The sequence below is a fragment of the Gopherus evgoodei genome, chromosome 19, assembly GCF_007399415.2.
Source record: "Gopherus evgoodei ecotype Sinaloan lineage chromosome 19, rGopEvg1_v1.p, whole genome shotgun sequence".
NCBI lineage: Eukaryota > Metazoa > Chordata > Testudines > Testudinidae > Gopherus > Gopherus evgoodei.
Genome location: NC_044340.1, coordinates 21,318,652 through 21,435,827, shown reverse-complemented (window position 1 = coordinate 21,435,827; position 117,176 = coordinate 21,318,652). Strand labels below are relative to the sequence as shown.

The following is a 117,176-nucleotide window of genomic DNA, read 5'->3' as shown; positions in this document are numbered from 1 at the left end:
CCCCAGCCCCTTCCCCTGTAGGAATCAGGAATCAGAGCTGGTCTTGGCTTTTCAGGAGCTGGGTGGGGGTGGGAGCAAGAATAGCTTTCCGGCTCTGTAACAGAATGGGAGCCCGTTCTGGATGAGCTGTGTGCGAACGTTTAACTGCAGGGGACTCTTTGGGAGTTAGCTTATGAACCAGCCTGACCCAGCTAACGAACAGGCTTGTCAAAGCAGCACAGGGGGGTTACTGGAGCAGAGGGGGATGTGGTGCCACTTCATCAGGAGTATGATGGCCATTTGAATCTGAGTGTGATTGCCACGGCGTCCCACCTGCCTGCTTGGAACTGCGCTCAAGTCGGCAAACACCTGCAGGAGCTGCTGGAATAGAGGAAACCCAAGAAGCATACTGTGCTGGTGGGTCTGTGGCTGTTCCTTTCAAAAGGGAGTGATTCGTGGCTGTGCTGCACCTGCCCTAGTTACTTACACCAGGCATAGAGCTTCACAAGGTGCAGGGCAAAGGTGACCTGCTCTGGAAGGGTAGGCTTTGTGGCTGACAGTCTTGCCCGTCAGTTCGAGTAGGCAGCTAGGACTCCTGGGTTGTGTTCCCAGCACTGCTGCTGCGTCTCTTTGGGTAAACATGGGCAAATCATTTGAATCTCTCTTTCCTTCAGTTTCCGCATCTATAAAATGGAGCTGATAACACTGACCTGTCTCAGGGGTTGTTTGTAATGTGCTCTAAGATCCTTGGGCAAAAGGTGCTGTATAAATGCAAAGTATTATTAATGTATCATCATCGCTCATGACATTTTAGACCAAAAGACACAAAATCTTCCAGTTGCCCCATGAAATCCCCAGTCCAGCCTTTGTGACGAACTTCCATAGACAAGTAAAGTTTGGGGAGGAAAATATATTTTTTAAGTATTATTTTTAGCTGTCATAACCTGTTAGTCTTTTTTAGAAGTGGTATCTGGACATTGTTCTACTTACCACATGATATGCGATGCTGTTCTATGCATGGATTATTCCTCTGGCTTGAGTAGAGAAAACTTAACAATCAATTTTTGAGATACATTTCTGTACCTGTATGGATTTAGATATGCTGTACAATGGGCATGCTTAGAAGGTTCCACTGGCTTGAATAATTCAACCAATTCTTGAGCTATTCCCTTTCTTTAAAATGGGGTGTCCCAATAGAACTTTTCAAACAGAGGGGATGTTAAGGATGAGTGTATACTGTAGACACACATGTATATGTGTATATAAATACATATAGTATATAGTTGTAAATAAACAGAATGTAGAGGAACATTCGGTCTGTTGCCTTTTAAACACATTTTGCACTATGGAGTTTTATTTAGCTTTGCCTTGAATGAAATAAAAGTTTGTTTAATAAAGAAACTCTCCCTCGCCTGGGTTCTTTCTGATGTTGATTTGAGATCTTTGCAAAGCTTGGTGTGAATGCACGTGTGGCTGTGCGGAGTGCAGCAGAAGTAGCAAGCACAAAATGTATTCCACCTGCTGATCCTTCAGGGCTGCTAGCCTCCCGCCCTGCGTGGCCAAAACCAGAGACACCATGTCCCAATTACCCATGCAGTGCTAAACATCGTGTGTGTGTGTGAATCCTTCCTGACCCTGGAGCCATTGGACTGTGCCATGAATCATGAGGCCTGACTGTGCTGGGTGCAGGGCCGGCTGCATTTAGGCGGCTTAGGCAATTGCCTAGGGCACCAGCATTATTAGGGGGCAGCATTTTGCCGGAGGGGGTGGCAGGCGGCTCCGGTGGAGCTGCCGCAGTGGTGCCTGCGGAGGGTCTGCTGGTCTGCGGCTTCGGTGGACCTCCCAGGCACGACTGCAGCAGCTCCACCGGAGCCGCAGGAGCAGCCGACCGTCCGCAGGCAGGACTGCAGAGCCAGGGGACCAGCGCGCAGAGCGGCGAAATGGCCGTGCGCCTAGGGCGCTCAAACCCCTAGCGCCGGCCCTGGCTGGGTGAGTGCATTGTGCGGCGTTGAACCTTTCCAGGGAGCTGTAGGGATTATTAGTGTCTTTGTTTTGGTGGGTTTTTTGTTCCAAATGATTCAGATGGATGAGCCGAGTACCATGTTAATCATCATCTGGTATGTCCGTTGGGCAAATCCTGTTCTCAGCTCAGCAGTGTGTTACCTCCCCATGCTCTGCTCTCCCTGTGTGCTCACCCATACCCCTGGCATCTGTGAGAAAACCCTGCACTCTTTCTGCCTTCCTCAGCTGAGCCCATGAGACACTCTTTGGGCATGTGTTCTGCAAAGCAAAGTCAAGTATCACCTGACCTTTAAAGCACCCCCGTGAAAGTGAGAACCCCCTGTCCACTGCCTGGGTCACTAGCGGAGCCTGGAGCATTGGCACGCTCTGAGTGATGCATCAAGGGGGAATGGTTCCAGAACTGAGGGCCTGCCGTCAAGGCGTGGCCTGACCCAAAGCCCAATGAAGACTGGGAGACGCTATTGATTTTGAAGTGCTTTACGTCAGGCTCTGAGAGGGGATCCTGCCTCTCCCCTTCTGCCCTCCAGGTCAGAGTTGGCTCTGAATAAAACCGCAGCCACTTTGGAACAATACAGGTACCCAAGGGAATGGGGAGAGGTGGAGCGATCGCCTTCCCTGGGGGCTACAAGAAACTGTTGGTGCCACAAGCAGCCCTGGCAGTGGCAATGCCAGGCGACATCCTTGGCATGCTGTCCCCGGTCCCGCTGGGTGGCCTGCAGCGGCGGTAGGACTAGTTCACTGGAAGGCGAAACTGACAGTGAAAGTTGGTGATAGCTAAGCCCCTGGCTCTAGGTGCTCGAGTGAGGACAGGACATGGCGACAAGGCGCCGAGCATGTGCCACTCAGTCACTATGTGCCCAGTAGCCGGGTGGGGTAAGTGTGGCAAGGGATTATACAGGGCCTTGCATGTTCAGGCTCCTGGGTTCTGTTCCTGCCACCGCCACTGGCTCGTGCCAGCAGCCTAGAGTGGCAATATTCTCTGTGGAGTGGCTCAGTGCCTTAGGTCGCAGGATGATCCTGACTTTGGCCCTGAGCGTAGGCCCAGCACTAGGCCAGAAGCAGTGTGGTAGCATATTCAGAGCAGATTGAAGGCACTTTGTATTTTACAAGACTGATATAAATGGAAAACTGCTGCTTTGCTCTCCTTTTATGCAGGAAAGAACATGGAATTCCAGCCAGGGTACTGAATGGTGATCATAGCAGGGGAGTTGGACTTGGGACTCCTGAGTTCTATTCCTGGCCCTTACTGCCTCAGTCTGTAACCAAAGGTAAGTCTCTTCACTGCTCTGTAAACCAGGGAATCTGCTACTGCCCTCTTAATTTATGATGTAAGCTGTGTTGAGATCCTGAGATGAAAAGTGCTGTAGAAGGGCAAGTGTAGAAGGGAAACAGGTTAATTAGAATGCTGGACACGCTCCTGATGAAGTTGAAGGTGAGTAAGCCTGATCCTCATTAGAATAAGGATAGATCAGAAAGTTGATTTAAAAAAGCCCAAACAAATTAGTAATTTAAGATCATTCAAGATGACAGTGTCCCTCTAGACTAATGCAGTTTGCCAGCGAATGTCACAAGGCATTTTCTTCATTACTTCTGCACAATAAAGCTTTGTTCATGAGAGGAAGGGAAACAGCTTGATTGTTCTCCCCCCATCCCTTTTCCCATGGGAATCAGGAATAATGGCAAAGTGAGAGTAATCTTGGCATCTCAGAGGAATCATCATTATTAGCGGAGGGTTAACAAGAGCGTTGTAACCACTAGGATTTGCCTAAACACAAATGAACTTTTAAAGGGTATTTTTGTTTTTCCTTTCCCGGCTGTTCTCAGAACCAGGTCTCTCTGTTCACCAAATCTCTCTTCTTCTGAAGAGCTAGTCATCTATCCTCTCTCTGCTACGCAATGACACCTGGCTACTGTGGTTCCCATGGTGCGGTGTTCCCCCCTCGAGCAGCCAGTCCCACCAGCTACCAGCAGCAGGCTGAGTAGGAGTTTGGAGAAGGGGCAGCAGCCGCAGTGGGGCCTGGATGAGAGACTCTGCCTCAGATTTTCAGAAATGGGAGATGTAAAGTAGGCTCCTAAATCATTCTGTAGACACCGAAATTAGTGGCCTGATTTGAGGAGCTGCTGGGGGCTCACCCCGCTGAAATTTGGACCCCTTCTGTTGTGGACTCAGGAGCCTGGCTGAAAGCCTTTGCTGTTGAAGATCTTGCACTGAGCCTGGAGGAGCTGATGCGGGGGCTGGAGGCCTGCAGAAGGCACAGAGCGGGGGCTGAGGCTACTAGTGTTTGGAAGCCTGTGGCTTTGAGAGGTTATGGGAAATGCAGCATTTACAAGAGCTCAGATGGCTAGTACAGGCTAAAACAGGTACAAGAGGCCAGATCCCTACCTGAGGCAACCCCTCTGACTTCATTGGAGTAGGATGCCAGGCCTGAACTGGGCCCAGAGTGCTCTGGGACCTGTGGCAGTGCCTAGGCGTGCCTCAGTACTAGGAGCTGCACTGCCATGGGGGTACGGGCTGTGTGAAGTGCTTGAGCCTGGAAGGGCAGAAAATGAACATGAGTGATTCCCTTTTGAGGCAGGACTTGTCCCATCTGTGACCCCAGTGGGGTCAGGGAACATGCTGCTTGACAGACACGGCAACCCCATTCCTGGGGCTGTGTGTGCGCCAAGCTTTACCGAGGGGAAGGGTGGCTGGCTCCAGCCCCTAGCTGCTAAAGCCAAGGGTGAGTCGCTCCACCTAGCACCCGCAGGAACCTGAAATGGACTCAGGTGTGTGATTTGCAGGCAATGATGAGAAAACGTGGCACTTCCATGACACCTGCTGCCCTAAGGGCTCCAGGCACTTCACAGGTGCTAGCTGATTCTCCCTCCCGACACCCTAGAGAGGCAGATATTGTCCCCATTTCTCAGATGGGAAACTGAGGCACAGAGCAGTGACATGACTAGTTCAAGGCCAATGAGGGAGCCTGTGCCAGAGCTGGGAGTAGGACACATGTGGCTCCCACTTGAGGGTGCTCTGAGGAAACTCACTCGGGCACAATCGTTAATGAATGAGATGCTGTGTAATTGCTGGTTTTGCTTTTAAACTGTTGCAGCATCTGTCACACTGCCCCCGGGCCCTAGTGCTCACCAGGACCCCATGCAGCAGAGGCACCGGAGAGCACCGCGGGTCCAGTTATATGCTGCCTCTGGCGTTGCACTCTTGCTCTCCAGCCCACTTGCTTGGAATTCTTTCCTGAAATACAATTTGCTCTGTGTCTTTCCTCCCTCCCTCCTTCCCCATGGGTTCAGTCTCTGAGCCCCTGGCACCAGCCTGCAGCTTTGCTCAGAAGCGTCACTTTCAGCCTGTTGATTTGTGTCTCATGCACCCTGGAGAGGGACTTGCTCTTTGTTTCTGCCTCTCAGGCTCATTGCAGCAACCACGGGACGGAGAAGTGCCGAGTCTTGGCCCGAGAGCCCAGCGGATCATTGCCACCAAACGGTTTGTGTCAGATTTCTCATGCGGCCAATTATCCTCTTGTTCCAACCCCTTTTACGCTATGCTGACCCCCCGGAGCTGCACCAAAGGCGCTCTGGTTATCTCTGTTGTCCTGACGAGGTAAGTGGCAGATTCCGGTTTGAAGGCAGGAGTTCCTGCACTCAGTTCACTAGTACATGCTGGTCTCCTGTGCAAGGCATGAGATTGTTTGTGGACCTGTAGTTATTACAGGGTTCAGCATAAGCCTTGGTGTCTCCTAAGGCTGATATTGAACTAAATATAATTGCTTATTCCGATAACAATCACAGCAAACAGCCCTCTGCAGCCACAGCCCAGAACAGCACTTGTTCTGCCAACAGAAAATCATCCACTGCGGGGTACAAAATAGTGTGTTCTTATTTCAAATAAAGAAGTTTGGCAGGTGGCAGTGCAGCCCGTTTTCCCCAGCTGAGCACTGGGGCTTGGTTTAAGAATGTGGAGATTTAAAGAGGAGTCAGAGAACCTCCATATTCTGTAGGCCACAAAGAGTGGTTTCTGCCGAAGAGGCTGGAGATGGGCCTGGGCCACTGGTGGTGCTGGATGGGCCTCAAGGTCTAGTTCTGTTGGGATCAGAGGTTTGGATCTAGCAAAGAATAGGGATTACATCCTTTAGCAAAGGTCTTTTCTTAAAAAGAATAAACTTTTCCTGAGCGAGACCAGCCGACAGGGGAAAGGCATTGATTGTTTCACCAGCCCTGTGATGGGGTAGAACTGGGCTGAGCAAACAGCAGCTTGGATCCAAGCAACCTTTCCTGGCCCAGCGTGGCTGTAGAGAGCAATACCTCATCCTCTCCAGGGAGCTGCTCTGAGCCAGGCAAATTCCTTGGATGTGATGGGGGCCTCTGCTTGTAGCTCCCTTTTAACCACTCCTGGGGTCCCGAGCCACTGCTGAATCGTAGCCTGGTGCTGGGCCTTCAGAACATGAGCCCAGGGATGTGCAGGTCCCAGGTGGAATGACTGGAAGCTAGTTTCCCAGCAGGTCTCAGAACCAGGGCAGCCAGGTGTTTTAACGCAGTGGCCGTGACGGGAACTGCCGCTGCGGGAGTCCTCAGAGGTCTGACTGGAAGGTGAGACACACAAGAAATTAAAATCGGCACCACAAAAACGCAGGAATAAACATTGAACCAGACTCTAGCCTCAGATGTCAGTTCAGTTCCCAAGGAAACCAAAACACAGCCAGGCATGAGGATGGAACATGCCCCATAATACTCCTGGCCTACCTGCTTCCATTCACCCCTTCAGTCCCCAGCTCCCTCCAGCCGCTGTAGGGGCAGTTCCCCACAGGCTGGGCAGGTGCCTCCAGGGCCCAGAGCCTGGGCAACAAAAAGCTTGTCTAGAACTAGAATCGAGCCTTCCCAAAGGCCCCGTCTACCCCCCTGCATCACCAGCCCTGTCCTCGCTAGGGAGCTTTGGCTAGCGAGAGTCTCCTCTGCCAGGAAGAGCAGAAATGCACATCAGCTCCGTTCAGCTGAGCTCATGCGTGCAGCTAGCAATGTCATGGCCCTGTTGATTAGCGAGCAGCCATTGCAGCACCAGCACCATGTGCCCCTTTCAGAGTGTGTGTGTGTGGGGGGGACTTTTTGGCCCAAGAACTGCATCTGGGTATGGAAATTGTATGGTGGGCCATGAATGCCCAGTGGGGGAGGGGGACTCTATAGGGTATAGCATGGGGGGGTTCTATAAGGGATGTTACTGAGGTGTGGGGAGGAGGGACACATGGGGGGGTGGGAGGGGCTGTCCATGGGCAGTACTGGGGACTCCTAGGGTCCCTGGAGGCAATGACAGCAAGGTGACCATACCATGCACTGCCACGGATGGAGGCACCTAGCAGGGACAGGGGCAGCCCCTGGGCGTTTTCAAGGCTCTTGAGAGTGGGGCTGTAGGAGACCAGCAAGGGACTGGGTGTGCTGCTGCTTAGGGGGTGGCTGCTGTGCAGTGGGGGGCTGCCGCATGGGGGGTGATTCCGATCCTGGAAACCATGCCTGTGCAGTGTGACTTTGCGCATGCCAGAAGATGGTGCCCATCAAGGGAATTGTGAGTCAGGGGCTGGAGAACACCGGGCGGATGGAGCAGGGGCAAGACCCCGACCCTGCTCCCTGGCTGGAGCTTGAGGACCAGATAAAAATGTCTGATGGGCCGGAAGCGGCCCACGGGCTGTAGTTTGCCCACCCCGTCTCAGATCCTACTGCTGAGGGTCAGGGCTTGAAGCCAGATTGCCTGCTTAGTGGCACTCGTCATGCTGAGGAAGCCTAGGAGCAGCAAACACTTCAGATTTTTTATTAGCTCGGCGTCCAGGAGCAACGTATATTTTTTTTTTTCCGGTGAACTAAACCCTGAGAAGCCCTAGCAAGCCCCCATCAATGTAGTTCTGCTTCTGTGCAATCCAGATGCTTCATGGACTCTTGCTACCTCTGTCCCAGCCATGGTGCAGTATGCAAACCCCACCAGGCCCTGGGGCAGTGAGTGTTCTGGTGGGCATGGCCATTCTGTGCTGTGGCAGTAACAGTGCGGGGCAGGTCACAGGGCTGCCATTGGCCATGCCAGGAGCTCAGCTGGCCTCTGGCATTCACAGCATAGGGGTGGCACAAGCTGCCAGCCCTGACCCTTGCCAGCCCTGGAGCAGGGAGGAATCTGCTCATGATCAGTGTCAGGTTTCAGAGACAAGGACGCTGACCTTCTGGACGGTGTAGATCCAGTTGAGATAGGCCTGAACTTTGGTGTAGACGCCAGGAGTGCTTCGTCCGCCACAGCCATGTCCCCAGCTGACAATCCCCACCACCTGCCAGTGCCCTGGATTGTACATCAAGGGGCCACCGCTGTCTCCCTGGGAGGGGGACACACAAGCAGGCATTACAGGGAACCCTGCTGTTCCCCATCCCCTGTGCCTCTCCAGACATCAGTGGCTATGGAGGAAGCAGAGCTCAAGCCCGTATGCACACAGTGTGGCCTTACCATAAGGCCAAGGGCCCTGGAGCCAGAGCATCAGAAATGACCAGTGAGCTGCGGGGGCAAACCTGAAACACCTTAGAAGGGCCTGATTTTCAGGGGGCAGGTGCTCAGTTGCTTTCTGAAAATCAGACTCATTCAAAGTCTTGGCCCAGCCTCCCTTCTGCCCCCACAACATCCAGTGACTGTGGCCCAGTCCCACAGGCTAGCAAGGACCCCGAACGCACCTGGAATTAGAGGAATGTTATTCAGGGCTCCACCCTGCTCCTCTTCAGAAGGGCTGCAGGAAGGAGCACGCAGGAGTTACACCTGAGCTTCCACCTCAATGATGAGAAGAACACATTTTGGAAGGGGAGAAAGGTACTCACCTGGCAGGTATCGACACCACCTTCCATAAGCCCTGCACATAGCATCTTATCTGAGACGTCCCCCTGGTAGGCGTCAAGAGCATTGCAGGTGTTGCTGTCAATCAGTTTGATCTGGGCCTGCTGCAGAGACTTGGACAATGTACCTCAAGAAAGAGACACAAATGAGAGCTTCCACCCTGCCTCTCTGAGCACCAGGGTTAAAGAGCAGTTTTCAGTTCTGCGTGGGGGAGAGCTAACCTACTGAACTCACCATCCTGTTGTGTGTAGCCCCAGCCTGTCACCCACAGGGGGGCGTTAGGGGGCAGTGGCTCATCAAAAAAAGGCAGACAGATTGGCTTAACTGTGTCTGGAAGGGAGAGAATATGAACGACAGAATCAGGAGAGAGGGTTTCAATTCTAGGCTTGTGGAGAAAGGATTGCCTGGCTGCCCAGGCACTAGAGATGGATCATCTTAAACTCATGCCAGAATGATCAGAGTGGGTTTTACACAGCCGCTTGACAGGCCTAATGCAGTGTGCACCGGGGCAGAAGTGAGTGTGTTCTGTTGAGTTCTGGCAGGTCAGGCACATTCACACTCACACATTTGTCTGGCCAGTCAGGCACACTCATGGGCTGAGCCAGGCACAACCATTGCAGGTTGTTATGTCACACACGTTGAATTACTAATGGCACCATTCACACACTGGTATTTCACGCAGTGCCAGATGGACTTATCAATCTCCTTCACGTGTCCTCAGAGCCTCTGACTTGTGCCTGTCCCATGTCATGCACTCCCCACTTTTCCAAAGCAGAGGATCCGGCCCTATCGCGCATTTAGACAAATCCATAGGCAATGGATGCCAAGGTATTTATGTGGGGTGCTTATTCCAAAGAAGTTTCTGAAAGTGAGTTTAGAGAGTAGACTCTGGCTCACCTGAAATACTTAAGGGAGACGTCAGCTTTACCAGGGCGATGTCATTATCTCTAGGAAACATATAACTGCTGTCAGTGATGAAGATCTTTTCTACGGGGATAGTGGTGAAGTTGGAGAGGATTTCAGATCCTGCTTTCACTCGCCAGTTCTGAAGGGCCAGGTTGTTCCTATGCACAAATTCAGCGAGTGGTTAGTGGCTCTTTTCCTTCCGTGACTTCTCCATAATGATAGGTGCTCATGTGAGATGTATAGAGGTCAAATACGCCTTGAATATGTATTGGTAATAAGAACTATAGCTCCCTCTCTGCCCCTTAGTCAGGAAGCAACGAATCACCCTTCATGACATGCAGAATTGTTCTGTGTAACTCAAAGCTTGTCTCTCACCAACAGAAGTTGGTCCAATAAAAGATATTACCTCATCCACCTGGTCTCTCCAATCTCCTGGGACCCACATGGTACAACTACACTGCCTCCAGCCAGGATTTTAGCAATCTTCACTTATTCCTGATGTTAGTTCCTTCCTAAAGGAACTAAGGACAATGGGAAGATCAACATGCACAACTCAAAGCATGAGGTGTTGACTAAAGTATCTCAGATAAATTGAGGTTGAAATGCACTCAAAAATATAAGTTCCCCTGCTTAACAAACTCTTCAAATGATTGTTTAGGCAGGAACCTTTCAAGTTATGCATGTGTCTAGAATTCCCACGTCACTGGCTGGCTACAGGGGCTTAAGTGCTGGATTTTGGGGATAGATTGGGATGAAGGAGAGGGGATTCAAGTGAACTATCTAAGCAATAACTTGTTGCGAGATCCAGAATACAAAATGTTCCAGAGGTCAAACTTCTGGATGCTCCAAGAAATCCAAACAAACTAGCTTTCATCTGAACACTGAAGCTGCCCATTTGTTTGCTTTATGGCTCAAAGGCACTGTCACTCCCTGTATGAATAATCTGTCTTGTTCCTTCATAATAATGGCTCATTATTACCATATGCCTTGAAGAATGTGAAATAAAAGGCATTAGATATAATCAAAGAATATACAGACTAGGTCCACTAAGATTAGAGGAACTATAAGGAATTTCATATGTTTTCTTTCCAAACTATTGTTGCATTACAGACTGGACAAGGCACAAGAAGCGAAGAGAGCCCTGAAAGATATAAGCACCTAACCAGAGTTTAATTTTGAAATAGTAAAAGAAATTGCTTAAAGATGAGGGAATTCCAGTTACTGGCAGGAGTTAAAGGTTGGCTGTACTTTACATGTGCTCTGCGCTGGGGTAAATGACAGCACAGAGGGCAGGGAAATCAGCCCGTAGTGTGTATATAGCCAGGCAGCCAGGCTGGCTGAGCTGCCGAGCACTTCCCACTCCCCTGACTGCCGCTGGAGTTACGGGCACTCAGCAGAGCTTGTTGACCTGAAATGGCTTTTTGACTAACTGGAAGGTTTTGTGAGAAAATTTCTCAATTGCGGAAATGTTGGGGCTTTCACAAACAAATCCCAAACTGATTTTTTGTTTTGTTTTTTTCACAACTGAAAACCAAAAACATTTAGTTTATTCAATTTTTCAGTAATTACCCCCCTATCACAATTTTAAAAAATGAATGATTTTTTTTTCATTTTCATCAAAACATTTCAAGGAATGTAAAATGCCATTTCCAAGCAGCTCGAGCCCTCAGCTCCTGAAAGCAGCCCTGGCTTCCCCAGTATTTATACACTTAATCTCCAGTTTGTAGTCTCAGCTTGTGTCCGCGGTTAATGTGAGTCCTCCACCCACAATTCCTAGGGGGATTGCACTGGGTGACTCACCTGAAGCAATGTGCTGCTGTGAGAATCCACCTCGGGTCAATGATGCTGCCTCCACAGAGATGCTGGGTTTTGTGCTGTAAGCTGACCTGCCATGGCCAAGAGTGGATCCTGGCCTGGCCCCCACCAACCACACGTGGAGACCTCACACTTTCTCCGCAGGCTGCATCCAAGGGTAAGAGATAACAAATCAACATCTTAGCTCAGCACGTGGGAGAGTGACTCCCCCCCCCCCGCACTGCCCGAGAACGTGCCTTGTGGGGGGAAAATGCAGGTTCCAGACCTGTCTGTGCAGACTGTATTCTTAGGAGCCAGAGGGCTGGTAAAGAACATATATGTATATGTGTGTTTGTGTGTATTGCTTTCCATTGACACTGCAGGGCTTATATGTATATCATAGACTGTCACTTTCTTTAGAATTTTGCCACACTTGCTTAAATCAATTCATTTATTGCCTTCCCATTCAAACTGTAAACCTTAATTGGCTTAGCGTAATTAATTAGATAATTCACCTGCACTAGCTAACTTAGTGTAAGTAGGGGTTACGCCATAAGTGCGTCTACATTAGTTTTTGCACTGCTTTAGCTGGATAGATTTTAAATCGTTGCTCTTAAGCCAACTTTTCTAGTACAGATAAGGACTGAAATGATGACAGCTCTAAGTCACTACTGCCCTGGGCTGGATTTGAATCAGTGCCCGGTGTCACACCTCGTGACCTAAGAATGGCACAGACCAGCTGCACTTCCTTCCACTGCTCCATAACTGCCAGCTCTGGCAGTTCCGTGCTTGTATCAGATCCATACCTTGTATCACATCTGTCCACATTAAACGCCATGAGCCAAATCCTGCGCTCCTGAGTCTGTCAGGTTGGAGTCGGCCCAAGTAAAGACTAGGTAAAATGGTGCCAGGATTTGTCAAACCTGCTGCTGCTCTCTGCATTAGTAGGAGCATTGCCAGCGGATCAAGGGAAGTGATCATTCCCCTCTATTCGGCACGGGTGAGGCCACATCTGGAGTATTGCGTCCGGTTTCGGTCCCCCCACTACAGAAGGGATGTGGCCAAATTGGAGAGAGTCCAGCAGAGGACAACAAAAATGATCGGGGGGCTGGGGCACATGACTTACAAAGATTGGCTGAGCGAACTGGAGTTATTTAGTCTGCAGAAGAGAAGGGGGAGGGGGGATTTGATAGCAGCCTTCAGCTACCTGAAGGGGGGTTCCAAAGAGGATGGAGCTCGGCTGTTCTCAGTGGTGGCAGATGACAGAACAAGGAGCAATGGTCTCAAGTTGCAGTGCGGGAGGTTTAGGTTGGATATTAGGAAACACTATTTCACTAGGAGGGTGGTGAAGCACTGGAATGGGTTCCTTAGGGAGGTGGTGGAATCTCCTTCCTTGGAGGTTTTTAAGGTCAGGCTTGACGAAGCCCTGGCTGGGATGATTTAGTTGGGATTGGCCCTGCTTTGACTAGATGCCCTCCTGAGGTCCCTTCCAACCCTGAGATTCTATTATTAGTGTTAATAACAGAATCACACTTACTGGCACATGTGAGTGAAACGATGGATCCAGAGGGGCACTGCCTGGAACAGGAAAATGGCACGTTAACTGCTACATCTCTCACAGCACGTCTCTGCCCGTGAGCTATGGGGTTTGCACATTGCATTGGTTAGTACGCGGTTACCTTGAAATCAGCCCTTCGGCCTGTGGACCGACCCCCACATTACGTTTGTGAGGAGCCTCCTCAAACCGAGGGGGTTTGCTCGGAGGAGTGAAGTGGCAGCGCTGACTGTTCTGGGTTCCTGATTGGCCGTGTTTCTGAGCCATGCCAACAGCGCTTCAACTGGCACCTTGTGATAAACTCTGCATTGGCCACCACAGAGACGATAAACTCTGCAGGGGCTGGGCTGACAGTGGGTCAGCAGCTGCCTTGGGCCTGGGCCCAGGCCCTGGGGAGTTCACTGTACAGAGCTGAGCAGTGTCCTCTTGTGCACTAACAGGGCCTCCGAGAGCGGGTTCGGGCTCCCCAGCAAAGGTGGACTAGCTAAACAGGGCCAAGGAAGCCGGGCTCTGGGCCCCCTTCCGGACTGACGGGCCCTGGTAATTTGTACTGGCTTCCCCACCCTCACCGGCCCTGGCACTAATCCCTGCCTGGCCCTGCTCTCGGGAGGGGAGGAGAGGCTGGGGTCAGAGGCTTCCCCACCAGGCCGCCCCAAGCAAGTGGCTTATACATTCCTCTGGTTTGGCAAGGTGAAGCTGTGTTCCTAACACGGCCCCAACCAGGGTGTGTCAATGGGCAGCCAGGGCCAGCTGCACCTCACAAGGCACTGCCTAGCAGAAAGGTCCTGCTCAGGGACAGAAACCCTGTCCCATCGGAACAGCGTCTGGGGCTGTGTGGCTCTGAGCCCGCCCAGGTTCAGCAGCTCCCCAGCGTAATGGTGTCCACACACAGCGGTGAGACCCTCAGTTACTGAACCATTGCTGACGAGTCAGCGTGAACCATGGCAGACTGGGAGCTGGTCACAATTAAACCTTGTTCCCAGCAAGAGAACATCTCTGTCCCCAGCTCCAAGGGATTTCAGTAGCACTTTGGGGCCTGCTTATAGGTCAGCATCCCTAAGAGAGCACAGGCTGTCGGCTGGTGGGGAGTTGGTCAGTCAGCTGTCATGTTGGGGGCTACCATGGGAACCATCAGCAATGGGTGCCAGCCAGCAGTGTTGAATCACAGGGGCACCAGCTGACAAACCTCTATAAACCTCATGGAGAAAGGGGTGGTCTGAGCCCAGGGTTGGGTGCCAGGAACACATCCTGGGCTTCATTTCTGACACTGAGCCGCTCTGTGGCCTTAGACAATCATGTGCCTCAGTTTCTCAACTGTAGCATGGGGAGCGTGGCACAGAGCTGCCTCCCATGCTGAGGAGCAGAGCAGAGCAGTAATATTGCCTATAACGTGTGATGAGCAAGGAAATGCTGTCTAAGCGCTAAGACTAAGAATCGTTGCTGCTCTGCTCTCAGCCCAGGAGTGAGCCCTGCTGATCGCAGCAGCCGTTCTCCACGAGATGCACTCAAACAGCCAAGTTAATCCATTCTGCAGATCACCTACTGGTTGCTTTTCCACTCACCTGCCGGAGTCTTGCCCTCGGAGGACCCCACTGTTCAGTGTGACCTCCCTGATGGGCAGGCCCTGTGTGTCTGCAATGTCCACCGCGCTGAACGTGGGGACGCTGGAAAATACAGACAGTGTTCGATCAAGTGGCCCCATCCCAGCAGCACAGCCAGTGGCAGCAGAGCCTATGCCGGCCTGTGCCTGTATCCATCCAAGCTGAGTGGCAGAGACGCTAGGACCTCCCTGCTGCCGGGCCAGTGATGGAGCATTGCATAGTGGGACATGACATTTCCCTGTTATAGTTTGGGGTGGCCAGGCAACCTGCCTCAATTCATACTGCATTGTGGCTCCTGGCAAAGTGCCTGCTGCCCTCAGTTGGGCAAAGCTGGGGATCCTGGCCCAGTGGGTTTGTGAGGAGACAGGAGCTCACACACTGAGCCCACGAGCGGTCCCTGCAAGGAGAAAGTGGTCCCTCATGGGCAGAGGGACTGAGTCTGGACCAGCTGCCCAGGAAGGACAACACCCAGGGAGAAAGCTGCTGCACCGTACAATGGACAGATGCTGCTCCCACTGAACCTCCCTCAGCTCGGATCATCTTGGGGTAGGGGAAGGGCAGGTTCCTCTCTGTACCGTGCCAGAGCACGTCCGGCCTCGCTTCAGGGCACACGCTGTGGATGTACAACATGAGCCCCAGGAGAAAGGACCAGTGAAAAGAGGGTGAAGGAGAGAAAGACGCAAGAAGGTGGCAAAGAAAAACAGGGATGGAAAGAGAAAAACAACCTGAATGGCCACAGCGAAGGGGAGACCCCCAAACCCGCTGCTCGCCCCAAACGACCACAGAATCCTAGAGTGTCACTTGCAGGCTGCCCATAGGATTCAGGGGGCCTGGGGCAAAGCAATTTTGGGTGCCCCTTCTGTAAAAAAAAGTTGCAATACTATAGAATACTATGTTCTCATGGGGGCCCCTGTGGAGCCTGAGGCAAATTGCCCCACTTGCCCCTCCCTCCCGGGCAGCCCTGGTCACTTGCAAAGTGCAAGCTCAGCAGGCCAGTGCCAGCTCCCTTCCTGCAGGACGGAGGCTATTCCAGATGGTGGAACCAGTATGGCTGAGGAACAAAGGGAGCCTTTCTTGTTAAAATAAGCATTGCAGATGGACACCCTTCTTGCTGATCCCTGCAGCAAATGCACCTCAGAAAGGAGCCCGTGGGAGTCTGGAGGGTGTGTGCTTTATCCTTTCCTTTCATTTCCATTTGTGTCAGGAATTGAAAGCCTGCTCAGGTTTCATGCTCAGTGGGATTCCTGGAGGGTGTGTTGATTTGTTAGGCTCCCCTGCTGATGGCACTTTACATGCCCACCTGCTAGTAATATGCATCAGCTGCTGGTTGAGTGGAAAGGACTCTGGGTCTGGGGAAGATGCAGTGTGAAAACAATCAGGCTGGGATTTTCAAAGAAACTTAAGGGAGTTTGCCTACAATCGTTTGCCAGTTCTCACCCTGGCTGGTATTTTGCTTAAGCCCCAGCTCCCTGAGTCAGGGATTAGGTGAGAAGCCTCACTTTTATTTTTTAAAGAAGCAAGTTTCTAGCCCCCATGATCATAGAGAAACATTTACAAACTTGAACCTTAAAGGCTCCAACATCGGAAGGAGGAAAACACAAACAAAAACCCAACCCCTCCAACATACCCCAATGTATTTTTTTTAAAACTCATGCTTTTTAGCCAATCTCATGATTTTTGGATGCTCAGGGTTGGCCACGTTCCTTGGAAAATCCTGGCTTTAATTAGCCATGCAGTATTAGCTCAGCTCTGTTCACTGAAAAGAACTGGTGCAGGCTAGAGAGAGGAGACAGCCTTTCACAGCTGGCTTGTTCTTCCAGATCTGGCTCTGGTTGGTGGTCAGCAACACCCAGAACCCCTGGATGGCAGCTTGGAGCCCTGCCTGAAATAACGGTGGGAATATCAGAGTGTTTGTAACACAGACCAGCCCAGCTGTTTGTGCCCTCAGTCCTTTAGGGCTGGGAATACTGGGGGAGGGACTAGCACCCTGAGATCACGTGACTGATCATATGAGCAAGGCAGGCTATAAAAGGCAGAGCCTGGCACTTTCTCAGAAAAAAGAGAAGTGGGAAGGTACTGGGTTGGGGGTGTTGGGTAGAATGGCAATGGCTAAGAGATCAGGGAGAGGACCTCAGGAGCAAGACTAGTGGCAGAGCTGGCTAGGGAGATGTAGAGAAGCCTTGATCTGAGAGTGACTGTGTAACCCCTGGAAGGGCTGCAGGGAGATAGCTGCAAGGACACAAGGCTAGGTGTGCTTCTGTGCTGTTTAAGTTGATAAATGGAAGCCCAGCAGAGGAGACCTGAGGGTGATTGTGCTGGGTGCATGAGACTATATGGAGTCAGGTACTGGAGAAGAGGGAAAGCTGAGGCCAGTGCCACAGTCAGGCAGGGAGGGCAGGGCTATTAGGAGTTTGTCTAGGTGCCTGCATCTCCAAAGCCATGCACAGCCTCAGCATAGAGGAAGGACTGAATGGGCCCCAGAGACTGAGCTCCCTCTCATGTTTACAGGGGCAGTGAAGGGGATACCTGGGCTATCCCTACTCTGCAGAGAGAGGACACTGGGCCAGAGCTTTGCATGCTAATGAGTATTAATAGTTATTTCAAATATCCCCTCAGGAAAGGTTTTATTAAAGGGGCAGTGAGCTTTATATCAATGAGAGGGAAAGGGATGAGCAGAGAGCAGGAGGAGTGAGATGGAAGGCAGGTACCTGCTGTAGCCCATTTGCTTGCAAGCTGCTTTTGCCAGGGTCATATGAAAGTTATCATGACATGCCCAGAACCAGGCTCCAGTCTCTTTGTTTAGCACCTGCAAGGTGGCTCTGTCTTGGGAAATGCGGACTAGGGAGAAACACAGAGAGTCAGCTGCATTGCAGGCTCCTCTCCAGGTGGCTGCAGTTTGGCCCATAAGCAGCATCTGGTGCATGCTGCTCCCTGGTACAGCCATTGGCCCTGATCAGTGATTTCTGAATGCTGCTTTCTGACCCCTGCACAACCTGGCATTGCTGGCTTAACATCCACAACTCACCTTCCACGAGTGGGCCTTCTGGGACCCGCTGCACACAGTTCTCCTCGTCCTCTCCCCAGGAGCAATCGTCCTGCCCATTACACTGCTGCTGCAGAGGGATGAACTTGACTGTCTTACTGCAGAGGAAGTAGTAGTGTTCTAGAGTTGCCTTGACTAGAGGGGAAAGGGACAGAGTCCAACTTGGTCTGTGATGTTTGTCTTATGTCTGCCAGGGAACATTGGGGGGGGTGGGTTTAAATCTGTTGCAAATGGCTTCTCTTGAGAGCAAGGGGTTTGGCAGCACCCACTCTGCAGGCCTGTGAGTAGGGGGGAAGCTTTCCATGCATGCTCTCGCAGTGCAGATTCAGGTCTGGTGTAAGCCATGCGCTGAGCTTTTCAAGCTATGTAAGGATGCTGGGGACACACTCAAGAGCTCTAGGGGCCAGGTGGATACCAGAAGGAGGTGTGTGTTTTAGATGCACGGTGCCTCCGAGACACAGAGAGGTAGCATGTCTCTGCACCAGCATATAGAGGTGCCCCCTACCCATCCAGCTAACTCAGCTGGCCAGCGCAGTGGGGCTAAGCATAGCCCTGCACCATTCCCATTGCCCTGGGGACAGTAGCAGGGAGTGAGCTATGCCTAGTTGTGCCTGGATTCTGCACAGAGTTATGTTCATGGCATATGCACACAGAGATGAGATCTCTCGCTGGAAGCTTGCAATGTAACACAATTTTATTTCTTAGCATTGAGAACAAGAGCTCGAAAACAGGCTCTTCCTAGGGCAATGAGAGACCCCATTGTGCTTTAAGCTGTCTGTTTCCAGCCTGGCAGACTGACTCCACTTGCAAGCATTACTACAGAGCCTGCAAGCAGGACCAGGGAACCCCCACCCCCCACTCTTAAAGCAGCAGCTTGCAAAATTCCAGCGGTCCTCAATACACCCCCCCCCCCATAGGAGGCAAAGGCTCCTTGCAGTTTGCCCCCCAACTTCTGCGTAAACATTGGAGTCAGACACAACTTGGCCCAAAGGCAGCATTAGGATGAAACTCCTGAGGATAGAGTCGCCGCTCCCTCCAAACCCTGGATCCCAACAGCCCCAGGCTTTGGGATGGGGCTGGGATCTGGATCTGAAGTTTGCATCTCGCCCTGTTTCTCCCCAAATCATGCTGGCCTCAGCAGGTGTGAGGTCCTGTTTCTGCAGGGGAAAGGCTGTAGCCTCAGGCGCGATCACTACAGGGCCTTGTCAGGCATGCTCTGGCCAAGACTGCCAGGGCACCTGGTGGAGTGTAGAGCAAGAGGGAAGTGTGGCTGCTGTGCGAGCTCCCAGCATGCAAGTGGGACAGGAGAGAAGGGACCTTACTTAGGAAGGCAATTACAATGATGGTGGCCATGCTCAGGACGGTGGCAATGAGAGGGAGGCCAAATCGCTTGAAGTTTTGTGTCCCAGTCGGGGGTTTGCGTGCCGGAGAAGGACCTGCAACACAGAGAGCAGCTCATGAGCACATGGTCTTGGAGCACAGCCGAGCACGGTTAGCAACACTTACAATCCCGCCTGAGATCCTAAGGCCATTACCTCTCCTGTTCAGGGGCTGCTCAGAGTCTGTGTCCTGCAGATGGAAGGAAACAGCAGTCAGTGAACTGAATATGTGCATTAAAAGAACAGGGAGTGCTGGAAAAGGAGGGTTCCTAGGATGGGAGTGTCATAACATTTTTCCCAGATCTGGACCTTAGCATCCAAAATATGGGTGTTAGCATGAAAACCTCCAAGCTTAGTTACCAGCTTGGACCTGGTAAAGCTGCCACCAGCCAGGAATCTATACAGTGCCTGGCACACTGTGGTCTCCCCAAAACCTTCCCTGGGGGACCCCCAGACTCAGATTCCTTGAGTCTCACAACAAAGGGGAATAAACCATTTCCCTTTCCCCCTCTGGGTGTTCCCTCCCTGGGTTCCTGGAGAGATACACAGAAGCAAGCTCCGTGAATCTAAACAGAGGGACTCCACCCTCCCTGTTTCCAGTCCTGGAAACACAAGTACTTCCCCCCTCACCCAGAGGGTATGCAAAGTCAGGTTAGTAAATCTAACACAAAGAGATTTCCCCCCCGACTTCTTCCTCCCACCAATTCCCTGGTGAGCTGCAGACTCAATTCCCTGGAGTCCCCACTAAAGAAAAAACTCCAAGTCTTAAAAAGAAAGCTTTATATAAAAAAGAAAGAAAAGGACATAAAAATGGTCTCTCTGTATTAAGGTGACAAATACAGGGTCAATTGCTTAAAAGAAAAATGAATAAACAGCCTTATTCAAAATGAATACAATTCAAAACATTCCAGCAACTACACACATGTAAATACAAAAGAAAACAATATAAACCTTATTGTCTTACTATTTTTGTACTTACAACTTGGAAACAGAAGATTAGAAAGCCAGGAGACAGAAAGATCACTCTCAGAGCCGAGAGGGTCAGACACAAGACAAAAGGACAAAGAACTCACACCCAAAACTTCCCTCCACCCAGATTTGAAAAAGTCTTGTTTCCTGATTGGTCCTCTGGTCAGGTGTTTCAGGTTACTCCTTTCCAGGTAAAAGAGACATTAACCCTTAGCTATCTGTTTATGACAGGGAGTCTGTGTGCATGGTGCAAGGCTGCTTGCTTGGGTACCAAGACCTTGATCCTAACTGATCTAAAGCCCACTGAAGTCACGGGAGTCTTTCCACTGGATCTGGCCATGGTCTCCCCACGGAATGACCCTGGTGGTTTCTGTTAAAGGCTCAGGCCCCAATTCTGCTTTTGCTCATGTAACCGAATATCCCCGAGAAATCTGTGTTGTCACCACATGCTTGTCTCCTCAAAGCCTATATGGCTTGGCTGCGCCAGGTGCTGTGCCCCTGCAGCTCCCAGGCATTGCAAGGAGAGATTTCTGACCGTTTTGTTCTGGAGCTCGATATTATTCCACCATAGTCAGGCCTTAGATACTGAGGAGATACCCTGGAGAGGAGATGAACTAGGACATGCCAAATGGGGGAAAATGGCTGCATGTCACCTATAAGGTGACAGCTCAGCAGTCCTGTGGCTGCAATGACCTGGCTGTGTTGCATTGTTCTGTGCCTCCCAGCATGGTGAGTGAACACAAGACCGTCCAGGTCTCTTAGGACATATGCAGGGAAATAGTCCCGCTGATTAGGCTACTCACCTGCGTAAAGAGAAACATGTGCTTCTTCCCCCTTGACTTTAGTGAGGCTTTAAACACCGTCCCACATGACGGCCTCATAAGCAAACTAGGGAAATGTGGTCTAGATGCAATTAGTAGAAGGTGGGTGCACAACTGGCTGACGAACCGTATTCAAAGAGTAGTTCTTATTGGTTTGCTGTTAAACTGGGAGACTGTGTGTAGTGGGGTCCCACGGGGATCAGTCCTGGGGCTGGTACTATTCAGTATTTTCATTAGTGGCTTGGACAATGGAGTAGAGTGTGCTTATAAAATCTGTGACTGGCACCCGGCTGGCAGGGGTTGCAAGCACGTTGGAGGACAGCATTAGAACTCAACTCAAAATGGCCTCGACAAATGGGAGAATCAGTCTGACATTAGCAAGTTGAAATTTGATAAAGACAAGTGCAAGAGGGGAAAAACTGGCTAGGTCAGGTGTTCTCAAACAGGGGGTCGCGAGGTTATTACATGGGGGGTTGCGAGCTGTCAACCTCCACCCCAAATCCCACTTTGCTGCCAGCATTTATAATGGTGTTAAATACATATAAAAGTGTTTTTAATTTATAGGGGGGGTCACACTCAGAGGGTTCCTATGTAAAAGGGGTCATCGGTAAAAAAAAAAAGTTTGAGAGCCACTGGGCTGGGTGGTCGTACTGCTGAAAAGGAACTGGGGGTTCCATTGGTTGACAAACTGAGTAAGTCAACAACATGATGCAGTTGTGAGAGAGGCTAATATCATTCTGGGGTGTATTAACAGGAGTGTTGTATGTAAGACACGAGAGGTAATAGTCTCACTCTGCTTGGCAGTGGTGAGGCCTCAGCTGGGCACAGCTCTTTAGGAAAGATATGGACAAATGGGAGAAAATCTCAACTATGAGAAAAAGTTGAAAAAACTGGATATGTTTAGTCATACAAAAAGAAAAAAGACGGGGGGGGAACCTGAGAAGTGTCTTTAACGATGGTAAAGGCTGTTATAAAGAGGATGGTGATCAATTGTCTCCATGTTCACTGAAGGCAGGACAAGAAGTAATGGGATTAATCTGCAGTACGGTTAGATATTAGGAAAACCTTTCTAACTCTCAGGGTAGTTAAGCTCTGGAACGGGCTCCAAGGCAGGTTGTCCAATCCCTGTCACCTAAGGTTTTTAAGAACAGATGACAAACACCTGTCAGGGAGGGCCTGGATTCATTTGGTCCTGTCTCAGTGCAGGGCTGCACTAGATGACCTGTTGAGGCCCCGTCCAGCCCCACATTTCTGTGGTTCTGTGTGTGAGGATGCTCTGACGCCTCAGCCTGTGCAATTTTTTCCACAGTTAATTGAAAACAAACTAACAACAAAGAAAAAAATAACCCCATTGAAACCCATGTCATTTTCCAACAGCACAAAGGCTACAATTGTCTGGGGAACTCGTTACTAAAGTCCAGGTAGAGTCTCTGAGTTGGCAGTGCCAAGGAACAGCTTGCATCATCTCAGCATCACTGAACTGTATTGAGAAGTCGTGTGGAATTCAAAGTCTAGGCACAGACAGAGCAGAGGGGCTGCCCAGGGTCTGATTCCAGGGGACTTGAAGATCTAGGCGAGGGATTAACTACAGCGAGGCCGCAGCCATTTGACCGAGAACCAGATTTCAAACACTGCAGGAGCGAAGGTTTGAATTCAACCCATGTTAAAAATAGGGATGAAAAATTGAGAACCAGATCGAGGTGCAGATTTGAAAGCACTCCTCGCGCCTGGGTATTGGAGGCAAGGTTTGTTCTGGGGCTCTCTCAGTTGACCGGAAGTGGTCTCTCTTGCCTGCCTGAGAGTTTCCTGAGGCCCCCTAACCGGCACTTCGGCGGGCAACTTTTGATAGTGTCCAAGGCGTGCAGGAAGCACTGGCTGGTAGCAGAGGAAGGCCCTTTCCAGGAGACTAGGGCATTGGTGTGTGGGCGATTCTGGCCCTGGAAAGAACTTTGCTGACCCTGCCCTTGCATGCAGGCGGGTGTGCTGTGGGACTAGCCTGACGAATATCCAGGCAGGGGATGAACTTCGGAGACAGGCAACCCCCCATCCTCCCAGCTCAGGAATAAAGCAGGCTGCACAGCAGCAAGGGGCAGGTGGTTTTTCCACTTTATCTGTCTTGCATTGCCACCTAGGTCCAATTCGATGGCTTGGGCTGCCCCACCCCCCGAGGTTGTTCCCGTGTCTTTTGCTTTTCTCCATCGTGCTGTGCCTGTCCCTGCGGGGTGGGGGGAGGGGGGATCCACCCCCCAGCCTATTGGGACAAACAGAAGAAAGGAGAGCAGGGCTAGCTATTGCAGCTGCTAGGAGACATGTAAACAAACCCCTTTGCAGCAGCCAGTCTCAGGAGAAAGTGATAGAAACGCAAAGCCCCCTCCACCTCTCCACAGCTGCTTACAGAAGGAGAAGCCCTGATAAACACATCACCTAGGCTTTGCCTTAGGAGCAGCCCAGCTTTCCTCTGGTTGATGTATTGATGCTGACCAGAGGGAGTCAGGGCAGCGGGGCTGGACTTTCCTGTGGCTGCCGTACATGTGCACGGATGCCTTCACTGTGCTGCCGAGAGCTGCCCCCTGACCCTGGCTGCTTTCACTTGCAAAGCAAACTCCTGGCCTATGGAAATCGGCCCATTTCCATGTCACTTTAACGTCCCTTCCCACCCTGCGTGAGACCATTCCCTCCAGTGTCGCTGCTGGACGCTGCAATGGCAGGTAAGCGTCAGGGCTCTGTACTGGGGCTGTGCCCAGGATGAGCAGGGAGAAGGGGGGGGGGTCAAATTCTAAGACAAAATGGCCCACAAAGGAGAGAGATTCTACAGGGACTGTGATTCAGGCGCCTAGGAGCAGGGATGGGAGCTGCTTGTTGAGTGATGTCAGACTTCTCAGTGGTTCGCTGTTGTTAATCATTTGCAGGGTTGCCCACCCCGAGCATTTAGAAATCAGGAGTCAGGCCCCCAGAATCGTGGGCTCCAAAACATAGTAAATGGTGGTGGTATTTTTTCTTTGCCTCCTGCTTTCTGGGGTGCTGGGCAGTATTTTCTCCACAGCCACCAGGGCTAGAGGCTGAGGTTTTGTTCAATGAAAGCTGCGAATCTCGTGTAGTCACTGGACTCCAGGAGCAGGGCATTAAGAAAAGCAGCAGATATTGCGGGGTCGGGGATAAAACCACGCGGGGCAGCGCAGAGAGCGGGCGATCAGCAGTGTCATGGGGCAGAGTGCTGCCATGTGTTCTAGCAGGGTGCAGACGTGCCCACTGGCCTGGGTGCTCAGTCGCACCTTTCACTGATGGGGAACATCTCCACCAAGGGCGGGGTGGGACTCATCAGCTCCAAGAACTGACAGGTCAATGCTCACTTTGCAGCTACTGGCTTATCACCGTCCCCTGCACCCATGATCCTATTTACACCCATGCAAAGGGAGAGCAAAATGGGCATGAAATGTCACCAGCTCAGATTCTCCCGCCCCTCACTTACACCAGAGGGATATTTTCACACCCACCCTGCTCTGCTTTGCCTGGGTGCAAACGACTGCACAAGCTGCGGGGCTGAAGGAATCTGGCTGCATTGCCTTTATGAATGGTAAAGGGCCTGATTCTGCAGTGCCTGGGCCCCTGTCACTTTCCCCTGAGCAACGTGGGTGCAAGATGCTTCTGCTTTGACCCATTGCCTTCTCCACCCAGGTTGCCTTGGCATAGGGGGCAGGGTGAGGGCGAGTCAGGCCCCCAGAATGCTATGTCAGTGGGTTTTCCCTGTGTTCCCCAATATTCATGTACCGTGACCTGTTTTCCCCTTCACGACAAAATCTACTCAGCAGCTGCCGTTGCCTCTCACTCAGCCAGCGGCTGGGTCTAACTTTGCCTAATCTGTGTTTTCTTTAGTTATTAACTGATGCTGCTCCTCACCCCTGGCTTTCGAGGCTATGTCTGTGGGTGAGGCCAACACTCCCATGGTGCAGAGCAGGCAGGACATTAGCCGCTCCCTGGCACAGGGCTGAATCCTTTGGGGAACAGAACACTGAGGTGCACAGTACCTGGGTGTCCCGGCACTAGCCCCCATTCTTCTCTGTGGCAAGGGCGTTTGGATCAGTCTCTCTCGTCCTTCTCCTTCCCTGTTCTGTCTGCCTGGAGCTCAGGACTGCCCCGGGCTGGCTCTTGGTTTTGGGGGCCATTGTACAGGGTAGGGAGTGAGACCTGAGTCAGGCCTTCCCTCACCTGCATTCCAACCTGAAGTCAGGGCCAGGGTCAGGATTCGAATCCATGATCTGCAGATCCCCTGTCCGCTGCTCAACCCTCCAGGCTACTGTGGAAATGCAAGCTTTTATTCTCATTATTGTAAACCCTTTGGAAACCTGCAAGCGCGGTGTCCATAACTCCTGGGAGTGCGGAGTTAGAAGGGGGGGGGTTCACTGTGATGCCCTGAGCTCTCTGGGCAGTCTGGCCATGTTTTGTAACACCTTCCTGTCCCTTCCACCTCTCTACCAGAGCCCATGCAATGGGCTAAATCCTAACAAACTTGACCCTGGAGTTCAGTGGTGCAGGAAGAGATGTTCACGGTCTGGTTTATTCCTCCCTGGAGCAGATTAGTCAGAATCTCTGTCTTTGAAGCCAATTTTCAGCAGTGAATCATGGCAGGGCAGCAGGTGGCGGGTTAATGCACAATATGCCAGCTGCTTGCCAGGAAGGAGATCCAGGAGTCTGGTGTGAAAAAGAAAATCTGTCTGGGGAGTGGGTGTGTGGGGCGGTGAGAGTGAAGGGGGAGCAGGAGGGGTGTATCTTTGGGGCTAGGGGGTCAGTTTAACTTTTTGCCTTTTCCTCTGCCCGTTCCTGACTCGATTTCCTCCAGGAAGCTGCTATCTTCTGTGTGTGGTGTCTGTATAAATGCCAGATTGTCTTGCAACAGCCCAGCCTGCTCACCCATAAAATACCACCTGTGGCCTCCAGGTGATCATGCAGAGCTTTGAACAAACACATGACCGGTCCCTCTAGTGGCCTCTGAATTCCAGCCCCACCTCACAGATGGAGCCTCTTTTATAACCAAGAGGGCGGGTGCCACCATGCCAAGGGTGGGGAAGTGGTAAGCTAGGCTTAGCCTAGGTCACTGAGGAGATTCCCCGTCTGCAATAATCTCTGACAGCTGCCCACTCTACATAAATGCTTGGAGCCAAATTCCCACACTGGCCCCTGGGTGCTGGCAGGGCCTCCGCTGAGCTCCTGTCCTTCGACTTCTCCCACCGAGCTTCCCGCTTGTTGGAGCTCAGCTCAGGGTTCTGTTTGCACTTTCAAAGGCCTTTTCGACCAGCTGAACTCTGTCTCTGTGGCTGCCTCGGGTCGGTCTTTATTGCATGTTTCATTGCAGACAATTCAGCCCTGGTGAAATTTACAGGCGATGCTGGAATGAAAACTTGCCTAGAGACTAGACTAGTGTCTAGAGACAGAAGTGGCCAGTAGAAGGACATCCTGTGCATGTCAAATCCTTCTTGAGCAGAGTGGATAATGTCTGAGCTTCAGTTGGTCTTAGCCTTTGCTTGGGTCTATGCAATCTCCTCATATCAAAAGAAATTCTCTGCTTTCAGTCTGGTCTCTGGAGGTAGCCAGTCAGTGTGTGTGCAGTATCTCTCTAACTGACTTCAAACAGAGACCATTGTAATTGTAGCTGCACTGGCTAAATTCAAAGTTGGACAGGAACTGTGCCAGTTTGTTTATGTAAAGCAAACACTTTCCTTGGAAAACTGGAGCTGCTGTGACTAACTAAAATAACCTTGCTGTCATCTCTGACAGAACATCAGTGCAGCTTCTGGTGCTGTGGTGCCCCAAACCGTGTCCTGGCAAACACAAACCAACAAGTGTTTGACTCAGAGATGAGCATTGGAATCCAGGACATTTGAGGGGAGGTTCACCCAAGCCTAGGTTTGCTGCACCCTGCTTGTCTCAAGGATCAGTGAAAGGGGTCATTCTGACATCCCTGATTCCTCTGGCTGTGTGGTCAGACAACACGGGGGTGATGGGGCAGAGCTGCGTGCTGAACGGTTACATTTACTGCTTTTTACTTTTAAGAAAGAGAGGAAGGAAATCTTCCTATGCAGCGTCAACGTGTAAGGGCTCATTAATTAGTGAGTAAATGGTATGCACTCTGGCCTGGGAGTGAGGAACTCCTGGGTTGTACAAACTCACTGACCTTCGGCAAATCTCACTGCCTCTTTTTGTCTAGTTCTCCCATCTATAAAATGGGGGATGGTATTCCTTTACCTCCCTCTCTCACTGCGAGGTGGCTAGACTGATTCATCAGGGTCTATAGAGGGCTCGCTCTGTGATGGACACTATTAAATGGGTAATTACACTGCGTCAAAACCCACATCATTGGCATGAAAACGTCTCCCATTCTTTCTGCCAAAGAAGCCTGCTAGCTAATGTGAGCTGTGCTCTGTGCAGACTTTGCAAAGGGAAGTTTCTAGAAACTTCTAAAAATGGCGGTCAGATCTCTGGGACGTAGAAATGGGACATCCATAGGGATGCCTCCTACACATCCTTGTAGAAGCCTGAGTTACTGTCACATTCTGCCCCCTTTAAGCCTATTGACTTCAATAGGAGTGTGTACTCCTCAGTGTGAGGAAGGGGTGCAGATTTGGGGCTTTGTTCCCATTGAAATCAATGGTCATTCTCTTGTCCTGAGCCTTGTCTGCACTAAGATCTTTTGGGGCAAATATCCTGCTGCTCAGAGCTAGTGTTTTCTCCACCTGCATTGGGTGACACAGTGATGGAAATACCCATGTGCACTCGCATTGCAGCTGCCAGTGGGGGAGAGACAACAGGGCAGATTTTCTGAAAACCCTCATGCAGGCAGTCGTGTTAGTGCACACGATGGCACCCACATTCCACAGGCCAGCTCCAGGTGCACTGGCTGAGAAACATGGGGGAGGCTGGCACAATTCTTGCCTATGCTTTGCTCAGCTGTTGCAGTGACTCTTTTAGGGAATGACCCTTCTAAGAACATGTGTTTTGACCTCAGGAAGAGCCCTGGACCCCCCAGCAAGAAAACTTTTGAGGGGCAGCTAATTCCAGCGACATATTTGTGCAGTTCCTAGCGGTGAGAGGCAGGAGGGGAAGCCATGCAGAAGTTGAGGAGCCACGGGCTCTGGGCAGTAGCGTCTCATGATATATTAGCAAGCAATAAAGCAAAGACCAGAAGAAGAAAGGAAGCAGAGAACGGGTTGCACACCTGGGCTGAGAACTACTGTTGGATATTCAGAGCCAAGGGGGAACGGGATAATAAATCTGCCTTGTTCAGACATGGAGCTGCTCTTTATCTGACTGAGTCTGAAACTCCCGCAGGAGAGCAGTGAAATGGCAGCAAATAGGGAGGTGAGCGTCTCCCATCCCTGTGGGAAGGATGGTGGGATCTGCCAGGGGCCCTGGGAGCTGAAAGAAAGATGTTCTATGCTCCCATGCTGGTGACTCACCATGTCTGCCCAGCTGCAAGGTATCCTTCAGCCTGTGGAGAGAGTCCGTTTCCCAGATCCAAGGGCTGCCTGGAACGCAGCACGTGCCCTCCTATCGCTGGGTGCCTGAAAGGTGCCAGAACCCATGCGGTTTGTCCAGAGTCTCAGATGCTCTGCAGCTGTCCCCACTCTGCCTGAGCTGAGCAGCCCCTGCTCTTTGGTGCTCTCTCCCAGCACTGACGGCTGGACAGCAGGAGTGCTATTTAAAACCCACAATGGGAGTTGTCAAACAGGAATTATGATTTGGATTGTAATTTGACACCCATCTGTCAGCATCAACATCACCTGCATAATCTCTGCATCTGCCCCTGGCGAGTGACTCACCTGCAGAGCTATTGCCCAGATTAACCTATCGGGAGAGAAGTGATGGAGCAAGGCTCTTCTCCGTGTGATAACAGGCACCCGACCCACGCTGCTCTCCCTCTATCTGTCTGTCCTTCCGCATTGTTCAAAGTTGGGTTTGAGTCAGAACTGTTATAGGGTGGAGGGGAAGGAAGAAGACGTGACACGGAAGGTTACCAGACGGTGATGCCCTTACTTCTAAGGTCACCAGCTCCTCATATTTCTAGGCAAGTAACCCAGTTTCATTGCAGTGAGTCAGTGAGCACAAGTCGCCTGCCTCTTCACCCAGTTTCCTTGCTGTAGCTGCTCCAGGGTTCTTCGTCCTGACCTGAGCTGAGCTGGGGTGTTGTGTTGCTGTTGTCTCTTAGACAGCGGCCATGTTGCACCCCAGAAGATGCTCCGTTTGAGTGCTCCATACACATATCCCTTGCTTACCCTGTGTGTGCACGTGTAAAGCATGCTGAGCACCTTGGACTGAAAGGGGCTAAGCGCAGCTACTTTACAGAAACGCATTTTGAAGATTGCCATGGTGCTGCTGTCGCACTGAAGCTCTCACTGCTGAGCTGGGCTGCTTCGTCCCAGGGGCTCTGGCACACGGGGCTCTGTTCTCCTCCAAGGCTTTCACTGCTCAGCTGTAGGAGACGCCTTGCCTGGCTTTTGTTGCTAGTCAGCTTGTCGCCTCCGAAAGAGTTACAGCCACCTTGTGGTGGCTCATGATGAGAATCCCTGGGTAGGACATGGCACAAGCGGCTGGCGCAGGCACGTTACACAGCCAAGCATTGTGACACGTGTCGGGCTGGGACACTGAGTGCCAGGCCCCATCAGTCCAAGTGCCACCTTTGGCAGCTGGGCCAACTGGGTTCTTGGCCTGAGGCTGCGCATTGGTGGCTGCAGAACACTGTCCTGCACTGTGAGGGTCTGGATGGGGATGGGAGCCTGGCCCTTCATTGTCCTGAGGCCCTGTTCCCCCGGGGAAAGCGCAGCAGAAAAGCAACGTGGTGACCTTGGCAGGGCCGTTTGAAACCCATCTGCTGTGATAGGCTGATTGTTCTGGGTGCTTCTCGTCCACTGTTATCAGGCCAGCCCCTCTGGCCCCACATGGGGGGGCGCACGGAATGGATCGTTCCTCACACCCAGCACATGCCTTCATCTCAGGACAGATCCTGGCCTAGATCCGGAGGAACTCCACTAAAGCCCTTGACGTCACTGCAGAGTTAACCAGGGTAGTTGAGCTCCTGGTCCCTAGCTTGTCCCCGGCTCCCCCGGCACACTGGGTGCTCTGCTGACTCCACTCTGCTTGGTCCTCCCTCTGCCTCCCTTTTCCAGTAACGGCTCGAGGCCCTTTCTGATGCTGTGCCCAACATCTGCACGACCCGCTCTGCCCGTGGGACGTGCAAGCTCTCCTCCTCCTCCAGATCCCCTTCCCCCTTCGCCAGCCCTCCCTGCAATTACATGTCAACGTTCAAAGCCCCCAAAGCAGAGGAGCCAATATGTGTGTAAGAGTGAGCCTGCTGCCCCACCCTTCTCTGCCATAACTTTCCCCCTCACCCAGGACCGGCACCAGGGTTTCTGGCACCCTAGGCACTGGGCCATTTCACCGCCCCGTACTAGGGTCTTGTGGCTCCGGTGGAGCTGCCGCAGCCATGCCTGCGGAGGGGTCGCTGGTCCCGCGGCTCCAGTAGACCTGCCACAGGCACAGCTGCAGCAGGTCCACTGGAGCCGCGGGACCAGCGGACCCTCCGCAGGCACGGCTGCGGCAGGTCCATCGGAGCCGCGGGACCAGCGGACCCTCCGCAGGCACGGCTGCGGCAGGTCCATCGGAGCCGCGGGACCAGCGGACCCTCCTCAGGCACGGCTGCGGCAGGTCCACTGGAGCCACGGGACCAGCGGACCCTCCACAGGCAAGGCTGCGGCAGGTCTATCGGAGCCGCGGGACCAGCGACCCCTCTGCAGGCACGGCTGCGGCAGCTCCACAGGAGCCGCCTGCCGCCCCCCCGGCAAAATGCTGCCCCCTCCATAATCCTGGCGCCCTAGGCGACTGCCTACGTCGCCTAAATGCAAGCGCTGGCCCTGCCCCCACCACCCAGCCCTCTTCCCCACCCTTCTCGGTTTTCTGGCTGGGCCTTGCCAGCAGAGACCTGTCCTTGGGCTCTGCATGAGCAGCGCCATGCTGTGCATGCCAATGAGTAACAATGGGGCCAGGTTGAACAATAGGTGTGAGCGGGATTCAGCCCGAGGGTGCCTGTGCGAAGAAAGGGATAAACAAATTGCAGCCGATCCCCGGGGTGAGGGAGGCAGCTGGCAGCCTTACCTTGCTTACTCCTCCCTCCTCAACATCAGGCATCGGTCACTGCCGGGGGGCCAGACATGAGGGGGCTGCTCATGTAGGGCCATCGCTGTGTCCCTAAGGGCACTGATTATTTCAGCATACAGGGGAGCTTGGTGAAAGAGAGTTTTGGGGAACTCAGAGAGGTCTGTGCCCTTCCCCCACAAATCCAGCCCCTTTTTCAGAGCTGCCTCCCTAGGACCCACTTGGCACCGTTCTGGGATTGAACCAGGGGTTGGACACTGTCAGCTGGGGGAGATGCTTGTGAATGCCACCCGCCCCGTAACCACAAGGCTCAGCACAGCAGGCAGCGGATGTCTCGTCCTCAGCGGGCAACAAAGAATGTCTCCCTTGGGTCACCCGGAGTGCACACGGGGAAGTTTGAGTCACAAGTTGCTCTCTGTGTCCCTGTGTCACACCGAGATGTTACACCTGTGGGTTGGAATATCTCCATCTTCCTAGGGAGTCTCCCAGCAGTGTGTAGAGTAGCCATGCTCTCTGGAGAGCTGGGTTTCCGTGCTGTGTGAACTGGCAAGGGGCTGTGATGAACGGACGCCCCCGACTTATGCCATCATTCTGTTCTGGAAAGCCTTGCGTAACTCAAATTTTGTGTAGGTCGGAAACGCACACCCATACATTAAGCAAAAATTTCTGCAACTCGAAAATCCTATTTCTGGCTTATGGAACTTTTTCCATATGTGCGAATTTGCGTAAGTCGGGTCTTGCATAACCCAGGAAGCATCTGTATGGTGTAACAGGTGCCCTGAGAGCTGATTCCTCAGCCATGTACCAGCTCGCTAGCTGGCCTCTGGTGCAGTCAGAGGCTGCACAATGGCGAGGCTTGACTTACCCGAGCTTTTTTACATGTGTATGGAGATGTGATAGATAGCAGGAGGAGCCCTAAAATCAGAGAGCCAGTTTCCTCCTTCGGTTTCCATGGCAGTCTGGATGCTCAGCACCTCTGTCAGACAGACCCCACCCTGGGCGTGCCAAGACAGGCACTAACAGCTCTGGCACTGGAATTAGCTGGGGACATTACGATGGCTTTCTTGTAATAACACAGTAATGAGTAACGCAGGGCCTTAGGTTCTGCCGCAGCAGGGTAGTAGTGACATGGAATAGCACTGCTCTACCTGGTGCGGGGGCTGTGAAGTTTAAGTCACTAGTGTTTGTCACGTGCTTTGAGAGCCTTGGCAGGAAGCTGCTGGAGTAGAGGCTAGCGTTATAACCTCCCGGGCCCTGGTTCAGGCACTACACCTTTAAGCATGCACTTCCATAGGTTTAAATACTGTTGCGACTAGGGATGCTTTCTGGAGCTTGGAAGAGGTGCAGTGATCGGTAACAAACTGTCTCAAACAGTTCAATACTAAATTAAAAAATAATTCATCTGAAAAAGTCAACTTCACTCTTTCCCTTCCTGTGCTTTGGGGCTGCTAAGTGGGATGATGGCTTGGGATAACCTCGCGGATAACCACTCACCACCAAAATGCCACAACCGTCATTTGAAAACATGGACGTTGACCATGCAGAGAGGCGACAATGGACGCAGCTGTATCTGTCTTACCTGACTTTCTGCTGTCTCAGCAGGTGAGCAGGAAATTAATGAATTAATCAAAGGAAGTGGGCTGTGTTCTTCAGAGCAATTCCCACATGTTACCAGGCTGGAGGTGGAGTGAAATTCCAGCACCTACTGGAGAGGGAGAATTTGGCAAAAATGCATCCCCCCTGAGTATGTTATGGCTGCTGCCTAATGGATTTAATATGTGAAAACAGGGAGGAAAATCAGATCAATGAGTGTGTGGATTGTAGTTAGAGATGAGCATGAATATCACTGAGAACCGACTAGAAAGCTCTGGCATTGGCAAACTCGTTAGAAATGGAGGGTGTGTATTTTAATTTGTGGTTAGTTAGAATTTTCTTTTATAATGGACCTTTCCAGAAGAGCAGGCAAGAGTCTTCACTGCTTAATTATACATGCAGCTTACCCATGGCAAATGTGATGAGATGATCAGTATTGGAACCAGCTCAGTATTGGAGCCAATTCTTTTGCAATGCCTGCTTGATAGGTCTCAGAATGTGATTGTGAATGGGAATCGTCATTGAATGGGTGTGTTCATAAAATCATCACTGATAAAGTTTGCAGGTGATACAAATATTGGGGGCGTGGTAAACAACAAAGAGGGCAGGTCACTGATTCAGAGTGATCTGGATCGCTTGGTAATCTGGGCCCAAGCAAGCAATGTGTGTGTTAATACCGCTAAATGCATCCATCTAGGAACAAAGAATACAGGCCGTACTTGCAGGACGGGACTGAAAAGATTTGGGGGTCGTGGTGGATAATAAACTGAGTACGAGCTCCTAGCATGACACTGTGACCAAAAGAGCTAATGTGATCCTGAGATGCACAAACCGGGGGATCTCAAGTAGCAGTAGAGAGGTTATTTTCCCTCGTATTTGGCACTGGTGTGGCATGCCCTAATAGTAAGAGACTTAAGGAGCACAATCTATTTAGCTTAACAGAGAGAAGGTTAAAGGGTGACTGACCAGTCGGTAAGTACCTGCACGGAGAACAAATATTTAATAATGGGCCCTTCAGTCTAGCTGGGCAAGTTCTAACATGATCCCGTGGCTGGAAGTTGAAGCTGGACAAAGGCAGACAGGAAGTAAGGCACATGGGGTGATTAACAGCTGGAACAATTGACCCAGGCTCGCGGTGGATTCTCCATCACTGATGGTTTTGAAATCCAGATTGGATGTTTCTCTACAAGCTCTGCTCTGGGAATGATTCTGGGGCCACTGTGCGATTCAGGGGGTCAGACGAGATGATCACAATGGTCCCTTCTGGCCTTGGAATGTATGAATCTCTGTGCTTATGTCTCCCCATCTGTAAGCAGCACTAACACCCGTCCCAAAGGCGGGGGTGGGGGAGGCTGTGACGTTAAAGCACTAACCGCTAACGTTTGCACAGTGCTTAGACACCCTGGGATGGAAGGTGTTAGGAGGCAGCCAACCCACCCAGCTGCATTCTTTGAGCCTCGCTGATCCATTGTGTTGTACTGCCTGGCTGTGCTAGTCACCTGCAATCACCATCTCATTGTCTCAGCCCTCGCCTGCCTGGGCTCAGTGACCATATCAAGCTCCACAGACTGTTTCTTTCTCTCTGCCCAAAGTGCAAGTGTTCTAAATATTCACTGCCCCGTGCCCAGTGCAAAGTGGGTGTGAAACGCTGCCATTCTGGTGCATTGGCCAGCATGAGGCTCTGGTGTAAGCAGCAGCACATGGTGCAGGGCAATGAGGAGTTGGCCCCAGGCCCAGGAGACCCTGTTACATAGCGACAAGGGCCTGAGTAGCCTAGTGAGGGACCTGTGTCAAACAAAAGGCATCTAAAGGTGCGAACTTGTCGCGTGTGGTGTCACGCCAGCCTGGCCGAACACAGCAGGAGGGTTTGTAGCTGGAAGGCTCCCTGGGCCGGGTGCAATGCTGAAGCCTTTGGAAAACAGGAGGCAGCAGTTGCAGTGGCCAGAAACCCCCCAGATACGGTGCTTGGAGACCAGTGCCTGCTACTCCAGCCCATAGAGTGGACTAGTGGGTGCAGAGGCCACAGAGGGGGTGCATGGCAGCCTCACTGCCTACCCGCAAGTTGGTGGGGGGCTTGTTCATTCAACCCACACCCTGGACAAAGTCAGGGAACTGGTCTATGGTGGAGACTGTCACCCTCAGCGCTCCCTGGCTAAGGCCCTGCCACCCCGTCTCGCACTCTCCCCATGCTGAGCGGTGCAGCACCTCTCCTGTCTGCTGGGGCTGCTGGCTCTTGGCACTGGCACTGTTGTAACCCGGAGGAGAACACAAAGGAGCTGAGGACACAATGTGCGTTGTGTAATATTGACCTGAGTGGCACCACTCCCTCCATTCCCAGAGCAAGTTTCCTGGCCAGGTGGGGAGGCCTGTCTGCTCCTTTCTCACGGACGGGCTGTTTGTTTTTTAACATACCAATAACTGGTGACAATAGCTGGGAAGGCCAGAAGAGACTGTGATGTTCATCTCGTTTGACCCCCTGCAGAACATGAGCCAGGGGCCTCCCCCAGAGATTCCTGCAGCTAGCCCAGGGCTTGTGGCTGAGTTAGACTGGCTGGGAGCCCTCAGTGACGTGACAGAAGGGAAACCTGCAGTCACCACAACGGGACAAAGGGTGAAAACAGACCCCACGACTGGAACGTGCCCCTCGGCAATCTGGGTTTGGATGTAAACTGACTCATTAGCTGGAGGCAAGACAGGGCAACCCCAGGCCCCAGCTTGGGCCCCACCTCCGAGGATGGCTCCTTTGGAAAGGGCTGACCCAGCTGATCCACTGGGCAGCGGCGAACCCAGGGCCATGGCAGCTCAAAGCATGGCGGCATGGCTAATGAGCATTGCCATAGGCCTGGGGAACAAGCCCTCCGCAGTGGAACGCGCTGTGGTGCTGTGATTGGATTCAGTAACTCGAGACCCCGGTTACACAGACTGGCAGGCGTGAGTGGACATGCTGCTGACCTGCTCACGCCGGGTGCCTTAGGAGAGCTCAGCTTTGCACTCACTCCGTACGTCTTTATATCATTTGCACCTTAAGAAACAAATTTCCCAAGCTGCAGTATCTGGATTTGGTGCAGCGGAAGGGGTCAGGAACCTGCAGCAATCCTCCCACTGCCCGCTTCCACCAACCATGCTGTTCCCTGAGCCGCTGGTGCACCGGAGCTGACTGTTTTACATTGCCCACCTTGTACCCTGCCGCTCCTGTCCCTCCCTGTGAATGTTGTGCATTGTTTCCTTCCCTCCCTCCCTGGGTGAGCAGAGGTGGCCATGCTGCAGGAACTCAGGTGGAACAGAGTGACCCCAGAGCAGCTGTGATACTGAAGGCAGCAGCCCTGGGGGACTCCAAAAACAGCGTGTTCCTCTTTCTAGCTAAAGCAGAATCTTCCCTGGAGCTGCTGAGCTGGAACCAGGTGTGGTCTGGTAAGTGAACCAATGTCTAGGCCCTGTGTTCCCGGAAATGCTCCCTATTGTTTCGGGGCACATGGAGCAAGGCAGCACCGGGGATGAAGCTGATGTGGTACGATTAGCAGGCAGAATAAACCCCTCCCTCTCTGGCCTTCAGAAATTCCATGGGCCAGGCTGGCAAGACTGTGAGCTAGACAGACAGCAGGAATCTACCTAGGCTCGGCTCCTGTTTTGTCCAATGGCCTCGCTGAGGAAGAACCTCGTTTACATTCAGCACAGCGGAGTTGTGGCTCTCTGCTGCTGTGAGATGCAATCTCTTGCTAGGATTTTCCAGCCACTGGATGCTGTGCTGTCACTCGAGGGGCACTCACTGTCAGCGAAGCATTGCCTGGGTCAGGGCCTGGTTCGTGCAGTGCCAAGATGGGGATTGGGCCACAGGACAGGATGTTGGCATGTGCATGGCGCTAGGTCACCCTCTAGTGTAAAAGGGTCCTTATCTCTGGTTATATCTGCTGGTGTAATCCCCCCACCCCCAGTGCCATTGCTTGTGAGGGTTTTATCTCCCCAGCAGGCTGGAATACTTGTTGGGAAAAAGTTGGTCTTGTGGCTATGGGGCAAAGCTTGGAGATACTCCATGACTCGGTTTCCCCCCCCCTCTTGTCTAGTTAGACTGTCAGCTCTTCGGGGGAGGGGCTAAGTGTTTGTGCAGCACCCGGCACAGTAGGCCCCAGTCTCAGTTTGGGGATCGAGCTGTTGCTGTGATACAAATACAGACACTAAGAATCAAACCAAGACACCCTCATGATTTAGATCAGCTGCAAAGCCCAGCCACTGTTGCTGACTATATTTTCCTAGGAAGTGGTTGTGTTCTGCCCACTGAACCACTGAAATGCTATAGTGGAAACATAGGGAGTCCATTATTACCAGCTCCATGTGCTCAAAAAATCATGAGTCAAGACCCAGAAAATCCCGAGTTTGGCTTACAAATCACGAGGTTTCAAAAACAATGGGTCCAGGGTTCTTGTTCTTTCCCTTCTGGTCTTGGAGGTGATAAGGTCATTCAGATCTTCAAGCTTTTCTCTGCAGTCACAGGGGCTAGAACCTCGACCCCCTGACAGTTGCACCTAATTCCGTCACTCCAGGAGCCGGGCTTTTAAGCAAAGTATCAAATCTCATGAGACGCAAAACATTTGGAAAAGCTGGGATCTTCGACTGTCAGCGCATGGGGAAGGGAACCAGCTCTTTGTCTTGTGTTTGTTCAGTGCCCAGCACCTGGGCCGTGGCTGGAGCTGCCAGCTGTGACAGTACACAAACAGATAATAGCAGTAACTACATGGGACACCATACCAGCCGCAGGGAAAGTCAGACAGCTTTATTGATCTGGGGCTGAGATACCGCTCTCTGCCAGTAGGTGGCACTCTATTGATGCAGCAGTTAGCACTTCTCCAGGGTCATCATCTGTAGCTTGCAGGCCGAGGATGGATGTCCCTGGGAGGAAGATGAACGTTTGGCTTGATGCTTGCACGCATGGGAGAGCATGCTCCCCTTCATCCTTCTGGTGTGCTCTTTAGCATCCAGCATGCAATCTCACAGCTGTGCACTGCAGGGTCACACAGCCACACAAGGGGCCAGCATCATGCCTGGTGCGAACTGCTCTGACTTCCAGGGACTTGCACCAGGGATGCCTTTGGCCTGTGACTGTGGCACTTGTTAAGCCATGTGGTGTGAATCCTGCCCTAGGAGAAGGCAGAGCTAGGATGACTTGCTGCCTCTCGTGATGGGCTTTCTCAAACAGCACTCTAGATGCCCCGGTAGCTGTGCTCCAGATCCGCCGAGCCAGCTGTTTCCAGCTGGGAGGCTCTCTCTTGTCCCAGCAGGTTTTGTAGTGGGGTGGGGAAAATGCCAGAATATTACCATCTACGTTAGCACTACGCTATTCGAGATCTCCCTGGAGGGCCAGGCTGCCCTTTCTTCATTGTTTGTTCTCCTCTTTACACGCTGTCAGGAAAACACAAGGCATTGCTACACTGGAGAGGCATGACACTGCAAGGAAAAGTCACCTGCAGGAGTTTCACAGAGGCCAGGGCTCCCTGTGCTGAATTCCCTTAGCAGTGGGCAGAGGGGCATCATGCTCCTGGGCTCCCGGGCCTGGCTAAACTCCCTTTCCACCCCAACAAGGCAGGCCAGGAGGCCAAGGTTGGGAATACAGTCCCCAAAGGTCTCATGTCTCCCTTGGGTAGTGCAGCCTCAGGTCTGTGTCACCTGCCTGGCTGTCCTGCTGAGCCCAGCTCCCTGCACAGCCATGGCTGGCCAATGCACAGTGGGGGCCCTGATTCCATTAATTTGGATGCCCCCATGCTACAAGTTGCAGTGTCCTGTGGGGCAGCTCAAGCCTCAGGAGAAGGAGCCTCCTGTTATGGTTATTTTGGGGGCAGGCACCCTGAGCACCCCAGCAGGTTTTCATTCCTCACCCTGGGCCTTTGCAGGGGATCTGTCAACCAGTCTCTGCCTCTTGTCTGTTCCGGGCCGGCTGGGGAGATCAGCTGCATCCTCAGGCTTCCTTTCCACATCCCCCTTAGACACAGGGTGGAAATGCAGCAGCTGCTGGGCCACGGGACCCTTGAGGGCTGTGCAGAGCAGAGGGGCCCTTGACCCGCTGTTACCCTGGGGGAGCTCTGTTCTGTAAGGACTGTGCAGTGAAGTCACGTCTGGCTGCCTGGAGTCTGATGTGTCTGCCGGGTTGAGGCGACCCTGCTGGGATTTTCCCTGCAGGCCCCGGAAGCCCAGGTGTGTGGCACACAAGGAGAGAGAACACCCTTGGCCTAGGTAAAGGAAGGTGGAGGCTCCGAGGCTGACCAGAAGGGATGTTTGAAGAGCGGCTGTGCCTTGTCGGGCAAACACAGAGGAGGTTGTGTCAACAGGGGGAGAGGCTGAGGCAGAGCCAGGCGGATGGGCTGAGCAGGACAGCCCTGTCTCAGCCAGCACAGCTGTCAGGGAGATGATCTGCCCGCCTGGGTGCATTGCATAAGCTGTTCCCGTGGGTTCGGGGACCCAGGAAATAAATGGATCCTAAGCCAGGTAATTAAACAGCATTTTCTCTCTCCCCTGTTGGGCTGAGGTAGAATCATAGAATGTCAAGGTGGGAAGGGACCTCAGGAGGTATCTAGTCCAACCCCCTGCTCAAAGCAGGACCAACCCCAACTAAATCATCCCAGCCAGGGCTTTGTCAAGCCTGACCTTAAAAACCTCTAAGGGAGGAGATTCCACCATCTCCCTAGGGAACTCATTCCAGTGCTTCACCACTCTCTGAGTGAAAAAGTTTTTCCTAATATCCAACCTAAACCTCCCCCACTGCAACTTGAGACCATTACTCCTTGTTCTGTCATCAGGTACCACTGAGAACAGTCTAGATCCATCCTCTTCGGAACCCCCCTTCAGGTAGTTGAAAGCAGCTATCAAATCCCCCCTCATCCTCCTCTTCTGCAGACTAAAGGTAGCTCCTTAATGATGCTGCTGGAGGTGAGAGATTTAGAGCATTGGCTGCAACCACGCGTCCTCGCTAATCTCTGCTGATGCTCCTCAGTCCTAACCTGCAACCCCCTTGCTATTCCAGCTGGTGCTCCCTGCCCCCATGCTCTGCCAGTGCATCTCAGTCTCAGAGCTGCCCAGACGGGGGAACAAGTGTGGCAATTTGCCCCAGGCCCCCCAGGGGCCCCACAAACCCTGGCCCGGCGGTGGTCCAGGTCTTTGGCGGTGGAGGGTGGGGGCTCTTCAGTCGCTCCAGGTCTTTGGCGGCATGGGGCCCTTCAGTGCTGCCAAAGACATGGAGCGACTAAAGGGCCCCCCACCACCGAAATGCCACCGAAGACCCGGACCGCCGCTGGGTGAGTACAGGCACCGCAGCCCCCGTGCTTTGCCCCAGGCCCCCTGAATCCTCTGGGCGGCCCGGCTCAGTCTCGTGCTACACTCTGGATGCAGGAGATTGCACGTGAAGACGGCTCCCCGTACCACGCAGCATGGTGGATTTTGTGATGCAGGGAGATCTCTAGGCGGAAGATGCACTGAAACTACCAAACTCCTTGTGCTTGCGAGCTTGGCCCTAGGTTTCCAAACGTGCTGAACTGATGCATGAATTAGTGACCCTGGAGCCCCTACATGAAGCCTGTCTATGCTGGTGGATCTCGGTGTACACCCAGCCCCCTTGGTTTGCTGAGCAGGTTTGCACATTGCACAGAACATTCTCTGGTCATGCACAGTGGCAGTCACAAGGCCACAGGCCCATGGATTAATTATTGCTCCAGTGGCCCAGCAAGAATGTGGTCAGTTTGCAAGTCCAAGGGTGGTTTTCTTGCCACTCGGACAGCAAACTCCGTCCAGGCTTTGACCCCCTGCTGGGATCCTCCTGCCCCCACGCCCCCCAGGGAAAGTTCTGTCCGGGGTGCGCTGGCTGCTCGGCTGATGATGTGTGAGGCAGAACAGAACCCAGTGCCCTCTGCTGTATCCGTAGTGAGAGCTCAGAGGAGGGAACAGGGAGCAGGTCTGATTCTGACCTGCAGGGAGCAGACGTGTGGGGTCAGTAGGTGCCATTTTTACCTAGCTATCGACCAGTTTAATTCAGAGAACTGGGCGGTTCTGGGAGCTGGTAACAGAGTTGGCTCACGGGTTCCAATCCAGACCCAGGCCAACAGGGACGAGTGACGGCTGGTCCCCACGCAGGCCCATTGCCGCACTTGGGGTCTCTCTGGTTGTGATGCAGGTAACACCTGGCTCTGAGGAACTATGGACTTAACCCAGCAGCTCATTTTGTGTTGGCCAGCACTGGCTTTTAGTCACTGCCTACCGGGGTGGGGAGGCAAGTGCGAGCCAGTGCCTTGAGGCGAAGTCTCCACATCTTCCTCCGGCCAGCCGGAGAAATGAGTCCTGTCAGGTTAACTCAGAGGCACAGTGAGGCAGGGTGGTGCAGTCAATGTCCCACTGCCACGTGCTTGTGCATGCAAAGCCCAGATCAGAACAGACGTGGTGACACGCTGAGAACAGGGACTGGGGTCCTCAGTCTCTCTCCTGGCCCCCAGCGCTGCAGTGTCTGAGCATTTGGAGGCTTGCTGCTCTCCCGTTCCAGCTGTGCTCAGCGGACCCTTGCAGTTTCCAGACCACACTGTCCATGTTCCCAAGTGAGGCAGAGGAGCAGGGTTCTGTGGTGTGTGGGGGTGAGGAGTGCCCATGCACAGCCACCCTGTTTTATGCCCCTGCCTTGCCTAGCTGTGGGCAGGAAATCTGGACTCTGCTTCAACAAGTCCTGCCGCTGCCCTCTGAAAGCAGGGGTGTTAATAGCACCAGGAGCCACATCTCCGCAGGGCATTAGTTGGGTCTCATTGGGCTGCACCAATGTTGGCATCTAGCATTGGTGCAAATGCTGGAATCTCCTGGGGAAATATTCTCACCCCAGGGGCATTTTTATCTAAGTTTAGCTTGTTAGGGCTTCCTCTCTGCTGTCTCATTATGGGAACTTGCAGCTGGCAGGTGCTGCTGCCCCTGAGCCAAGGCATGGGGATCTGACCCACGCACAGAGCTGGTCCAGGCTACTCCAGAGTGTTCTGGGTGGGTTCAGAGGCCACAGAGCAGTCCATGGGGAGAGAACTCTGAAATCAAAGCAGCAGGGCCCCTTTACTATGCTGCATGGCAGTAGGAGATGGAAGGGGGCACGGATGCTCCATGATATTAACAAACCCTGCAGGCTTCTTTCTCATGCACTGTAACAAGCTGTGGCCAGCTAGGACATCACAGCTGTCACTGTGCAGTACATTGTGGCTGTTTATAATTTCACAGGGACAGAACTCAGCTGCTCCTGTTCTAAAAGCATAAGGCCCCTAAGAGAATCCCCCTTAGCTGTCAGCTGCATGGGGGTCTATGACACACCCATCGAACAGTTCTGATTCCTGCCAGTAGAGGGCAGCAGTGCCATTAGCACATCAGCCAATGCGTTACTGTACTTTTCACTGACCAGACAGTGAGAAATTCTTGGCTAGAGATTTGTGCTTGCCCACACTGGCTAGTTGGGGTGTGTGACTGAGTGACAGCATCGCTGACCCCAGCCAAATCCTGAGATGAGCTGAAAACTCATAGGATTTATATAATAATAAAATGCATCATATAGTGAAATCATGAATAGTTACACCAATGACGTACACAATTATATACAATATAAGGATACATAGGAAATGGAACAATACATAATAATTTGGTTTTGTTTTCTTGGCCTTCTGGTTTCTGAGCCTTTAGGGGTCACGTTTCCAAGCTCTGCTCTGCAAACACAAGGGCTAGAAACCTGCTTTTTAAAAACAGGAGACAGGAAAGTCTCCGATCATCATGTGACTCCGGCAGCTGGGGTTTACGAAAAACACCTTACACTAGTGGTTTTAAACCTATGGTGCACGGATCCCTGGGGAACTGCAGACTGTCCAAGAATTTCCATAGGGGTACACACCTCCATTCACCATTTTTTAGGGGTCTGCAAATGAAAAAAGGTTGAAAACAACTGGCCTACGCTGCAAAAGTTGGCAGTGTTGGAATCATAGAATCATAGAATATCAGGGTTGGAAGAGACCTCAGGAGGTCATCTAGTCCAACCCCCTGCTCAATACAGGACCAATCCCCAACTACATCATCCCAGCCAGGGCTTTGTCAAGCCTGACCTTAAAAATCTCTAAGGAAGGAGATTCCACCACCTCCCTAGGGAACCCATTCCAGCGCTTCACCACTTTCCTAGTGAAAAAGTTTTTCCTAATATCCAACCTAAACCTCTCCCACTGCTCCTTGTTCTGTCATCAGGTACCACTGAGAACAGTCTAGATCCATCTTCTTTGGAACTCCCCTTCAGGTAGTTGAAAGCAGCTACAAATCCCCTCTCATCCTTCTCTTCTGCAGACTAAACAATCCCAGTTCACTCAGCCTCTCCTCATAAGTCATGTGATCCAGCCCCCTAATCATTTTTGTTGCCCTTTGCTGGACTCTTTCCAATTTTTCCACATCCTTCTTGTAGTGTGGGGCCCAAAACTGGACACAGTACTCCAGATGAGGCCTCACCAATGTCGAATAGAGGGGAATGATCACGTCCGTCAATCTGCTGGCAATGCCCCTACTTATACAGCCCAAAATGCCGTTAGCCTTCTTGGCAACAAGGGCACAGTGTTGACTCATATCCAGCTTCTCGTCCACTGTAACCCCTGGAGTTGCAGAAAGCCCACGGAAGGGCAGAATGGTGCTGGCAGTGGCTGTGTCTAACCACACTTGTTGCTGGCAGGCTTCCTGCCCCATTTCTTGACCGGTACAGTCAGGGATTTTCTGTCTGAGAGCCGTGCTAGGCAAACTGTGCACCAGGGCTGATCCACAGCATGGAGGTGACTGTTTTGGAGGAGTCTTTTATACCATAGTCATCCTCCACATTTGCAATTCATCTATTTCTAGGAGCTTCATGGCAATCCTGGTTGGATCGTGCTTTGCGTATGGGCCCAAACCTCATTACTGAGCTGTGTTCCAGCCTCTGTCTCAAGGGTTAATGGCTACAGTGCAGTGTCTGTGGGAAAGCCATTGCAGGTGTCTGGCTGAACAGGGTGCTAACGGGGGAGCAGGTGGTGACTGTAGGGTGCCATGGCAGGCACAGAGGAGATGCTGAGTTCCCTGAGCCCAGCTGAAGTGGGAGGTAGCCTTTGCTATAAATCACTCTTTCCCCATTTAGAAAAGGGGGCCAGAGAACTGGCCACGGCTGTGCTGGGTGTCTGAACACTGGCTCCAGTTGTGTTAGCTCCTAGGAGACGGCTGGTACAAAGGCCGGTGTAGCTGTATAGATAAAGCATCAGTGAAGCGAAAAGAAGCCTGTAGTAGACAAGGTTCAGGAATATGCCCAAAGCGCCTGGGTTTTGTAGGGCTGATAGCACTTGTTGTTCCCTGCGAACGGCTTCCTCTGGGCAGCTCTTTGTGGGGTTTTGACTGTGGCTGGGCAGAGACAGTCAGGGGCGACTCCAGGTCCCAGCACGCCAAGTGCATGCTTGGAGCGGCAAGCCGCGGGGGGCGCTCTGCTGGCACCGTGGGGGCGGCAGGCAGGGTGCCTTTGGCGGCTTGCCTGCAGGAGGTCCGCTGGTCCTGCGGCATCTGGACCTCCCACAGGCAAGCGGCCCAAGGCACCCTGCCTGCTGTGCTTGGGGCAGCGAAATGCCTTGAGCCGCCCCTGGATACAGTCACCTGTGAACAGCGTCCCCCTCCCTGCTGCACCTCGACCAGCAATGGTCCTGTGTGGAGCTGCTCCCGGTGCGGGGAGGCTGCCTGCCTGAGGGGTGAGTGCGTCCGGCAGCGAGGGGGTTTCCACCCTCCCTCGCAGGGGCCTGGCACAGCTGGAGGAATGACTCAAGCAGGGGGCTGAGAGCGCAGAGCAGGCAGGCATCTCCCTCGCGCTGTGTGTGTGGCCCAGCTGCCCAGGCTGCGGGTAACAGCTGGCTTGGGGAAGGCCCCTGCAGTCCCGTTCCAGGTTGGGCACGTGTTTTGGAACCTGAGGCCATCAGCAGTTCCCCTTCGCCTGCCCTGAGCTCACCAGACCCATCAGTGTCCAGGGGCGGCTCCAGGCACCAGCACACCAAGCGCGTGCCTGGGGCGGCAAGCCGTGGGGGGCACTCTGCCAGTTGCCACGAGGGTGGCAGGCAGGTTGCCTTCGGTGGCATGCCTGCGGAGGGTCCGCTGGTCCCGCGGCTTCGACAGACCTCCCGCAGGCTGCTGCCAAATCCGCAGGACTGGGGACCTCCCACAGGCAAGCCATCGGAGGAAGCCTGCCTGCCATGCTTGAGGCGGCAAAATACCTAGAGCCACCCCTGTCACTGTCACACAGCTCAGGGAAATAGCTCCAGCCATGCTAAGAGCTGGGGTGTGCTGCCCGGCTTTTCCCCCAGGGAGCCCCGCAGAGCCTGTGGCTGGGCCAGCACTCACTGGGGTGCCTGGCTGGGAGGGAGTGGGGACTAGGAAGCTGCTCTTTGGCTGCGGATGGAGCCCATGACTGGGGAGACCCTGGAATACACACTGATTGTACGGACAGCTCAGCCCGGCGGCCCCAGGGTCCCTGGAAATGGGGTGCTGGGCAGAGAGCCCGCTGCAGGGATGGGGGCTGTGGCCCTTTTGCGCTAGACAGGTGGGGCCATCGGCTCCTTCCAGAGGCAAAGATTTACACCTCTGAAGTATCTGCCCCAGGCCTGGGATGAATCGTTGCCATCGGGTTATCCAGAAAGGGGTGACTCCCCTCCATGGCAGGGATCAACCCGCTCCCCCTGTCCTTTTGCGGGGGTGTTTTAGCAAAGGGCTGCTGCGGGGCCCCCAGTCCCCTGCCCATGGCTCCCTGCCCCAGGGTCTGTGCCCTCAGGCTCCAGGGCGAGAGGGACGTTAGTGCAGTGGGGATGGGACGGCACAGCATCGAGATGGGGTTCTGCTGGCCTGGTGGGTAAAACTCGGAGTGTCACAGCAGGGCATGGCCGCTAGGGGTGCGGCTGCCCAGTAATTGCCCTGCCCGGGAAGACATGCTGCTGCTGGCGGCGCTGCCGGGGGCTGATGGAGCTGTCCGACAGGGTGGTGCACTGGATCCGGCGTCCGGCGCCAGGAACCGAGCCGTGTGGAGAGTCAGGCCCTGCTGGAGCTGAGAGTGGCAGTGAAGAGGAGGCCAGGGGGGCCCTCGGCCAGGCCCAGGCTTGGGGCGGTATGGTGAAGTTGAGCAAAGGGGCTGAATCCCAGGTTGTCCTGGGAGCCTCCCCAGAGCGCAGGGGGCACCGTGACCAAACCACTGGGCAGCTCTTCCCTGCACGTCTGAGTGTGTCCATGCCCCCCGTGATGTTTGTGCTTTCACAGCTCTCGCCCCACCTTCCGGCTTCTCCTAAATCTGCCGGAGACTGAGCAGCTTTGGCCACGGGGCTGCTGGGGAGCAGAGGTGAGCAAGCAACCACCAGCTGCTTCCCCTGGGCTGCGAACCTGTGACTGCCCCGTCTGGGGCGACAGAGGCAGCAGGTCCCCCTCCTGCCCTGGGCTATGGGCACGCAGGCAGGACTGGAGCTGACTTGTTTGGGCTGAAAAGTGCAGACTCAGGCTGAGAGACAAATTGTGCTAACTTGTGTTGATTGAAATACAAACGAAACGTGCCCCTGGCCCTGCTTCCACGGCTGGACCATGGGTATGGCAAAGGGCATGTCCCAGGAAGGGCTGGCTCACCCCTCTGAACCAGCGCCATGTGGGACAAGCCAGCTCTGTCCCCTGATAAGGGGGCCCCACAATCCTTGCCCTCCCTGCTGCCCCCCATCCAGCCAGGACCCCCTTATCTGGGCTCAGCACCAGGCCCTTCCCATGGCTGTGTCCCAGTCTCAGGTAGGTGCAGCAGGGCCTGGCCATGCTGGGAAGGAATTTCAGAGCTGTGAGTGAGCAGCCTGAGCCTGGGGGACCCTCGGGGCTCCCAGAGCTGAGGTCAAACCCGGTCACTTCCTGGCGGTCAATGTAGGCCGGGAATAGACAACTCCTGGGTCCTGCTCCTGAGGAATGAGGAATTCTGTTTACAGCCAGTGCAGCTTCCTGTTTAGACTGAAGGCAGAGAGTCTCCTACGCTGCCCATACTCACTGTGAGACGTCATGCTCCCTTTCCGGGCCGATTTTCCAGCACAGAGGCTCTTACACCTGCAAATATCCCCATCCCGCTCCTGCCTTTGGGGTGAACATGGGAGAGCTGCAAGCACGAGCACTTGTCTGTGTTGTGCAAACATGGATCCTTGCACCTGCCAGTGCTGGACTCCCATCTCCAAAGCCCCATCGCTCCTTAGCAGCACGTGTGTGTGACGGGTGTGCTGAGAGGCCGTGTTGAGCCAGAGCTCCATGGTGCCAGGCGCTGCGCAGGCACTGTGAGAGACAGTCCCTGCCCCAACGAGCTCACAGTCTACTAGACAAGATAAAGGAGGGGAAGAGACTCTTGCTCCTCCATGAGGGTCAAAGGGAACAAGCGGGGAGCAAGGTTGTTTCCTACCAGATACCCTGTGTCACTGCTGCAGATGCCCAAGGACCATTGGCCTGGACCCATTGACCTGGTGGGGCTGGGGTCGTCAGACAGGAGAGGATTTAGTTTCTTTAAAAATGAAAGCTGGGATTCTCCCACAATCCCATGACTCCAAGAGCTGGGGCTTTAAGAACAATCCTGGATCCCTGAGACTCAAGAAGCCCCAGAGGGTTGGCCCTGCTGTGCTGCGTTAGGTATTGTCTACATAGTAGTAATGCCATGCACAATCTCACCATGCCTTAAGAAGAACAGTGCAACCGGTGAGGTGGCAGGGAAGGGCTCTGTTGCCCACCCCGGTCCTCAGGACCCACCTCCTTGCAGCACTGACCACCAGAGCTCCAGGTCACCTCCCCAGCCTCTGGGAATGTTCCTCTGCAGAGCAGGTCTGTTTCTGACTTGCAGGAACCGAGCCCATCAGCATCCTTGGGCTTATCCTGGGCATCGGCCTGGCCTTGCTGCTCATGGGTATCCTGAGCTACACCATTCTAAGTGGTACCTGAGAGGAACCAGGCTGGCATCGTTAAGTATGGAGCAGTGGAGAAGGGCTTAAGCAGAGGCAAGTACTGAGCCGTTAGCAGAGGACACCACTACCACAGTCCCCTCTGAACATCTCCATGTACGTTCCTGTGTCTGGCTCTGAGTGGGGACTGCCACTAGACAATGGAGTGTGATGGGACAGTGCCCTGGTCAGAGAAGGGCTCCTGCGGGACCCTGCACAAGGATTTCACATTTGGTGTCTAGTCCAGACCCAAGCTAGCTGTGTGGCCACAGCTGGTGAGTCCCTGTGCTGCCCGGGCATTGCTGAGTGAGACAGGAGTTCATCCCACTGAGACTAGGGCCAGGAGCGCAGCATCCAGCGCCTGTCCCCTGCTGCATGATGCTCTGCTGACGCCTCCCCAGGTCGCATTCAGAAGGGCAGACAGTGCCTGCCCTTTCCTGTGTGCACAACAAGCAACCCGTGGGCAGGAATTGCTCCAGCCCTGGGAGCAGGAAGCAGCCAAGCAGCACCCACCATCTTCCAGGATATTATGGAGGCGGAAGGTTTTGGACAGACTGCAGGGCACCCAGCTGTCTTGCAAAGCTGGATCTTTAGTGCCCATGCAGAGCAGACGGGAGCTTGGCTTTTCAGATCTCGAATCCCAAAGACTCCTTGAGTGGAACCCTTACCCCGAAGGGCTGCTTTGCGGTGTGATCCCAGGGTCTAGGCCGTCCAAAGTGAGTCAGGAGAGGCCCATGCAGTTGGTCCAAAAGGAGCGCTGGGTGCATTCTGCTTTGGGAAGCTCTGTGCCTGTTCCCGGTGACTCAGACCAGCACCCAAAGGGAGGCGCTGAAGTCCTGCAGTCCGCTATCTCCCCATTCATGCAGCGCTCACGAGCTCCCAGCCAGGGCCCTGGGCACCCTACCAGCATGCCTTGAAAGCAGCCGAGCTCTCAGAGCTGGAAACCGTTTTCAGTCTGTTAAGGAAGGTCCCAGTGCTGTATGCTGGAGCAATGCCTGTCAATAGCATACCTGCCTGGCCCGAACCAGGGAAAAGGGACAGGGTTATATGTGCCTGAAAGGTTTCAGAGCAGAGAACCCCCTGGACTTTATCTATCCCCACAGAGAGCCTCCACGCATAATCTCACCAACTAGCAAGGATCTGGGACAACAGCATGGCTTGTTTTCAGACAAAGGCAAGCCAGGCTGGTGCTGCGGACAGCCAGAGGGGCTGAACGTGGTGAATCAGCACAGCCCCAACTCCCATGCCACTCAGCTTTCCTGGCTGGCAGGAGCTCCTGGTCCCAGCTGGCAGGACAGCTGACAGTTAGAGGCTGGGACCATCCTAGAGCAAGCTGGCTGGAGCGAGGGACCCTCTGGGTCAGTGTCCTGCGGGCTAGAGACCAAAGACCCTGTATCACCAGGCTCTTAGTAGGGGGTGCTGAATTGCATGTTTGTGGCACTGTCTGGCAGAGACAGAAAGCAGGGCCAGATCCTCAGCTGGTGTAAATCAGCACTGACATTTGCACCAATGGAGCGTTTACACATTCCATTATCCAGAGAGGCATTTTTGCAAGTAAATGGGGAGCTAAAGGTTCCTGCCCCTCTGCACTCATTACACCTGCCTTGGGAGCAGTGGTTGCTTTGTTAACTTGCGCCTTTGCTCAGAGCATGCGGTGGCACACCGGCTGCGGGGCTGACCCATTGTGTCCACAAACGCCTGGACTGTGCTACCCACTGACCTTGTGCCTTTAGCCACCGAGGGAGAGAGTGAGGGCAAGTGGGAACACATGGCCATTAGTCTGAGTTACAGCCCTAGTGGCCACAGCTTCAGTTGGGTAGATCATTCCCAAGGAGCTGCTGTGTATGAAGCCAGAGGCCAAGCCAGAGCTCCCGTGGCTCAGCTTGTCCAGGAGCATGGACCGCCCTGGCTTTAAAGGGCAATGGAGTCTGCAGGGTGGTTTAGAATTGGGCCTGGGGCAGGCAGGGTTCTGGGAGTGCCCATCACACATCACACCATCTCCCCTGTCTGGCTCTGTGGACGCCATCGTCCTCGCTGATATCCAGTGAGACGCACAAAGCAGGCAGGTCAGGGACAGTGCAGGCCGGGAATGGCATTTCTCGCTTACTGCTTCCTAGTGCCGTGTAGCTACTCCCATGCCAGGACATGGGTGCATTGTGTAGTCTGCAGGCTGCAGGGCTTCTCCTTCCCCCTAACGGTCTCCTCTCCCCTCTCCCCTTTTTTCCTGCCCAGGTCCTAATTTTGTTTTCAACCTGTATCACATCCGGTGAGTATATTTAATGCCCTTTGGCAGGCATGTGCGGTTGAATTGCCTCAGGCCTCTCCTGGGGTCAGGAGAGGGTAGTTCAGCAGTTTCCCCCAGTGTTATCTGCTAAGCCAGGCAGAGGAGGACAGTTTGCCTGGCTGTGATCTGGGGGAAGGATGTGGCCAGTGCATCGTCTCCCCCTCCCGGTGCGCCCTGGGGAAGAGTTAGGTTTGGAGGAGGTGCTGGTCTCTTGCTCCTCGTGCCTGTACTTTGCGAGTCCCAGGAGTGGGGAAGGCAAAGGAAGTGCAGGGCCCATTACTCTGCCTAAATCCCCTCCGTTGCGTGCCTGTCAGGCAGCAGCCCAGCCTCAGTGCCGTGCACTGACAGGTGGGAGCTGCATTTGGGGTTGCAGTCCCATGCCAACAGCTTGCCAGATTTCAGCTGCTAGAGCCAAGCCCAGTGTTGACTCAGCTTCAGACCCAAATCCCAAACCCTGGGTGGGGTCTGGTCTCTGCCTCTGGACTAGCACATCTGCAGCATCTGAGCTGCAGTTCTCTGGGTGACTGGGGCCCCTCAGCTTGAGATGGAGATTCCCAGGTTGGGATACTGGGGCCTGTCGGGGCATTTCTGCATGTAACACAGGTGGGTCCAGTCTGCTCCATCCATGATAACTATCTGCAGCACTTGGGCTTCTCAGGACTTGTCAATGCAGCCCCTGTACAAATAAATCATGCGTGTGTATTAATGTCCTGGAGCGGCTCCATCAGGCATCTGCCTCTCTCTGGCTCCCTTTAGCAGCCTGAAGTCTGTGGAAGTGGAGCTGGCCCCGCCGTTCACAGTCAGCGGCTCCATGAGCAACATGGAAAGTGGCTACATGCGGTTCCATAACAGAAACATGTGATGCTGCGAAGCCAGAGATACTGATGCTGCAAGGTGAGAGGCTGCACTGGTTCACTTCCTCCAGGACAGGGAGCAGGGGCGGCTGATCATTAGCCATGGGCGTCTTTATCTCAGACCCTCCTAAGAATCTCTGTTTGATTCAGCTGCGATATAAAAAAGTCACTTTGAAACTGGGGAGGCGTGTGCCACTTGTAAACCTTGGGCAGGGCAATCCCTTTTCCCTTGCAGCTCTTTTCATTGCAATCTGCTTTCCCCTCCTGCCTTCTGCTCCGCTCACAGGCATCAGAAATGACCTGGAGAAAGGGGTAACAGTGTGGTGGCGAAGTTTGCAAACATACAAAATTACTAAAGATAGTTAAGATCAAAGCAGACTGTGAAGAACTTCAAAAAGATCTCACAAAACTAAGTCATTGGGCAACAAAATGGCAAATGAAATTTAATGTGGATAAATGTAAAGTAATGCACATTGGAAAAAATAACCCCAACTATACGTACAATATGATGGGGGCTACAACGAGTCAGGAAAAAGATCTTGGCATCATCGTGGATAGTTCTCTAAAGATGTCCACGCAGTGTGCAGAGGTGGTCAAAAAAGCAAACAGGATGTTAGGAATCATTAAAAGGGGATAAGAATAAGACAGAGAATATATTATTGCCCTTATATAAATCCATGGTATGCCCACATCTCGAATACTGTGTACAGATGTGGTCGCCTCATCTCAAAAAAGATACACTGGCACTAGAAAAGGTTCAGAGAAGGGCAACTAAAATGATTAGGGGTTTGGAATGGTCCCATATGAGGAAAGATTAAAGAGGCTAGGCCTCTTCAGCTTGGAAAAGAGGAGACTAAGGCGGGATATGATAGAGGTATATACAATCATGAGTGATGTGGAGAAACTGAATGAAAGGAAAAGTTATTTACTTGTTCCCGTAATATAAGAACTAGGGGTCACCAAATGAAATTAATGGGCAGCAGGTTTAAAACAAATAAAAAGAAGTTCTTCATGCAGTGTACAGTAAACCTGTGGAACTCCTTGCCTGAGGAGGTTGTGAAGGCTGGGACTATAACAGTGTTTAAAAGAGAACTGGATAAATTCATAGTGGTTAGGTCCATAAATGGCTATTAGCCAGGATGGGTAAGGAATGGTGTCCCTAGCCTCTGTTCATCAGAGGATGGAGATGGACGGCAGGAGAGAGATCACTTGATAATTACCTGTTAGGTTCACTCCCTCTGGGACACCTGGCATTGGTCACGGTCGGTAGAAAGGATACTGGGCTGGATGGACCTTTAGTCTGAGCCAGTGTGGCCATTCTTATGTTCTTATGAGGGGCCGTGTTCTCTGGCCCAGGCCAGGTGAATCAGGGTGAGAGAGGGCAGCTCTGAGGTGGCTCTTGCTTTTTCATGAAATATTACAGCCTACCCTCAACACATTGTCCCCTTAAATGGCTGCACAGGACAGGCCTTGTGATCTGTGAGCCCTCAGCCACTGGGCCGGAGGAGGAAGCAGCTGGAGGTCCCTCTTTCATCAGTCCCACTGCTGCTGAAAACACCCAGCAAATGCACACGAGAACAGGTGTCAGGAACATGTCTGGGAAACAGGCTTGTCCTCTGTGACTGGACATACCTGCCTGTCTGTACCCAGCCAGCCTGTCCATTTCACCCCCAATTCAGCACTTTCAAGGAGAGTCCTTTCCCCCCAGGGCAATGCTGCCTGCCAGAAATGCACATAGATTGGTAACCTAACCTTTCCCCTCTTTCATGACAGGCCACTGGCTCTGCAGAGGTGGTTGCATTCGGTTGTGTGAGCAATATCCGTTTTCCCTGTGTCTTTGCTGCTCGGGATACTGCTCGGGATACATGCACTGTCTCTCCATCCATCCTCACTGGGCTGGGACGTGGCCGCCTTAGCTTGTGTGTGCGGCTAAGAAGGAATCAGAGCAGCAACGTGGTGCAAGTAACAGGCTGGACTTCAGCATCTCACCAGGCTCTGGCCCCGCCCCTGGCGATGGTGCTCAGACAGAAGCCCGGTTTGGGTCACCAGGGCTGAGAAGAGAGAGCATCCCTGTCCTCTCTGTGCTAGGCCCAGGCTCTTCAGCAGCTGAGTCATTACAAGCCTGGTGGTGGGTGGCTTTTGGGAAGCTCCCTCCATTCCCCAGTGGAAAAATCTCCTTGTCCCACTTCTCACTGCTCATTATTGGTATCCTGGTAGCACACAGGGCCCCCATGCTGGGAGCCAGGGCCCTGCGAGGTGCTCTACCGCAGGGTAGAGACAATCCCTGCCCGGAGGAGCCTGCTGTCTCGGTCACGTGAGAACATGGACCAGGTGGGCCCAACAGACGGACCGGGGACAGCCCGAGGTAACAGCACAGTGATGGCCCCTCACCAATCTCTGGGTGACATCCAGCTCAGAGGTGCACAGCTGATCATCCCTGAAAGAGCCTCCAGAGGGGATGAAAAGCGGATGGGTTGGTCTCCATTCAGCCTTGCTGTCCTGGCATGTCGCAGTCCCTGGGTGGGAGCAGGACACAAGGGCAGGCAGCTGTGGGGCTGCAGACCAGCCAATTAGCCTTCCCACTGGCCTTGCTGCCTAGTGCTTGGAGAAGAGGAGGCTGCTCCCCGGGAGCCAGGCAGCCACCGGCTGGTCTGTCTAGGGCCATCTCTTGTCCTGCTGTTGGCCAGCTTTCCCAGGCCTGTCCAGGGGATTGAGATTTCCCCTCAGAAAAACCCTTGCCGTGACTGAGGCCTGTGTGGTGGTGGAAAATCCTGGGTCTTCCCCAGTCTCCTGTTTCAGTTCCCCCATTCACAGGCCTGCCCGTGGCCTCAGCCTGGCATCTGAGGCAAGTGACTTCCTTTCCAACACCAAGCTGCTGCCCGCAGAGTAGCAGCTGAGCACTTCCTCTTCCTCCTCCGGAGCGGAGATGTGTGAGCTGGACCTCCCATGGCCTCAGGAGCACGGGCTTGTCCACATCTACAGAGAAGTAATGCATTGGAAACTGGCTGGAAAACCATTCCCAGAGTAGTTATCAGTGGTTCACAGTCATACTGGAAGGGTATAATGAGTGGGGTCCCACAGGGATCGGTTTCTGGGTCCAGTTTCTGTTCAATATCTTCATCAGTGATTTAGAGAAAGGCACAGAGAGTACACTGATAAAGTTTTGTGAATGCTACCAAGCTGAGAGGATAGGATTATAATTCAAAATGATCTGGACAAACTGGAGAAATGGTCTGAAGTAAATGGGATTAAATTCAATAAGGACAAATACAAAGTTCTCCACTTAGGAAGGAACAATCAGTTGCACGCATACAAAATGGGAAATGACTGCCTAGGAAGGAGTAATGCAGAAAGGGATCTTGGGGGTCAGAGTGGATCACAAAATAAACATGAGTCAACAGTATAACACTGCAAAAAAGTGAACATCATTCTGGGGTGTATTAGCAGGAGTGTTGTAAGCAAGACACGAGAAATAATCTTCTGCTTTAGTCCGCACTGATTAGGCCTCAGCTGGAGTATTGTGTCCCAGTTCTGGGTGCCAGATTTCAGGAAGGATGTGGACAAACTGGAGAAAGTCCAGAGAAGAGCAAGATTGAAAAAATTGGGCATGTTTAGTCTGGAGAAGAGAAGACTGAGAGGTGGACATAGATTCATAGACTCTAGGGCTGGAAGGGACCTCGAGAGGTCATTGAGTCCAGTCCCTGCCCTCATGGCAGGACCAAATACTGTCTAGACCATCCCTGATAGACATTTATCTAACCTACTCTTAAATATCTCCAGCGATGGAGATTCCACCAACTTCCCTAGGCAATCTATTCAGTGTTTTAACTACCCTGACAGTTAGGAACTTTTTCCTAATGTCCAACCTAAATCTCCCTTGCTGCAGTTTAAGTCCATTGCTTCTTGTTCTATCCTTAGAGGCTAAGGTGACAAGTTTTCTCCCTCCTCCTGATGACACGCTTTAGATACCTGAAAACTGCTATCATGTCCCGTCTCAGTCTTCTCTTTTCCAGACTAAATAAACCCAATTCTTTCAGCCTTTCGTTAATAGGTCATGTTCTCAAGACCTTTAATCATTTCTTGTTGCTCTTCTCTGGACCTCTCCAATTTCTCCACATCTTTCTTGAAATGCGGTGCCCAGAACTGGACACAATACTCCAGTTGAGGCCTAACCAGCGCAGAGTAGAGCGGAAGAAGACTTCTTGTGTCTTGTTACAACACACCTGTTAATGCATCCCAGAATCACGTTTGCTTTTTTTGCAACAGTATCACACTGTTGACTCATATTTAGCTTGTGGTCCACTATGACCCCTAGATCTCTTTCGCCATACTTCTTCCTAGACAGTCTCTTCCCATTCTGTATGTGTGAAACTGATTGTTCCTTCCTAAGTGGAGCACTTTGTATTTGTCTTTATTGAACTTCATCCCTGTTACCTCAGACCATTTCTCCGATTGTCCAGATCATTTTGAATTTTGACCCTGTCCCTCCAAAGCAGTTGCAGTCCCTCCCAGTTTGGTACCGTCTGCAAACTTAATAACCGTACTTTCTATGCCAACATCTAAGTCGTTGATGAAGATATTGAACAGAGCCCATCCCAAAACAGACCCCTGCGGAACTCCACTTGTTATAACTTGTTATATACATAACAGTTATCAAGTACATAAAAGGTTGTTAGAAGGAGGAGGGAGAAAAATTGTTCTTGTTAACTTTTGAGGATAGGACAAGAAGCAATTGCAGCAAGGGAGGTTTAGGTTGGACATTAGGAAAAACTTCCTAACTGTCAGGGTGGTTAAGCACTGGAACAAATTGCCTAGGGAGCTTGTGGAATCTCCATGACTGGAGGTTTTTTAAGAGGGCAGGTTGGACAAACACCTGTCAGGGATGGTCTAGATAATACTCAGTCCTGCTTTGAGTGCAGACAACTGGTCTAGATGACCTCTCGAGGTCCCTTCCAGTTCTATGATTCTATGATTGGTTCCGTGCTGTGCTCTCCCTTCTCCATGACCAGGTCCCAATACAACTGCTCTATGACCCAAAGTAGCTTGCTCTTAATCAGCCTGCTGGGCAGGTACACCCAGCCAGTGTGCTGGCTGCAGGCAGGGCTGCCCCAGGCGGGGGTGCTGATGGCAGGGTGTTCTTTGGGTGTGAAATCAAGCAGGCCCCTGAACAATTTTGTTCCCAGACCCTTTATTTTCAGGATTGCTTTGCCATTTGCCCAGTGACGGGGATCCCACCCTGCTCTGTTCACCCCCTCAGTCCCTATTGCCCGAGCGCCCAAATGTCAGACCAGGAGGACTAGACTGGAGTCTTGTAGGACCTGCTCCCATGGGGACAGTCCTGGTGACTCCAGTGGCACGGGATTGGCTAAGCAAGTCTCATTCCCTCCTTCCAAGGGGTGCAGCTTTCTCCACTTCTCTTGACTCAGTGAGCAAGGCACCAGGACCACGGGTCAAACCTGGTCTGCCCCAGGCCCAAAAGAAGGTGGGCAATTTCTTTGTGCAAACGGGAACCATCACAGACTCTGATTCCAGTCGACTCCCCCCACGTTTTCGACAGTGCTTGGCTTTGGTATGGGGTTCTTCCTAGTTTCGAGTGGTCACAAAAGCTGGGGGAATTCCTGGGCTCTCGGTTTCTTTGAAAAGGAGCCCAAAAAGCAGATGCTCCATTTCCACTGAAATGAAAGTGTTGCAATTTTTGTTTGTCAAAAAACTTCTCCATCTGCTACATTGTCTTCAATTTCTTCTGCTGTGCCCGGCTTCTTGGGGTGGGGAGGGAAACATGCGCCATGTCTGTATTGGGAGCGAGCCCTGATTTCAGCCACTGACACAGCTCACCCAGTGCAAGCTACAAGTTGTAGACTAGCCAAGCTGCATGTGCACTGGCTCAATTTCCTCCCGCTTGCAATGGGGATAAGAGGACACCAGTGCACATCTCGGCTTCCCTTGTCTGCACCAGGGCTGGAGTCTGGGAGATTCCTCAGCGCCAAACCCCACACTGCACTGCTTGGGAGACGCTGGAAGGAAAACGATTCTGTTCCCACTGTTCTTGCTGTGGAATTGTTTCCTGCAGGGTCGCAGTGGAGCCTCGTGCAGGGGGGCCTGGGCGTCAGGAATCCTGCTGTGGAACCCTCAGGAGATGGTGATGATAAAGCTGGCAGTATGGCCAGGCCTAGCTTCTTGCTGTCTGGAGAGTGCTTTGAGATCCTTTCTGGAGCAGTGCTAGAGAAGGGGATGTGCTGTTATTTTGTTTGGAACTGGGAGCTATATTTTCACACTTTGGAGCTGGAGTTGGGAGCTTTCCACCACTAATCACTCATGCAAAAATACACTGGGGCAAAGGCTATTAAATCCTTCTGTGCCAGGATCTAGTGCTGGCAAGACTCATTCATCGTTAGCATGTGATGTGAAAAAGGGCGGCAGGGCCCCTGGCTGGAACTGTGCTGAACAGAGAATGTAGTAGACTCACAAGCAGAAGTTTACAGAATGTGTGATGGGCCACAGAAACTGATAGTTATTTTTGTATAGACGGGAAAAATGCCATGTGCAAAATGAGACTGCAACAAACATCCCTCTTTAGGGAGCAAATTAACAACCATGGAAAATTGGCTGTACAGCATGATAACGAAAGCAAATACTTCAGAAAAGCCCAAAATGCTCTGTTCATTGTTTTCTTGGTTGCCCCAGTTCAGGACGTGAATGTCCCTTAATACCCCACATGTGAGCAGAGGTGTGGTAGGGCGTGTGGGTCTGAGCAACAATTTGCTGCAAAATAGCAAATCAACAAAACAGCACTGAAAAAAGAGGCGTGGGGAAAGCTAGTGTCCTGGCTAACCTCCAGCTGAAGGACGAGAGGCGTGGCTAGACGCTGGAACAAAGGCCGAGGAAGCAGGAACTGCCCCAAGTTTCCCCTGCACTGGGCATTGCCATTCCTGAGGTGATGGAGGGAGCCATTTCCCCTCCTCATGCTGAGTGAAGAACACCTGACCTGACCTTAGGGGGATGCTCCATTCATTAAAGACCCGAGGCATCAAGCTGTAAACAGCATTGTTCTATCTACATGAACACTTCTTTTGTCATGGCAGTGGGGTTTGGCATGCTTCACCCCACTGTGGGCGAACCTGCTTTCTGTGCAGTGACTGCTATGGAAATGTGTTGGCATTAGGCTATGTTATCTAGCAGCAATGTCAACCCATGGGTCATGCCCTTGCGTCCCCAGCTGCAGAGCGTTGTGCTCTCTTGCAGAGGCGTTCAGCTCGCTACAGACTTTGCAGCGAGGAAGCTCACAAACTAGAGCTGGGGACAAGCTGCAAGCAATGACAGTGTTTCCAGCATGAGGGAGGGAGCAGCAGAACCAGCTTTCATTGCTCTGTGAACTTGTGTATTCTCTGCATCCTTTGGGCTGCGGGGGTTTGTATAGGCATATGCCATAAGCAGAGTTTTTGTGACACCTCCTCTTCTGCTCTGCAATGCAAACCTGCCAATAAATATCATCATCATCAGAGTGACCACCTTTAACTTGCTACAAATGAATACACTCGGCTGTTCCAAGAACACAGAAACAACCCTCTAGGAAAGTGCCCTGTGGCAGTTTGGTTTTGATAGGCAGGTAGGTGCCCTCGGGGGATTGCGTGCAGGGTTGAGCAGGGCAGAAGGGAAGGGATTCTTGAACAGTGCATGTTTTGTCAGAAAGAAAAACACACAGAAAAATAATGGTCTAGTTCAGCGGAAGGAGTGAGAATGGAATCAAAACAGACTAGCTCCATGGTAGGGTTTGCAGGGGAGCAGAGCTACACCCACAAGAGAAGGCCTGCGAGAAGGGTGTTAAGTCTGAGAGTGCAGGAGATCTGCAGCTGCATTGAGCTGGGACATCAACAGGAAACAGAATGGGTAAAAGTCACAGCAGGGGAAGAAGCTGTCCTCGCTCATGGCCCCTTTCTGGGGCTGGGGCGCTGTGTAAATACTGTGAGCGCAGTAGGACTAGAGAAGTGCAAGAGAGGTGACTGGGGAGCTACAGACTGGCTGCAGCACCTGGGGGCTGGGCTCTGTGGCTTTTTCGCTCACTTCCTGCACGTGAGAAACTGGTATCAGCCTGGGCCTGGAGCCAGCCAGAGGGAGTGTGTTCAGCCCCTTACAGACCAGATTAGTGAGGCCAGATGCAATTCGCCTCCTTCCTGCCTCCCCGCAACTCCTCAGGGTATTGGCTCAGAAAAAGTGTTCTTTAAAATTGGTATTCTTTATTATTTGTATCACTGTAGCACCTGGGACCCCCAGTCATGGACCATGACCCCACTGTGCTTCGCACTGATCAAACACAAAACCAAAAGTTGGTCCCTGCCCTAAGGAGCTGACAATCGAAGTATGAGACTGGAAACAGTGGATGGATACAGACAGCCCCATGGTGAAATACGAGGACCCAGGGAGACAGTGTTATTCTCTACAAGGCTGGCTCTAATATCTGCCTTTCCCTCTGCAGGTGGGAGGTTACTAAATGATAAAGGACTCCCACAGGTTTCTCAGCTGGATTCCAGCCCTGCATAGAGCTGCGCCCCTGTATTTGTGTGCACACATCTGTCTGCCTAATTTGTCCATCTATCCTAGTGCAATGACCGAAGGCTTTATAACAGCAGAGGCCACTCCCTTTCCTGTCTTCTCTTCCCTGTCCCCTTGTCCTGCTTCTCTCACCCTCACCCATCTCCCTGCTCTGGTGGCTGCGCTACATACAGCTCATGCTGAATGGTGGGCCTGGGACATTGGACAGTGGACACAAGGTACCTGAGCAGCAGATTCCTCTTGTACTTCTAGGTCCCCTTAAATATTTACATACTTTAATCTTATTGGTTGGTAAAATCCACATTTAGTTACACACTGTAAGCCTGTTGGTTGAAAGGAATTTGCACATGTGCAGTCCTGTTGGTTGGGAAGAGTAAGCACAATCATTTACATACTGCAACCTGATTGGCTGAAAAGAGAGGCGGCCTCAAATGAAAGCACTTCAGGGGTAGGCACAGGACAGACATATCAGAGATGTGGGTAGATGTGGGTTATGTCATTATTCCATTAGGGGAGGGTCTTTTCCATATGCGGAAACCTGCCATAAAGAGACCACTCAAGGTGCTAGCGAAAATGAGCCCTAATTAGCATTTCTCCTTAGCCAACGCTGGAATGAAATGATGAAGTAAGCCTGCTGGAAGTGGCAAAAAGAGGCAGAAGTGTTGCTGGCATGAGTTAGTTGCAACTTCCTGCAAAAGTCAGATGTAACTATCCTCCATGGCCCTAGCTGTTTGATAAATAGGAAAATGTGCAACGCTTGGTGGAATTTCCCTCTGGACTTTAAAGTGGGTCAGTTCCAGTTCCTCCTTTCATTAGAGGAACGTCTACTCGGTCACTGAAAGAAACAATTTCATCCAGCCCTCTGCCAGATGCTGCACAGTGTAAAAGAGAATTAAACTTGAACGTAAACAAGGGGAAACTTCCTGTTGTTCTGATAAGGGACTATACTAATAGAGGTGATTCGTGGTATTACTCCAAAGTCCTACTCATCAGCTTGTGGTTAGGGAACCGGTTTACTGGAAAAACCCACAGTGAAGTTTCTGTGAAATTTGGGTGACTAGGAGAATCCCTGAATGCCCTGGTAGAGTTTAATTTAACCCACAACAAAACACATTTTGACATTTTGTTGTGTTTCCATTTCTAAATATAAGAAGAGCGGAAATGGGGCGAGATGTGCCATTGCTTTGTAGCTTGTTTCATCAATTAAATCTGTGTGACATGAAGGTAAAATTACTCCCATTCAGAAGGGAGAGGGGTTGCTGTGACCTTTAGTATCTCTCCCTGCCAACGGTCAAAGAGTTCACTGTTGGGTAACAGCCACTCCTACCAGGCCTGACAAACACCCTCCGCTTAGCACACCTCTTTTGTGGGTTGAGTCCATCGATGATGTCCATGTGAGGGCTCTAATAGAAAGACGTATGTCATGCTGATGTGCATGATTAGCATGAGATGTGTGGAGGGATGTTATTTAAGGAGTTGTGTATAGTGCTGAAAAATACCTTTCAAAGTCTGTCACCAACCAAGAGAAAAAAACAGGTTTTTTTCCCAGCCAGGAAGTAGAGGTGCAGCTCTGTTGGAATGGGAAATTGAGCTTTGTAATGGAAGCCCTACTTCCATGGATGTCTCCTGGAGGCTGGGCAGTCAAGAGGAAGACAAGACACTGGAGAATGAACCACAGGCAGTTGCCCTGTTTCTGAGGGCAGACAATGAACTTTGAGTATAAAATGGGAAAGGCAGAGAGATCCCTTTTGTCTGGCACCTGAGGAGGCAAATGGACAGTGCATGTATAGTCATGAAACCAGGATCTCAGTCAGGCTTGGCTAAACGGGTTGAGATGAACAACCTTAGACAGCAGGTTAGCTGCTAAGTTTTAGTCTTTAGAAAGCATGTCATAGTTTTGTTTTATATGTAAACCATCCCATTTCCATTACCCTTAATCCCCGCACTACGGTTTTAATCTTGTGACTGTTTTCACTATAAATGGATCTCAGTGCAGTGGTGTTATACAGAAGCTGATCCAGAGTTGAGTTGTACAAGCTGTGTACACTGTTCCCTTGGAGACAACAACCTGGTATTACTGTGAGTGTTCACCACACAAGGGTCTGGACGCTACAGGGGAATGCTCCAAGGGGACTTAGGTGGATGTATTGTTAACTTGCAAGGCAAAGGAAAGGCCTGGATAACCTAAAGAGATGGTTTGGGGGCTAACAGACTGGAGTTGTCAGGGAGCTGACACCCAGTTAAGCACCAGCAAGTCTCTTTTGCAGGAGGAAGGGGTGTAACACAAGATGACTCTCAGTGCTGTCCCAGTTGCCCAGTTTGCACGGGTATAAACACGACAATTGGTGCGTTCCCTTTTGCTGGTGATTTGTCACCGAATACTCCAAATTTACAGGATTCGCTTGGGAAAACTGCATTCCACTGCTGCCAGCTTATGTGGAACCGCGGAAGAGGAGCTGCCTACCTTGCTCCTGTTCCTTCAGTTCTGATCTAAAAATTCTCTTTCTCGCGTGCACAGTGACTGCACAATGTTGCAGTTCCCTGCGTCCCTAGATGGGAAAACCCAACTGTGGTTTTAATACTCACACACAGGTAGATACACTGAAAGAAATAACACTATTTGTCTTTTATATATTTAAAAATTAAATAACATTTCTTTGAACAAAAGAGGGCAAAACATTTCCAATAGTCAATACACAACGCTCATAAATATGTTCAGGGGTCTGGCTGCTGTTAACAGTCTTTGCATGAGAAAGGAGAGGAAAAGGATATCTCTGGGCCCCAGGACTAATGTCCACTGCAGAAATGCTGCACAATTGTAATACAACTTACTGCTGCCTCTATCCTTTTCTCCCCACAGACACTTTATGTATTTCCAGCAGGGGAGAAACACGTTCTCTGTACGAGTGGGAATGGGTGGGAGAAAGAGTGTGTGAATCTCTGCCCTGAAAGCCCTGGCCAACGGCTCTGTTCGATGGAGGCTGTGCTTGTGCATGGGGGGCAGGCAGCAGCTGCCCTCAGCTCAGCAGTTCTGAGTGTCTCTCCCATCAGCATGACTTTCATGGTGTTGGTAATAGCTTATCACAGTAGCTGCTCCCACAGGACACACCACTACATGAGGGTATTAAGAACAAGCATACAAAGAAAGCCTGCTATGCTCGTAGCTCCCCTTGTGACACATCACTCAGTCCAGGAGCAGGACTCACCCTGGCCTGGCCTATAGGCGACTGTCCTTGCATTCAGACCCCAGCAGGCTCAGAGAGTCGATTTCCAGGCATAGCCGCTCATTTGAATGTAAGCTGGAGACGAGAGGCAGGGTGCCCAGCAGGTTCCTGTGTTGAAGATGCCCAATGCAAGGGCGCCTTGGGGAGCTCAGGGAGGGGATTTTGATGGGCACAGAAATGCTCAGTGCCCCGTAGTTCAGCAGACTCGAGCTGTTGCACTCCAGCCTGCTTATAAAACCCTGGAAGCCTGATTCCCTAGAGAGCACCGTGGTCTGCATTGCCGCAGGTGAGCCCTGGGGACGCCTGCTTCAAATAGCCTTTAGCTAGGGCAGGCTCAGAGCAACCCATCTCCAGCGTGACATCTGTCCCACCAGGGCTTTGGGTGGGCAGCTGTCCCTCAGCTCTGTCCTGCTGCCTCTCTACTGTACCCTTTGTCTGCTTCAGGTACCCACGAAACTCCACAGCCTCCGAGCTGAGTCCCCTGGCCAGCGGGGAACAGTCAGACTCTCTTTCACGCTGGTCCTGCCCCCTCATCCACAGAGGTATAGTCCCTGCCACTGGAGGGAGAGTGTCAGGCACAGGGAATGTCTCACCAGGTTTATGCCACTGTCGTCACTCCTGGCAGCTGTCTTTTGTAGTCCTGGCTCTCTGAGCCCGAAACTGGCTGAGGCCAGAGGAAGAGTCTTGTAGGCAAATGCCACTGTCATGCTGGTGCAACTACTGTCGCCCCCCGGCTAGGCTTTCCAGCTCCAGCAGGTGTTCGTGGGTCATCCGGGGAGGTCAGGAACGTGCAAGCCTTGTCTGGTGGCTGTTGCGCTGGGTTGGAGCCGCTGTCTGTGCTGTGGGGCTGCGCGGTGTCCTTTTGGCACACGGAGAGTTGCTGGATTAACTCCTCATCCAAGCACACAACCACGTCCCTGGCCCCGAAGGGGAAGTGCTCGTGCTCATGCTCTGACCCGGAGGGTTTTAGGAGAGATTTCTGGGCAGGGGGAAAGAAGCAGGAAGACTGGTTATCTGGCTTTGTTCCCTCATCCCCTACTTGGCTCACTTCCCACATCTACCCCCACACCAGCACTCGCCACGGGAGGCAGCGTTCAGCTGCTGGACCCATTGCAGCAGTGGAGCTGAGAAGCCCCAGCTCCCGCTGACACCCTCTGGAGCCACCCAGGCTCTGCATGTCTGATAAATAGGCCCAGGGTGCCACAAAGTGGGCAGGAAAACAGAGGCACTTTGGAAAACATGAGCAGTGTGGACTGGTGGCAAGATCTGAAACTAGACCCGGGGGCCTTGAGTCCTGAGTCAGCACCCTGCCTTCTGGAGAACACGGCTCCCGCAGCCTGGGAACCGAAAGGCTCTGTGCTCATGCAGACTGGCGATGCTGTGTGTGGCAGGGATCTGCCTGCCCACTGCACTTAGCAACACTACGCCAGAGGTCCCCTGGCACGCCGGGAGTCAGAGCAACGCTCATGTGGCCATTAGAGCCTGGCTGGCTTACCAGTATGGCTGGTGTCCTCACAGGTTGCTTTATATATGCACAGAGTAGGAGAGTGCCCAGGAGAAGAGTGGCTGAGAAAACAAGGAGAACGATGCCAACACTGACTGATATAATCCCCGTGCTTTCTGGAAAGGAATAGCAGACTGGAGTTAGCACGCTGTGTAGCACAGGCTCTTGAGTCACACTGCCATTGCATGTCAGGCAATAGGCACACATGGCGCCCTCAGAGATAAGGGATGTGAACCGTGCTGAGGCTCTGACGAACAAGAGCCTTTGATCTGAGGAGCCCCAAGGACTTCACAAACAGCCCTCCTGTGAAGTAGGGGAATATCCCCCTTTTTACAGGTGGGGAAACTGAGGCACGGAATGGGACAGTGATTCAGTCAAAAGTGCTTAGTGAATCAGTGGCAGAGCATCTCTGGGTTCTTTGCTCAGTGGATGAGCCTCCCTCCCACCCACAGCACTGAGGGAACCCTAGATTGGACTGGCCCTCCAATGTGCCATCAGGGCTTTGTAACATTTTACAGGAATATAACAGTGTGGGGCTAGTGTGTGTGTGAGATCGAGGGGGAATGTCTTGCGGGAAGCTGTGTATATGTGACAGGGAGGATCTCTGGGCGTGTATATGGCCTGGCTATAGGATTTTGGGGCTCCCCAGAAGCTTTATTCTCCAGGGACACATCACCACAATCTCTTCTTCCCTCCCACACACATTCCTCCAGTCCCTCCTCCCTCTCCGCCTGTCTCTGTGTGCAGTGGCTATTGCCATATGCTGTGTACAGGCAGCAGCAGCAGGCCCCCGAGGCTGGATGATCCTGACCTCGCAGGACACGGGAGTCATCTCAGCCACATGGCTCTGGGAATGTCATGAGGACTCCAGAGCTGGCCACATGGCTTTGCTGTGTCATGGTGGGATCCCTCGAGTGGGGAGGCTCAGGAGCATCCTCCTTGGGGGCACTCTCTGGGGCAGAGTCTGCCTTGTGTCTATGCTCCACGTGGTGCACCGGAGGATCTGGGGAATGGTCGGCATCAGGATACGGCTACAGCTCTCTGATTCCGAGAGCTGTTCTGCACTAGACTTAGCCCCAGGTGTGAGTTAGAGCAGCCCAGGAGCTGCCGAACCGTATGTCAGCAGCACGTGGTCCCCAAGGGTCCACATGGCAGCTGAGGAGCAGGCAGGGAAATCGCCATAAGTGGCTCTGCCGAGTGATGGGTGGAGCTCAGACCCACCCAGGTAGTAACAACAGACCATAGATCCAGCATGTCCATTACCATCCTTCTTGGGGATCGTGACACACTTCTCCTTGGTCCGGATGGCGGGGACTGGCCTGGAGAGGACACGGGGCTCTACACTGACGCAGTACTGCTCGCCCCATAGCAGCATGGGGATGTCAACTCTTCTCTCCTTCTCCACCTGCACCTGCTGAAATAGTCACCAGAAGGACTGTCACCTTTGGCAGGCCCAGCACAGAGTGGCCTGGGCTGAGACTGCAGACCAGAACCTGGGGGGTTTCTTCACCTGATTTGGCCCCTGTGGTCTGGGTCTGAACTGGGCCGACTTTTGGGCTGGCTTGGGCAGGTCCTGGGAATAGCCAGATGTTCCCGTGAGCAGCTGATCTCATGAGATCCACTTTCCAACAGTGCAGATAGCTGAGGGTGCAAGTATGGCCTTGTGGCTTGTGGACCTGGGGCAGCAGCTCAGGACTCCTGGTTCTATTGCCAGTGTTGTCACTGACCCCTTGGTGACTTTAGGCAAGACACTTATCTCCTGGGTCTCAGTGCCCCACCTGTAAAATGGGGATTGTCTCGTACTCTGGGTCTGTGCAATGGGGTCTTGCTCTAGGGTGGGGCCATTAGGTGCTATTGCAATTACTTGCACCTGATTCCTGGATTGGCTTCAGGTCTGAACACAGAACTCCTTGGCCCATGGTTCACTCTGTCGGTCCGTATCAGAGCAGGCCAAAAATTTAAAATGTTTCTCTTGAAAACTGTTGCCTTTTCAAAGTTGTTTTCATTTTACGGTTCATGGTTAATAAATGTTTTGGGTTTTGTGACATTCTTTATATTTTTAATTGAAATGCTCATTCTCATTTTTTCATTGACTGAAAACCGACTCAACAAAATATCCCAGTGATGGATTTGGGATCTATTCCAGTAGGAGTGTTGATGAAAACCTCACAACTTATTGTTTAAAAAAAATTCAATATTGTTGATTTTTTTTTGTAAAAAAAAAAAAGAGTTTAAATCATGGCAATTTTTCAACTTAAAAATGTCTTGTTCAAAACATCCCAACCAGTTCTAAGTATGAAGGTCATTGACGCTGCCCCCCAGCCCCATGGAGTCTGGGTGATACAAGTGCTGGCTGTCTTACCTGGAGATTGTCTGACGCCCTCTTGACATACGTTCTGTATTGTCTACCATACTTTTGCATGTCTTTGTATGACACAGTCTCGTTCCCCACCCTCAGGATCAGCTGCTGCAGGCTCACATGGATGGTGTTGTCTGTCACAGAAAGACTCACATCTGATAGACGCAGAGTAGCTGGAAAAACATAATACAGAATCCGTGAGAATTGTTTCTGTCTTATGCCACTCACAGAGGTTAGTTCTTAAAGTAATCGCAGGAGCCCAGTGCCAAAGAGCACTTGGCCCACATGCATTTCAAGTTCTGCTCTCTGATTCGATTCGATTCGATTCTATTCGATTCTATCCAGGTTCTTAGCCCACCCTCATCATCCTAGCATCGTCACCCCTGGCAGTAGTGCATTAGTGACGTGACTAACACCTGTCACATGAGGTTTGTTCAACTAAACCACAACAGTTTGTCAGATGAACTCTGCCACCCTGACTCTCCTATGGACGCTCTTGCGCACCTTGGCCAGAGCACGGGCTGTGAGTGCTTTATGAATGCAGCTGTCGTTACTAGCACTTACTGGACATAGACACCTGAGTAATCATATGGCAGGGGTCAAGCTCCCCAGCTAAGCAGAAATATAGCTCTGATACCAAGCACATGAAAGCTATTGCTAACAGCTAAGTCAAGTTTACAGCATGCAGTTTCATGGCTATGGATTTTAGGGTCCACAAGAGAAAATGATGGGAAACCCCCAGGTACCTTCTTTTTGGGGAAAAAGCGTTCGTCCTGGTCCAGCCAGAGGTTGCAGTTTCCAGATACTGCCCTAACTCTTGCATAGTAGCGTTGAGAAGGGTCCATTGTCTGGTAGGTCAGATTGCAGGAGTCCCCAGAGATCCCAGTGCAGTCTGGAACAGCCATCCAGGGAGACTTACCATACCTGTAGGGAGAATGTCACTCCTTAATGAAATACTTTCTGGGTGTGGGAAGCATTAGGGCTGCTGGAAAGTTAACGCAAGATTTCTGTGAACTGATTTGCATGTTAAATATCAGAGCAAGTGTAAAGCAAATGTGAAATGTATCTTGTGACTTGGGTTTTAGAGGAGATTTAATCTCCCTACGGTCCTGGGTACTTACAGCTTATATTCCACTTCATACAACGTGTCGCTGGAGTGGTTCACTCCGGGCGTCCAGTGCAGTACGTGGTTTATGATGTCAGCAACAAATCGCACTTTCCCTGGTTGGGACAGACTCTCACCTGCAGCAAGGAATCAAAAGGGAGAGTTTGCAACAGGCCAGTCCTGGGCAGGAGCCAAGGGGCCCAGGTGCATTGTGGGGTGTGGTCTTATTGCCGTGATGTGCTCACCTCAGCACACCTCCAGAGCTGGGTCTGGGAAGATGTTACTGTGGACAGGAATGCGGGAAAGTTCCAGTCTGTCTCAGAAACCCAGCATTTGAAGCAACAAACCTTTCATTCTACTCATCCTCCAGCAGGGCCCAGAGCATCCTTCTCCGAGTGAGTGTCTCCTCTGCACTTATCATGGAGAAGACACAGACCCTCTCCACAAACAACAACAGGGATGAACTCTGCTCCCCTTGGGAGCTTCTGCAAAGTATTGGGTCATAGTCCATAAATATCTCCTCCCCGGGAACAGCTACATCATCTCTGCATAAGCTGCTCTGCTTTCTCCCTCTCTCCATCTTTCTATCAGGTTCTGTCTTCTGCTGCTCCACCTTCCACCCCAGTAGAACCGTCCTGAGCTTCAGAGCCCCACGTAAGTAGCCCATGAACAGAGTCATGACTGCAATGCCAGCCGTATGGTCCACAACCCCCTAGTCTCTCCTGCTGCCCTGTATGGCGTCCTCAATCCTCCCAGGGGCTCAGTGTGAACCTGCGTGTGTTTGACTGCATCGCTGCACCTGGGCTCGCTCGTTTCGAAGGAAAGGGAAAGCACATTTTAAGCAGAGTGCTGAACTCTCAGTGGTCACACCCTGACAGTTAAACTCTGAATGCTTAGGGCCAGCAGCTCAGCCTCATACCACCTGCAGTGACTTTTAAAATATCAGTTAGGTGCTATCCACGCTTAACACGAAAGCCACAGAGTGAAACTCCAAGCAAGGAACTTGCTAAAACCTTTCTTTCTTTCTTTCTCTTATTAATAACAACAAAAAAACCAGAGGCGAGAAGCACCAACTCGTGGTTCTATCTTGAAAATTTATAAACAAATGTTCACAGGTTTCTGAGTTGGGAAATTCATTGAAACTGGCTCTTTACCACAATTTCAGTTTTGACAAATGTGCATTTTTCAGTGCTAAAAACTTTTTTATTGAAAATTCCTGACCAGCTCTAATCAGTATCCTTATTTTGCAGATAGGAAAACTGAGGGCGAGGGAAGTTAAGGGACTAGCCCAAGATCACCCAGGAAATAAGTAGCAGAGCCAGGAATAGAACCAGGTCCACAAATTGTAGTCTCTTGATCACAACACTTCATGGTCCAGTGACTGAAGAATATTTATTTAATATTTTGATTGTGCCTTGACAATTAAATTGTTTGATGTTATCCTCTTCCCCCTCTTTGACTGAGGAATGATTATCTGACACTAGTTTGATGAACTTAGAACCACCTGACAGTTATTTGAAATGACACAGAAGTGTTGTACTTGCTAGTAACCGATTATGGTACAGGCAGAAAAATGCAGAGAGATTTTCAGAAAAATCCATCAGAGGAAACCCAGTTCCTAGCCTTGACCAGGTGAGAGTGGCGTTCTAGGGAAGTGAGCGTGGAGAATGGATTTTCTAACAGACAAAACACTGTCCATGGAATTTTTTTGGAAAGAATTTCCTGTCACTGTGTTCCTTTCTGAAGTTGCTGCAGGTTTAATCCAACTGAGCTGGCAAGCCCATGGTATTTGATTTGTGGGCTGTGGAGGGACATCATCTTCCTTGGTGTAGCGAATACAAGCACAAATACAATGGCAAGTAAGACCACTCAGAGGAGGAACAATCTGGGAATGACTCTACCCTTCAGACAAAACCCTAGGAAGGCTGGTCCAGTGGTTAGGGTAGAGTCAGGACACCTGGGTTCAATTTCCTACTCTGTCGCAGACTGCCTCTGGGACCCGGGGTAACTGCAAACTTCAACGCCTTAGTTCTCAGCTTGCATCCAGCCATCCTGCTGCTAGGTGGAGGGGAAAGACCTCTGGACTCCAGACACCTTGTGTCTTCTGAGCTATAACATTTACTGATCCAATGTCAAAATATTATCAGCTAACGGCAGTCGCTGCTTTCCTGTTTCCTCCTTTGCAGCAGCTGCGGCTCAATAACAAATCTGAACCCACCACCTGCTCCCAAAGCCAGGGTGCACCAGCACTGGGGAGCAAAGCTCAGGAGGGCTGGTGACACTGACTTCACAGAGGGTCATTGCAATGACAAGGGGCCATGTTCACAGGGAGCTGGGGTCCAGATTAGCATTCCTCGAATGCAGACAGACCATGTACAGGGACAAATGGGGATTTCAGGAGCTGAAGACGTGAACTTCAACCAGAGGAGAGAGTGAGGGACAAGCTATCTACACCCCATCCCCTCCGGCCACCCCGGTCAGTGTCACCCAGAGAAATCTTATGTGAAAGGCAAGGGTACAAATAAATATGACTGAAATATTAAAAATCCAAGAGGTTCCACACACTTGCCCCTGCCCCCAGCTCACCTAGCGAAGCTCCGAACTCCAACCCTGGGCTGTGAATCACAGTGCTGAGGAGGGAAGTGAGCAGGAGACCCCCTAGATTAGTATTTAAGAAGTAGGGAAGTCACTGGCTGCTGATTAAGGGATGAAGATGGCTTACCATATATCTGCAGGCAGAGGGACACCAACACCCCCACTGTCAGTGCTGTGAAACCTGGTGCCATCCTGGGACCCGCATTGTCCACAGGTGCCTAGCTGGGAGAGCAGAAAGCAGTGATCTCTGTGGGTTTCGCTAGCACCCTTGTTTTTCCTCTGGGTGGCTGAGCTCAGTATGACGTCTGAGGGGGCGTCAGTGTAACACCACAGCTCTTCTGCTGTTTCCACATTTCTCTAGTTTCCGCCCACTCCTCTGCGGCTGATTTGTCAACAGCCATTGGGTATTTCCTCCAAGTGTCCCTGGCATGATTCGTTTCAGGCCTTTTCTATGAAAAACTGCTAGCTAGAGAAAAAAGAAAATAGCGCCAAATAGTTTACTCACCCCTTTGGACAACTGTCCCTTTGCTATTACAACAGAATGGAAAAGCACAGCTCACGCCCAGCGGGCAGGGTGGAGAACAATCAATGGTTAAAAAAGAGTTTTTATTTTGTTGTTTAAATTGTAATGTCTGTCGTTTTAAAAATAAACCAGTTTCAAGTGAAATCTGAATGTAATATAAGATCTGTTTAGGCTTCAATTTATTATAAAAATTAAATGTTCTGAATCCATGAGTCTCAAAACTTTGAGTTAAAGGCTGCTTTTCTATCTAAAGAAAGAATTAACAGGAAAACATCCAACTTTTGAGAGCTACCTTTTATAAATATGGCAGAGTTGGTCATGTACCGTAGGGATTTATCATCCCTATACTGATCTGGGTAGAAAAGGTGCAGCGCTGGACCGGGGTCGTGTCCGGGCACTCAGGGAGGGTTGGCGTGGGGCTGTCTCGGAGAAGTGCCGGCAAGACGGAAGCCCGACTATAGAAAAGAAGCAAACAAGGCTATAAACCACTCTTTATATAATCAGGGATTACGTCGTTGCAACTAACCAATCAGTAATGATTAGATGCATGATGAGCGCGTGATAGTTGCCCGCTGTCCAATAAGGAAATATTATAACATGGTTTGGTGCTGCGTGTTAAGTGTTATGTAATGTAAGAGATGGCTATATAATAAAGCCGTGAATAAACAGATTTGATTCAGCCTGCAACCACATTGGTCGTGTGCTTTGTCAGGTCCGCATGAGATACCACAATGTACTGTACTAAGAGCTCGTTTTGAATAATCAAATAATGTGATATCCTGATGTGTGTTTAACTAAAGTCCAGTTACCATCCTAAAGCAGCTTGACACAAATCATGAGCAAACAGTTATATGATCTAGTAAAGAAGCAGTATTTTAGCCACCATTTTCTAACATAGTAAAATGTACAAGTAAGTAATAAGAAACTGAAAATATTAAGCTATGCACTGTGCTTAAATAAATATGAGTATAGGGCCACTCCTAGGTAGCAAAAAGAGGTCCCGCTTTGGTGTAAAGGCTCTATTTAGTAGTAAATCTACATATATCAACAAATGAGAATGCACCTTGCTATAGAAAAGAACTGAAGTACAAATGAAAAAGTTGATTAAAATCAATTATTTAAATTGCAGCTTTCCACTTGGTGATTAAATCATAATTTAAATCAATCCACCCTGCCAGGGGGAGAAATTCGGTCCCATGCAGACAGACCAGCATTGTCTAGTGCATGCAGTGACTCTTAACAATGATTTTACATAAGGGTGTGGGAATGGCCAGACTGGATCAGACTATGGGCCATCTCATCCAGTGTCCCATCCCTGACAGTGGCCGGCACCAGCTGCTTCAGAGGAAGATGCAAGAAACCCTGAAGTTATGAGATCAGCCACCCCCAGAGAGAGAATCTTTCTGACCCCCAGTTGTCAGAGTTCAGATCATGCCCTGAAGTAGGAGGTGTGATAGCTCTTCCTAAACTCTTGGTTGTGTTTAAATGTCCTGTTCTAAACATTGGGGATTTTCTGAAGACATCTTGGCATTTATGTTTTTGGCAGGGGCCACTGGGCTCTTTGGATTTCAGGGTAAAGTGTTAGGTGGCATCCTACAGCCCAAGTCAAAGTGGTCTCTCTGAGATCCTCCGAGCATATAGATCTAAGGCACTGAACAGGGGTTTCTTGCACAAGCTTGAGCTGGGGTGTGGGTCTGGCCATGCCACAGTGCCTCATTCATGCCCAGCATGCTAGGACTGATTTGGACATGTGGCACTTGCTTTGTACTTCAAGCTTTGTAAGGTCACTGAGTTTATTTGAATGCTTTGTTCGTCTATTGCAAAATGAATTCAAACCAAGCCCCTGGCTGGCGGGTTTTTCCTGCGGGTGCAGCAATCCTCATGTGATAGAGGCAGTTTCTGTTTCAGAAACTCAAGAAGAACTCAGGCAGGAGGAGAATTTCCCACCTGTGCCTCATTTAAATACACAGAATGAGACAGAAAAGGCCCAGAGAAACTGAGCAGATGTCAGCCCCAGGGTCCTCCCGTGATGGGTAACCTCAGCCAGCTCCTGGGCTGAGCTCAGGTCTCTGGCTTGCAGAACTCCACCAAGGAGAAGAGTTAACCAGTCCCATCCTGGAGCAGCAGATTGGGTCCTCTGGGGCTTTGTCCTGGGTACGTGTAAATGTCTTAAGCAATGAGGCTTCCACTGCCCTCCTCAGGAGGCAATTCCAGAACTGACTAGATGAGATCTTGAAGGCAGGAAATTTCTCTTCTGAATGTCCCCATTTTCCTGGGTATGCCCCTGCTGGCACCCTGAAGATGAGCCCCTTAAATTCAGCTCCTCACCCAGCCCAGATGTGAAACTAGCTCCTGCAAAGTGAGCCTGGAAATCCTACAGGAACATCAGGGCTTTTGCAGGGACCCAGGAGCTGAGAAATGCAGGGCAAGGTCCCAAACCCATAAGAAATGAAACGAATGGGAAAATAAACCCTGCTACCCACTCTAGAGCAGTGGCGCTCACTGTCCTAGGGCCCAGGCTGCGTACAGTGGAGTTTGTGGGTGGTGGCAGCAGGAGGGCAAAGGATGAGGCAGCAGCTGTGCACAATTCCACTTGCTACAGCGGCCCTGCTATACCCTGCTTTCTCCTGGGACTGGAGAGGGGGACGCTGCTGGTCCCCTGTCAATTCACAGTTGCCCTCTGAATCAGATCTGATCAATGCTGACTAGAGAGTCCTGCAAGGCCTGACATGAAGACGCCAACATTCCACACACTCTGCTACTTTCTGTTTCAGGCAAAACCCTTCAAACAAAAAGCCTTAGGAAGAGAAATGCAGAAGGGGGAAGCACTAGGAGAGCAGAGCATGCCGGTGATGTCCAGCCGGGCGGTGGGTTGGGAGACCTGGGGGAGGCTGTGCACAGTTTAGAAGAAAATGAAATGGACTGAAGAGAAATCGCAGTTGTGGAGCACACTCATTCTGAGAGTGCTGGTTTCACACTCCAGCCTGACACTGCAGGGCTGGAGCTTGTTTGGTAGGAAATATTGAGGGCTGCTCCTAGCCCCCCACCCCCATCCGTGGCCACTCATACACACTGGCTTCCCCAAAAATTGAAGAGAGCGCTGCTGGAGACTGTGCACCCTGTGTTCAGCAGTATGGCAGGGTTTGCGCACAAGCTGTGCTCAGAGCCAGAGGGGTCAGGTAGCTTCAGCAGTGTTCCCAGCACACGTGTTTCAGCACAGCTGTCACATGGGAGGCCTGAGATTCAGAGGTGCTTATTAAGTTCTGCGGAGCAGCAGGTGCATTCTTTCCAGATCCATCCTGTGCATTCAGCAGCACAACAGGCACCTGCAGTCCCGGGGGCCTGGGGCTGTTCAGCGGCAGGGCGAGTGCATGTGTTCCAGACATGGCTCATGCCTTCAGCAGCATCGCAGGCACGTACGTTCTGGATGTGCCTGGGCCATTTGCAAGCGCCATGCACTGCAGACGTACCCCGTATCTGCAGCTGTTCACATATGGCCTCTGGGAGTCCTCTAGTTCCACATTACACCTCCCATCTGTCTGCCCAGGACGAGCCAGACCTCCCTGAACATGGGCTCGGCGTCTTGCTACAGAGAGCTGATGTGTTAGACTAAGGAAAGAGGAGAGGACCTTGGACTCCCCTGCAGGTTAAGCTGCCCAGCCCTGTGTAGGCAGCAGACAAGAAAGACTTTGTTCTTCCTCAGTCCCGGCCCTCTGCATATCCCGCAATCATCTTCATGGGTTAACCATGTGCTGGGCTGGATCACTTCTCCATTTGCAGACTCCTCCAGCCCTCTCCCGCCGCCTACCAGGGGGTGAGAATAAACGAGGGCAGCGTGGCTGTGCCTATGCCCAGCTCCATGCTAACTGTCCTGGAGAGGGGCGTGGGGTCCGCTCAGGAGAGGACATGGGGTCACAGGCTGGGGAGGGGAAGTTTGAGGTTCATGATCATGTCAGAATATGAAAACGCTGCTGAGTTTCCCTTTCATACTTAAAGCTATTGACTAATCTCTGCTTTTACCACCTACTCCACATTTCCAACACACTGGAAAGCACTCAATGGCCCCGCAGAATGACACGAGTTTTGATAACTCACGAAGTTCCTACAAATGGCAGCCAATGTGGTTAGAAGAAGGGACAGGGAGCTGGGATTCAAGGGTCTGTTCTGGGTTATGCCACTGACTCTCTCTTGGCCTTGGGCACATCACTTCACCACTGCGTGGTTCTACTGGAGGAATTTTTGCTGCTTGCGGGGTGTTTTGTGAGATTTAATGAGCTCGTTGTTCATGCTAGCTCTGGGCAGGTGCTGCTGTCAGGGTGAATGAGGCACTGCAGAGCATTGGCCAGGGCTTAGTGTCCAGTCCTGTTATAACTGCCCAAGCAATGTGGCTTCCCCCAGGGAGTCTGTTCCCCAGCTGTTTGCTTCTCATTACTTGGAGATTTTCCCAGAGCAGCACCCTACGTTTTTCCTTTGCTGACATTCACCCAAGTTAAAAGATTAAAACTAGGAGGCCAGGGAAAAGTTTGGCTTGGCTCAAGAATCCATCAAAATATCAAAAAGCTAAAAACATCAGCCCCCCGGTGCTGGGGGAAAGTGCGGATCTATGGGCTAGTCCTGGGGAGCAGGTGCAGCTCAGGGATACGTGGGGACCAGCCCCACACTGCTGTCCCCTGCATACCCAAATGATGCCTGTTCTGTAGCAGACACAAGAGCAGGAGCTGGGTGAGCTCTGTGCTCTGCTGAGCTCTCTCCTGCTTCTGTCCAAGGAGACCCTCTGTGCTGAGGTCAGACATGACAGGCCAGGAAGCAGGTTCCACCACGGATGAGGAAGAGCCAGAATTGTCGGGTGGTGGCAGGCCGCCTTGTTGGCTGGCACCAGGCTCTGCTGTTACTTGTCCCCCCATTTGTCTGTCCGTTCATCTGTTGTATTGTGAGCTCTCTGGCCAGAGCCTGATGCACTGGGGCCCCGATCTCTGACAGGGGTCCTGGGGTGCCACAGCAAGAGAGCTAACAGCAATGAGAACCAACCTGCAACTCTCCCTAGCGCCTCTGAGTGTGACCCTCACTCCATCCCTCTCCCCACAAAATGTAACAACCGGTCTGAAGAGGACCACGCAGGGACCGAGTCTCACAGTGAAATGCCAAGTTACAGGATAGTGCTGCCGCTCAGCACTGTAAAAACAGAAGTGCAAAAATATATTCCCCAATGATCACATTTTCAGTGGAGTCCACTGAGTTGCCTTCTGCCCCCCATGGGGACTGTTTTGTTTAATTGGGATGACTCATTTTCCCGTTGTGGGCCCCCTTGTCTCACCAGAAGCAGGTGCCTCCGTCTCTTTAACGAAATGTCGGTGCAGCAGAGGAGTTTGCCCAGGATGACCCCAGGTGCGCACTGTTGGGGTCTGAACGGGCATCGCATAGCATGGGCTTTGCAATAATACCTGCTCAGGAAGCTGGGGAAGTTACTGCTCTGGCTTGAGGTTTTGTTTCATGCTGGCTGTTCACAGGGTAATGCAGCAGCAGATAGAGCCATGGGAAGCGCTTTCAAACCAGAATGGCTAAGGCTTCCTCTTGTCCTTTTGTAAATACCATGGGCCCAGAGAATGCAGCGGGGAGCCTGACCCTGCAGCACTCACTGCTGAGTTGGATGGCTGTTGCTCAAAGCTATTTATGTTACTAACGTGTTGGTTACACAGCCGTGTTAGCATGTGAAAATGCAGCTGGGGCAAGTGAACAAACTGTGAGGAGTCCGCAGATCGCACGGAAAGGTGCTAGGGATGAAGTTGGTTAAAGAGTTTTGTGTGACTTGTTGTTTCCTTATTTGGCTTTGTAAAAATCATTCTTGGAGTTGCCCCATGGTGAGTCTGTAAATCATTCTCAGAGGCAATGGGCGAGGTGAAGAGGAACCCAAGTGCTGGCAGGCACACGGACAGGCCAAATGCAGATCTGGTATACGCATGTGCAAATTCACTGGCATTGCACAGCCACACAGCAGGCCTGACAAGCTCCCTCCAGCTTTACACAAACAACAAAGTGTGAAAACAACAAATGTAGGGGCAGCAAAACAAAATGAACCCCAGAGTCACGATGGCACAGGAAGACAAAGGTGCATGTACTCTACATCCATCCGCCTTGTCAGACACAGTGTTTGAAATGCAGTAACAGCCAGAGCAGCCATTCTGCATCATCATCACAACATCCAGTCCCATCACGTGGGAGAGGGGAAGGGCATGAGCACCCTTGCAGTGCATGGGCTGCATTTGTGCTGACATATGGAATACCTGCAGCACCCAGCCCAGTGTGATCAGCAGGTGCAATGCTGACCTTTAGAATGTGTGACCAAACCCTCAGAAAAGGACACTATGGCAAGAGCTTCTGAGACGACAGCTGGGAAGGAGCTAGCGTTAATTTCCTTCCCGCCTAGGCAGCTGTTCATTACCTGGGCCGCTACCTTCACCATTTATGATGCCAATACACTGCTGTTAGGAGCTGGTGTTGCAGGGGCCCCAGGTCTGCACGAGGGACTGAGTAAAATGCTAGTGGTGCATGCCCTGGTGCCACATGATGTGGAGAACAAGTTGTGTTCTGCTGACTTCAGCGTGCCTGAGTGAGAGGAGCTGCATCCCCCTGTATTGCGCACCTAGGCAGCCTCCCCCATCCCTGCCACCAAACAGGAATCTGTCCTGCTGTTTCCCTCGCTCATTCTCCGAACTGACACAGACCCTGGGTTTCCTCTCACTCCACAGGACTCACTTCCCTCACCCCGGGTGACATGGCAAAGCTGTGTTAGTTTGGGCGGGAATGTGCGAGTGGAGAAGGATGATGACCGAGAGACTTCTGAAGCAGGAAGAATAGCAAATATGGCAGGTGACCCGCTTGGTTTAACACTGAAATCTTTAGTGAGCTTAAACACAAAACGGAAACTTACAAGAAGTGGAAACTCAGACAGATGACCAGGGAGAAGTATAAAAACATTGCTCAAGCATGCAGGGGTGTAATCAGGAAGGCCAAAGCAGGTTAAGGACTATTTAGAAAAACTGGACATGCCCAAGTCCATGGGGCCGGATGCAGTGCATCCGAGGGTGCTGAGGGAGCTGGCTGATGTGATGGCAGAGCCATTGGCCATTATCTTTGAAAATTTGTGGCGATTGGGGGAGGTCCCGAACGATTGGAAAAAGGCAAATATAGTGCCCATCTTTAAAAAAGGGAAGGAAGATGACCCAGGGAACTACGGACTGGTCAGCCTCACCTCAGTCCCTGGAAAAATCATGGAGCAAGTCCTCAAGGAATCCATTTTGAAGCACTTGGAGGAGAGGAAGGTGATCAGGAACAATCAGCATAGATTCACCAAGGGCAAGTCATGCCTGACTAATCTGTTTGCCTTCTGTGAGGAGATAACTGGGTCTGTGGATGAGGGGAAAGTGGTGGATGTGATATACGTTGACTTTAGCAAAGTTTTTTATACCATCTCCCCCAGTGTTCTTGCCAGCAAGTTAAAGAAGATGGGCTGGATGAATGGACTGTAAGGTGGATAGAAAGCTGGCTAGATCGTCGGGCTCAACTGGTAGTGATCAAAGGCTCGATGTCTAGTTGGCAGCCAGTATCAAGTGGAGTGCCCCAGGGGTTGGTCCTGGAGCCGGTTTTGTTCAACATCTTCATTAATGATCTGAATGATGGGATGGGCTGCACTCTCAGCAAGTTCGCAGATGACACTAATCTGGGGAGAGAGGTAGATACGCTGGAGGGTAGGGATAGGATCCAGAGGGATCTAGACAAATTAGAGGACTGGGCAAATGAGGATGAACAAGGACAAGTGCAGTGTTCTGCACTTAGGACAGAAGAATCCCATGCACTCCTACAGGCTGGGGATCGACTGGCTAAGCGGCAGTTCTGCAGAAAAGGACCTGGGGATTACAGTGGATGAGAAGCTGGATATGAGTCAACAGTGCACCCTTGTTGCCAAGAAGGTTAACAGCATATTGGGCTGCATTAGTAGAAGCGTTGCCAGCTGATCGAGGGAAGTGATCATTCCCCTCTATTCAGCACTGGTGAGGCCACATCTGGAGAATTGTGTCCAGTTTCGGGCCCCCCACTACAGAAGGGATGTGGACAAATTGGAGAGAGTCCGGCAGAGGGCAATGAAAATGATTAGGGGGTTGGAGCACATGACTTACAAGGAGAGGCTGAGAGAACTGGGCTTATTTAGTCTGCAGAAGAGATGAGTGAGGGGGGATTTGATAGTAGCTTTCAACTACCTGAAAGGGGGTTCCGAAGAGGATGGATCTAGACTGTTCTCAGTGGTACCTGATGACAGAACAAGGAGCAATGGTCTCAAGCTGCAGTGGGGAGGTTTAGGTTGGATATTAGGAAAAACTTTTTCACTAGGAGGGTGGTGAAGCACTGGAATGGGTGACCTAGGGAGATGGTGGAATCTCCTTCCTTAGAGGTTTTTAAGGTCAGGCTTGACAAAGCCTTGGCTGAAATGATTTAACTGGAGTTGGTCCTGCTTTGAGCAGGGGGTTGGACTAGATGACCTCCTGAGGCCTCTTCCAACCCTAATCTTCTATGATTCTATGATGGGGAGTGTCTGTGCAGGTTCTACAGCTGTGCAGTGGGAGAGGTCAGGCTGAATGGTCATCATGGTCCCTTCTGGCATTAAAGACTAGGAAATTGTGCCTTGCAGTTAGAGGCTGGGTGGGCAAGGGGCCCACACATACATCAAGCAGCCTTGATTCTCATTATTAATAATAATCGTTTATGGAGTTATTGCACTTTAAGTCAATATTTAGGAAAGTCCTTCCATAGGTCAACAAGCACAAGAGAATTTCATCTTTATTTTCTTTGTTACAACACAGAAAGAATTTAGGCAGGTTGAAAAACTGCTGTGTGCCTAATAACCCATCCTGTCTGCTGCATCTCTAGACATCTGTGAAATGGCAACAGCCAAGGACATGGGAGATGACTGTATTGATTATTGAATGTTATATATATCTCCATGGGTTTGGTGGTTATTGTGCTGCTGACTAACAAGTACTAAACAGTAATTAGAAAGGTCAGTCAAGCTTTGGCTGCAGGAACCAAAGACAATGGCTTTAGAGAGTAGGTGTTAGCTCCTTTGCTGATCACCTTCACCACTCAGAGCAGGAAACCTGCCATGGCAATGATTGCACTTTGGGGACAAATGCAGCAGCACCATAAAAACTGATGGAGGGGACATGCAGGAAAGCAAGTCCCCTTGGGTCAGATCTCAGCAGGGGAGGGACAGCTTAGCTCTGATGGGCCCTGTTGGGTCAGAGCTGCATAACGGCTGAAGACAGGAACTTGGGGCAACTGAAACTGCAGAAGGAATTGAGCAATTGCAGGATGCAGTAACCTAGTGGAATTTGGCCAGGGAATCTTGGTTAACCCCTGACTCTTCCTAAAGTGCCAGGGACCTTCAGTGACCACGAGAGGTCTGGTTCTGAGTTTGATGGGAATGAATTGTCTGCGTCCTGGGAAAAGCTGTCTCCTTGGTGGGGATTGCTTGGGCACTGACTCAGTGGAAAGAGTGACACTGAATCACCAGTCCTACTTCTTCAGATAGCCTGCACCTTCCTGGTACTCTCTCATGCAAGGACTGTCCATGCCAGTTTGTGCCAGAGCTGATATGATCACAGAACGATTAAGATCACAGCCTGTGGTTGTGTGGCTTCCAGCTAAGTCAGAGAAACATTAACTGACTGAGGATAGTCAATTACTGCTCTCTATGGCAATGCAGCCTAAGAAGCAGTAACCTGCCCGGGAGGCAAGTTACACATTGAAGAGAAGCTGAAGGCTTTGGCTATCTCTAAGGCTGCAGTTCTTTCACGGAGGCCATTTTCCAACTGACAACACAAGGTGCTTCGTTCTAATTACAGTGCATCTTAGCTCGGAAACCTGCATGCTGGTCACACGCCTGCCCTCCCGCCCCAGCACCCGTAGCAGGGAGTGGCATCTGGGGTTTTAGACAGTGGCAGGAACGCAGGGGGACTGTCATGGGCAAAGTTCTAGGCTTCTCTACTACAACTAAGAGCTGGGTAAAAAAAAGCCATTTGAGGCAGGGATTTCAGATTAGGACTTAAAAAGTCATATCCAGCTCACATTCTTCCATTTCAAAAACTGTTTGTGATCAAATTTTTGTTTTCCAAAAACTGAAACCTGGCAATTTTTAATGAAGACTGACAGTTTTCACTGACAAACATTTGGTTTCCAGTTTCTCAAGGAAAAAACAGGAAACGTCAAACAAAATTAAAATTTTCCATGAAATTGCTTGGTCCAAAAGCCATTTTACATATACATTTTTTTTTTGAAAAAAACAAAAAACAAAAACCCCTGCTCAGCTCTGCTCTACAGTTCTTGTGAATCAGCACAATCCCAGCTGTGCATCATGGACGAGGAAGTTCTGTATAACCTGTGAGCAAGCCAGAGGCCAGCCCCTATGGTAGCTGAGATGACTGCAGGATTGGCATTCAGATCATGTGGAATTCCCACTCCTGTACAGCTGAGCCATGGGGCTAGAGGGAACCAGGATGGTTGACTGAGTTTGCAGAATCATATGAGCCACATATGGGGGATCAAAACCAAAGAGAATGTTCATGGCAATCCCTGCAGGGAGAAACCCTCTGTGGCTTTCCTCTACACTTCGGAGACCCTGGCTCCATCCCCGACTTTCCAGTGAGAGCCCTTCGGGTGGGTCGGGAGCCCAATGAAAAGAGAGTTTCAGTGTGAATGGGAGGGAGGAACCATGTGAAAATGGCATCACAAAATGGGACTCGGGGACCCTGACTCCTCACCCTCTTGCTCCTGCATTATCATCATTTCCATCATTCTCCCCCCACTTTGCACTGCTGTAAGTAACTCCAGAAGGGGCAGGCAGTGGGGGAATCTGGCCAACTGAGTGTCAGGAAAGGGTCTGAAGGGCTGCCATTAGCTGGCTCCCTGCTCTAGCCATGCAGTGTTCGCCCTTCCTCCTGAAAAGAGGGCCAAGATCACACAGTGACATGGGAGCGACTCTTCTCCTTGCAGCGCGGCCAGCCCACTGCTCCCTGGGAGGGACAACGCCTCCTCGGCATGTGGAGTCGACAGGTCACTCTCCTAATGTCCTGTTGCAGCAGAGATTGGTCACCCCTGTTCTTCCTGCTGCTGTCATAGGACGTTGCTAGGTGACACGGTTTGTACCTTTGTCAGAAATGGGCCATCACATCATTCCACAGGAGCCAGGGTAGTAAATATTGTCATTGAAAGATTAAACTAGCAGGAAGGTTCACAGGCAGCAGCTACCCATTGAGTTCCGTTTTCTCCTCCATGTAACCACCCGGCTCGTGACAGCTGCGGCTTTGGGAGTGACAGAGAAATGTGGGTCGGGGCAGGGAGGAGTCCCTTGACAAAATCTCCCAAGAGATAAGGGCCCTGATTCTCCTCTGCAAGCTGCTCCTGTGTTTATCTCTGGATGAAAGGTGTGGGAAGGAGCCATGTTTGTGTCTTCCATATTCTGGGGCAGTAGGAGTGTGATGAACTGGGAATGTTCTTAATGTTTTCTCGGAATACTGTGTTGGTGCCTCAGTGTCCCCTAGGCAGTTCTTAAGTATCTGGCAAAGAAAAGGGCCAGTGCACCTAAATGCCTGACCCTCTGTCTCTTAGCAACTGATGGCCTGGGCCCCTCCTCTGCAAAGGTGCCAGCTGAAGGTGTTGGAGACAAAGGGATCAGGTGACCTCCTGGCCTGGGAAAAGGGCTGAGCAGAGAGGAGGGGCTGGGAGGGGTGGTTAGTCTGGAGCTGGCTGGGGACGAGGAGTGAAGTGCAGACGTGGGGGGTCTGGTTCACTGCCCCCAAGAATGGACCTGGCCGAGGGGTCCGGTTCGCTGTACCTACAAGCTCTGTTTTAGACCCTGTTCCTGTCATCGAATAAACCTCTGTTTTACTAGCTGGCTGAGAGTCACGTCTGACTGCAAAGTGGGGGTGCAGGACCCTGTGGCTTCCCCAGGACCCTGCTGGGGTGGGCTCGCTGTGGGAAGCGCACGGAGGGGCAGAGGATACTGAATGCTCCAAGGAGAGACCCAGGAGGTGAAGACGTATGAGCTTCTTGCCCTGAACAAGTCTGCTCCAAGGGAGAGGAGGCTCCCCAAAGTCCTGACTGGCTTGGTGGGGAGCAGTTCCAGAGCATCGCCCGGTGACTCCGTGACAAGGAGGGCCTGCCCAGTCCCCTGGCGTAACTGAGAGCAGTCTCAGGGCTGTTCTAATGTATACTCTGTTTCCCATGGCCCCCTGTGGATTGTGGACAGCCAGAGGTCTGTGTCCCGTAACTGGAAACCTCAGCTTGGTCTGCACTGCTGTGCAGGAGCTGGGCCCTTTTCTCCCAGGATGGCAAGAAGCGATCGGGCTAAAAGGCGTGACATGGCAGCACCTGCTTTGTGTCCTCTGAGTCACTCTCCAGCTAGGAGCCTTAGGAGTGTGACCTCACTCCCATGGGAGTTGACTTGAAACTGGGCAGCTCTCAGGGGAAAGCAATTAAGGACTGGGGAGGATCGGGGCGGCTCTGAGCTCAGGGAGAACATTTGCGAGTCATTCAGTGTGAGCCTTGCCTCGAACAGACAATCTCTGAAGGGAACAAAACCTCCAAGGGTCCCACAGACTTTGAGTGTCACTGCCCATAACAGATCACCTGGCTCCTCACTAGGAATGTCCGGGAGTTGTTCTTCTAGAAAGATACGTCCGACACTGTGGTGAGAACTAGGAACCTGCCAGGTTCCACCTAAGTTTTTGTTGCCTCTGTACAGACACCCCTGCCCAGCTGTCAGGAGCAGGCAGGACTGGCTGATGGGCCGGTATGTAAAAGGCAGATATTTATACACTACGTACGGGGTAGTTGGAAACAAACAGGCAGCAGAGCTGAGTGACAGGTCAGGCCGGTTTTCCTCTGTCAATTACCCTGGCAGTTACCACACAGGTGTGAGCACGGACAGACTTCCTGTTCCATTCCCATTGAACTGCCTGCTCAAGTTGGATAGGACGATCTCCAGAAAACCCTGGACTTGGCGTCACTCTGATCCTCAGACTCCAGCCCTGGTGGCGGCCATGGAACGGGACAGCTATCTGGTAAGCTTGCTGCTCCAGCTCCTTGCAGAGCCAGCAGTGCAGGGAAGTAGGCTCCCTGAGATTGGGGTTTAATTAACAAGCTGCTTTCTTTGCATGTGATGGGTAATTTCTGTGGGGGGAACCTGGGTTTGTTCCTCTGTCCTCTCTGTAGGACGTTCCTCTCCAGGCAGCATGTTTGTAACAGATGGGAGAATTCAGTGGGGTAGGGAGGGAATCATGACTTCTGGGTTCTATTCCCTGACACCGACCATCACTGCTCTGCAGTGGGAGGAGTTTTGCCCATTGCTAGACAGTTGGTAGTGTCATCATGACTATGTTAATACACCATTTATCAGGCACCAGCAGTGCTATGCAAACGCACAAAAAAGCCAGCCCGTTTCCACTCTAGCTCAGAGAAAGGCAGATGAGTTCAGAGGCTAACAGCAGTTTGGGTGATGATCCGGGGAATAGGAAAGAAGAAGAGCAGATATTTAGGCAGCTCATTTCAACTAGTTCAAAACCGCATGTGTTGTTTGGTCTGCCACTGATCTCATTCCTCTCAGATGACTGCTACTGAAATGATTCCTGTGACTTTCTGTTTCTGTTTGTTTCACCGTACCGTAAGGCCCTTTGCTGGTGTCCTTTCATTTTTGATTAAACACCCACTGTGAAGGTGCAGACAATTTCTAACTGTCTCTTGTATCTGCCTTCCTGTCCTTGTTTGATTCTGAACACTGGGCTTTGGTCTATGCTGTCCCTCTGCGGTGGGTCTCCCTACCCGGTGAGCGTCCTGTTAGGGACATGGCAGACTGTCTCTCACTTGCAGTCTGTAAGTCAAGCTGGGATTTCTTTTGAAAAGATTCACTATTGCTCAAGCGAAAGTTCTGGACTGAGGCAGGAATTACTGGGTGAGGTTCTCTGGCTTGTGCTGAGCAACAGGGCAGCCTGGATTTTACCATAATGGTCCCTTCTGGCCTTAACATCTATGAATCTATGGTGCTGACATGTTCCAGTTTTAATTCAAAGATTAAAACTGGAAATGGGCAAATAGTTGTTAAAGTGCTGCCTGTGCATATCTCCCCCCCACATCCCATCTCCATCAGCAGGACACATATTGAGAATCAATAACTGTCAAGAAATCGGTTCGAAAAATATCAGGAAATTCAGCAGAAAATTAGTCTACCAGCTCTACTTCAAACCTATTGGGCTCAATCCTCCACTGAGTCGAAGGTGCTAGACAGATTGACAGCAGCAAGGATCTGGCCCATTAGTTTTCTAGCTTCTCTCCTCATTGTTTCTATCCCAGCATTTTGTGCATGATTCAGGCCCTGCAGCAGTGACCTCAGCAACACGTTTGGCTCAAACCACGCACACACTTGTGCATTACTCAGCACACATTTTCAGTGGCCAGCAACTCTCACTCCATGTTGTCTGAGTCACAGAAGACAGCACGAGCCCCTTGTGCTACTTAAGTCCCACTTAAACCTTCCTTTGCCTGGTGCACAGAGATGATCATTCTTTGCTCTCTCTGGATGTCTGGTCTGGCTACAAGTCCCACCTCCAATGAACGCCTTGCTCATGGGACTGCAATGAGCTCCAACCGTGCAGCTGACCATGGACCTTTTTGAAAATCAGGCCCCTGTTGCTCCTGGTTAGCCACACTGTTCTGGGGTAGGATCTGAGAAGGGAGGCTGGTTATTTCAGTGTAAAGACCAGGAATACTTGTGGCACCGTAGAGACTAACAAATCTATTGGAACATAAGCTTTCATGGGCTCCAGCCCACTTCATCAGATGCATAGAATGGAACATATAGTAAGAAATATATATACATATACAGAACATGAAAAGGTGGAAGTAACCATACCAATTGTAAGAGGCTAATTAATTAAGATGAACTATTGTCAGCAGGAGAAAAAAACCTTTTGTAGTGATAATCAAGATGGCCTGGTTTAGACAGTTGACAAGAAGGTGTGAGGATACTTAAGGTGGGGAAATAGATTCAATATGTGTAATGACCCAGCCCCTCCCAGTCTCTATTCAAACCCAAGTTAATGGTATCAAGCTCAGCAGTTTCTCATTGGAGTCTGTTTTTGAAGCTTTTCTGGTGCAAAATTGCCACCTTTAAGTCTGTTACTGAGTGGCCAGAGAGGTTGAAGTGGTCTTCTACTGGTTTTTGAATGTTATGTTTCCTGATGTCAGATTTGTGTCCCTTTATTCTTTTGCGTAGAAAAGCTTGAAAAATTGACCCCTACAGGGTCTAAAGCCAGAGGGCAAATGGAAGGAACTCCAAAGATATGAATTTCAGCTGATCTTATGACTTTTTGGAGCCTGACTCATGATTCTTGAGTGTTTGGGATTGGCAGAACTGTGTTAAGTGCTGGCTTGTCCAGGGGCACGTCCCTTGCTCATGGCATACACCTTTCCTATGTTGTGTAGAGATAGGCATAAGAGAAATCCCAACAGCCAATGATTCAGGCCCAAACCTAACAGCTCAGGCTCACTTCCATCACAATGATGTATCCAACACTCTTCAAAAGGTTAGTGCCCAGGATCTCTAATTAAACAATGGCTGCCTGCATGGGTGGCAAGTTTGTAGAAATTTTGGTGGTGCCCAAAACCCACTCCCCCAACTCCGCCTCCACTTGCCTAAGGCTCTGGGCAGGGTTTTTTGGGGGGGAGGTCTGGGGTGCAGGTCCTGGGCTGGGGATTAGGGTGCAGGAGGGGTGCAGGCTTTGGGAAGGAGTTTGGGTGCTGGGTGCAGGCTCCGGGCTGGGGCACGGAGTGGGTGTGCAGGAGGGGGTGAGGGGCGCAGGCTCTGGGCTGGTGATGGGGGTGTAGGAAGGGGTGAGGGGTGCAGGCTCTGGGCTGGTGGTGGGGGTGTAGGAAGGGGTGAGGGGTGCAGGCTCTGAGAGGGAGTTTGGGTGCTGGGTGCAGGCTCCGGGCTGGGGCAGGGGGTGGGTGTGCAGGAGGGGGTGAGGGGTGCAGGCTTTGGGCTAGGGGTGGGGGTGCAGGAAGGGGTGAGGGGTGCAAGCTCTGGGAGGGAGTTTGGGTGCTGGGTGCAGGCTCTGGGCTGGGGCAGGGGGTGGGTGTGCAGGAGGGGGTGAGGGGTGCAGGCTTTGGGACAGAGTTTGGGTGCAGGCTCTGGGCTGGGGGTGGAGGTGTAGGAAGGGGGAGGTGGTGCACGCTCTGGGAGGGAGTTTGGGGATAGGAGGGAGTGCAGGGGTGAAGGTTGTGGGGCTGAGGATGAGGGTTTCATGATGTGGGGGTGCTCAGGGCTAGGGAAGAGGGTTGGGCTGTGGGGCTGGGTTTGAGGGGTTCATGCTGCAGGGGGGCTCGGAGCTGGGGCAGAGGATCAGGGTGTGGAGGGATGAGGGTTGGGGCTGAGGATGAGGGGTTCATGCTGCAGGGGGGCTCAGAGCTAGGGCAGAGGATCAGAGTGTGGAGGGATGAGGGCTGTGGCTGGGTTTGAGGGGTTCATGCTGCAGGGGGGCTTGGAGCTGGGGCAGAGGATCAGGGTGTGGAGGGATGAGGGCTGTGGCTGGGTTTGAGGGGTTCATGCTGCAGGGGGGCTTGGAGCTGGGGCAGAGGATCAGGGTGTGGAGGGATGAGGGCTGTGGCTGGGTTTGAGGGGTTATATAAGGCGCTGGTGAGACCCCATCTGGAATATTGTGTGCAGTTCTGGTGTCCCATGTTCAAGAAGGATGAATTCAAACTGGAACAGGTCCAGAGACGGGCTACTAGGATGATACGAGGAATGGAAAACCTGCCTTATGAAAGGAGACTCAAAGAGCTTGGCTTGTTTAGCCTGGCCAAAAGAAGGCTGCGGGGGAATATGCTTGCTCTATATAAATATATCAGGGCGGTTAACGTTAGGGAGGGAGAGGAATTATTTAAGTTTAGTACTAATGTAGGCACGAGGACGAATGGGTACAAACTGGATATTAGGAAGTTTAGACTTGAAATTAGACGAAGGTTTCTAACCATTAGGGGAGTGAAGTTCTGAAACAGCCTTCCGAGGGAAGTAGTGGGGCAAAAGACTTATCTGGCTTTAAGACTAAGCTTGATAAGTATATGGAGGGGATGTTATGATAGGATAGTTTAATTTGGGCAATCGATCTTGGATTATCCCCAGATAAGTCTGCTCAATGGTCTGCGGGGAGATGTTGGATGGGATGGGAACTGAGTTACTGCGGAGAATTCCTTCTTGGGTGCTGGCTGGTGAGTCTTGCCCACATGCTCAGGGTTTAGCTGATCGCCATATTTGGGGTCGGGAAGGAATTTTCCTCCAGGGCGGATTGGCAGGGGCCCTGGAGGTTTTTCGCCTTCCCCTGCAGCGTGGGGCATGGGTCGCTTGCTGATGGATTCTCTGCAGCTTGAGGTCTTCAAACCAATTTTGAGGATTTCAATAACTCAGTCCTGGGTTAGGGGTTGTTATAAAAGTGGACGGGTAGGGTTCTGTGGCCTGCCTTGTGCAGGAGGTCAAACTAGATGATCATATTGGTCCCTTCTGACCTATGAGTCTATGCTGTGGGGGGGCTCAGGGCTGGGGCAGAGGTTTAGGGTGCAGGGGGATGAGGGCTGTGGCTGGGGATGAAGGGCTCATGCTGCAGGGGGGCTTGGAGCTGGGGCAGAGGATCAGGGTGTGGAGGGATGAAGGCTGTGGCTGGGTTTGAGGGGTTCATGCTGCAGGGGGGCTCGGAGCTGGGGCAGAGGATCAGGGTGCAGGGGAATGAGGCTGGGGCTGAGGATGAGGGGTTCATGCTTCAGGGGGGCTCAGAGCTGGGACAGAGGATCAGGGTGCCGGGGGATGAGGGCTGTGGCTGGGGATGAGGGTTTGGAGCGTTGGAAGGGCTCAGGGCTAGGGCAGAGGATTAGGGTGCGGGGGGATGAAGGCTGTGGCTGGGGATGAGGGTTTGGTGCATTGGAAGGGCTCAGGGCTGGGGCAGAGGATTAGGGTGCCGGGGGATGAGGGCTGTGGCTGGGGATGAGGGTTTGGAGCGTTGGAAGGGCTCAGGGCTGGGGCAGAGGATTAGGGTGCCGGGGGATGAGGGCTGTGGCTGTGGATGAGGGTTTGGAGCGTTGGAAGGTCTCAGGGCTGGGGCCGAGGGTTAGGGTGTGGGGGGATGAGGGCTGTGGCTGGGGATGAGGGTTTGGAGCGTTGGAAGGTCTCAGGGCTGGGGCCGAGGGTTAGGGTGCCGGGGGATGAGGGCTGTGGCTGGGGATGAGGGTTTGGAGCGTTGGAAGGTCTCAGGGCTGGGGCCGAGGGTTAGGCTGCCGGGGGATGAGGGCTGTGGCTGGGGATGAGGGTTTGGAGTGTTGGAAGGTCTCAGGGCTGGGGCAGAGGATTATGGTGCCGGGGGATGAGGGCTGTGGCTGTGGATGAGGGTTTGGAGCGTTGGAAGGTCTCAGGGCTGGGGCAGAGGATTAGGGGGCGGGGGGATGAGGGCTGTGGCTGGGGATGAGGGTTTGGAACGTTGGAAGGGCTCAGGGCTGGGGCAGAGGATCAGGGTGCCGGGGGGATGAGGGCTGTGGCTGGGGATGAGGGTTTGGAGCATTGGAAGGGCTCAGGGCTGGGGCAGAGGATTAGGGGGCGGGGGGATGAGGGCTGTGGCTGGGGATGAGGGTTTGGAACGTTGGAAGGGCTCAGGGCTGGGGCAGAGGATTAGGGTGCCGAGGGATGAGGGCTGTGGCTGGGGATGAGGGTTTGGAACGTTGGAAGGGCTCAGGGCTAGGGCAGAGGATTATGGTGCCGGGGGATGAGGGCTGTGGCTGGGGATGAGGGTTTGGAGCGTTGGAAGGGCTCAGGGCTGGGGCAGAGGATCAGGGTGCCGGGGGATGAGGGCTGTGGCTGGGGATGAGGGTTTGGAACGTTGGAAGGGCTCAGGGCTGGGGCAGAGGATCAGGGTGCCGAGGGATGAGGGCTGTGGCTGGGGATGAGGGTTTGGAGCATTGGAAGGTCTCAGGGCTGGGGCAGAGGATCAGGGTGTGGAGGGATGAAGGCTGTGGCTGGGTTTGAGGGGTTCATGCTGCAGGGGGGCTCGGAGCTGGGGCAGAGGATCAGGGTGCAGGGGAATGAGGCTGGGGCTGAGGATGAGGGGTTCATGCTTCAGGGGGGCTCAGAGCTGGGACAGAGGATCAGGGTGCCGGGGGATGAGGGCTGTGGCTGGGGATGAGGGTTTGGAGCGTTGGAAGGGCTCAGGGCTGGGGCAGAGGATTAGGGTGCGGGGGGATGAAGGCTGTGGCTGGGGATGAGGGTTTGGTGCATTGGAAGGGCTCAGGCCTGGGGCAGAGGATTAGGGTGCCGGGGGATGAGGGCTGTGGCTGGGGATGAGAGTTTGGTGCATTGGAAGGGCTCAGGGCTGGGGCAGAGGATTAGGGTGCCGGGGGATGAGGGCTGTGGCTGGGGATGAGGGTTTGGAGCGTTGGAAGGTCTCAGGGCTGGGGCAGAGGATTAGGGTGCGGGGGGATGAGGGCTGTGGCTGGGGATGAGGGTTTGGTGCATTGGAAGGGCTCAGGGCTGGGGCAGAGGATTAGGGTGCCGGGGGATGAGGGCTGTGGCTGGGGATGAGGGTTTGGCGCGTTGGAAGGTCTCAGGGCTGGGGCAGAGGATTAGGGTGCCGGGGGATGAGGGCTGTGGCTGGGGATGAGGGTTTGGAGCGTTGGAAAGTCTCAGGGCTGGGGCCGAGGGTTAGGCTGCCGGGGGATGAGGGCTGTGGCTGGGGATGAGGGTTTGGAGTGTTGGAAGGGCTCAGGGCTGGGGCAGAGGATTAGGGTGCCGGGGGATGAGGGCTGTGGCTGGGGATGAGGGTTTGGAGCGTTGGAAGGGCTCAGGGCTGGGGCAGAGGGTTAGGGTGCGGGGGGATGAGGGCTGTGGCTGGGGATGAGGGTTTGGAGCATTGGAAGGTCTCAGGGCTGGGGCAGAGGATTAGGGTGCCGAGGGATGAGGGCTGTGGCTGGGGATGAGGGTTTGGAGCGTTGGAAGGGCTCAGGCCTGGGGCAGAGGATTAGGGTGCCGAGGGATGAGGGCTGTGGCTGGGGATGAGGGTTTGGAACGTTGGAAGGGCTCAGGGCTAGGGCAGAGGATTATGGTGCCGGGGGATGAGGGCTGTGGCTGGGGATGAGGGTTTGGAGCGTTGGAAGGTCTCAGGGCTGGGGCAGAGGATTAGGGTGCCGGGGGATGAGGGCTGTGGCTGGGGATGAGGGTTTGGAGCGTTGGAAGGGCTCAGGGCTGGGGCAGAGGGTTAGGGTGCGGGGGGATGAGGGCTGTGGCTGGGGATGAGGGTTTGGTGCATTGGAAGGGCTCAGGGCTGGGGCAGAGGATCAGGGTGCCGGGGGATGAGGGCTGTGGCTGGGGATGAGGGTTTGGAGCGTTGGAAGGGCTCAGGGCTGGGGCAGAGGATTAGGGTGCCGGGGGATGAGGGCTGTGGCTGGGGATGAGGGTTTGGAGCGTTGGAAGGTCTCAGGGCTGGGGCAGAGGATTAGGGTGCCGAGGGATGAGGGCTGTGGCTGGGGATGAGGGTTTGGAGCGTTGGAAGGGCTCAGGGCTGGGGCAGAGGATTAGGGGGCGGGGGGATGAGGGCTGTGGCTGGGGATGAGGGTTTGGAGCGTTGGAAGGGCTCAGGGCTGGGGCAGAGGATTAGGGGGCGGGGGGATGAGGGCTGTGGCTGGGGATGAGGGTTTGGAGCGTTGGAAGGTCTCAGGGCTGGGGCAGAGGGTTAGGGGGCGCGGGGATGAGGGCTGTGGCTGGGGATGAGGGTTTGGAGCGTTGGAAGGTCTCAGGGCTGGGGCAGAGGATTAGGGTGCCGGGGGATGAGGGCTGTGGCTGGGGATGAGGGTTTGGTGCATTGGAAGGGCTCAGGGCTGGGGCAGAGGATTAGGGTGCGGGGGGATGAGGGCTGTGGCTGGGGATGAGGGTTTGGTGCATTGGAAGGTCTCAGGGCTGGGGCAGAGGATTAGGGTGCCGAGGGATGAGGGCTGTGGCTGGGGATGAGGGTTTGGAGCGTTGGAAGGGCTCAGGGCTGGGGCAGAGGATTAGGGTGCCGGGGGATGAGGGCTGTGGCTGGGGATGAGGGTTTGGAGCGTTGGAAGGTCTCAGGGCTGGGGCAGAGGATTAGGGTGCGGGGGGATGAGGGCTGTGGCTGGGGATGAGGGTTTGGAGCGTTGGAAGGTCTCAGGGCTGGGGCAGAGGATTAGGGTGCCGGGGGATGAGGGCTGTGGCTGGGGATGAGGGTTTGGAGCGTTGGAAGGGCTCAGGGCTGGGGCAGAGGATTAGGGTGCCGGGGGATGAGGGCTGTGGCTGGGGATGAGGGTTTGGAGCGTTGGAAGGTCTCAGGGCTGGGGCAGAGGATTAGGGTGCGGGGGGATGAGGGCTGTGGCTGGGGATGAGGGTTTGGAGCGTTGGAAGGTCTCAGGGCTGGGGCAGAGGATTAGGGTGCCGAGGGATGAGGGCTGTGGCTGGGGATGAGGGTTTGGAGCGTTGGAAGGGCTCAGGGCTGGGGCAGAGGATTAGGGTGCCAGGGGATGAGGGCTGTGGCTGGGGATGAGGGTTTGGAACGTTGGAAGGGCTCAGGGCTGGGGCCAAAGGGCAGGGGAAGGGCCATTAGCAGATTGCGGCACTGGGACCCAGGGGCAGCAGACAGCAGTTCTGCCGGGAGCCGTTCCACTCCAGCAGCAGGAGCAGGCAGGGACACGCAGGGGGAGGGGTGGCAGGTGGAGGCCGGGACCCGCTCCAGGCAGGGATGGGGCAGCGCAGGGGGGTGACCCGCAGGGGCCAGGCCCCGATCCAGGCAGGGCCGGGGGAGAGACCCAGCTCCAAATATTGCTGGAGCAGGGCCCCCAGCCCTGAATATTCCGGGCGCTCGGGCACCCCAAATATATATAACCTGCCGCCTATGGCCGCCTGCCCTGATGGTGGAACGTCTCTGCCTTCTTTCACTGGCTGAGTATTCTCCCCACAGGCGACTCTAGACATTTTGCCGCCCCAAGCATGGCGGCACGCCACGGGGGGTGCTCTGCTGGTCGCAGGTCCCGCAGCTCTGATGGACCTCCCGCAGGCTGCCTGCAGAGGGTCCGCTGGTCCCACGGCTCCCCCGAAGCCACGGGACCGGCGGACCCTCCGCAGGCAGCCGCCGACGGCTGCCTGCCTGCTGCCCTTGCAGCGCCGGCAGAGCACCCCCCATGGCTTGCCGCCCCAAGCACGCGCTTGGCGTGCTGGGGCCTGGAGCCGCCCCTGGTTTGAACTTAATGTTTATGAGCCATAAACATATGACTTGCTTCCCCTTTGCAGATACAATATGAAGGGACTGACGCACAGCAAGTTCTGGTGGTTGCTGCACCATTCCTGGGTTCTCTCACTGCACAAGTGACATTTTCTTTTTGCAAGTTCTCTGTTACATGTGACTTTTTTACTGCTAAAATTAGCAAGAGATTTGAAACAGAAACCACATTAGCAGCAAAAACCATGTTTATTCTAAATTCAAAGCTCAGGCTCTGCCCAAGGAGAAATGGGGGAACATGGCATACGTATCCGGATTAAATTAATAAAGCACTCAGGAGAGATGAATTTGAGTAGAGGAGATAAATATCCGGTCCCATGTTCACACCAATCAGTTGTGACATAATCGCAGAGCAGCATTCCAGGGCTCAGGAAGTTTCGGGCTTGGAACACCAATTATGAAATGTTACTAATTAACAACTGGAAGTTACATTGGCATTTTCTGAATGAGTGACTCAGAGGACTTATATAATGATAGAGACTCAGTTTCCAAACCTGGGTACATAAATTGGGGCACCTAATTCCTCACCTGGGTGCTCACATGGACACTGAGGGACTGTATGGGGAACCGAGCCACCAGTGACTGAGCTGAGTACCAAACGTTCAATCAGATGTCCTGAGCTAGGTGATCAGCTTGAAAAATTTGTTTGGCAGCCTCCAAAAGGAGAAAAACCAGAGTGATGCAGTGTGATTCTTTGCAAAGATGCTCAGCGTTTTTCAGCTCTGGGAAGAGGCACCTCTAGGGCTTTCTTTGCCTCCATAGGCTGGCCCGTTGTACCCTGGAGGTACATCATCTACTGAAATGTTCAGCTACCAAAGCCAGCCAGCTCTGTCAGAAAGCCATGTTACTGGGGTTTCCTGGCTGCGTACATTGGCTCTTGCTTCATGAAGGCAAGTCTTCTAGTTGTCCTTGGGCACCCAGGCTGGCCTTTGGGAATCTCCAGCAAATTGTGTGAGTGACGGTGTGTTCTTTACCTACAGATCAGACTGGCTCTGTCAAACAGCAGCCTCCTTCCCAACCCCTATGCCGCATGAGCCAGTCACCCCATCGCCACCCCATCTGCACATCCACGAGAAAGGGTCCGTGGCAGCAACATCATGCCGTGTGCTCCAGAGTCTGGACCGGCTCCACCAGGATACGTGGCTTGTGACAACACAAGTAAGATGGGTGGGGCAGGTCTCTTGGCAGCTACAGCTACTGGGAAGTCCTTGCTTCCTGGAGAGGTTGGGCATGTGCTTCCAGCCAGCCCTGGAATTGTGAGCCCCAGTCGTTCATGCATTAGCTCCTGCCACCCTGGGAGAGCTGACTGGGAGATGGGACTGGATGGTGCAGTCTCATATGGATTGCTGCCAGTGACTATGTCCTGTCACACGACTGGCTAAAAGGAACAACCTCAGCAGGAAGCTGGCAGGCTCCCTGCGGCCTGTGGGATGCTGTGGCAGCAGTGATAGGAGGGGAGGGAATGCGCTGGGGTGTACGTTACCCTCCTGCAGAGCGATGTGTAAGGGGTGTATGTTACCTCTTTGCATTCACTTAGATGCCTGTGGCCTGACTCTACCAATGTGTGAGGGAGCCAAGCCCCATGGCAGGCAACCCCGGCTAGTGTCAGGAGCTGTATTCACAGCACCTTGTGCATCACCTCTGCACCTGGCCCAAGGGCGGGGTGCGCTCTGCTTTTAGGAATGGGGAGGTGACGTGGATGTCCTGTACATCCTGCCTGTGAGAACCAGGGCTTACACTAAAATTACCCATAACGGGGACAACGATGGTATGGGCCAGTCTAGCCTGGAGGCTGCCAGTTCAAATCCAGCCCACATGTGCCCTGACAGAGAGCTGCTGTGTGGCGGTCTGTGTAACATGGTTTCTGGGTCCCAGAAAATGCTGTGGTGAGCCGCTGGGCTGTCAGTCTCAGCAGAGGGACCAAGGAATGAAGGTGCTAGGAGAATGAAGCCTCTCTCAGCCCTAGCAGCAGCCTGGGCGCATTGTTAGGAGAAGCCTTGGGATGCCTCTGCCCAGGCTGCTCTAGTCACAGTGGGAAGCAGCTAGCCTGGGATCCCTGGGCTGTAGCGGGAATGGTGTGTGCTAGGGACACCTGCTTCCCCACCTGTCAGAAATGACGTGCCTGCTGGCGAAGGAGCAATCGCACATCCCCAGACACGCCTCCACGGGCCTAGGTAACACAGCTACCATGTCCAAAGGGTTGAACGTCCCTCCTCTCTGTTGGGGAGGAGCTTGGATGGGAATGTTTCTGCAACCATGTGCGCTAGTGACTGTGTTTCTGTCATCTCAATCCCCAGTGTCCCCAGCAGCAAGGTGCAAGGTCTCGTCATGCATGGGCCAGAAGAGGCTGGTGCTGATCCTTTGCATCTCCTTTCTGATAGTCCTGCTCATTGCCCTCATCCTGCTCTGTAAGTCCTTTCCCCTTTGTTAGCCTCCAGCAAAGCTGGCATGTCCTGGGGTGCAGACCAAGTTCCTGTGTCCATCCAGGGGCTTGGCCCGCTGGGGGAAATATGTCACCTAGCTTTGGGTTTGGGCAGGCCAAGCACAGCTACTGGCCTGCCAGCAGGGCTCTGGGACTAGAAATGCTAACAGGAGGGAAACCAACACCCTGAAAGAAGACAAGTACTTAAGGGCCTGATTCAAAGCTGACTGAATAAATACAAAGACTCTCACTGCTTCCAGTGGGCTTTGGGGAGCCAGAAATGAAAACCATTTCCTCATTCTCGCATTCTTTAACCTTCCCAGCATATGCTACCTCTGGCCTGTCCCATCATGCAGCGAGACATAGGTCTGAGTTGTAAAGCTTGCATCAGCACCCATGCTCCCCTAAAGTTCAAGGCTGTTCAGATTTGGCCCATTATAGAGGGGAGCATGAGCTGGGATTTTCTGACATGGGTCCAAAGTTTCTCCGAGACGGAAGATAGTTCAGATCTGATGTTCCATTCTGGGCTCAGCTTAATAGACACGGACTAGAGATTTATGGTCCGTATTTTCTGTGTCATATACAACCTCTTGGTTTAACACCATTTATCTGAGACTGATAACAGACTAGAAGGGAGTTAATTAGGAGCTCAGCTGGTCCCCACTCCTCCTAGCTCCTCCTGTCAACTCCAGCCACAGCCTGGGAACTACAGGCTAGCCCCTAATGGCACTGCCTGGCTGTCAGAAGGAGGCAGTGCAGCTGCAGTGCTAAGGATGTGATTCCTGGAAAGATGGCCCAGGTGATGGGATGCCTCCATCCTTCTATTTCTTGAGTTTTCCTGACATCTGCTGGACACCTGGGAGCAAAGAATTTCACTAGGAAATTAGAACAACATCCTCTTCTCTTTGTGGCCTTTCTGCCTAGTGTTTTAGATGTGACATGCACCCAAGTAATCAGAGGCAGATAGTTAGGTGTTTAGATAAGCCCAACACTTTCCATTTTCTGCAAATATTTTCACGTGTGGCCACAGTTATCAGCACAGTGCTTCCTACTCTGAGTTAATTTCTGTGCCAGGAACACAGCCAGCGGGGAATTAGTAAAAGCCCACCAGATGGAAAGGGAAACAGCAGCAGAGACGGGAAAGATTTTACAGATAATGAAGAGGTTGGTTTTTTAAACTCCGTTGTCAAATCTAGCTGCTAGTTTTCCTTTTATCGGCTGCATTATTGAGCCCCTGCAGTATCAAGTGGATTTAGAGCATTTTTACTGGGCGAGTATTGTGCAGATGCAAATTAAAACTGTGTGAAGTGAGAATGGATGTTGAATGGAGCTGAATCAAATGCAGCAGTTTTGGATTCCAGGGACGAGGGTGAGGATCAGGTGAACTAGAGATTGGCCTAAACCGAACTCTGGATCTGACCTTGAGATCCCAGGGGCAGAACCCCGGCTCAGAAGATGCCCAGTCAGGTTTGGCCCATAACAGCCTAAGGTTTGAACTGTGACCCATGATCCAGGCTCAGACGTTGCATCGAGTGTTTGGGCTGGGCCCATTTCCGCTGTGAACTCTTTTCTGGGTGTCGTCCATGTGGATTCACATCCCTCTGAGCTCTGGCTCAGAGGAGCCCAAAACTGCAAAGGGAAACTCAGTCGACTTCCACCTGCTTCCTCCTAGTGACCACCGTGCTTTGCTTGAACCCAGCACAAACCATAAATGGGCCACACACCGTCTGAGTCCGTGACCCTTAGGGGCTGAGCCTGGCTGCGTTTCCAGGGGGCCAGTTCTGGAGGTTTCAGAATGAGTTTTGTCTGTGTCCAGTTTTCCAGACAGTTGCTCATGGAGGGTGGGGGTTGGGGCGGGGGGTTGAGTCGACAATCACTTGGTTTGAGTGTGGGGGCACTGGAGAGAGGGGCATCAGGCCAAGTGATCCTGCTCTTCACTGCTTTCAAACAATGGCAGGATTACCTTGGGGCAGGATACCATGTGAGGGGGATTGTGCCTAGGGAGCATCCTCTCCATGCCCCTCACCGGGACTTTGGAGCAACCACAACGTGACTGCTCCCAAGAATCCAGCCCAGGTTTTGCTTGTGGCAAATAAATGCCCATGCAGAGAATGCCCAGCGCAGGTCTGGGAGTGCGACCATGCCCAGCTGGGGTGTCTGGGATGAAGGAGCTGCCGGGTCCAAGATGAAATTGGCTGGCAGGAAATATCCCCTCCCAGCGCAAGTGACCTCCCCCGCCATGACTGTCTCCAGCTCTCCTCTGTGTGTTTGCTTGCAGTCCTGTTCTGGCGGTCGAACACCGACTTTCTGTACAAGGAGCCGGCTGAGAGCTGCAGCCACCGAGCCGTGCGCTGCGACGGGGTGGTCGACTGCTCCCAGAAGAGCGATGAGCTGGACTGTGGTAACACACCTGGGACGCAGGGGTCTCGCGGGGTCAGGCTGCTGCTTTCATCCATGCCCTGTCTTAGGGCCCTGTGCTCTAGGCTCTGAGCGAGCCCCCAGACGTGACCAGGTCCCTGGGGCAGGAGTTTGCACTGATGCCAAAGACGGCACAAGGGCACGGGGCCCAGGGAATGCTGAGACCCCCGATGTTTAGGACCTGGGAGGAGCTGGGGCCCCTGGCATGAGAGGGGGCAGCGGCTGGGCCAGCAGAGTGTAGCCACGGACCTGATTTTTGCTCTCATGTGTTGGCCAGTGCCTGAGGCTAGTGCATGTGATGGCTCTGGTGAGGCCTGTGTGGGGTTAGCTGCTGCTCCCATTCCCAAGGGGATTCAGAACTGGCACCAATTGCGCACACACGGCACTGCCGACAGCCCTGCAGGGAGGCCAGGGCTGGAGGGGACAAAGGGGTTGGGCTGGGCTCTTCCTGCACTTGTTTCCACTGAACAGGGTGAGGCACGTTGGCCGAGGCTGCCCGGAGGACGCTAGTTCTGCCTTAGGCTGCCCCTGCCCCCTGCTGTCGCCTGGTGCTGGGGTGGAGCTCACTGTCACACTGCACATCGGGGTTCTCCTCACCCCCTTCCCCCCGTGGCCTGGCACCTGTCGAACTCTGTCAGCTCAGTGGGACGGCTCCTGATTTACACCTGTGGGCAGGAGAGGGGAATCAGGCTGGTCATTTGCCAGCTTTTGTGCACAATCATGACACAACAGCACAAGTTCAGTCCTGGTGCAAGGGGGCTGGGCTCGGGTGCCTGTCTAAGGGTGAGCTGGAGCTGCAGATCTGCCTGGAGCCCCTGCTGATTCTGCTGTCTCCTTCCATCGTGCCTGCAGTGCGGTTTAGGTGGGATCAGTCTCTGCTCCACATCTACTCCAGCACCGAGAATCAGTGGCTGCCTGTCTGCAGCAATGCCTGGAATGACTCCTTCTCCAAGAAGACCTGCCAGCAACTGGGATTTCAAAGGTAAGTCCCCAGGGACAGGCACTACGTGTGCAGTGATGGAGGACGGAAGCCAGAGGAACCCAGCCCACACCCAGAATGACCTGCTCCCGGGCTCTCCACATCCAGGGGGAGCTTTCCAAAGGCACAAGGGAGAGTGAAGTGCTCAGCTCCCAGGCACTGCCACTGGGCCCCTACCAGCCCTTTGTCCTTTGAAAATCTCTCCCACAACGGCTTCCGGCCAGCAGGTACTCCCCCTCCCTTGCCATTGCTCTGTGATTGCTAGCTGCTGAGGGTTGCTTGGAGTCCTTCTTTTTCTCTCTGCACTTTCCCTGTATGGTGTTTGCTAAGTCACCCTGGGGTTTGCAGCCAGGGGAGCCTGAGCTGGGAATGGCAGGGAACGGAACTGCCCTGCACGGCTGTTTATTGGAAGGGGACTCAAGGGGCTTGCCTACAGTGGGAAAGCCCTGTGTAGCTGTCCCATTGCAAACTCCCCTCCAGTGCAGATGCTCAGTACTCCTGCAAGAAGTGACTTGTACTGGTGCAGGTTACCCAGGTTGTTTACACAAGCAATTGTGCAAATAACTTTCTACACTAGTGCAGTGCCTCTGTACTAGGATTTGCATCCATATGGCTAACCTGTCAGTGCAGCGATGCAAAAATCCCTGGGATAGACCAGCCTTAGGTCTAGTGCAGGGGTTCTCAAACTGGGGGTCGGGACCCCTCAGGGGTCGTGAGGTTATTACATGGGGGGGTCGCAAGCTGTCAGCCTCCACCCCAAATCCCGCTTTGCCTCCAGTATTTATAATGGTGTTAAATATACAAAAAATGTTTTTAATGTATAAGGGGGGTCGCACTCAGAGGCTTGCCGTGTGATAAGGGTCTCCAGTACAAAAATTTGAGAACCACTTGGCTAGTACAACCCACGTTAGGATCTTTGCCCCCTCTAGTGGCTGGTTCACATCAGACTACTACAGCTGCCGGCTAATGGGTCTGTCTTCACTGCACCTAAACACCCACAGCTGGCCCAGGTCAGCTGACTCAGGCCCATGGGGCTCAGGCTGTGGGGCTGTTTCATTGTGGGGTAGATGTTTGGGATCAGGCTGGAGTCTGGGCTCTGGGACCCTGCGAGGGGGGAGAGTCACAGCAATTTTTAGCCCTGCAGCCTTAGCTCCGCAAGCCCAAGTCAGCTGAGTCTGGCCAGCTGCGGCCATGCCACGGATCTTTTATTCCAGTGTAGCCGTACCTTTGAGGCCCTTGGTGTTTGCTCTGGGGGGCTTGGGCTCCAGCCCCTCTGGTGACCCAAGCAGGGGGTTGTCATAAACGCACAGTGGGTGAACACCTAGGTTCTAATCTGGATTGAGGGACTCGTGAACTAGCGCTTTGTGGAGTTCAAGTGCCAGGACCACATCGCAGTTCAGTGTGAGAGGCAGCAGTGGAGGGGAGATGCCCCCTCTGGCCTACAAGATTTTAGCCCCTCTGCTGCATGCCTGATTTTCCCATCGCTGAGCTAGAGTTCAGGAAACCTGGCAGCATGACGTGTCCTGTCTCCTCCCAGCATGTCTCACACGGAGTACGTGCCAGCCTCCTTCCCTGGCAAAAGCCTCACTCTCACCAGGGAGCATCCCACGATCCAGCAGAGTCTCAACAGGTAATGAAGAGGATCTGTTGCCTTTTCCCTGCTCTTCCCCTTGTCCACTTAGGGCCCCTCTCTGCCCACGGCACTGGCTGCACGGTCCCCTCTGAACTAACTTGGGAAAAAGGCCTGAGTTCGCTGTGGACACCAGAATGAGAACCCCTGCTCAGTGCAGAGTGGTCAGCAGAGAAATACGATGCTGGCTTGCCTACAGAATGGGAGGCAGGGATGGGCACCAGAGATGATTAGCGGCCTGGCAAGACGGGGCTCTTGGCTTTAGAGAGGAGATGGTGATCTGTCGCTCTGGCCCAGGCTGGCAGCTCTGCTCAGAGGGGGACACACAGAGCCCCTCCACCATGGCAGCTTTTCCAGCAATTCCAGGAAAGGGAGAGGAGGCCTGTGGCTGGAGCTCTGCAGGGGTTTGATCCCCTAATGGGATGGGCGTGCTAATGGCCAGAGAAGCAGTCTGAGCAGTCTCCCGTCAGCTGGATTTCTGAGAGAACCGTGAAGTGCCGTTAGCTCCTGAGCTCGTTCTGCAGCAGGAACCCAGACAAAACTTCATACACCCCCAAGGAAAGTCAGGGCAGGTCTGAGCCTGCTGGAGAGTGGCCCATGCTTTAGCAATGGCCCACGGGTGCCTGGTGCTTTAGGGAGCTTAAGCTCCTTGGAACAAACAACTCTGGTCTCACTTTACACCAGCGTAAATCTGGAGTGGCACCAAAATAGTCAGCTCGTGTCTGTCTGCCACTGTGTGCACCTGCCAGGGAGGGAGCTACAGCTGCGAGACAGAGAGAGGCAACCTGAAGGGATTTTCTAGGAAGTAAAGGGGAGACGTGATCTTGTAGAGAGAACTCCCATTCCCCTCTACTGAACAACAGGAGAGCATCTGTGTTACTTACATGCTGGCTGAGCAGGTCAGGACAGGCGGGAGGGTGAGGGACCATCCACTCGGACTCTTTCTCTTGTGCTGTCTCAGCGTGGGCCCGTGTTTGACTTTGTCTCTTGTTTGTTTTGTTCTCTCCTGCAGCTCCAAGTGTCCTACGGGAAAATACGTCTCCCTCCGATGCACAAGTAAGAGGGAGCTTTTACCATTGCCATAAAGCATAGACATGGTGATAGGAGAGCTGGGTCTAGAGTGGGTCTCGAAACCACTCAAAGAACTGGTGTGAAAATGGTTTGAAATTGTCTTATTGGGTTTTGAAAATGTTGCCAGATCCCAGTTTCTCAGCATTTGGTTGGAAAAGTGAGAGAATTTTCATCCAAACTTTTCAGGGTTTTATTTTTTTCATTGAAAATTTTCATTGAAAATTCAAAATTTAACTGAAGTTCACAAAATTTTGATCAGCTCAACTGATCTCTTGTGACATCATGTCAACCGCCATTTTTTCTTTATCAAAGTTTATCAACATTTATCAAAGTTTTACACTGTTTGATTCTTTCTTTCTTTCTTGGCAGACTGAAAATATTAGTCTGTGCTATTGTTTATTTATGGGCTCCCTTTTCTGTATCAAAGTAAATACCAGGGGCCTGCCCCTAGAACTGGTCATCTATTCTACTCTACTCATCTTTGTATCCACCTGTCTGTCTGTCACAACTCACGGGTTTTTAAGGTGTCTGTCACTGATATGTAAACAAAAAACCCCTTTTCTTATCCCTCCAGCTCAGTGGAATATATATTACTTAGCATAATAGCTACCCTGTTTCTCTGTGGGTATAAGTAATGGCCCATGCAATTCAAAGCCGCTGGGGTCAGATAGTCCAATTGTCCAGCTGGTTTGAAAAGTGGAGGCTGAATGATTTTAGACTCTCCTCCCCGGCATGCAGCCAGCATTGTACAGCTGTCTAAGGTATTACTGGGTTCTCTTTGTAGTTCCACTGAAGCAGAAAGCCACTGCCACAGCTGGGGGCAGGATACTGGAACCAATGGGCCACTGATCTGGTTCGCTGTGTTATCCGTTAGCACATTTTGCTAGGTGCGCGATCTGTTATGTGATCCCGTAAAAAGCAGCTGGGCCTGGCCTGATTTTCCTGTTGAGGCACCTGACTAAGCTAATGGACCTTTTTGAGTTTCCCCTCAGGCTTCCATGGGGAAGCTTTGCCTCCTCAGCTTGTTTCTCTTCCTCCAGGCTGTGGACAAAGGACTTCTGGCCGGATCATTGGGGGGAACGAAGCTTCGGCGAGTAAGTGGCCCTGGCAAGTTAGTCTCCAGTATGGGCTGAGCCACATCTGCGGGGGGACAGTCATTGATACCCAGTGGGTGCTGACAGCTGCCCACTGCTTCTTCATGTAAGTGGTGCTCCTGCGAACTGGCTGTGTTGGCGGCAGCCAGCAAGGGTTGGTTTGGCTGTGGCTGGTGAGGGGAAGGGCCTAGGTGAGGAAAACCGGAGAAGATGGGAATTATCGGCAGCCATGTTCCACTCTCGGTCACAGTGTTGAAATGCAGACGGACTCTGCTGGAGCTTGAGTCGCTCTGGATCAATGCTGATGTCACCTGGGATCAGAATTTGCCTCCCGCTCCCTGCTGGGACTTTGGACCCGTAACGGGCAGCTGCACCACAAGAGCTAAGGCAGAATTTCCACTAGCTGTCAGCCACTAGAGGGCAGGATCACAGCTGTGTTCCAGCCCAGGCCGCCTCCTGGAGCAGCTGCAGCAGCCCATCCTTGCACAGGCAGCCGGTTTATATGTAATTATTGTAAGGTGGGAGCATCCGCGGCTGGGGGGCGCAGACACAAAGCCCATAGCAAACACGCCCATCGGGGCCAATGGCTGGAATAAGAAATCAGCATCCATGCAGAATGTACAGCCGAGATCTGTGCCGTAGATAAGAGAACGGGGAATTAGAGCGCTGACCTGCGTACCCGGACCAGGCTCAGACATAAGTCCCACTTGGATTAGGCTGAGCGACCCAACCCTCGATCGGCATGGTGGAGAAGCTGGTAGGGAGCAGGGTCTGATCTCAACAAAACAGGGAGAGGGCTTTTTGTGCCAAGTGTTTAACTCCAGTCCTTGAAACAAAGTGCTGGAGGGAGCCTGGAGTCTGGCCTGAAAACCCAGCCATGTGAGAAGAAGGGGGGGCTACCAGAAGCTCGCTGAGGGCTGCCAGAAGTTGCTGTTGATATCTCTGTAGACAGCAGTGTTCAGTTCTAATCTGCTGGCCCCTGAGCTGGGCGTGCAGTAAGGGCACTGTGCAGAATCCCGGCATGGCGATGGCACTAGACAATGGCAGATTCCAGACCTGGTGTGAGAGCTGCCCCTGCGCTTGCCTGGCCTGGATTGGGCCATTTGCTGTTCAGGGCGATCACTGCATCACACTCCCCTTTCTGCGTCTGCTTAGGAACAGCGTGAAGATCCTCAATGAGTGGAAAGTGTACGCTGGGGCCTCCGACCTGCTCCATCCAGCCAAGGGCATCCCCACCGCCCAGATCATCATCAACTCCAACTACAGCGACGACCACGACGACTACGACATCGCTCTGGTGAAACTCGCCACGCCCTTAACGATATCAGGTGAGGCTAATTCCCAACTTTCTCAGGCTGGGAGCTGCAGGGCTGGTGCATCTGCTCGACTCGGCCAGCCAGGTGCTACTGTTCCTGGGAGCGAGGAAGGACTGACAGGAAGCTGGCAGACATTTCAGGGGAGAAGACACCCCTTTTCCCACTAAGTGGGAGAAAAGGGCAAGTGCAGTCAGAATCCAGTACCAGGCGAGGCCTCTCCCAGTGATTCCAGATCTGAACTGTGATTGTTTTAACCGCCGTGCCAGCGCTGCCATCTGGCATGGTCCCACCTGCCTCCCCCGTCATAACCAGAAGTGGGAGGTTCTGTGTGCAGAACTCAGGTGTCTAAGTTGTTGTTGGTGCATGGGGCAGAACAGACCCCAGCACCCTCTCTCAGAGCAGCTCCAGTTCCACAGGCCAGGCAGGGGCTAAGGCATCTTTGGGCAGTGAAGTCTGACTCCAAGCCACATGAAGAGCAGGGGTAAGAAGGTGCCGGATTTACAAGGCACTTTTCTGACTGTAATCAGTATAAGGCCCAGCCATGTGCACAATGCTGGCTACCTGCAGCGGGCTACAGAGTCAATGGGGCTTTATGCATACAAAGGGACCCTCTGCACATTTGGTGGCAGGACTGGGGCTGATAGCTGTCACTGGGCAATCAGGAGGCCGATGGGGTAATGCTGAGCTGTTAAATGGGTGTTTATTATCATCCCCCTGGCACCAGGGCATGTGGAGTGAACCGCCCTGCACAGCTGAGCCATACAGAGAACATCTGTTGATTTATACCTGTAAAAATGGGTCCTGGGGGCTTCGTAGGCATGTTAATGGAGCTCAGTTTTGGGTCTGGCTAATAGGATGTTGGACAGATGACCTGGGAATGAGACCCCAATAGCCCCAAATGAATGCACCCCCTGGAAGTACCATACAAATGCTATTACAGCCAAGACTTTTCCCCTCCCTCCATGTAATCTGAAAACGGCTCTGTCCAATGCTCAGGGACCGGCCTGACAGCCATCGCCACGTGGTGTGTGCTAGGATGGGGCTCCTGGAGCACACAGGGCATGGGCCTCATGCCTCCCAGCCCCCGGGGAGGTGCGCCAAGGCCGATGTTTGCTGAGCCTTCTCGCTTGGCTTGGCCACAGTGAGGATGTCACAGGGTGGCTGGCCCTGGCTCCCTTGTGCTGGAACAGTTGCTCCCCTTTGTCCAGGCAAGGGGGTAGGGCAGACCTGGGCTGTGAAGAACCAGAGAGAATCTGAGGGAAAGAGCTGGTGAATCAGAGCTGCCTGAGCGAGGGGCAGGAAAAGGGGTAGGAGAGGGCTGCCAGGGCCAGGAGGTCTATCGTGGGGGAAGGCAGGGAAGCAGCAAGAGGGGGTTGCTGGCTGACTTTCCCACACCAGAGAGGGCTGAAGGTGCAGGAGAAGCGGAGAAATGTACTCGCTGGCATCTGCGTGCTGGAGAGCTGAACCCAGGGGACCAGTGAGAGGGCACGGTGGGTGCTCCCTGGTGCGGATGATCTCCCAGCAGAGAGGCTGGGAAGACTGGGTGCACTCCAACTGGAAGGGCTGGGGCAGCTGTCCTGGCTCCGGGACACAGGAGGGCTCACAGAGTCTGGTGTGGCGGAAGTTGCCGGAACATGGCATGTGTTACGTCAGTGGCTGAGAAGCTATGTGATTTGAAGGACTACTTGCCCTCGGGTGATACAGTGTAAACAATCCCGTTGCTTTTGTAAAAAATCAGCCCAAGGCAGAAGAGCCTGGCAGAGTCTCCTTGGGGAAACTGAGAGGAGAAACTGAGGCAGATGCACCAGTTCTGCCATGGCCTGCCACAGCAGGGCTCTCCAGGGGGGTCACCCATTGACAGATGGTTAGTGGGACAAGAGCCGACTTAGTTCCATCAGAGAAAAACACTCCCTGTGGAGGCTGCTGGAACACCAATGACTGCAGCGGTTCCCTGGTGCGTGTCAGACTTACTCTCCTTGTTTGGTGTTTTCCTGTCTTCCAGGGCAGGTCCGCCCCGCTTGTCTCCCGATGTCTGGCCAGACGTTCCGGGCCGGGAGGACGTGCTTCATCACTGGCTTTGGCAAAACCAGTGAGGACGAAGGTGAGAGTGGGGACTGAATCCCTTTGGGGAGGGGCCACAGGCCTTGCCGTGGCCTCAGTCCAGCCTGGTGGCACCGCGGGGGAGCACCGAAAAGGCAGCTACGCATCGTGCTGTGGAGCACGGGGGGAGCCAGAATTTTCAACCTGGGCCAATGACTCTGAGTGCCTCAGTTCTGGGGGGCCCAACCGGAGACCTGCTGGGCCTGATTCTCGGAAGTGCTGAGATGCTGTTGCTGGAAGTCCGGGGGGGCTCAGCACCTCTGTAATAGCAGGGCCCAGCGGGTCCACGATCTGAGGACCCTCACAATGAACATGCCTAAAACTGGTGGCCAGTTTTGCTAATGTGACTTTAATCTGTGAAGCTACCATGAAGACGTCTGTGAGAGGAAGCCCAGTGGTCTGAATTGTGGAAACGGGGCATGTGATTTCAGAGACTACTGTTCTGTGGGCATGGCTAAGAGCCAGTGACCTCCCTGCTGTGGGATTCTGTAGTACAAAGAGCTCATTCGCCATTCAGTGCAATCATACGTTACAGCGACCCCTGCGGCACCTTCGCTTATGGCTGTGATGTGCCAGGGGCCTGCAGCGTGCGATCTAGCGGTGACAGCAGGTGGCCAGCGACTTGCTCTCGGTGTGTGAGCCAAGGGTACTGCGTCACCTGTCTCCTTTCTGTCACTGTTCCAGAGAACACCTCCCCAAAGCTGCGGGAGGCAGAAGTGAGCCTGATCGACTACAAGATCTGCAACAGCAGTAGCGTGTACGAAGGCGACCTGACCCCCCGCATGATGTGTGCAGGATACTTGCAAGGAGGGAGGGACTCGTGCCAGGTGAGGCTTTTACCAGTGTTAGTCTGGAAGGGCTGCAGCCCTGGGCAGGGGTGGGGGTGGGCACCACATTGATCCAAAGACACCCTCGTCTTAGCACAGACATGTGAACGAGCTGCTCCTGGAGACGTGCTGTGTCCTGGGCACTGCACCTGGCGGCACCTCTGGAGTGTGCACTGGCTGTGCAGTGACCTGAGACCTCTGTGCAAACCAAGTGCACGGTGAGGTCTCTCTTCGAGTTCTCTTGACTCTGCCTTCCCGCTCTAGGGTGACAGCGGCGGCCCCCTGGTCTGCGAGGATGACAGCCGGTGGTACGTGGCTGGAGTGACGAGCTGGGGAACTGGCTGTGGCCAGAAGAACAAGCCTGGGGTTTACACTCAAGTTACAGAGCTCCTCAGCTGGATTCACAGCAAAATGGAGGTGAGCTGGCCTCAGGACTGAGCTCCAGGGGGGAAAAGCACCTGCCTCTGCTCCATGTGTGCAGGCAAATGCTGTGGTCACCCTTGGCGAGAGCTGAGAATTCCAGATGGCTCCCAAACAAATGTGACAGACCTTGGTGGCTTGAATCTTGTGCTGCAATGGCCATCAGCCCCAGGTCCCTTGGCAAAGCACACGCCTCACCTCCAGGTAGTGCCCTGGCTTGGGAGCCCCTGTTGAAATAGAGGCAGCAAGAGGGGAAATGAGGAAAAGTGTGAACACTAATCCTCATCAGGAGTTATGGGGTGAAAGCTTCATCCCCTGCAATGCTAAGTGGGCCACAGTCTGCTCTTGATCTCACCCGTATAACTCCAGAGTGATGGTGTCGAGCTCAGGGGAGTTACCTGAAGGCAGGATTTATCCCATTGTCTGTCGTTGCAGACAGGTGGTTAGACAGGAAAACAGGGTTTGGGCTGCAATAACGCCGCAGAGCTGTGGGTTCCAGGCTGGCTCAGGCAGCCATGATGAGCACCAGCCTTTCCCGGGGCCCTGTCTGCTCGCTGTGGGTGCTACAGATCCCCTGGCGCGTCCCCGAAGACTGGGGCTTGACTCGGTGCCTTTGACCAAAACAACCCTTCCTTGTGGCACTAATCTGCCTCTGTGCCACTGCCTATGTCGGGGATTACGGCACCACTCTGCCTCTGTGCCGCTGCCTATGCCGGGGATTACGGCACCACTCTGCCTCTGTGCCGCTGCCTATGCCGGGGATTACGGCACCACTCTGCCTCTGTGCCGCTGCCTATGCTGGGGATTACGGCACCACTCTGCCTCTGTGCCGCTGCCTATGCCGGGGATTACGGCACCACTCTGCCTCTGTGCCGCTGCCTATGCCGGGGATTACGGCACCACTCTGCCTCTGTGCCGCTGCCTATGCCGGGGATTACGGCATCACTCTGCCTCTGTGCCGCTGCCTATGCCGGGGATTACGGCATCACTCTGCCTCTGTGCCGCTGCCTATACAGGGGATTACGGCACCACTCTGCCTCTGTGCCGCTGCCTATACAGGGGATTACGGCACCACTCTGCCTCTGTGCCGTTGCCTATGCAGTTGTGGTGTATCACAACTCCACTGAAACCAGTGGGAGCTAGGCTGTGTGGCACATGGAAAGCAACACGACCCTGGAGCAGGTCGCTCCCCAGACCCACACGTGCTGCTTGAAGCTTTGGTGTTTCCTGTCTAACCTGTGCTCTCCTCCCATTTCTCTTCCCAGAGCGAGAGTGACTAAGGACGAGGCAGGCGCCTAGTGGGGCTGTGGCTTCTCCTGCTAACAGCTGCAGGTGCAGTGCGATCCTCTGCACTGTTCTGCTGTCACGGGGCAAAATGCCAGTGATCGCCCTTCGAGCACAGACTGGCCAGAGGACTATGACTTGGTGCTGCCATGAAAACACGATGCCTCCAGAACATTAAAGTCAATTCATGTTGCCAACAACCAAGATGGGAAATAAAAGCAGAACATCAGGTGAAATGTCCTGGTGGTGAGAACTGTGAGCTGGTGAAATATTTTCCCAAGGGAAGTGGCTGAAGCCCCATTACTTGACATTTAAAACTGGACTTGACGAAGCACTTGAAAATATCCTATAAGGCACAGTCCTGCACTGACGGGTCCCTTCTGTCTTTAAATTATACAGTTCTTGTTGTCTTGTAAATGGAAACATCAGGCCTGTTTCCTCCAATCCTTCGCGTCAGAAGCTGGGGGGACGGGCAGGCCAGTGCCGCAGGACATGGTACTGGAAGGGAAAAGGCTGAAACTCACACAGTTCAGCCCCTTTGCATTCTGCTCCTTGCATTACGGTGGCCCCCGCTTAGGACTAGGTGCTGTACCAAGCCCTGATCAGAGGCAAAGGCTGCCCTGAGGAGTTCCCTGTCTAAATGGACACAGGCTGGGAAAAAGGAAGGACAGTGCTCCCCATAGAGGGCCAGTGACTTGTCCAAGGTCCCTGGGGGTCAGTGGCAGAACCAGGTCAGCCCAATGCCTTAGCCACAGGGCTGCCCTTCACCATTCCTGCAGGCAGTAACGTGTAGTTCTCCTGTCAACGTCCACATGCAGCTCCCTCTGCAGCTAACCGCCCATGTCATTAGAGCCTCTCGCATTGTCAGTGGAGGGGATTTGAACGATGTGTTAATGAGTTTTTTGTATCGTGTAGAAATATCTGATGGTTTTTTTTTTATGGTTTCAAAATGACCTGCCCAGCAATCCAGCTGGTGTCTGTCCCAGCACCGCTGCCCTGCTCCCCGCTGCTGATGTGGAGGTGCACTGCTGCAGTGCCAGATACAACACAGTGTGTGTCCTGGTGGACAGGATTATACATACCAGCTGGAATTCGGGGGAGGAAATCTGTGACTCCTGGGGAAGTTTAGGAGCAGAGGAAAGGTAGAAAATTCCAGATCTAATGGGAGCTGCCTTAAAAACGCACCAGGCAGCTGCCTGGCCAGAAGCAGCCGTGTGAGTGAGTGAGTGCGACATGGCAGAAGCCAGTGTTAACAATGCGAAGTGTTCCAAAAGCACGAGTCAGGCCCCAGAAACCATGAGATTTTTACAAATAATCAGTGTTGGATTCTGTTCCTTGGCTATCTGACTGTTACACCTGCCAGGAGTCAGACTCCAAGTTTCCCTCCGTGCCCTCCTAAGGACTGCCAGACCAAGGGCCCGTCTAGCCCATTGTCCTGCCATCAGCCAGGGCCAGAGCCAGTTCATACTCCTGTTTGCAGCGAATGGGACCCTAAACTCTCAGAAAGCGCAAATTGAACAGAACCCCCCCCCCCGATACGTTTTACTATCCCGCAGGCTAGGGTCCTGACTCATGATTTCTGAACGCTCAGCCGGACAGCATGGCCATGATGTGTTCCTGCTGCAAGTGCACAGATTGGAGCCAGTTGTGCTAGGCTCTGTACAGAAACAGGACAAGGCCTTTGTCTGGAAACACAAGTTACACCAATTTAAGTCCATATCTAAACTGCGAATGAAAATGGTGCGTCGGTGTGAAGACAAGACCTCAGAGACTGTCCCTGCCCTGCCGAGTTCACAGTCTGGCCAGACGAGGGGGAGGAGACAAAGCATTTACCTGGCTAGTGTCTGACACCTTACACTTCACAGCATCCGCACTGGCTGGGGTGGTGCCTCTGACCGGAAACGTGTCACCTCCTGGTGCGACGGAGGGATTGACTCACCCTGACCTACTCCTAGATCAAGCCAGCCAGCAAGAAGAGGTGACCAGCAGCACTGAGCCACAACAGCAAAATACCTTCCGAGGCTGGAGTGTGACATGCCCCTGGAATAACAACACCCGGCTCTTAGGTAGCACCTCAGAGCCCGGTCAGCACCATGAGCTAGGGCAGGGGCGTGACCTGCCTAGAAAGGAGCTGAGCTGAGAGCTCAGGTCTGCTGACTCCCTGTCCACTGGACCCACTGTGCTCTGGAGGAGGGATGCAGGCCAGGCTCGACATCACCGGCAGGACACGCTGGGCTGAAAACTGGAGGAATTGCAGTCTGTATTATCCTGGCCTCTTGCTCTGAACCACAAACATGCACTAAAAACAAAACATCCTGAGAGTGGAAAACATAATGGAAAATGTTGCAGGGTTTGTATACCACCCAGCCCTCTGGGATCTCAGGCTGAGTGCACAAACGGGCCGCACCGGTGTGGCTGTGTGTGGAGAGAGCAGAGAGCGGGTTGCTGGGTGTGGCACCCAGCTCCCCTTTGCTGGCACACCCCTGTGTGCTGCCCCCAGCAGGGGAGTGTATTGTGGGCAGTGAGTGACCCAACCCCCCCGCCTGCTTGGCTTCATGGACAGTGAGAGAGGAGGAGCCTGGTGCCCCTCTCAGTCCTGCCAGTGTCCATGCCATGGGCCTACAGTGTTCACTCTTTAGCCCAGAGGCAGGCTGGCCAGTTCAGGCACAGGGCCGGTGCCCCAGCTTGCTCTGGGATGCTCCTGCAGCTTTTACAGGGGCTGTTGGGTGCTCTGGAATGGAGGCGTTTGTGCTCCACTAGCTCTAGCAAAGGCCTGGTAATAGAAGAATTCTTACGGGGTTTTCCTGTACCGCTCTGACCCAATGCACTGTGCCCTCCCAAGCAGCTGGCCTCCCTGGGCCTGCTGGTCCTCTCACACTGCTATGGAACTGGTGTCATCGCTTTGACTTCAGTGGGGTTACTCCCAGTTTACAGTGGGGTGAGTGAGCGGAGAATCAGGTCCCCTGCATCTCACTGTGCCCAGCAAGAATATCTCCTGGTGAATAATGAACCAGCCCTGGGCCTATGTCTCTGATCAGATTTTCAGGGGAAATAATCTGAATGGCAAAGAGGAGGGAAGGGGTGCGGGTCTCTTTCTCTGTGTGCATCTGTGTCGGGTCGTGGGGGAGGGGTTCCCCAATTCTGAGTGCAAATAGGATTTAATCCAAGCTGTACATTTCAGGAACCAGCATTAACCCCCCCTTCCTTGAGAAGCATTAGCCGCCTGTGTGATTAGGCCCCATTAGGAAAGTGGCAGCAAATGTGCATTTAGCCTTGAATTTTCCTCTGCAGCCAGAAAGGTTGCTAGTAATTGGCTTTCTGAAGCCCATCTTCTTACTGCTGGGAACATTAGAGGGTGACCTGGAGCACTCGGGAACTCACAGCTTTCTTTGTAATGGACTGAAACACTCTCCTCCAAGTTGCCAGTGTCTCCTTGTCTTTGAGCTGCAGATGCCTGGAGGATCGCAGCCCTCTCAGCAGAATAAGAGATTTGCTGTAATTCACTGGGGCAAGATGACTCTTCCTCCAACAGTTAGGACCCTCCCTGCCCACTAAAGCAATTAAAAAAGGGGTGTAGCATGTCAGGGCTGTGTGGGAAATCCCCCGGCCACAGGGCATGCCTGTGCAGCTCTGCTGCTGCTTGGGTCTTCACAAGAGCTGCGGGAAGCCTGCTACTGATGTGAGCTGGGGAGAGTTTGTGATGCACTGCCGACCTGTGGAGCCTGCACCGTGCAGGGCTCTGGCCGGGTCAGGAGTCTGCCTGGTGGCTGCTTTTGCAATGGTGCTTTGCACTGCACAGCGTGGTGCCAGCAGGCCAAGGCGCAGTCACTGCGCGCGTCAGCCACACAAGCGGGTTGGCTTGCTCTGGAGATAAGTGGAGGTCCTTGAATCCACCATCCAGCAGGGGCTCAGTTGGGAGCCTCATAAGCTGGGGCACTGTAGGAACCAAACCAGATCCCACAAGTGAAAGATAAATGCTTGAGCCATTAGCCACCTATTCCAGTGTACAAAGGGCAAGGGTTGAGCCCACTCTGGAAGCAGCTCAGTGCCGGGGGAGCCCCGTCCCAGGTCCGAAATGCAGTTTCCCATTGGCTAAGGCGTGGGATTGCTTTCTACTTGTTCTTGACTTTGGCTGGGAAGTTTCTATCAAAATGTTTCTTCAGTGCTCAGTTTCTGCAAAATCAAAAGTTTCCACGCTGCTTCATGGGAGTCTCAAGACAGCAGTGCATCATGGGAGATGATCTTTCTCTTTTTGGAGATACACCTATCTCCTAGAACTGGAAAGGACCTTGAAAGGTCATTGAGTCCAGCCCCCTGCCTTCTCTAGCAGGACTAAGTACTGATTTTTGCCCCAGATCCCTAAGTGGCCCCCTCAAGGATTGAACTCACAGCCCTGGGGTTAGCAAGTCAATGCTCAAACAACTGAGTTATTCCGGTAGAGGTAATAGGTGCCATGGTAGAGGTAATAGACGCCATGAGGGATTGCGGTAGTGCAGCGGGTTACCATCTAGTGCTGAACTGAGCCAAAACAAAACATTGACATTTCCAGATTGAAACGTGTGGAGCTATCCGTTCAGTGCAGAATGATGGTTCCGCTTTATGCCCTGCTTGGGGAAGAAAACAACTGGTGAAATATTGGAATGTCCTAGGGGCCAGAAATTCCTATTTTCAACCAGTTCTACTCCTGTGCTAAAAGACAAAAACAGCTTATCACGGGAGGACAAACACTTTTCACAACGCAGTCTGTTCATATCTGCTCTCCCAGTCCTCATCCGAAAAGGAAACCTGCCCCACACTTTCACAAGGTGAGCCTCGGAACTGAAAGTCAGAACTCAGCCAGACACGAAAAAACATGGACTTCACAGAGACACGGGTTTTATGGCTCATTGCAATACTTTGTAATGCTTCAGTCTGTTAACTCTTAATTTCCCACTTTGGCTTAAGGGGTCTCCTGCAGCATGTGTGACTCCCTTATGCTGAACAATCTGCCCAGCTTGTGTTAAACTCAGACACGCTGGTCACCTTCCCCAGATCTGAAGAAGAGCTCTGTGGAGCTCAAAAGCTTGTACAGTGCACCAGCAAAGGTTGGTCCAGTAAAAGATATCACCTCACCTACCTTGTCTCTCTCATATCTTGGGACCAACATGGCTACAGCAACCCTGCAAACTATAATGCTAATGGTGGTTACTTTGATGGCCAAACTTCAGAAGTTTCACTTTGCAGAAGCGCTTTGCTTATTTAAACCTCATGTAAGCTCTCTCAAGCTCTGGGCTCTGTAAAATGTAGCTGGTAATCAAAGAGACTTCCTAGTGCCATTTAGGCTTATCCAGACCCATTCCTGTCTGCTGGAGGGACCTCTGAAGCCCTTGAACTGGAAGAACACTGTAGGAATAGTTACTTGAAAGTGTGCAAAAGTTTTGGTTGGGTTTGAATTTTGGGAGACAGTTCAGATCAAGTCTGCCCCCATGTGCAGCGCAAGCATCTAAGTCCCCCAGGTACTGACAACAGCCCCATATTTGCCCTCGGGAGCATAGCAGCTGCAGTGACCAGGCACTGAAATAAGCAGGTGTTACCTTCCTTTTTGAAAACATTGAGCCTGCTGGACTTTGAATCCCTGCCAGTGGGTTAAAGAAACCTGCAGTGTGTCATGGAAGCCCCTTCTGAAAGGAGTGCTAGTGGCAGCATGATGCCAGAGGGGCAGTTTCTGTGCTATTTCATGTTTCTGCAGCAGAGTGACTCTGGAGCAATAACCTGTTGCATAATACAGGCTCCCTGCCACTCGAGGCAGGAAGGTGCTCTGCCTTTGTGTCACTAGCACAGGGCCTCAGTGCTGATGTCACAGCAGAAATCTTAAAGGGACTCAGTCAGGCCCCAAATGTGACTTCCATCACATTGTTATAATGCAACAGAGCAACGGATTTTGGCTTTAATTAAAGAACAAATCACAGTGGCACATACATGAACGGTTGGGGGCACACAAGTACATGGGGTGGACTGACACCCAGGCCAAGTTCTCTGATGCACATATACTTGCACGGAGGCACGCACACACACACACACACGGGGGCATGGGTATGTGCATACACACAAAGGCTTACATCCACCCACAGGAGCACATGCACTTGTGCGCAGACACACACACACACACAGGTGCACCTACATATTAATTAGTATTGTATGGCAGTGCTGCCCAGAGGTCCCAGTCTGGAGCAGGGCCCAGTTGTGCTGGGCACTGCACAGACACAGCCTAAAAGACAGGCCGTCCCTTGAGAGCCCGCACTGGCCATTCAGACCAGGCCAAGAATTGAAGTCCGATGAACATGACCAGGGAGCAAGTGTGAAACATTTTTTTTCAGGGGGGCAAGGGGGTTGGGGGAGATTCATATATAAAACAAAGCCCCTAATATCAGGATGGTCCCGATACTATCGGGATGGCGGCTCACCCTAAATCAGACAGAAGCTCTGAGAACTGGGGAAGGAGGCTGAAGGCAGCAGGGAGAGGAACATCTGGACTCCACTTGCTGGCTCGCAGGTGGACAGGGCTGCAGACATCAGATTCATCTGGCGAGGGGCTGGGCGGCATGTCTATGGGCAGACGTGGCGTTAAGCCGTGGAGCAGAGAAGCAGGGACGGGGTCACACTGTAAATAGGGTGACCAGACGTCCGGATTTTATAGGGACAGTCCAGATATTTGGGCCTTTTGCTTACATAGGTGCCTATTACGCCCCACCCTCTGTCCCGATTTTTCACACTTGCTGTCTGGGTACCCTACACTGTAAATAACGTGCAGGCAAAGCTGGAAGTGACATTCGATGCAGGGGGAAATTGGGAGCCAGTGGAGAAGCTCATAAAGAGTGTCCCAGTCACAAGCTAAAATAATCTTGGCAGCAATATTTTCAGTTGGCCTCGAGGGGGTCAGGAGGGCCCGAGAAGAGCGGGTTGCAGAAGCCAGGCTGAGGGCTTGTGCGGGAACATTGGAGGTGGGGACAGCAAGACACATACAGGGATGGGGGGCAGAGGGCACACGCTCAGATAATGTTTGCTACAGGAGCTAGAATGAAACTTGCCAGACCCTGGGGAGCAGGGGTAGGGAATCAGAGCTGCCTGCAGCCTGTCTGTTCATCCAAGCAGTCATGTGCAGGTACACCTGAGAACAGCAGCCATTCAGCTAGCTCACGCGCCATGGCTGTCAGACGTCTCATGCACCTCACCAGAAGGGGGTGGCTGACTGGGCTGACATGCCAGGCCTGCTTTTTCCCTGCCTGGCATCTCATGTCCTCACTTACGCCTGGGCCAAGTGGGTGCAGTGCAGTGCAGCCAGACCAGAACAGCACTTTGCACTGGCTTGCCACAGCTGTGCATGGGGGATTCGGCTCAGCACCTCACCCTACTGAGCACGCAGGGCCAGCGAGCGCAGCACGGGCAGCGCCCAGCTCCGGGGAGCAGGGCCTCGGAATTCTGGCACTTGCTGCCTGGTCACAAGGTGGGTTAGCAACCCCAGAGACAGAGCAAGGGATGGGAGTGGGCCGGGGTTGGCAGGGAGAGGGTTAACTCTCTCTCCTGAGTAGCGGAAGGCCACAGCTGTAAGCCAGGAGGGGGCAGGGATGGTCCAGTTGTGATGAGTTAGGGATTTACCCCAGATCACTATAAGGGGCTTGTGCTGGGACCCCCCCGGCCCCTTACAGCAGTGGTTCTCTATCAGGGTATGCTGAGGAGCTCTGGGGGCACATCAATTCATCTAACTATTTGCCTAGTTTTATTACAGGCTAAAGGAAAAGCCCTAGTGGAGTCAGTACAAACTGAAATGTCAGCTAATGACTTGTTTGTACTGCTCTAGAGACCATGCACTGAAATGTAAGTACAATGTTTATATTATGATTGATTTATTTTATAATTATAAGACAAAAATGAGAAAGGCAGCCACTGTTCAGTACTAGTGGGCTGTGACCCTTCTGTCTTCTCATGCCTGATTTTGTGAGCAAGTAGTTTTTCAAGTGTGGTGAAAGCTGGGGCGTAGGCAAGACAAATCGGACTCGGGAAAGGGGTGCAGTAGCCTGGAATGGCTGAGTGCCCCTGTGCTACAGGGAGTGTGTTAGCAGGAGATGCTGCCGCTGGTGCACTCAAAAGGGGGCTGTGCAAAGGCCCTTTCCTGCATGAGTCAGGGTTCATGTATGTGCTGTGGCAGGAGGCTCCTGGAATCTTGGTTTTAAACCCAGGCCAGGCAACGGGGGAAGGGTCTGGGAGCTCTCTGATGGCTTTACAGCCCCCAGGATGTGGGGGGTGACAGGCTCAGCAATACTGTACCAGAGCCCTGGGCTGAAAAGTAAAGCAGAAATATCAGATTGAAGCTAGAAGGGGGGATTTAAGGACCCTGAAAGTCATTTTCTGGATTAGAATTTGGGCAGGCCACTGACTTTAGCAAACCAATTCTTGTTAAAAGCATCAGGTCAGACTGAAAATGCTCATCACAGAGCTGGGGCAATGAACATGAAAAGCCTGTCTTAAAATCACAGTGTAGGCATGTCTTTGAGTTAAAGCTGCTTTTAGCAGCCCCTGACTCTTTGAATTTTTTGGGGTGGCTGGAAAGAGGGGCTGAGGCTGCAAGGCTGGTTGGCAGGTTCACATAACATCCCTTGTGTGT

General features: G+C 52.6%; 3 protein-coding genes across 5 annotated transcripts; 1 reads left to right on the top strand and 2 right to left on the bottom strand.

The window, feature by feature from the left end:
- Positions 1–6,320: 6,320 nt before the first annotated feature.
- TMPRSS4 (transmembrane serine protease 4) lies at positions 6,321–20,973 on the bottom strand. The gene is made up of 13 exons (XM_030538665.1): positions 20,896–20,973; positions 19,280–19,313; positions 19,067–19,180; positions 17,727–17,879; positions 17,410–17,539; positions 14,663–14,764; positions 13,083–13,123; positions 11,552–11,711; positions 9,743–9,909; positions 9,080–9,175; positions 8,830–8,972; positions 8,190–8,339; positions 6,321–6,575 (listed from the first exon to the last, which is right to left on the bottom strand). Exons 1-13 carry the CDS (start codon positions 20,971–20,973, stop codon positions 6,564–6,566), a joined length of 1,380 nt encoding a protein of 459 aa, XP_030394525.1. The 3' UTR covers positions 6,321–6,563.
- Positions 20,974–23,319: 2,346 nt separating this feature from the next.
- Positions 23,320–109,136, top strand: TMPRSS13 (transmembrane serine protease 13). 3 transcript variants are annotated; one of them, XM_030538393.1, is made up of 13 exons: positions 23,320–23,621; positions 93,955–94,132; positions 95,272–95,382; positions 97,675–97,797; positions 98,667–98,796; positions 100,331–100,423; positions 101,436–101,479; positions 102,535–102,694; positions 103,744–103,916; positions 105,907–106,005; positions 106,689–106,831; positions 107,096–107,248; positions 108,517–109,136. In XM_030538393.1, the coding sequence occupies exons 2-13, from the start codon at positions 94,072–94,074 to the stop codon at positions 108,529–108,531; spliced, it is 1,305 nt and encodes a 434-aa protein (XP_030394253.1). In that variant the 5' UTR covers positions 23,320–23,621; positions 93,955–94,071; the 3' UTR covers positions 108,532–109,136. The 3 variants fall into 3 exon arrangements, with proteins under 3 accessions (XP_030394253.1, XP_030394252.1, XP_030394254.1); XM_030538392.1 differs by lacking the exon at positions 23,320–23,621 and adding an exon at positions 83,573–83,719; XM_030538394.1 differs by lacking the exons at positions 23,320–23,621; positions 100,331–100,423 and adding an exon at positions 83,573–83,719.
- Positions 61,906–70,692, bottom strand: IL10RA (interleukin 10 receptor subunit alpha). The gene is given in 14 exon segments (XM_030538396.1): positions 61,906–62,790; positions 62,792–63,049; positions 63,051–63,083; positions 63,085–63,137; positions 63,140–63,178; positions 63,181–63,286; positions 63,288–63,500; positions 64,017–64,141; positions 65,289–65,439; positions 66,388–66,559; positions 67,134–67,177; positions 67,179–67,308; positions 67,506–67,626; positions 70,212–70,692. Coding segments are annotated over 14 exon segments (1,785 nt in total). The 5' UTR covers positions 70,276–70,692; the 3' UTR covers positions 61,906–62,514.
- Positions 109,137–117,176: the final 8,040 nt, after the last annotated feature.

Bases quoted from the DNA above. Each gene is read 5' to 3' on its own strand.
- TMPRSS13 (XM_030538393.1), top strand. From the start codon at position 94,072: ATGCCGTGTGCTCCAGAGTCTGGACCGGCTCCACCAGGATACGTGGCT. The intron at 101,480-102,534 runs GTAAGAGGGAGC...CTCTTCCTCCAG, and splicing joins CGTCTCCCTCCGATGCACAA to GCTGTGGACAAAGGACTTCT. The intron at 102,695-103,743 runs GTAAGTGGTGCT...GCGTCTGCTTAG, and splicing joins GCTGCCCACTGCTTCTTCAT to GAACAGCGTGAAGATCCTCA.
- TMPRSS4 (XM_030538665.1), bottom strand. From the start codon at position 20,973: ATGAGGCCGTCATGTGGGACGGTGTTTAAAGCCTCACTAAAGTCAAGG. The intron at 14,765-17,409 runs GTACCTGCCTTC...TGTATTTTCCAG, and splicing joins AAGCAAATGGGCTACAGCAG to CGTCCCCACGTTCAGCGCGG. The intron at 8,973-9,079 runs GTGAGTTCAGTA...CTCTTTCTTGAG, and splicing joins GGGCTACACACAACAGGATG to GTACATTGTCCAAGTCTCTG.